The sequence below is a fragment of the Peromyscus maniculatus genome, chromosome 16, assembly GCF_049852395.1.
Source record: "Peromyscus maniculatus bairdii isolate BWxNUB_F1_BW_parent chromosome 16, HU_Pman_BW_mat_3.1, whole genome shotgun sequence".
Lineage (NCBI taxonomy): Eukaryota > Metazoa > Chordata > Mammalia > Rodentia > Cricetidae > Peromyscus > Peromyscus maniculatus.
The window spans coordinates 30,988,418-31,132,596 of record NC_134867.1 but is presented as its reverse complement, the minus strand read 5'-3'; the positions used below and the strand labels follow the sequence as shown (position 1 = coordinate 31,132,596).

Genomic DNA, 144,179 nt, shown 5'->3' with positions numbered 1-144,179 from the left:
CATACACACAAATACCACCGAGGTTGTAAATCACATTCTTTCTGAAAAGTAAACAAATTCATCACAGTCATCACAAACATTTTCTTTTAAATTTTTTTATTAAGAGATTTTCTATTCATTTTACATATCAACCACAGATTCCCCTGTCCTTCCTCCTCCCACTCCCAGCCTTTCCCTCCAAACCCCCCACCTCCTCCAATGCAAGGTCTCCCATGGGGAGTCTGCAGCATCATGAGCATTTTCAAGGATTTCCTGGAACTGGCTATGATTTCATCTCTTGGCCCTTAGTAAATTCACTTTTGATGATGATTGCAGAGCATCACCCACTGTTAACATGTATGACCATACATTTTCTTGTTGTACCATACAGTAATACTTCATCTAACATGAGTTTGTCTTTTATTAATTGTACAAGTCTTCTCCTTCACCTACCATCATGGGAACACCATCAGCAACTGTATCAGAAATACTGACAGCAGACAAAGAAAATTGCTTTAACATTTTCTTACTACTTTCTATAAATATTTTGATTTAGTTGTATCTTTGAATGACATTAGAGAAGCCATCTCTTCAATGACATTATATCATTAATGCCTCTTAATAAAATGGCAAGTTGAGCCTTATTTGCAACATGGTATTGTCATTTTTCATCAAGACATAAAATTATCAGATTTAGAGTGACAGAGCTTTTTCAGTTTCTTCAGTTTATCTGATTATATTCTTATGGGAGAACTTAATTACAAAAAAAAAACCCACAAAAACAAAAACAGAAAAACAAGACAAAGGCAGAAAACTCACTCTTTCAGATCATATTATATTTGGTCTGTTTTATAAACTCACCATCAGTTTTTTCTCAGACTGATGCTTGCTCCAGGTTCCCACCATGTCGTTCACAGAAGGTCGATGTTGGCTGAACTGCACACTCAGCAGAGGTCTTTGTAATTCTATCTTGCCATTTGATCCAGTACAGTGCCACGAGGAGTAGAGTCTCCTGGCATATCTCCTCTGTCTACCTTTGCCGCATGACACTTTAATCTCCCTTCCTTCAGGGTTTTTTTTTTTCCCACTTTTAGTACCATGTGGATTTTCTGATATTCTCTGTCTTAATTTACATCTCTATGCACTCTCTCTCACTGGAAGTAGGGAGGTGCCTAGACCTACTTTTCCTTCCAGGATAGATTCAGCATATTTTTCCTATTCTTTTTTGTAAAGCTTCATATTAAGCAAGATAGTTTTGGCCGTCATCCACTTCTGAGCACCGTTATCCAACTTTCCTCAGTTTATTCTCTGGAAATTCTAGCAGACCATGCCTACATGCCATTTCTCCTCTTGTTTCTTTCTTTGTTGATATTTATATGGGGATCTTATCATAAAAGCCTCATTGAACTTACAGATTTATACATAATCTATTTCTCATCTACACTTATATACATTTTATTTCATTTTAATATGTTGATACACAAATAAGGACTTGCAATACAAGGATGAATATAGAGGTCTTGTATCATCCCTAATCTAAAGGAGTAACAGCTATGATTTCATTAAATTGTACTTGCTGAAGGCTTATAGTAGGTAGCTTTGATCAAGTTAATACTTTTTAATTTCTTCTTTGCTGTGAGTTGAAAATTACTATCATTAATGGGTATTGTAGTATAAAAGTGTTTTTTGCATTTATGGAGATTATTATGTGACCTTTCACTTCTAATTGGTTATTGTTGCAATAGTATATTTTCTGATACAGAAATACCTTTTTTATATAGACAGCTCCAATCTGATTATGAGTAAACGCCCTATGGGACATTCCCAACAGTCATTGTACACTCTGACAGAGAGGCAAGCAGACACATAAACACACACCGAGCATTGGAAGCTCCACTTGCTAATCTTTGGTTTAGAAAGTTCATATTATGTGTAACATCAACTTATGATTTTTCCTTACTTATAGTATTTTATTATGATTCCAGAATGGACACTATATTGTCATAAAATGAGACAATGCTAGGGTGGTTTCTTTTATTTTTCTATTCTTTAGAATAGCTTGTATAAATTCGGGTTGATATATTCCTTGAAATAGTAATCCTCAGACTCCAGCACGAGTCTTTATGCACATTCATCGGCCTCACACTTAGGTTTCTAACTTAGTAGGTACAAATCAGGCCTCTAGAATTTTCTTATAACACGCATTCAGGTGATACTGATGCTTCTGTGCTGGGATCTAGACTTTAAGAACCCACCTAAAACTTGGTAAAATTTATGTATAGGTCATGTGGGTCTGTTTATTTTGTTTTGATAAATAATGCATAGATTTTTAAACTATTCTCTATATTCATGTTTCATTTTCTGTCCTGTTACCTTTGGCATCTGTGTTGGCAAATTACAGATGTATTTCAAACAACTTGTCCATCTTGTCTCACTTTTCATTTCAATGAACAATGACCCCATTCCAATGCTTTCCATCTCTACTGGTTTATAATTACTTCAATTTTATGATTATGTATTTTGAGATCTCTCCAGTGATGTGTTGGAGCTGTCTGGTTCCCCCTGCCCAGAGCCAAGCATCTGTGTATCACTAGCCAGTCTGGGGACAGTGGCACCAAGTGTAAAGCAATCAGAACCAGTAGCAACAGGACAATATAAACTATATTAACTAGAGACTCTATAACAGGAGCTGACCCACCACCCAAAAAAAGCTAGTTCCCAATGTAATTCTCTCTCTCATTCCTGCTAATTGTTTTTGTTTTCCATTCTCTCCTATAAGATTTCTTACAAATATTTCATTTTGTGATCTTATAAAAAATTTAATGAATTATTTTATGTTTTTTGTTTTTCCATTAATTTATATTTGATTTTAGTTTTATTAATATCTGTTTTTTTTTCTAGAATTTTTCCTACCTTTTAAGTTCTTGGTGGATGTTTAGATTATAAACTTCTACGTTCCAAGACTGTATTATCCTGTAAATTTCCTTAATTGCATTTTATGAGTTTTTTCATAAAGGAGTTTAACTGTAGATAATAATTTAATAATTATTAATAAGCTAATATTTAATAATTATCAGTGCTCACTCATAGCTTACCTAGCACTATGCTCTTTCCATGTCCAGATAATTGTAAGTGTGATCAGGAGCTGCTTGTGTATATTCTCAGGTTATTGTTTCTCATCATTAGCTTTTTATCTCATAGTGAAATGATTGTGGGATGTATGTTTTCTCTTTTGGGCAGTTTTTGAGACTTCTTTTTTGTGTCAGAAAGGAGTTGGTTTTTGCAAAGGTTTTACCTGAGCTTGAGAAGACTGTGCATTCCATGGGTCTCTAAAGCAGTGAAAGTTTTGTTCAAACTTCCTTAGCCCTGAAAACAGTCTGCTTTAACGATCACATTCTGAGTGAGATATACTGAGATTTTGATATTTGGTCTTTCTTGGGTGAATCAGAATCTCAGCCCTGACTGGTATAGCGGGTTGAATTCATCATGGACCATGAGCTCAGCCTTGCCTCCCTTCCTTTTAATTGCTTCGCTTCTATGTCTGTGGTCCTGGAGATTTCTTTCTGTCTTTCAAGCTAGCAATTCTATTAGCCGTCTTATAAAAGCATTTAAACTAGCATTTCCCAAAAGAGCAGTGAGCACCAGGGAAACACCAGCTCTCGCTGTAGTTTCCAATTTTGCTGCTACATGTTCTTTCCTACATAAAATGCCCAACTTCATTACTTTCATCTGTGTGTTTTGATTATTTTTTCATATGCTCTTCTCTTGTTTCTTATAACTCATTTTGGAACCCTCATTTTCTTCTTATTCTCACTTAATTTTATACAAGTGCTTGATACTTTTGATTTCTCTGTAGGGACTTTTTAGAAGGAGTGGCACATGTTTTGAATGCTGTTTTCATAGTTCCCGTCTGTCTTATGTTTTTGTTTTACTTTTCTTTTTTAAAATTTGTTGACATTTTACTTAAGTCTACCATGCTCTCAAACTTTAAATTTTACATAACAAGAAAAAAGAAAAGTTGATATCACTTGTGTAGAATTTAGTCAATGCATAGCTATTAAGTAAATCTTACTACTCAGGATATTAATAAGGGAGTTAAAGTCTTTTTATCTATTTAACTATTCATGAACTAAAAGTGACATGGCCTATTTATTTACTCCTATCATAAAATGTATCTGTATCATATATAGTATAGCACTTGACAAGTAGTGACAGGTTAAAAAATGAGGAGTGTTATCTCCTGAAGCAGAATTTATATATGGCAAATAGATTTAAAATAATCTGTTAAATATAATTACTGTAAGCCGACTATTCATAACTATTGAGGCCATAAACCCTAGAGGAGAATCTACTAATACCACATTCCTAAAAGAGTATATTCCTAAGTGCATTGTAAATAATTACCCTTATATCCAAAGATGAATATAGTTCTCAAACCTCACCAAGGAGATGGTCACCCTAGGCCAAAGGTTCTCAATCTGTGAGTCACAAACCCTTTGTGGGTTGCATATCAAATATCCTTCATGTCAGATATTTATATTACAATTCATAAAAGTAGCAATATTGCAATTATGAAGTAGCAACAAAATAATTTAATGGTTGAGGGTCATCACAACATGAGGAACTGTATTAAAAGGTCACAGCATTAGGAAACTTGAGGACCACTGCTTTAGGTTATCCAATACCAAGTGATCAACACTAAAAAGATACACATATGAGCAGCACCAAGTAGACTCAGCACATTGTATTTATATATTTATTCATTTATACATATGTAAAGAGAAAGGGACCAGGAATTTTAGAGGGGGATGCAGGGCACAGGAGAATTTGAAGGAGAGGGGAATAATGTAAACATGATATGCAAATTTATAAAAAAGATTCACATACAAAGATAATAACATGTAAACCACATCCCACTATAAAAATCTTGGGTCTGTGGCTCACACTACTAATGGAAAATAAGAAAATTCTGTAGGGATTTGCTCTAGAGAGGCTAGGAAACAAGGACTTTAAGAAGGATGAATGGATCACCTTGGGAAGGGGAAACAGATGAGATCTCCATGAGTAAACTGGGAATGGGGGGGGGTAGTGGAAGGGAGGCGATGGGGTATGAGAACATGAGGGAACATGATGATTGAGCTGGAACAGGGACAGATTGGGAGACTGATGAAAGAGATACCATGATAGAGGGAGACATCATGGGGATAGGGAGAAACTGGGTGCTAGGGAAGTTCCCAGGAATCTACAAGCATGACCCGAGCTTAGACTACTAGCAATAGAGGAGAGGGTGCCTGAACTGGCCTACCCAAGTAATCAGATTGATGAATATCCTAACTGTCATCATAGAACCTTCTTCCAGTAACTGATGGAAGCAGATGCAGAGATCCACAGCCAAACACCAGACCAAGCTCCAGAAGTCCCAATTGAAGAGAGAGAAGAGGGATTCTATGAGCAAGGAGCATCATGATCATGATGGGGAAACCTACAGAAACAACTAAACCAAACTAGTGAGAACTCAGGAAATTTAGACCAACAGCTGTGGAGCCTCCATGGGACTGAATTAGGCCTACTGCATAATCGAGACAGTTGTGTTCCTTGATCTGCTTAAGGGGCCCCTGGCAGTAGGATCAAGATCCATCCCTGGTGCATGAGCTGGCTTTCTGGACCCATTACCTAAGATGTGACACCTTGCACAGCCTTGCTGCATGTGGAGGGGCATAGACCTGCCTCAAATGAATGTACCAGGCTCTGCTGACTCCCCATGGGAGGCCTTACCTTGTCGGAGGAGGGAATGGGGGTTGGATTGAGTGGGAGAACTGGGGGGGGGGGCAGGAAGAGGGAAGAGAGGGGGATCTGTGGTTGGTATGTAAAATGAACAAAAAGTTTCTTAGTAAAAAAAAGAAAGAAAAATTCTGTAGCATTTTGAAACAGAGGTAGAATAAAACAATATTAGTAAGTACTGGCTTTTTGCATACATAATAATATAGTCCAAATTGTTTAGGTTTTTATTTGGTAAGATTGCAACCATTAGGGTGATACGTTTTAGTTTTGAGTAAAATAATGTTATGGCAAAGATGAGAGGAAAAAATAATCACTTTGGGTTCATGGAGCTCATATCTGAAATGAAATGGATACTGGAACTATAGGAAACAGATATATATGTGGTGCTATATAATATCAAGAAACATAATCACCAAAGGAGAGAATTTGCCAAGAAAAACAGATACAGAATTTGCTAAAAATAACAGAGGCAGGTGAAAACATCCGTCTTTTAAAAAGTAAGCACATGAGGGCTGGAGAGATGGCTTATTTAGTAATGTACTTGTGCAAGCCTGAGGCTCTGTGCTTACATTCCAGGATACATGTGAAAGCCAGGGATGCCAGCGTGCATCTGTGGTCCTAGCACTGGGTAGCAGACGTAGGTAGGATCCTGAGTTCATTGAACTCCTGTTTCAGTGACTGACCTTGCCTTAAAAAGTAAGGTGGGGAGAGGTTGAGGAAGACACTAGACATCGACCTCGGATGGACTTCTAGCTCTCAAATTCATGCACATACATATACACATTCACCCCCACACATACCTACACACACATTAATATGTACATACACTCCTGTGCATGTGCGTGCATACACACACACACACACACACACACACACACACACACACACACACACATCTTATCAATACCTCAGAATGCATCTTTAAAAGAAAAGATAAGCCTTTTTACAAAAAAATGAAAATATCTGAGAGTTTCTTAGGAGAGATTAGCTTTAACCTTTATTTGAAAAATAAATATTTTAAGAGATTTATGAGCATATTTTGTTTAAAAATATAGTTAAATGTTTAAATCAGAACTTTCTTTTTTGGTGACCTCAAAACTGTTCAAGATGAACTAATATGGAGCAGATTTTACCCACATCCATTGCTAAACAGCTACAAAAACAGATACACGAGAAAAGAGTTTTGAAAGACACCAGGCAACAGCCAGTGCAGGATGAGGATCCCTGAGAGAAGGCAAATACGAGAAGAACCTTGATTCTATAAGGTTGTTGCTTGGAGGTAATCTTTTTTCATAGAATTATGTATTATTGGTATGCTAACGATAAAATGTATTGCTACTTATGCACGTGTTATCTGAGTCATACTTCACATTGGGGAGTTAAGGGGTAACTCGTGTATTAGTGTGTTACTTGGATATATGAAGGTTACATATATATCTCATAAAAGAACCATGGACACAAACAACTACCAGGAAATCTCTACTTTCTTATCTACTTCACCTTGCTTCAGCAATTGCACATTTTCACCTAAAGCTCAGTCAGTAAGTCTACTTTCTTTTTGACATCCTAAGCATCTGGGACCAAAGACTATGCTTTCTGTGTCTCCCCTCCCTGCAGAATCCTTCTGGCATAAATACTGAATAGAGTAAATGAGTACTAAAAGCAAAGAGGTCCAGTTATAACCAAAATTCCTTCAAGAGTTCACAGGGAGAAAGGGCACCTATTATCTGTTGCATATTGTCTAACTTTAAAATATGAAAAACAATAAAATGAAATACTCTTTAAAATCAAATGCGGCTCTTTTAATACATATTTACTCTAATTCCCCATTTGATACAAATTCAAACAAATACATTATGCATTGCTAGCTCTTTTTTCTATTTGTTATGTTTTTTATCATTTAAAACAATTTTTTTTTTGAGACAGGGTTTCTCTGTGTAGCTTTGCGCCTTTCCTGGGACTCACTTGGTAGCCCCGGCTGGCCTTGAACTCACAGAGATCCACCTGGCTCTGCCTCCTGCGTGCTGGGATTAAAGGCGTGTGCCACCACCGCCCGGCTTAAAACAATTTTTTAATTTAAATACATTTTGATCATATTCTCCCCGAGTCCTTCCAGATTCTCTCGTCCTCCATACCTGCTCAACTTTAAGTTATTTTTGAAAAAAAATAAAACCCACAAACATGCCCCTCTAAGATAACAAAATTAAGTCACAGCTGAAAAAGGAAAGAAAAAAAAAGCCCACCAAACTGTAATCAAATAAAAGAACACACACAAAAAAGTCCATTATATGTTGGTCAGCTACTACTGAACATGAGGCCTGTCCTGGAGTGGCTGATAGACCCAGTGTCTCTCCATTGGAGTAAACTGACTTTTTTCCTCTCCCAGCAGGTATAAAAGACAGTCTAGTTGTTAATATTTACCCTTGTGGCTATGTTTTTTTTTTTTTTAAATAGAACAAAATAAAAGGTAATTTTCATGGGAAAGGTGTAGGAATGCAAACAGAGCCCTGTGGTTTTGCCAAATCGAAGAGACAGAGAAAAGAAAAGGAAGCCAGAAAGTCATTCTGGTTGGTGAGGTCACAGAAAGTGAGTCACGTATTCTTCAGAATCCTTTGTCTTCAGCTGAGAAGGTGACCCACATACAGTGACAGGATCAGTGTTGTGGGATATTAACTGTGCAAAGGTGTGTTACATTTATTTCTGGTGCTTTTGTTGATGCAAAGACGTGTGACATTTGCTTGATTAAATAAAATTAACCTGGGGTCAGGAGGCTGAGTCAAGGAAGTGGCAGGGAGGAACTGAGTGTAATGAGGGTTCTTAAGGTGGGGCCTGAGCAGAAGGACGGCCCCTTTTTAGAGAGAGCAAGGACAGAAAGTTAGCTGTTTGCTGTTCAGCCTTTCTGAACTAGCAGAATTTCACCTCCACCTTTGAATTCTGAGTTCTATAGAGGGATAGAGATCTAGGTAAAGTTTCCTTTACTGGCTGTGATAGAGGCCGAGCCTGAGGGAACAGAATTCCCACTTGGCTGTGGCCCTTGCAGCCCAACCACTGCTGGTAGCTGCCTAGTTGTGACTGCCAACTGCGACACCAGTTGCTAAGGTGCAGCCACTGTCGTGAATGAAAAAAAAAAAAAATCACAGTGTGACTCCAGTACCAGGGAGCTGACAGAACAGTTCCTAGTATTACAGAGGAATGGAGATTTTCTTTGTTCCCAGGAGCAGATATGTGAAGCCCCTATAATCAAAGTGCCTTGGGATAGAATTCTCAGAAGAGTGTCATGTAGTCTGAAGGTTTCTCTGATCCTGCCCATCCCCATGGTCTGCGTTCCTCCAGTCATACCTGGTCCCATAGTCCCCCAGCCACTTATAAAATAATCACTCAGAGGCTTATATTAACTACCTATTATATGGCCTATGGCAGGCTTCTTGCTAGCTCGCTCTTATAACTCAACTCATTTCTATTAATCTATGTTTTGCCATGTGGCCGTGGCTTACTGGTACTTTCACATCTTGCTTCTCCTGGTGGTGGTGGAGTTTCCCTAGACTCCGCCTTTCTCTTTCCTGTCTCCCTCCTAGGATTTCCCACCTGCCTCTAAGCTGCCTTGCCATAGGCCAAATCAGTTTTTTTATTAACCAATGGGAACAACATATATTCACAGCATATAGAAAGACATCCCCAGCAGTGTTATATAAGTGGAAGTTGGGCATAGAATGAAGATGACTTGACTGCTATTTCTCTTCCTCCTCCTCCTCCTCCTCCTCCTCCTCCTCCTCCTCTTCTTCTTCTTCTTCTTCTTCTTCTGTTTGTAGAGACTGTTTCTCTGTGTTGCTCTGGCTGTCCTGGAACTCACTCTGTAGACCAAGCTGGCTTCAAACTCAGAGATCTGCCTGCCTCTACCTCCCGAGTGCTGGGATTAAAGTCGTGCACCACCACTGCCAGGCTTGGCTGTTATTCTTATGGCTTCATATCTACTATATTGGTGAAAGAGGAACCCCCAAACACTGATGTCTGATATTAGGTAGAAGATGGTAGTAGTGGTTTACTGGTCACATGTCTGCACACTCCAAGAGTGGACACTGGATATCATGGAGGATGACAGAAGGGTCGCATAGGGATAAGGAAAGCGAAAAGGCTTGTAAAAGGCAGGCTTTGCAATAACAGGAAGGCTGGTGGGGTGTCCATTAGTTCCCAAAGCAGACTGTGACAGGTCCCTTGGAATGATTCTTGGGTTGACAGTGAGGTAAGATATGTTAAGTTGAAGGCAGGGTGGGTGCAGCTAGCAGGGACACCCACTTTTCACTGGTAGAAGTTTTATTATTGAGAACAAGTGAAACTTACTACTTGGTCCCTGGGGCACTGTCAGGCTGAGATGCAGAACTTAAACATCTAGGTTTTATACTGTATGCACACACTCAATTGACAGTAGAATCTTAACTATTTTATAGCTTACACATTATCAGTTACATTTCAGAACAAAGCCACCACAATTTTAAGAATTGCAAAAAGATGAGAACAACCAATAGTATAAGCCCCACAATATTTATTACTAATCAAGATGAACATTTTATCACAAAGTGCAGAAAAACCTGACTCAGCTAAGAGAAAAATAAATTAATTGAAATGAATCCAGAAAGAATACTTTTAAGATCAGTCATAATGTATACACTACTCTTGCACATCATCATTTATCTATTAAAAAAATGACAATCCTAATAACAGGATTTCTTCAGAGAAGAAATCACACTACAAAGAACATTTCAGGGGGACAGTAGACTCTCCTTGATTGCTGAAGGAGTGGAGCAAAAGCATCAGAGCTCAGAAATGAACATGCTCAAGGCACAGTTTGTAAGTCAGTAAAACTGTTTCAAATGCCAAAGCAAAATAAAATGCTTTTCTGACTAAAAAAGCTGAAGCAATTCCTTGCCAGCAGACATGTGCACCAAGATTATAAAAGACACTTCCTTGGGCAGACAGAAAATATCATTGGAAGGAAATTTGGATTTAATCTAAGAAATGGAAAGTCCCTAAAAGAGCAAACAGAAGATGAGTATTTTATGGTTAAATAAGTTTTCATTAAGTTTAAAGAGCGATTGGGTAAAATAAACACAGTAATGATGGGCTGTGGTGCAGAGAACAGCTGTAGATTAAAATATGTGACAGAATTGGATATGGGACAACAGAAAGAAGAGGAATGTGGACTTAATATTTCATAGTCTTTAGGTAGTATATGAGCTTAAACATATCAAAACCCTCCAGTGTTGGCACATGCCTGTAACATAGACACTTGGGATCCTGAGGAAGGAGGTTCAACAGTTCAAGGACACCTGGGTGACACAAGAAGGCACTAGACCCTGTGAGATGGTTCAGCAGAAGGAGTTGCTTGTCCAAAGCCCAATGACTTGAGTTTGAGCAACTACACCCACATAGTAGGAGGAGAGAACCAATGACTGCAAATTGTCATCTTACCTCTATCCATATGTCATGAGATACTCTCTCATATACACAAACACAAAATAAAAGGGCAAATAAATATTTTAAGAGAAAAAATATATTGGTTAAAGTTGCACTGTCATTATTTCATAAATATTGAAATTATAAACAATGTTGCTATAATCACTGGACACACACACATATATATTACTATACAACATATTTATGTATATATGAGTATATATACATATATATGCAATCACATATATACACACACATATATGTAAACAATAATAGGAATAAAATAGAGTAAAATGATAATTCAAAAAATGACAAAAAATAGAATTTTAAATGGGACAGTTAGAAAGCAAATAGTTTCCCATGCATGGTGGTGTACAGCTGTATTCCTAGAAATTGTGAGGTGGCAGTAGAAGATCAAGAGTTCAAGACCAGTTTTGGCTACACAGAAAAGTCAAGGCCAGCTGGGACAACAGGAGATTCTATCTCAACCCCAATTAAAAAAAAATCCAAACAAAACCAATAAAATGAAGCAAATTAATCAGATAGTTTTGACCTCTGTGCACAGACGATTACACTAAATGTAAAAGACCTAATAAACTAGTTAAAAAACTAGAGATGTATACTGGGGTGATAGTTTGGTAAAATGCTTGCTGTTCAAGCATTAGAACCTGAGTTCGATTTCTGGAACACATGGAACAAACAAACAAACTAAATGCAGAAATGATGATGTGGCCTTGCAATTCCAGTGTTGAGGAGGCAGGGGGAGATGGATTCCTGAGGCTTACTGGCCAGCCACCCTAGCCTTAACCAGTGAGCTTCAGGCCAAAGAGAGATCCCATATCGAAAAACAAGGTGGACAGCTCCTAAGGGAGGACACACATTTTATTTCTGTCCTCCACGCACACGTGCACACTCATGAATGTGCACCTGCACAAGAACACACAGGAGTGTACACACACACACACACACACACACACACACACACAACCACAGAAAAGCAGAGATATTCACATAGATTTTTTTTTTGGAAAAAGAAACAGGCCAAAACCTATGCTATTTATTAACTTTGAGTTTGGGCTGGAGAGATGGCTCAGTGGTTAAGAGCTCATACTGTTCTTTCAGGGACCCGAGTTCAGTTCTCAGCCCCTATACAAGGCAACTCACAAGTGCCTATAACTTCAGCTCCAGAGGATCCAATGGTCTCATATGGGCTCTGCAGGAATCTGTACTTACATTTGTACATGTCCCCACACAGACACACATACATATAATGAAAACATAAAAATGAAAAAAAAAAAAGCTTAAAAAGGATAGGGAGTTTAAATAGGAAGAAACAGCAGCAAAACCATAGGAGGCAACACACTATGGAATATTGTATACCATGGAAAGACTACTTGAAGGACTGGTGGATGGATTTCCTTTGTTATCAAGAAGAAACAGAAATAGTACTTAACTTTTCAAATGAAACAACATAAGCATGTATAAATGTTACAAAGCATCGGTTATTTCTGAAAGGTGTGACAGTGGTTAGGAGCTAGGGTCGGTGTGGCTTCGTATTTAAGAAAGAAAAAAAAAGCTCACAGAGAATGTAAAGTAACAAAAACCTTTATTCAAAACAAGGTGATAGAACAGATAAGAAACACACTGTCAAGAGTGACAGCAGGCCATGTGAATGAAAAGTTATCAAGGACCCTCGCTACTGTTTAAGGCTTCCTTTTATAGGCTTCAAGAGAAAGAAGAGTTGCTAAGGGGAGTGGTTTTCTATGTTGATTGACAAGTTACATTACTACTTCTTTACTGTGGACATCCCTTCTCATAGTACATTATTCATCATGTGTATGCCCAGTTATGAACAGGCATAAGATGGTAAACAGTAGGTTCTCTCTAAAAGTTCACTGGGAGACACAGTTTCATCCTATTGTACATGCATCCAGAACCAATCGAGGCCAAAGCATACTCTCAATGCTTCAACCATTATATTCAGAATAAACTTAATTAACACTGTCCAAAGTTGGTAGTCATTAAGAGGAGAAATTTACTCCATTGTTTGGAGTGAATGTTTATGGGGTACGGGTGGGGCTCCTGGATCGCTAACAGGTTGTAGTTGTGTTGTGTGGCATGGGTGTGTGTGTGTGTGTGTGTACAGTGTGTGCAGGTAATAGTCATTGGCTGCGAAATGAGTTATTATTAGAAGACATGTCTGTGTACATAACTTGAACCAAGTGGTGTCCCGGTTTGTTAAAGTATTTCCTTACTTTATTGTCTCAAGAGGAATAATTATCCTGAGAAGTGATATGGTAATTCTATGATCTTCATAGCTCAATGCCTTGGAAGACTTTCCAGGCTATTCATCATCCATGTTGATTAAAAAAATATGAATAATCTGAATCTCCCTATCATCTCTTAAATAAAGTGAAAATTTTATTATATAATTCTCCACAAGTCAACTTATGGCTAACTTGCTTACCTACTAAGCTATAAAAATATTTAAGAGAAAATAATATTAAACATATATAAGCTCTTACAAAACCAAGGAATCTTTTCCAATTTGTTTTATGAGGCCATTTTTTAAAACTGATACTAAAACTGGTCAAGTAAAACGTCCAAAACAAAGAACTGCCTAGACAAAAAAATATGGGTTAATATTCTTTATATACATATACATAAAAATTCCAAACACATTATAGAAAACTGAGCCCAAAATATTTTAATTATATAGTGCATAGTAACCAAGTTATCTTAGAAGCAACGGGTAGGCTTAACAGAAGGTGAATCAAAACATTCTATATATTGCAGGCTGATAAAAAAAAATAACATACTTCAAACTTACCTCAATGAACCTAGAAAAAGCACAATCCTATCTCTTTTCTTGAAAACAAAACAAAACAAACAAACAAAAACAAAAAACAAAAATAAACAAAAAAAACCTGACCAAGAATGAACACAGGAATCCCTAAGCCAGTAAGTACTTCTCAACTTTCCTGATCCTGCAACTCTTTAATACAGTTAACTCATGTCGTGGTGACCCCCAACCATGAAATTATTTTCATTGCTACTTTGTAACTGATTTTACTGCTGTTATGAATTGTAATGTAAATATTTTTGGAGATAGAGGTTTGTCAATGGAGTCTCAAGCTACAGTTTGAGAACCTGGCATAGAGGTGCAAGAACTTGGGGCAGATGGTAAGAGGATCAGGGGCTTGAGGTCCCCTTTGGCTGCAAGTTTGAGGTCAGCCAGAGCTGCCTGAGACCCCATCTCAGAACTAACACACCAGTCCTTCCCATATTTAACCTGTTTTTTGTTGTTGTTGTTGTTGTTTCTTTTTTTTTTTTTTTTTAGCCAGGATTTCTTTGTGTAGCCTTGGCTGTCCTGGAACTAGCTCTGTAGGCCAGGAGATATCTGTCTTCCTCGGCCTTCAAGTAATGGGTTTAATTATTAAAGGTGCTTCTTTCCAAGGTCAGGAGCATACGTGGTTGTGCACTTTTCTCAGACATGGCATGGGCAAGAAGGATTCTATTATAAGAATCAAGCATCCGGAGTGGAATTTCCCCTATGCATAACTGTGTGTGAGTCTGCATGGTCTGTATGTTTATAGCTGAACGATAAGACGGACAGAAAGAAAGATTCCTTTCCAGTCGCCATTTACTACAAACTTTCCACAAACCCTTTAATTATGGAGCTTTTGGTTAATTTACACTTTGAAAAAAAATGCTGTCTCTATTTCAGACTCCAAATTCTACCTAGCAGTCTTTTTTTTTTTTTCTTTTGTTTTATTGTTTTGGCTTAAGATATGATCTCAGGAGTGTTAAAGTGAATACTGAATTAAAATTTCATGTGATTTTGGTTCTGCCACTGAGAAAATTACCATACTTTTTCATGGCTCCAGTCTTTTGTCAAATAAAGTCTCTCATCTTCTGCAGCAGTGGGTTTCCAGGACTTTTTCGAGAGGTCCCTAGTGTGATGTATCCTAGTATTCCCTATTTTACCCTGCCCTCCCACACCCTAATTTATCACTTCCTGTTCCACTATTCCCTGTTAACCCATTGTACTAAAGCGTTCTATCTCCTCTCCCGTAAACACCCCTTTTTCTGTGGCCCCTAACTAATCCCCTGACCTCTGAGAGTATTCCACATGAAATACGTATGTCTGAAAATTCAAAGCTAACATTCAAGAACGAGAAAAACATGCCATTGTCTTTCCGGGTCTAAGTCTCACACAAGGCTACCACTGTCTCTCCTAACTTGGCTTTATCATGGGCCAGAGTTACCTGAGAATTTGGTATTGCAGCATCCTTGAGGCTCTCATTCAGTGCATCTGGAGTGGAGCCAGGGAAGTTTCATTTCCAGGTCCTAGTGCTGCTCTTTGTGGTCACGCGGGTCAAGAAACCGTATGATAACCTAGCTGTAATTCTGTCTTAAGATACTAGATAATGTATTTTTGGAAGAAAACTAGAAATACTCCAGTAATTCTTGTCTAAAATAGTAGAGCACAAAATTTTGTGTGCCAGTCATGTAGAAATACTTGTGCAGAAAAGCTAGCATTTACTGTTTAGTACCTCAGGTGTGTTCTAGGTTAATGGAGCACATGGTTGGATTTTGTGTGCAGGTTATGAAATTTCATCTTTTTGTTGATTTTTTTTATGCACAAAGCTGACTTTGGGTTTATCAACATAAAACACAGCTGTTAACTCCCAAGATGATAAGAGATGGCCTCAGAACATGGATTCAGGTGATTCTGAATGACAAGCCCTACTATGGAAAAAGTTGCAGTCACAGAATACATGTAATAAATCTACTCTTTTAGCAAATATGTTGTTGGGGTATCATGTAGGTGAGTCGCATCAAAATGGAGCAATCTGTGTTTCTGACATTCTTAGCAGTAGAGTTGGTGAAAGGTAGTTACCAGCTAAGTTTAACAATCCATTACAAAGGTTTATGAATATTATTTTATTTGTCTATGAACTAAAATCTCCAGAATATACAGATTTGACTAAATCTACAGTCTGTGCTGTTTCATTATTGTTCTCTGCTTACAATGTTCTGTGGTATGATATTCAAAATGATTACTGAGATTCATTGAATGTCTCTTATGTGCATAATGTATACTTCACTGAATAATCATGAAAACCCTAGAAGATAGTAGAATTAACCTTTATTAAGTATTGTTTAAGCAAATTATAGTCTTGCAATTGCTACAGTTTTCTACCTAACTACACAGTGAATACCCACACTATCGATTCTGTTTTGAATTCGTGTGCCTTGGCTTAGGAAGGGGAATTAGTATCAATAAAATTAGTTAATTGTCAGTCATTTACCTGCATACATCCATTCTCTCCGTTGTCAAATAGCAAATAGAACACTGGTGGAATGTAGGCACTCAGATATATTTACAGCTTGAAAATAGTCCAGAAACATAAAGGATAGCAAAATGGGCCAGAACTCAAAAATCTTAAAAACAGGGCCAAGTGTGATGATGTTGAGCTGGACGTGGTCTAAATGCAGTCACAAGAAGTTCATGTGTTGAAGTTATTATTCTCATAATCCATTCAAATCTTACTAGTACCACCAGATATGCATCAAGCTTTCACATAAGGGCCTTTACATGGGGCAGTGCATATTTAAACTACTGTACTTCACTACTTGCCCCCAGAGGCGCGTGGCCATCACAAAATTCAAAATGCATGCAGCCTATCTGCATAGCTCCCTGCAATCTAGGAACTCTAGCACTGTTCAAAAGTCCAAGTTCAAAACTCTTCTTGTAGACTTAAGACTCCAAACTCTTAGGCATGAACTTGTATTTTAAAAAGCAGTACAATGGTGTGATGGGAACACAAAGGAGGTGATGGGGACACAGAGAAAGGATGAGCCTAAAGTAAGACCAAACCACAGCAGAGAAAATATTGTAGCTTGCCTTTCTGTGTCTGTTATTAGTGGCGCATGATGGCATACTGTGAGCTCCAGAGATTTTGGTATCATGATCTTTCTTGCTACAGAAAGACCTCTTTTTTAATCTTGATGTGTACTCTATACTCAGCATTCCTCTTTCTTTGGCACACATTCCACATTCCTGGAATCTCCAGTGTAGCTTAGAGATCACCCTCATAGTTTCTATCCATCACCCTCTCAGGGGCATCCAGTAGGTACTCTGACCCTCTTGCACATTGCCTGGATCATGGTCCTTCCTTTGAAACATGGGTGGAAGTGTTTGTGACTACATACTTATAACATTATGTATGCCTGCAAAACCAGCATGGTGTGGATAAGGCCAAGGTCTACCACCAGCTCATGCAGTCACAAGGTCTGCTTGAATCATGGCTTTAGTATCCTCTGAGTATTTAGTGTCCTCATAGAGTTGGACATGCCAGCAGATGCATCCCTAGGAGACTCTGTGCAAAAAGGCTGCTCTGAGCTGGGCGGTGGTGGCGCACGCCTTTAATCCCAGCACTCGGGAGGCAGAGGCAGGTGGATCTCTGTGAGTTCGAGGCCAGCCTGGGCTACCAAGTGAGTTCCAGGAAAGGCCCAAAGCTACACAGAGAAACCTTGTCTCAAAAAAAACAAAACCAAACCAAAACAAAAGGCTGCTCTGAAATTGTCTTCCTCAACGTCTTTCAAAGGAGATTTTTCTTTTTAACCTTGAGCCTACAATGGGTAAAATCTGATCAGTTCCTGAGATGCCCTCAAGCCATCTCTTCTAGTGTGCCACTGCAAACTATTTAGCTTTCCTTTATAATGTCACTAATTTGTAGGAATCACTCCCTTCTACACTACAACTTTATACACACTTCTTTTTCTGGATGTACCACATCCCCCTCAAATAGTTATACTATTTTTGCTTACAGTTTCACTGTAAATCTACCTAAAACTAGCCAGCAATATCTGTCTAAGAGCATGAAATCTCCACCAAATTCTTTTCTCTACACAGTTTACTCTAAAGTCCATGGCATGCATCTGATGTAAGTTATTTGCCACAATGTAACATGAATGGACTTGTTTAATCCCAAGTGAACTGCTTATTTCCATCTGAAACCTCTTGAGCATAATCTTTTCTGTCCACATTCCTGTCAGCATTCTAGTCTTTGGGGTTCCGAGTGTAATCACTTGCATCACCTATTAAGCTCTACTTACAACATTCTAGGCACTTTTCTAGCCTACTTCTAATTTCCACATTCTTCTCACAAACACTTTCCAAAGGTTTCTAAATATCATGCTCAGGTGTAGTCATAGCAACAACTCTATTTCTGGGTACCAATTTCCTGTCTTAGCTGCCCATTGCTAAAGAGCCTTGGAAGTGAGAATCAGCTGACAGGAAGAAAGATTTGTTTTGGTTCAGAGTTTCAGAGGCTCCAGGGCATGACTGCTCGCCTTCATTGCTTTGAGCATGTGTGAGACAGAGCATCTTGACAGAGAGCATGGTACAAGAAAGATGCACATCTCATGGCAACCAAGAAATAGCAGGAGGCCACAGAGACATTACTTACCCTTCACTTATGTACCCAGTGACTTGTCTTGCAACTAGTCCCTAGGTCCTAATAACACATGTGTTTATGATGTCATCAACGGCTTAATCCTCATGACTAGGTTTCATGTCAGTTCCCATGGCCTCTAGGGAAGGAATGTGTGTGTGTTTGTGTGTGTGTGTGTGTGTGCATGCTGTGGGATAATGCTTTTGTGCACTGGTTTAATAAAATGCTGATTGACCAGTAAGCCAGGCAAGAAGTATGCAATAATAATATACTAATTATTGCATATATTAGGTGGGATAAGCAAATAAGGAGAATTCTGGGAAGAGGAAAGCTGAGTCAGGAGATTACATACCAGTCCACCATCCAGTGAGCAGCATGTAATGGCACACAAGTAAAGCCATGGAACACGTGGCTACATATAGATGAACAGAAATGGGCTGAGTTTAAGTATAAGAGCTAGGCAGTGGTAGGCCTGAGCTAATGGCTGAGCAGTTTTAATTAACATAAGCCTCTGTGTGTTTACTTGAGTCTGAGCAGCTGGGGACAGGTGGGACACAGGAAAACTTCCATCTCTCTGTGTGTGTGTGTGTGTGTGTGTGTGTGTGTGTGTGTGTGTACGTTAATCAGTTGATAACTTTCTTGTACTTTGTATTTATTTGTGGGTTAACTTTTGTGTGCTTAACCTTCCATTTCTCTGTTTCTTTCTGCCTCTTCCTGCTAATTTCTCTTACCCTCTCCCAGGTCAAGTAATCCAGGACAGTGCAATGGAGCAGGTCCTTAAACCTTATTGTGAGGGATAAGTTTCAGATCTGCCTTTCCGTGGGACAACGTTGGGCAAATTTCCTAATGCTCCAGTGCGGTTGCGGCTTCACCAAATGAAACATCAAAATGATGTATTAGTCCTTTTGTCTGTCTGCGGCTTTGGTTTTTGAAATTTCAGTTCTCCACAGTCAACTCTGTTCTCAAAGTGGTAAATAAAAAATTCCAGGAATGAGCAACTCATGAGCTTTCCTTTACACAGTTCTGATGGTCAGGAAGAACTCTGATGCTGTCTTGCGTGACCCTGCCACATACACGAATGATTCCTTTGTGCCGTGTATCCACACTATATGTAGACCTGCTAATTACTCATTAGCAACTGCCATCCTCTCATTGGCCCTTGAAGTATTGAAATGCTTGTGGTCTTATTTTACTCGATAATGATCTAAAGCTCAAGAATAATAATGCTAGGGAATTCAGATATGACACCGAAAAGCCATAAAATACTTCCTTTAATCAAGAACATGAAAGCAAACCATAAAGTTAGGAGAAAAAGGAGAGAAGCCATTCCCATAACTTTTATTGCAACATTTTGCTATAATTGGCCTACTTATTATTGCATGTTATAAATATCTTATTACATCTAATATGTAAATGAAACTTCATCGTGGATATGTATATGTGAGATAAACTGCAGTGCACATACGGTTTAAGACTATTTTCAGTTTCAAGCCATCCACTTGGGGGTAGGGGAGTCAGACTGCACCTCCTGTGGTAAAGAAGATAGATCAGTAACTGAGTTGACAAATCAGTGCGTGTATAAACACTCGCATGCACACACATACATTTACAAGTGTGTGTGTGTGTGTGTGTGTGTGTGTGTGTACAAGAATGACAGTTGGCCCACAAGGATGCTGCAAGCATTATTTGTGATTATAAGTTCTGAGTCTCACTGGGCTTTTTTGTCACTATCCTGATCTCTCCCTGTTTCATTTCTCACATTCAAAAAGGATGGATGTAGACATTGCGTGATCTTCTGGTTAAATGAATAGATTATAATATTACCATTTTCAATTTTAAAGGACAAGTCTGTTGTGATCCATTTCTCTCTTAGGAACTTCAACCAAGAGCCTGGGGAGATGACTCAGGGGGTGCTGCCCATGTATGGGGACCTGAGTCTGTTGCCTAGCACCCATGTGAAAAGCCAGGCATGGTGGAGGCAAACCTGTAATCTTAGGGCTGAGGGGGTGGGGAGAGTTTGATCTCTGGGATCTTCTGGCTGGCCTGTCTAGCTGAGCTATGGGGTCAGGGAGGGACCTTGTCTCAAAGAACAAGGTAGAGAATGATTGAAGGGCACACCTGACCTTGACCCATGGCCTCCACACACAGGGAGCACACATGCATCTATACTCCCCTCCCCCACAAGTCCTGTGCCCCACCCCTCCTGGAGTTTGTCTTTGTAGATGTAACCAACCATCTTATTAAAAAAGAAACACAGAACCAATGTAAAAGAGAAAGCCAAGAGGTCAGAGCTCAGAGATAAAATCTTACCCTTCCTCCTGCGGTGTTCCTAGCTCTCTGAAAGAGAGCTACTTCCTGTGTGTATATCCTTACATAGTCTTTCTGTTCTGCCTTCTCATTGGTTGTAAACCCAAACACATGACTGCCTCGTCACTGCCTGTATGTACAGCCCTCCAGGTCTTAAAGGCATATGTCTCCAATGCTGGCTGTATTCCTGAACACACAGAAATCTACTTAGCTCTGTCTACCAAGCGCTGGGATTAAAGGCGTGTGCCACCACCGCCATGCTCTTGCTATGGCTCTAATAGCTCTGACCCCCGGGCAACTTTATTTATTAACATACAATTAAAATCACATTTCAGTACAAATAAAATACCACCATATGTCTTTATATTTTTTTTCTTCAAGTATAATATATAAAAGAAAACATCCTCATCCAGATTTGGTTTATGGAGGGATTTCAGTATGTTTTAATGAACTAGTTAATTACTCTTTTTGAGCGACACATATGCTAGAAAATATTCTTAGCTAGGGGTGCCAGTTCTGATGATTTCTGAGGCAATCACTGACAATAATTTACTCTTTTATTCAAGGCTGTCTAATGTCTCAGGTGGTTTCTTTTTTATTTTCATTTTGATATTTCCATGTTTATTGAGTTAGAACTTTTTTCATACAACATCCTTTTGATCCTATTCTTTCCTCTCCCCAGATTCTTTCCAGTTTCTCTCCTCCTCCATACCCATCCAACTTTATGTTCTTTCTCTTTCTTTCAAAAGAAAAACTCTGAAATTAAAACAAACAAATCAAAAAAATACACATAGGTAACCAAAGCAAACAAAACACACAGAGTCCCTTTGGCATTGCCCAACTGCTCCTGAGCATGAGGCCTACCCTGCAGTGTAGAGAAAATTGATTTTCCCTTTCCTAGCAAGTTCCAGTTGCAAATAGCTTCTTGATGAGGGGTGGGGCTTTGTGTCCACTTTGTGTCCCTTCTCTGTGCTTGAGTTTAGCCTGGCTTGAATTTGTGTGAGTCTTGTTTGTGCTGTCTCTGGAGTTCGTATTTGTATCATCCCTCTTGTGTCTGAAAGACACTGTTTGCTTCGACTCCTCTATCACCTCTAGCTCTCACGACCTTTCTACCTCCTCTTCCATGTAGATCCCTGAAACTTGAGGGAGGGTTTTGATAGAGACATCCTATTTAGGGCAGAGTGCTCCCAAATCCCTCACTCTCTGCACATTGTCCAGTTGTGGATTACTCTGAGTTAATTTCTGTATACTGAGAAAAGAAGTCTCCCTGATGAGGGCTGAGTGAGGCACAGATCTATGAGTACAGCAGAATAAAGTTAGGATCCATTTTGTTGTTATGTTCATTCAGCAGACTTACAGTAGTTATAGTTGGTTTTCTGTTTGTTTGTGTTTTACTCTTTGGGGCCCATCACCCAGCTCACAAATAAACACACAGGGACTTTTCTTACTTATGAATGCCTGGCCTTAGCTTGGCTTATTTCTAGCCAGCTTTTCTTACTTAAATTATCTTACTTCTCTTTTTAACTACATTTTGCCTCTGAGTTTTTTTTAATCTTTCTTTTACACACACACACACACACACACACACACACACACACACACACACACGTATCTCTCTCTCTCTCTCTCTCTCTCTCTCTCTCTCTCTATATATATATATATATATATATATATATATATATATATATCTTTCCTTTTACTCCCTGGCTAGCTGTGTGGCTGAGTGGCTGGCCCCTGGCATCCTCCTTTCCTTCTTTTCTCAACCCTCCTCTTCTCTTTTCTCAAGCCTAGATTTCTCCTAATTATTTTTTTCTGCCTGGAAGCCCCACCTATTCCAGTCCTGTCTTACTATTCTCTGTTCAGCTCTTTATTAGACAGCCAGGTGTTTTAGACAGGCAAAGTAACACAGCCTTATCAAGTTAAACAAATGCCACATACACAGAATGCAACACATTTTTGTTTCATTAAGCAAATATTCCACCCCATAAACAATTGTAACCTATCTTAAACTAAAACTCCACCCCAAGTAGTAGGCCTTCCTTTGGGCTTTTAGCCTTTTAGTCATTCCTTCTTCTTTCACAGAGCCTTAGGTGCAAGAAACTCAAATAATTCCCAGAGAGGCCAAAGGGACGCAAACAGAAGACACAGTGACTGACCGATAAACATGTCTCCACTTCACTGCTTTCTCCCTTGCCCTCTGCTGGCCTCCTCTATGCTTTGAGAACAAGGCAGGGCAATGCTTGGCAGGCAGTCCATATGACTTGAAAGGTTCCCTTTGGAACCTCTCAAATCAGAGAGGTGATGAGAGGGCTGGGCTAGCCAACTTGATGTTTTCATGGTTGCACGGGCCATCTTAAGAGTCAGTAGAGGTCAGATATGGCTGCTGAATCCTTGGAAAGTCTTATCCACATGGAGTTAATGAAACTATGGTAGCTTTGCACCTTGGAATGAATCCTTTTTCTTATGGCATTGTCACTTGTGCCCGCTTGTAAACACAATCAGAGCATAAGGAAAATCAGTTTGAATCAAGGTGTACTATGTCGTTTTCTCGAAAAAACAACTAAACAAGTGTCTAAGCCAATATAGATGGCTGTGACATAAAGGTATAGCCACCAAATGTGAAGGATTCCATCTGCTGTATCAAAATGTGAACACCACGGAGAGATTTGCTTTAAAGGTAAATTTGCAGAGATTTCATTTTCTTCCCAAAATATAATGACTGTCCTTCCACACATGTTGATATTCATGTCGCCAGGACACTCTGTTGCACCTAGGTTTTTTCTCCTATTCCTAAGCAGCTCTCTGTCAGTCACTAAAACGTGTGAAAAATGCCTGAAGAGTTTTCCATTTGGATATTAACACAAGGGATCCAAGAGTTTCTGGCAGTTTGTTTACCCCCTACCCCACCAACAGCCTGTGGCCAACTGCTAACCTGAGAGAAAATATGAAGGACTGCCTCTTTCCCTTTCTGATGGAGACAGATGCTGTGGTTAAAAAAAAAAAATGTTGTTGTTGCAGAGAATTAGACATTCTGGCAAAATTATGTTGGCTTGTTTTCTTAGCTGCTTTTACACTCCTGTCCTAATAAATCTATTTTCTTTCTTCCTTCATGTGCTTGCTTTTTGTTGTTGTTTTGTTTTTTGAGACAGGGTTTCTCTGTGTAGCTTTGCGCCTTTGTGGGAACTCGCTTTGTAGACCAGGCTGGCCTCAAAATCACAGAGATCAGCCTGCCTCTGCCTCCCGAGTGCTGGAATTAAAGGCGTGCACCACCACTGCCCGGCTGTACTTACTTTATAAAGCATCATCACCCAGATACTAGTGTCAGGCTTGGAAGGTATCTGAGAAACTTTACCTGAATGGAAGTAACCAACCACTTTTTTTTTTCTTTTTATCAGATTTAAGGGACACTCCATGAGATGGAACCTGTGCCTAGCACAGCTAAATGGCTAAAAGGCTAAACAACTCAGGGGAAGCCTACTACTATTAGTCTGCTAAATGAACGTGGCAATAAAATGACTCTTAGCATTATTCTGCTCTACTCACAGATCAGTGCCTCACTCAGCCCTCATTGGGCAGGCTTCTTTTCTCAGTACACAGTAATTAACACGGAGGTCCACAGTGGACAATGTGCAGGGAGTGGGAAATTTTGGAGCATTCAGTCCTCTCCTCTCTGAAAGGAACCTAACATTGAATTCTAGCTATACTGACTATTACTTCTGTGATACCATATGCAAAGTAGTTCAGTCAACACATCCTCAGTCTTGGCAGTCAGGCTTCATGGAGGTGTCATATTTCAGTCCATGGAAGAGTTATTGGCCCATCTGGAAATAACGTTATTGCCAAATTTGTGCAACAAATTGCTAATTTGCTATCTCTCTCTTTTGCTTATTTTCTTCCCATCCATTGGCCTCTCTCCCTTCTTGCCTGCCCTCTTCCCTCCCTCCCTCCACCTATCTGAGACAAGGCAGATGAGGGAAAGAATTTACAGGTTAGGAAATGCATCAACCTGAAAGTATGTTGTGTAACAACTTAGAGGAGGAGTCAACTCCCTAAAGAAATGAACCAATACTGAAAACTTGAACGTGTAAAGATACAAAAAAGATGATTCTGAAAATAGTAATGAGGGCTTTTAAATAAGAATGGCACAAGTCCCAGTGTAGCTGGCCTGGTAAAACTATCAGGGCCATTGTAAAGAACATTGAAGAATACCAGAGCAAAACAGATATCCAAACTGGCTAAGGGGATCTCAGGACTCCTTATGGGGGGAAAAATTGCTTTTGATTATATTATTTTAATATGCATACCCTACCACACACGCACATAGATTTAGTTTGGTACAATACATGAAGGCATGTGTGTGTTTGTAAACCTATGCGTGCCATAAGAGGATTTTTATGCAAAGACAAGGCTATCCAAGATAGAGCATCTTTTTGTCATAACATGTACTCATTTCCACATATCAAGGAAAATACGTGTTCAATGGAAGTAAAAACAAATATGATAATACTTTGTGACTCTGTGGTTCACACTCCCATGGAGATCTCCAATGGGTTGAGCAAGACTTGACCATTCAAAGATTCTTTGAGTTTGCTGTATTGGACCTTAATAGTCTAGAACAATATTAGATGGGAGTCCCACTTGCTTTTTTTTTTTTTTTTTTTGGCTTCTGTTCTGATCTAAATTTTGCCAGTTGTTCCTGAGCCAAAGAGAACACACTGTTGAAGAAGAAGCCCTGGACAATAGCACAGAAAACCAAGAAAGTGTTTGGCCCTAGACACAGGGCAGAGTCTGCTGGATTTCTTAGAACCCTCTGTGTTTTGGGGTTTGGCAGGGAAGGGAACTCAAGGGAGCTCCCTTGGCTCTTCTTGTACAGCTGGGTGGAAGAACTAGCCAGGGTTATGCAACACACACCAGATAAATGCCTCCATCACTTACATGAAGCCAGAAATTTAAAGTGCATGAAAATTGTTGTGTTTCTATAAAACCAAATAAAATTAACCATCAAGAACATTCTTTTTTTCCCCACAGAAAAATAACTGGTCTCTACAATTGATCCTCTTTTGAAACGACTCCTAAAGAGATGTGAAAATTCTAAAGTTCCACGGCAACATTTATTTTTTTCTTTGCTTCCTATCCTGCTGGTAGAATAGGCATTTGTAATTTTCGAAGCTTTCGCATGCCACTTCTAGACTTAGCAGACGTCTGTTGAGTTTGTGTTCTCAATAACTTCCCTGTTTTTCTTCTACAGCTACTGTTTGCTTGCTTGTTGCCTATTTGTGGTTGTGAAACTAACTTTCAATGTCTGAGCCATCTCTCCTGTGCTGTTTTACTGTTTTATTTGCATCATTGAGCTGGTGCTTGGCAGTGAAAGTTTAATGGATGAGTGGTTTCTCAAAGTAGCTCACCATGAATTGAATCTATATTTCCTCTCTTGTCAGGAGTTGTGGACCATAGATTTGTACAACCTCACCTTCCAAAGACAGAGATGATTTATTAATCCAAGGGCACCACATATTCAGTGTTGTAGTATGGATATGGAATGTCCCACATAGGCTCATATTTTTGAATACTGGGTCCCTAGCTAACCATGCTGATTTGGAAGGTTGTAGAGTCTTTAAAAGGTGGGGACTTCCTGCAGTGTATGGGATGGGATTATTAAGGGAAGGCATTGAAGTTTTATAGCCCATCTTTACTTTCTATCAGCTCATTGCTATTTGACTGTGGATGTAATGTGACCATGTTCCAGTGGCCATGTCTTCCTGGCAATGATGGACCTCATCTCTTCTAAAAATGAACTGTTTATCCCATAAGTTGCTTCAAGTGAAAGTAACATTAAAAGAAACTAATACAGACAAAGTGTTGGGAAATCTTCCAGAATATATTTACATAACCCCACCTTCCAAAGACAAAGAGATGAGAAGTGAGGGGAGTTTTATGAAAATATTATCAAAGGTAAAAGATTCCTTCAGGATTTGGTTTATCCCCGGAAGCGATTTTGGTGCCTCTTCCTCAAAAGTCTTGGAGATTTGGAGAATTTTAATATTTCTGAACATCATAAAAATGTCATTCCAATAAATCTTTATCTGGTGCTTCATCTAGGTTAAGGCAGACGTTGGTTGTGTATGTCTGATAGAATTCTAATACTCCAAGATTTTCATTATTCCATTTCCCCCTAAAAACATTATTACACTGTTTTAAACTGGAACTTGAGCATCAAACTCCCAGTGGAAACCTTCATGGAGAAGATCCATACGCACGTAGAATTGATCAGCCCTGGGTAACTTGGGCCAAATTCCAGAACTTGTAGAGCTTGCCTTTCCTGCTCAAATCCATTTCCTCACTGTCATCACATGGAGGAACCAGTAATGTGCCCATTCTAGATCACAGTCTCACGTTTCGACTCATAAGAGAAATCCAGAAGTTATTTCAATGTATTCTGGCCTGAAGGCAAGGCTTGACTTCTTCCTAGTCTTTCCTACAGCTGAAGATGCCTCATGGCTAAGTTCAGGTCAGTGACAGCTTAGGCTAGATTTGCTCTGTGGTATGATCGCATAGACTTTCAAAATCTCTCTAGATGGTGAACTGTCAATACTGTTCCATTTCCTTTTCTTTAAGCACCACTCTTTTGGGCTGTAGTGCAGTCCAGCTGGGATGTAATCATGTCTCTTGCACCATGAGGTGGACATCATGGCATCAGATTGATAGAGCCATGTATAACACCACGGAGCTCTGAGCCAGCCCAGAAACACACATGTTCAGAATTTTCCTTTTACATTTATTTTATATTACATTTAATTGTTTTGTGTGTGTGTGTGTGTGTGTGTGTGTGTGTGTGTGTGTGTGTGTGTGTGTGTGTAGGTCTGAAGAAATCCTGTAGTATTGATCATTTCCTTCCACCTTGTAAGTTCCTCACATCAAAACATGGTGATCAGACTTGGTGGCACATGCCCTGTGTCCATAATTGATACAGCTGAATCATCTTACTGTCCTAGAGTTTTATTTATTTATTTTGCACCGTGAGCTGGAAATGACATCTATCTTCTTTAAATAACAATTATTTGTTATATGTGGCCAAGCTAATCTTAAGGGAAGCAGCATTCCAGTCAGAGCATTACATTGGAGATAACATTCAATAGGAGCAATATCATTAGAATATCAAGAAGGGCTTCCAGGGACCACATTTCTCCCACCAGCATTGTGGCCTTAAAAAGTACTCCAAGACTTAAACAAAATTAGACTAGGATGGCCAGCATATGGACAGCCAGATTGTAAGAATTTAAGGCCCTATTATATGAAGCTTACATTCTCCCTGGAGGTAGAAAAGATAGAATTTTCATTTCATGAATGGATTTAATCTTTTCAATATGTACCCATATCTTAATAAATGTTAAATCAAATATCTACACAAAGTCATTGTCACCTTATAAAAATGTCATCTGTATGAGCTCTCCATGAATAAACTGGGGATGAGGGGAGCAATAAAGAGGAGGGGTGGGGGATGAGAACATGAGGGAATAGGTTGGTGGAGATAGGGGAGGGAAGGAGTGGGAGAGCAATGAAAGAAATACCTTGATAGAGGGAGACATAATGGGGTAAGAGGTGCTAGGGGAATTCCCAGGAATCCCCAAGGATGATCCCAAATTAGACTACTAGCATAGTGGAGAGGGTGCCTGAACTGGTCTACCTCAGTAACCAGGTTGGTGAATGCCCTAACTGTCATCACAGAGCTTTCATCCAGTTACTGATGGAAGCCGATGCAGAAATCCACAGCCAAGCACCAGGCTGAGCTCCAGGAGTGCAGTCGAAGAGAGGGAAGAGGGATTACATGATCAAGGGGACGTCAAGATCATGATCAGGAAATCTACATGATAGGGGAAAATAACTGAACCAAGCTCGTAGGAACTCATGAACTTTAGACCAACAGCTGTGGAGCCTGCATGGGACTGGACTAGGCCTTTTGCATATGGGGAACAGTTATGTAGCTTGGTCTGGATGAGGTGTCCCTGGCAGCCAGGCTTTATCCTTGGTGCATTAGCTGGTGTTTTGGAGCCCATTCCCTATGGATGCCTTGCTCAGCCTTGATGCAGGGGGGAGGGGCTTGGTCTTGCCTCAACTGTGTGTACCAGGCTTTGCTGACTCTCCATGGGAGGCCTTACGCTTTTGGAGGAGGGGGATGCAGGATGGGTTGGGGAGGAATGAAGCTGGGGGGCGGGGAGCAGGAGTAAGGATGAGAGGGGGATATGTGGTTGGTATGTAAAATGAATAAAATTTTTTTATTCAAAGGTTTAAAAGATGTCATCTGTATAGTGAATGTAGTTATGCTGACAACCTCCTTCAGCAGCCATCAACATTTAACACAATTAGCAGCCATTGTTTTCCTATCTTTATTTGGGGGTTAGAGTGTTCTTTCTATCAACTAGAATTCTGCCAAGGTTGACACCATGACAGTGGGTCTAGCGATATTCCTGTCAAATAGATTATCAATATGTTTATTCAGTCTCATTTATTCAATCATTGACAATGAGACCCATGAATGATGATCTCATGAATTAGAGAAATCTGTGGTGAGCACTGCTTTTTAATAGTAGCTCTATTAGACAGAGTTTCTTATTCTAGTAAACATTCTATTGAATGAAAAATTCATCCTAAGTAGTACTCATGAAAACAGTCTTGTGCCAGTTGTTCTATATGGAGATAACATACTCTGGTATGCTGATTCTATGGTTACTGAATATGACCTTGAATCATCCCCACCCCTGGAGAGTGGATAAAACTGTTAGTATAATGAGCTATGACTCTCACAATTAGGTTACTAATCAGTTAGCTGACTCATCTCAGAATGGAGACCCTCCTCACTGACCTTGTTAGAAACAGATTAGCTCTCGCAAGTCTATAAGCAGCATTAGCAGACTGTCTGAGCTGGAAGATGTGAAAACACGCATGTTGTGAAATGGCTGTGGAAGTTGCACTGTAAAGAACTGTAGGTGTTTTCTTGTAACTGGGAATGGCCAACAGCCAAAAGTCAGAAAGGAAATAAAGCCCTCAGCCATACAACTACAAGGAACTGAATATATCTACAGACCTGAATAAGGTTGGAGAAGACCCTGACCTCAAAATGAGGAAGGCCCACATTTTGGTAAGTTTTTTTGTTTTATTTTGTGTTTGTTTCTTAAAAAGAGCTGAAGCAGAAGAACCAGTTAATCCATTCCAAGGTTCCCAACACTCAGAGAATTTGAATTGTTTTGGGGATTTTAGTTTGTGCTTATCATTTTCACAGTTGATGTTCATTATATTGCCTTATCGAATACTCAGACTTTGTTTTGTCTCAGTATTTACAGACAACAAAATTGAGTTTGGAAAGATTAAACATCATGTCAAAGTTAGTTTATCTAGGATAGGTACAGCACAGGGAGACTTTAGGAAGGTTGTGTAACCAGCAGAAAATCCTATGCCATGTGCTTTGTGATGGAGAAAAAGAGAACAGAGATTGCAAGCCCCTTTTCTACAAGCTGGAAAAGTTGCTTCCATCCAGCAGAGTGCAGACTGAATACTTTCATTCTCCTTAAAGTATGGTGGCCTAAGATCAAATCGTCAACTTTCCTATGCATTGAAGCACCGCTGTTTTTAAGACCAGGTTTTACTTTGTGGCTCTGATTGGTACAGGGCTCATTATGCAGCTTCTCTTGGCTTCAGACTCACGGTGAAGGATCCTGCCTCAGCTTCACGAAGAGTGGAATTATAGTTGTGGACCACAACACCTGGCTTTTACAGTTGCTTTTTAAGGATACCCATGTTTTTTACTTTCCCCATATGTTTTTTCATGTTTTTCAATATTTGAATCCACTGTTTTATTTGATATATTCATGCTGCAAAAGCCTCTCAGGCACTAAGTGGCATGAAATACAGGAAGGGAGAGAAAAGAAGAGGGGTAGAGGGTAAAAGTAAAGACAAAAGAAAGAGAAAAATGGTAAAAACTACACAATAATTTTTTTTTTAACGACTGAGGAAGTTAGTAGTCAAAAAGGTTAAGTGACTTGTTCAAAGTCATCCGATATACAGGTTATGAAGCATGGTCCCCAAATCTACTGTCAAGATTTAGACAGCTTTTTCAGACTGACAAATGCTTGACTCTCCTTACCAGAGGGCTTCCCAGTCTTACCTCAGTATGTACTTTTGAGGCATGCACTTACTCTATCACTTCATGAGACGATTACCAGTGTTTTGCACTACTCAACTAAGCTCATCTTCAATTTGGGCTTTTCTTCATTGTTAACAAGGAGAGGTTGATGGACATAAAATGTAGAAACATGGTAGATCTGGATGAGCATTTTCATCCATACATACCCTACAAACCACATGTCAAATTCAGAGTTAAAACAATGTCTTCAAAATGGAACAGGTCACAGGTACACCCTAAGAAATATGAGAAAAGAGAAAAAAATGTCAAAGCAGAAGGGTCTGGAAGAAGGAGGGAAGGAAGAGGAAAAGGAAGATTATAAAACAAAACTAAAAAGTAGATTTTTCAAAAATAAATCCTCTCTGATGTTTGTATTGTATTTTTGCAAACGTTAAGCTTTTGCAAGCCTTAAGCAGTTCCTGCTTGTGTCATGCATTATGGATGTAGTCAAAGCTGTAAAACTTCTTGAAGCGTATGGAATATCAGAGAATCTAGAACATTCTGATCCATCTGCCTTGCCATTATTGCATTTTACAATTGGAAATAAGATTGCTGGCTTTGCATTATGTCTTTCTTCATGGATCAATATGTTTTTTTTTTTAAAGCTTTTATGTCCAATAACCACTTTTACACATTGAGGAGAGAGGATAAGCTTGAAGAGAAAAATTAAATTCTAAGCCCTCTCCCAGAGTCTCCCTTCATAGTCTTAATCATCAGCCTCTGCACCTTTCTATTTGTTCACACCAGAAAGGATTGGAGCCATGGTTAGCCTTCTCTTTTTCTTGCTCATTCCAGTTATAACCAGTGAGAAATCCTGCAGGAGCTCAGTTTCTGAAACAGCTCTAGCTGTGACCCTTCACTACTAGGACCACTGCAGCTGCCTCATGCTACATGAGCTTATTTGAGCCACTGTCTTTGTTTCGGGTACCCCCCCCCCCCCGCCCCATCTATTGCCATCCTAGAGTGAGTCTGTTGAAATATCACACGTAGTGCGGAAACTCCTCTGTGAAAATTCTTGAGTACTTCTGAAACTACTTAGCCAAGAGTAAAATTCAAATCTCACTCATATTACCCCCTGCTCCCACTCCACTCTGTTTAAAAATGTTGTCGTATCTTGGGATCATGTCGTTGCAAAACTTTTATGAGTGGCCAGCAGATGCAGCCTGAAGTTTCACAAGAGTGCGCAGCTGGCAGTCTCTAAATGTCTAAAATTCTGTTTGATTGAGCTATTTTAAGGTAATTGAATGTATAAATTTGACTTTGGCACAGGCTTTTAAATGAGTGGAGCTCAGCCTCCTGTGAGGAAATAAATAACGAGAGACCAAGAGACAAGGCCATCTTTGTCTTATTTCTGTAGCAAATGTTATGAAAAACTTTTTTTAAGTCAGAAAATCTTTTCTTTGAATTCAGACTTTATTACATTTCCTAATAGTTTAATCCTGAGTATCTTCATTTGTTCCTATTTTATTTTGATTCTGAAAGATTATCTTTGGGATGAATTTATAAAAAAAGTTACTATCATACACTGAGTGCTTAGTGCAATACAAATTAGTTGTGACTAACTTGTTTTTAGTTGGAAGTTATAGGATGCATGGGGAGAATTTCAGTTGGATGGCTATCTAACAGAATCATGATGGTTAATATCATCCAGCACCTCCTGGCAGAGACAAAAGAGGGACATTTTGAAGAAAATATAACAAAGGCCAGGCATGAAACAGTGATCACAGGAAGATAATTAAAGAACAGACTTAAAAATAATATAGAAAAATTGGATAAGACTCCACAAACAGATTAAATAAGCTTCTGGCTTAAGAGAGGGGGTATGATGTGGTACTGTTTGCTAAGCTAGAAAAGACAGAAGGTATGTAAATTTAACACCAGGAAGATGACAATTCAGCTTTCTCCAGCATATGTTTGAAATGCTATATAGGGTACCCAAGATGAGTTTCATTTGAATTCCTTTGAATTATCCATTAGTGATAAGGATATGGGGAAGAGTAGGGTTAGAAATTTAGATGTTAGAGAATCTGTGTAAATGTGGTTAATATCTTACAGATGGACAAGAGTTTTTCCTATGGCAGATAAAGGAGGAGAATCAAGACTGAGTGATACCATGGAAACCATGCAAGAAAAGGCCATTAAGAGGGGGAAGGCAAGCATCTCAAGCAATCAGAGGGCATGTAAGGTAAGGACTGAAATATGCCTGTTGATTTCAGTAACCAGAAACATCTGCAAGGTGGGACTTGTTGTCACAGAGATAATGAAACACAGATTGGGGATTGGGGAGTCTCAGGAAATGGGGAGGTAGATGTGAGTACATAGTACTCTAAGGAAACAACAATAACAAAAGTGGGATATGGTAAATGAGAAATTTAAAAAAAAACTTGAAATATACCTGATTTAACTATGGTGCCTAAAGAAATAGAAGGATGTGGTCCAGACAGCACATAGACACCTGATACATGGGGCAGATATTTTGTAGTGTGTATTGTGGGGAGGATTTGGAAGTGGAAAATGTTCTTGCAAAAGTGTCTGCATTTTCTCTCTGATGTAGAGTTCCTTTGCTAAGAATGATGGAGCAAATCAAAGTGCTAAAGGTTCAAAAATATTATTGTGGGCTACGAAAGAGGAAATGGACAATGAGTAGTTAGAAATTCTACTGTGTAGTGCTAATAGCTCCACTGGTGTGGGAGACTGAGTTTGTAGTGGCATCAGTCCATGCCACCATGGCATTTTTTTCTCAGTGGGGTTTGGAAGCCATATATGTAATGGGAAAGGGAGGGACTGGTTGATGTGGGTTTAGATCTGGGGTTTAAAGAAGGACAGAGGAGGACAACTTGAGTCTCAGAAAGAGTTTTAAAAGTAATAAATCACAAGATTTATATGTATGACATAGATAATATGGATCATTCAATGTCCCCTCTTAGCAAAAAGCAATGATGATTTGCATGATTGATCTCTGTTTGTATCATCAGATATATGAGGTGGACATTACTATGCCTGTTCATAAATGAGGAACGTGACCTCAGATGACTAATTGAATGAACCAAGTATGAAGATGAGAAATTATGATAAATTTGACACAGAGAATATTACTAGATGACCAAAAGGTAGAAACAGCAGAACATAGAGGAGAGTTTGAGAAAATATGGTATTCTAGAAATGGTAATCACAGAAATGGTCACAGTCCAAGTTGGTATCCTCTGGGGTATTCATGAACGTACTAAGATGGGAGTGTGGGGTGACTATCCATACAAAAGCGCAAACATCAAGATAGAAAGTAGAAGAGTTTAAGAGATGATAATGGGATTGACATGGTGTCTCGGAGGAGCACATGGGAAGTTGGGGGTGGGGAGACAGAAGAAGAAGTGATATGGAAGAGCAAAGTGTGAGTTTGCCAAATGTGAAAGCTTAAAAAAAAAACGCAGCAGCCACCTCATCCCTCAGATTTGCTCCTTCTCCTAATCTGTGCAGCTTCCTGTCTGCTTTGTCTGCACTTCACTTCTGTTTCTCTCCCAGTTTCCCGCTTGGACTGCCCCATGTGTCTTCTAGGTTGAGAAGCCCATGACCCTCCCAAGGACGCACCCAACTCACTAGAATCCTTGTTCTTGATAAAGCTCAGATGTGACCTTGAGGTGTCAGGTAGTGGTTTGAGGACACAACTGAACCACTGCTTTTAAAAATTCTCAGTGAATTCTTAAGGACACTATTATAGTGTCTCGAAGAAGAAATTCTAGCTCAGGAATGATGTTTAGGCGAGATAGTTCCCAGGACCTGATGCTGAGGTAGAAATGTCAATGCCTATACCCAAGATAGCAAGCAACCCACTGCCCAAGCCTTTGTTAGCTCCTTTAGATATCATGTCAGCTTTTTTTCTCTTCTTTTAAACTTGGGCTTAGTCCATGACAATTACTCTTAATCCCCTTTATATTTGAGTTGTTTTTTTTTAATGGAGGGCTATGATTTTCTTATCTGTCCCCAATCTATCATTCTAGCCCCTGTGATTCTTTTATTATTTTGATTTTTCTCATCCCATATATTAATTCCTTTTGCATTGCCTTATTGTTTCAAATTGAAGGAACTGTCCATTATTTTAGCTCTGTCTAGGTTACTGAGAAGAAAGTAATGGACAGGTTGAAGGACAGATTCTTGCATGCAGTTATGCAACTTGCAATTGACGGTGCTGATTTTTGACTAGCATCCCTTACAAAGCCAGCTCTTCAGAGCTGATTCTCTCAGTATTATTAATAAAGATATCTTGAAGAACTCTGCCAGGCGTTTCGATAAATATAACTCCATGAAGATTTCTTAATATATGATTGTAACAGCCTTAAGCAGCAACAAGAGCCACGAGCAGGAAAGTACCACGAGAAAGCGGAGCCCGAGGTGTGGACACTGCTGTGAGTCAGGCTTCCTGTGCTACCCCCTCTCGTGGCTAAGTCTGGGTTTCCTGCTTCTATATCCAATGCTTCACATTATTTTTAGAATGTTGTCATAGATCCACAGGCAACTTCTCAGTTGAAGCATTTCCACTTGTTCTTCAGGGGATGGCTCCTTACTTAGGATAAGGAGAATATGTTTGGAAAATAAAGCAATTTTAAAGTCAGTTGCTTTTGAGTATGTGTGTGTGTGTGCTGAAATGTATTCAAGTTTCTTTTTTTTTTCTCTCAAAGGTTACACAGACACAGGAAAATGACTTTTCTGACCTTGTGTCTGATTTCACACATTAGTATCTAACTAGAAAGAAACCATTTTTTTTCTACCGCTAACTCAGAAGAAACTTGAAGATGTGTGTTTTACTCCAGCTTGAATTTCCATTGGGCAGAAAACTAGAATTCTATATTTATCACTAGATCTGTACTATAAACATTACATTAGGTTTCTATTTTTAGCTGTTAAATAAGAAGTTAATGGAGAGAGAGTTTAGCTGCATTTCTGCTGAATATGAAAAGCACAAGATGCTTTGTGTCAGCAGCTGAGCACATTAGTAAAACATCCCGTTTTTAATTGAATAGCTGAAATCACGCCAATGTATAAAAGAGTTGTAAGCTGCTACAAAATATAACAAGGTGAATTAAACAGAATTGCATACAGTGGGCTGCTACTGGATGTATTTGAAAAAGCAGAAACTATAGAGCAGAGATTTAGAATTCAAGTGTTTAAAGTTTTAGTAAAATATTTTACTGGGTAATGATTTCAACACAAAGTTTTCCTTCTTGCTGATGATTTGAACTCCTAATGCAAATTCTAGTTTGTAACTTGATGGAGTGAGAAATGGCATCCTTAGATTGATATTCATGCCATTATAATATTACATTTTATAGAATATCATATTTAAAATACTCTCTTTTAACTTTATTTACAATTCATTTATAAGGTAACATGCAATGAGTAGAAATTAATATGGTTATGTAAGTTTTTTAAATTAATTTTGTTGTAGGACAATTTCATACATGTATATAATTCACACTGGTTACTCCCACCCTTGATTGATCTTAACTCCCACCCACCCATCAAACACCCACTCTTCTCTACAGGTCATTTTCATGTTCATGTCTTTTTGGTTTGTTTTGTGATTCACTGAGTTTAAACAGTCATCAGAGTGACCATAGGAATGGAACTGTAATATGGAACCTTCTGCTTGACAGTGGGTACACTGAAGATAATGATTTCCCCTCTCCCAGAATCCATCAGTCAATAGTTCAGCAGATAAGAGTGCAGTCTCATGACCTTCTCCACCATCCATGGCTAGCTATTTGACAGGTCAAGTCTTGGGCAAACAGTGCAGGTAACCATAGCAGCTGTGAGTTCATGATGGCAGTGGATATTAAGGCTAACAGCATTTGCTTATGGATACAATCATAGATGTTTAGAAGGCAGTTTGATGCCATGACCACACACCTAAACAACAATAGTAGTTCTCCTCTCCTCAAATATTTCTACCTTCTGCTCTTTTTCCTATTTTAATGTTACTTATGTTCTACTAACTCTTGTTTCTTAAGGTATCCTCCATCCCAAACACCAAATAACCTTTTTCTGTCTCCTGGCTTTTACAGGCACTCCAAGTTAAACACTAGATATAAAGAATCCCAGATAGGGACTGCAGTATTTCTAAGTTTCTGGCTATGAGTTGAGTATGAGGTATTGCCTAAAAGTTGAAAATTTTAACCTAAGTGCTAAGGAGGGTGATATTGTAGTTGGAAAACAGTTAAAGTGGAGTAGCATTTTCAGTTGCATGTTTAGAAAATCAGACAGTCAAGTAAAAGCAAGAGCAGGAATCTTCTTACTGGAATTGTTAAGTGTTACAGAGAATACAAACAGGGTTGGAAAGATGTGTTGAAGCAAGTCAGATGGAAATACTGTTGAAACTGATATTTGTCCATCACAATTCATAGTTTTAGTTGTACTTTTAGTCTTGTCACAGGTTAGCATAATTCTAACAATTGTCTGCTTAGTTAAATGTACTAAAAGAAAAGGAGGCTGTTGACTTGAGCAGAAGGGGGAATGGGAGGAGTTCAAGGCAGGGTAACTCGAAGGGACTGGAGGAAGGAAAAAGGAGGGAGAAGTGATGTAATTTGACTTCAATTAAAGCATCTTTAAAAAGAAAGAAAGTTACTCCTTTCTTCTTTTGCCTAATAGGCTAACATGCTCTGGTCAAGTTTCTTTCTTTATAATGCAGGCCCATTTGAAAACATTGAGAAAGGTTTTCTTTCCCCATTTGCTGTGGGATATTTGTACACTGTGAAAATGTATTGCTGTGATTGGTGTAATAAAAGTCTGAACAGCCAATAGCTAAGCAGGAGACATTGGATTATGGAAACTGCTAAATTAAACCAACCTATATATTTTAAGAATGTCTTAACTTCAAAATGAAAATGAAAAAATATATTGCATTGGGGGAGAGGTTATGCCTTTGTTTCCACAGGAAACAAAATTTATGGTTCTCTTCAAAATTAATAAAGATCAGATTTGGTTGGGGGGAGACCTCCTAATAATCTTGGCTACAGACACAAAGAAGGAAACCAAGAAAGACTACAGAACAGGTAATGCATATGGTGATCCCTCTACTATGGGAACAGCTCTGAGACTTGATGAGATTTGATAAATCTTGTTGGTTACAAAGTCCTCATGACTTATTATTACATGCCAAACTTTCATGTGGTATGGATAGAGGTTTGGTTATACAGTCCAAAAAAACTTATAAAGTTAACAGATGCCTTTTACCTGCTCAAACATAAAACAAAAAATCATCTTTAGCTGATTTGTGCATACAACACATTCCATACTTGTGTTAATGCACATACACACACACACATGCGCGCGCGCGCGCGTGTGTGTGTGTGTATGTGTGTGTGTGTGTGTGTATGTGTTACTTTTAAAAGTTTATGTGTTTTCAGAACAAAAGGACCAGGCACCAATGAAGACAAGTAGCTTAGGTGATCCAGTCTTTCCAAATGCCTCTGTTCAGTTTCCTCAAAATTCTGCATCCAAAATTACTTCAAAGCTGCTAGCTGAGATGGCCCAGCCTTATAGACTACTCCAGCCAAGACTTCAAATAAACTCTGAATTTTCCCATCACACAGAGACTAAACAAAAAAAGTAATACAACTAACTTTCTCAGGACTTGACCATTACCCCAATTTTCTCAGGGTTCCCCAAAGATGCTGTCACCCCCAGATAATAGGAAGCAGTCCAGAGAACATGATGCCCACATTCCCAAGAGATGAAGTGGGGGTGGTTTGGGGTCATTCATTGAGTTATGGATGTTGTCATCATTTAGGAGTGTTGATTACAAGCTGTTATTGGTCATGGTTGGGGGAAAAGCTGAGCAAAGGAGATTAGATTCAGAGATCTCTTTCTAAAGAGAAAAGGGGGAAATATAGTATAGAAATGATTGGATATAAGGGTGGATTGTTGAGTCTTCTTTTGAACTAAAAAATAACTACTGTTCTCAATTATTTTACATTGGTATGATTTATATATTGATACAAATTTAAGGTTACTTTTGTTATACTCTCTATATATGTCTCTACCCTTGTCTAAGGTATTGTACCTACACAGGTCATTTAACAATGTAATCTAAATTCCTAGTCCTAGAAAGCTATTTAGGATAATCAAGAAATACAGGTTAGTAGTTAGTCATCTATAACAATCAAACTTATAGTCATGTTAGGTATGTTTTCAAAGTCAAACAGAGATATATATTTAAATAGATAGATGGTCTTCAGACACTTCAGAAACCTAAAGAATGTGACATTTAAAATGTGTTTTTTTTTTTTTTTTTTTTTTGTGACAGTGAGACATGTCTGCTCCTGGCAGCACCAATTCACTTCAAAAGAGGATGATGGCAATAAAGAACTTTGATATGGAGTTTGCTTTTATTTCTGGCAAATTTGCCACTGGACAAAGAAATTTTCCTTGCCTTGACTGCTGACAGAATGCTGTACAACCTGGACAAGCAGGACACAAAAGAAGGACATTGCCAAACTTTGCCAAGACAAGGTAGGACAGTCCTTCAAAATTGTTGCTTTACAGAGAAGTGTTCAGATATTCTAGGACCACAGGCCAAAGATGGATGTCCCAACATTGCAGGGGAACCTTAGGTTGACTCTCCAGGCAGCCAAATGTTTCTGTTATTTCTTAGTTTTGGAAGTTGCTTGTTCTACACTTCCTGTTTAATCAGATATTATTATAACCTTCTCAGGTCTCTGATGAGCTTGAAGATTAGACATTGATAGTTACAATTTTCTGTAGTTTTGATAGAAAATAAATCAGGTACAAAACTTTGGACTCACAAAGGTAAGATAGATAATGGAGTATTTTCTCTGAATTTGCCAAATACTAATGGACTGTACATTGCGAATGTATTTCTTACTTGATAATTGTTCTTTGTTTTCTTTCATTTTTCTTTATTAAGAAATTTTCTACTCACTCCACATACTATTTACAGATCCCCCCTCCTCCATCCTCCCACCCCCAGTCCTTTTTCCCAAGCCATCTCACATCCCCTAAATTGAAGTCTCCCATAGGGAGTTAGTAGAACCCAGCATATTGAGCCTAGGCAGGTCCAAGCCCCTTCCCACTGTACCAAGGCTGTGCAAGGTGGTGTTTTTTTTTTTTAAATTTTGGGATATGACCTTTATTGAGCTTATCCACCAGAGTGGAAATAATGTCTGTACAAAACCAAATGTTTGTTACTATAACTTCTACATCACAATTAAAATCCAAACAGTTTTTAAAAAACATTCAATTCAATCAAAACCCACTACTTCAGAATCAATAGCTTCTTTGAAGCCACAATAACACTTAAATATGGTTAAGACTCGAATGCAGAAATATGGTTGGTTGGAAGGTTAATTAAGCCTCCAACTTGCTCAAATAGAATTACAAAAAGGCAAAATTGTGTTTTTCACAGAGATACAGTCCACGGAATCACCGACCCTGGACAGCTGTTAAGAATATTTAGAGTCCCGAGATAATAAAGAATCCAGGCATCCTCAGGCAGTCTTCTGTTGTCCTTTCTTCCCAATCAGAGACTTGTGGATGTGTGGGATGACACCACTGTCAGCAATTGTAGCCTTGATCAGAGTCCAATTCTTCATCTCCATGAATAGCAAGCTGCAAGTGACGAGGGGTAATATGCTTTACCTTCAAGTCTTTTGATGCATTTCCTGCCAACTCTAGTACCTCTACGGTGAGGTACTCCAGGATGGCTGCACTGCACACAGCGTTGGTCACACCCACATGTCCATGGCTGGTTGTCCTAGATTTCAGGTGTCAATGAATATGGCCCACAGGGAACTGCAAGCCGGCTAGTTGCGAGCAGGAAACCGCTATGTCTTGACCTTTCCAGCCTTACCGCCAGCCATCTCGGATCCTGACGCAGATTGGACAAGAGAGAAAGAGACGAGGCCAGCCGGACGCACAGCAGGATCCCAGCGCCCAGTCCTCTGTCGTACTGTGATTCAAACTCAATAATTGTTCTTATTATATACAGTTTTACTGTGTTAGACTTAAAATCTTCCCTTTTTATTTAGACAAAAGGGGGAAATGTTGTGGAATATTAGTACACTGTGAAGATCTATTGCTGTGGTTGGTATAATAAGAAACTGAACAGCCAATAACTAGACAGGAGAGAGAGGTGACACTTCCAAGCAGAGAGAACACTGGGAAGAAAAAGGCAGGTGACCAACCAGACATTGAGGAAGCAGGATGGACAATACAGAATAAAGGTAACTGAGCCATGTAAACGAACATAGATAAAAATATTCATGTTAATTTAAGTTGTAAGAGCTAGTTAGGAACAAGCCCAAGCTATAGGCCAAGCTTTCACAATTAATAAGAAGTCTCTGTATCATTATTTGTGAGCTGGTGGCCCAAAGAATAATCTGATTATACCCACTGTGTTGTAATTCCAAATGTATCATTGTTGCTGAATAAATGCACTTCTAACACCCCCCAAAATAACCATCAATACTGCTACCACCACCAAAAGTAGAGCAGACCTAAGTAAATCATACCATAATGCAGCCTTGCCTTGAGTCTCCTTTCTTACCCACTAACTGCAGAGCTTCTCTCTGGAGTTGCCTTCATTCCACATCTGCATTTTTTTTTAAGTTTGATTCCTTTCTCAACATAAAATGACCCTGATTCTAGCCTTCTGATTTCACTGAAATAATTCATGAAAGTTTATCATCTTGACAAATCCAGGTGGACATGTCAATCTTCAATAGCTTGATTTTATTGTAATATTTGATTTACTGATATTCTTAATGTTTCTGTATCATCATTTGCTTGGTTTTTGACCTATTTACTTTTAATATTGTTAATTTTACTTGGCCTTTTTCCCCCCTTTTCAAACACAGGATTCATTTGGCTTGCCTGCTTTCTCTTACTGGATGTCATGTGTCATGGCCAGTATCTTTCACTGGTTCCTTATGTCTGTCCTTTCCTTCATCTTTTTTCTACATTGTCTCAATCTCCATTTATTGTGCATTTGACTATTATTTTATACTTCACTGTTCAAAACTGTTGCTCATCAGTCTTGACTCATTCTTAGCAAAATCCACTTGTTCATCTCCACTAAACAATATGTTGAAAAAGAAAAGGAACCATGCCATTGTCTTTTCATAAACGTTTAAAAAAAAAAAAAAACCTCGTCACTGTTTTCAAGAACTTTCTCATATATATAAGGCTGTTTGTCATTGGTTACCTGTCTACACACCTCCTAAATTCCTTACCAGAGTCTTTAATTCTTCCAACAGCAAATTCCCTTTTTTAAAATATGTCTTCTCATGGCCTGCGCCACCCAGTCCATTGTTTCTCTACTTTGCTTCCCTATCAAAGAAAATTTAGTCAAATTCGAGGAGCAGGTTCAGGGCCCAGACGGTCATCCTTGACTTCTCTTCCATCCACAGCTGGGTGAAGGCCTCTTTCCTCTTGACCACGACACCATTATGCACATCAGCAAAAACACATTAATAGCATATGGATATAAATGTGTGCTCCTTCATCTAGGAAGATGACAAATGGTCTTATGGGCTTACATCAGGAATACCAAGCATGTTGCCTGGCAATCAGTAGATGTGAAAGGAATACAGATGTGTGTTTGCTATGTATGTATGTGTCCATATATATTTGTGTGTTTCTATTTTAGATTGACTTGAAAATTCTGTTTTAAACAATGTTCATAGCAAACCTAACAAGCAGCAGTTCACTGAGGACCTATCTTGTGTTGCACATGCCACATTCTTTATTTTGTTATCCCATGCAGTAACTCTCTGCAGTCTGTAATAATTTGTTCCTTTTGTGTGCGGAGATACCGAGAATCAGAGCTTAAGCAATTTCTCCAATGTTGCGGGTCAACAATAGAGAGATTTAAACTGCACGTCTCCCTGTTCTCAAAGCCTGTGCTTTTCCCACTAACTAACCCAACAGCCCCTCACCCCAACTGGTGTCCCATGTTCTCCAACGATTCCATCTGACAGTTCATCTTGGCAGCTTCTCTAGAAGTGCATCTGGCTGTCCCTGGAGGCAGTCAGATGAGGCAGGCCAACTGGGAGAGAAAGAGGAACAGATGAGCAAATTCTCTGCAGGGGGTGGATGGAGGACCCTGTGAAGAGGCACACACAAAGGCCTGGTGGTGTCCCTGCTTGCTACTTCTCTTCTCTCCTTCCTCTCTGCCCCTCTGTCCTCTCCCTTCCTTTCTGTTGAATTATGGAATATTTATTTTTGGCTGGTTATGTTTTTTCTGTGTTACCCTGAGAAGCATGTGCAAAATGAAAACAGTCCTCTTGAAATTCACAGTATGAATCCATCTTTACTTTTGTTTAAATTATTAATCATGAAAAATCAGGATGATCCTTTTAAATTTATTGCAACTAATTCCTTGGGTACATCTGTGGAAGGGGAATCTGGAATTTAGGCCAGGCTGTATGCAGTCCACCTACAAATAGTAATTAGGTCAATTTCACCAAAGGTATGGCGTACTGGATGAAATGGTTGTTATCTTTAAAAGAAAAAAAATGTTAAAGTAAAACTCATTGTGCTGATTTGGTTTGGAACATTTGAGAAATACACAACTATATGTCACTAGGAACAGACTGTGAGCAAATGAGCAGATGAAAGCACATCTCAGGCTCAGCTAAATGATCTTTCTCTGCCAAATGCTACTCTGTGGAAGGAGAGACACATGCGCTTTAAAAACACTTCTACAAAAATCAAATATTGCTATGTAACAAGTATATATCTATATATTTTAATATTGAGATTTGTGACTGGGAATAAGAAATAAATGAGGGAAAATAAATTGGGAGTGGTTCCATTTTTATTTATTTTCTTTCAGATTTGAGTTTTTTTATGTATATGAGTGTTTTGCTTGCATGCATATCTGTACATGGCTGGTGCCCACGGAAGTCAGAAGAGGGTGTCAGAACCCCAGAAATTGCACTTGATGGACAGTTGTGAGTTGCTGTTTGGTGTTTGGAATTGAACACAGGAGGTCTTCTGCCAAAACAAGAAGCGCTGTTATCCACTGAGCCTTCACTCTAGAACCTCATTTTAATTTTTATTGGTTGTTATAAATAAGACATAATGATTTTGAGGAGGTATTATAATTTACTCATGCATTATATCAATTTCTAGTGCTTTGGCTTCTTTGATAGCAGAGATATAATGCCTAGTGGACCATGTACAAAGATCTTATTTAGAGCATTACATAAAGTAAGTAAAATGGTTTGAGGTACAAGGGTCTATATATTTATTAAACTTACCTGGAGCGATTGGAGTCATCTGTGTAATCATTTTGCCTAGGAAAGGAGGTTGGTTATCTATCGTGTCTCTTTAAAAACATGAATTGAATGGGGGAACTACACACAGGTGAATGCGTACAGGAAGTCCATGAAACTTGCTCCTTTCGCTTACTGTGATGAGAAGGGGTTAATGCCATAATCACAATGATATCCTCTTACAATAGACATGCTGTGCCTTGATAACACATTATACTTGAGCCTTTGTGGGGGTTTTTAGCCAAAAAAGAAAAAGAAGACATAGTTTTCCTTTATGCTAAGTATAGAAATAATTAAAACTAAATATAAACCATTTTCCTATCTAAATGAACTGACTTAGTAAAGGGATGCCTCTTAAACTGGTTACAAATAATAGAAAACAAAAGAATTAACACATATTGCCATATTAACTTACCTTGTGAGAAGATAGTTTAAGATTTTAAAGTAAAACCAATTCACTCTTTGGTTGGCTTTGATTAATAGTGGAAAACATTCCTCAAATTAAAAAAAAAAAGAAAAGAAAGAAATCCATTCTCTATTAGCAGTACTAAGAAACGTCAGCTCCCCCTCTCACCCCACTGCGTGCAAAGCCTTTCTTCCAGATGTTATTTCGTATTTATTTTGCAATGTTTATTATGACAGTCCAAGATGTTCATGTTTTAGAGATACATCGGGGAGTTTATTTATAGAGAGACAGCTTCGTGAAGTGAAGACAATTTACTTTGGGTGTGGGCTAAGCTACACAGCACCAGAGAAACGGCATGTCTGGCTTCCTCCAGCGAGTTCCTCTTACCCCTCATTTCCTTTTGTTATGAGAAGTCTGTTTTGTCCTTTTCGGTTTGTGTTTGTAATAGTGGAAGTTTTGTAAAGTTCACCTTGTGAGAAATGAGCTCAAGGAGCTGTTACCTGGCAGGGGAGATGGGGGAAATCCGTGGTGGGGTGGATGACAGACTAGACACGTTTGCTTCTGAGTCTGGCTGCCCTCAGAGGTGAGACTGGAGTAGATGGAGTGTCTCAAGGCATATGGATAGAGAGCAGTTGACTGTATGTCGCCTGGAACACTGATGTTTCTCAAAGGACACTTAGGCCAAGAGACCGTAGAAGCAACAAATGTCTCTAGTTGTCAATCAAAGTGGCTGGAGACACCAGTAGAGGGAAGACTCTCTTTCCCTTCTGTGCGTGGCAAACTACACAGTGTTATATTATGACGGCAGAAGACGAAGGTCAGCCAAGTTTTCATTTCTCTCCTTTGACTAACACAGGGCCGCTTTGGCGGTTCATGTTGAATAGCATTTATCTCAACGATTCTTTTATACTATAAAACAACACTGATTCATTTTTCCTCACTCACCTTGTTCTGTCCCTCACAGCGTGCTTGGTTTCCCTCAAAAGAAACCCAGCTAAGGGGCCCAGGGCACCTGGAATCTGAGATCCGCGGAAGGCTGGGGACGTGCTGGGGACTTTCCCTAGCGTTTCATTGATGTCTGTAGAGCCAGAAGAGACCTTTGCAGGAGGCTGAATCTGTGGGGATCTCCACTTCTCACAACCCTCTTCAGCACGCTACATGGCTACTTCCTCCCTTCTAGAGGCAGCTGGGGAAGAGAAGTTTCCTGAAGTATTCTTATGTTTAACATTTTTTTTTGTTGTTGTTGTTGCTTGTATTTCTAGCTGACAAAAGAAAAAGCCTATCTACCTGGTACTTTTTCTCTGAGGAACTGAAATGGTTTCATTCCCAGAACGAGTCCCCTCGACCCACACATAGCCTGTGGCTAGCCATTATAACTGGGGACTTCATGGTTGAATGCTCCTCAAGATGAGGTTTAGTTTAGTTTCTGGTCATTTGAAACACTGCTGCATGGTGACCTGGATTTTTCTGCCCAGACCAGGAACTTATTGCTGATGGTTACAGACAAAAGCTTTCTTTCAAGTTGATCATTAAATCACTCTTAATTTATGTGAATTTGTACTTGGTTAACTGTGTATATTTTCCTTTTCTGGTATTTTTTTGGGGGAGGGGAGTTAGGTACTAATACTTTATTTTTTTTAAAAAAGAAAAGAAATAATCAACCTGAAAAATAACAGTATATTTTTATTTTATTTGTACTAAATAGAAAGCATTAGTATTTATTATGAATGCCAGGTGTGATATATGAGGTATTACAAAATAATACAAACCTTTAAGCCCCACTGAGAGACTTGATAATACTTTTAGAATATTCAAATTTAGTCTGATAGCTACGGTGTCACAACACTGTCAGTAATTTGCTATACATTCAGAATGACAGAATCTATCTAGCCACCAGCTTGGCTTACTTATTTACATGGTGCCTTTCTGATGAATGGAAAGTGCATCTATTTGCTTGTTTTATATTCATGTCTCAAAGTAACTACTCTAAACATGGAATAAATCATTCCTGTTACAGCAATTTTACTTTATAACTTATTGATTCCTAATATACCTTGTTAATTTAGTCTTTATCTGTTATCCACTTGGCTGATTTCTTGGAGAGCGATGTTGGGAAAGGTATAGGCATGGAAGCAAATATTCAAGACCTTCAAGAATGCTTGTGACCAAATGATCTGTTCTAATGATCATGGATCTGATGACATAAATTTGGACTATCTAGAGATCCTAGTCAAGCATGCTCTAAAAAAATTTCTTCATTTCTCTAAATAACACCATTTTGGGGTCTATTAGATGTTCTGTATACATAGCTCAGAAGTGTTTTCATAACCCTTTTATGAGGACATAACAGGCTGTTCTCTCAATATTCCATAGTCAACAAGTGCAACTGTTACTTTACTGTTGTAGTTTGCTCTCCTCTCCTCAGAGTAAAACTACAGTGTTGAAAGGAAACCGGCAATCAAGAACACAGAGTTCCCAGCTTGAAACTGACTCACTTCCCTAAAGTGATCCTACCTGTCTGTATCTCCTCTAGGATCCTACACTACACCCACTGCTGCTTCGGATAAATCTGAAACATGCTTTGCTGAAGCATTTGAAATCTGTCTTCTTTAGAGACTTTCTTCTTTAGAGGTCAGATGGTGGGCAGCTTGGGGTTCAAGCAGGCCTGGGAAGACCACATCTGGTAGTACTCACTGACTCAGAAACGACTCTGGTTCAAGATGCAAGATTTAGTAGAGTTTGTTTTATTATTTTTGGGTGTCACAATATTTGCAGTTGTTCTTCTTGTGACACTCTTAATACAACTCCAATGCCAGTAGCTTCAGAAAGCAAACCGAGGGATTGGCTGAGTTCTCAAAGGAGTGCTCACCTCAGGCACTAGCACTTCCATTAACTCCTTTTGGGGAAGGATCTGAATAATTTCCTCCAAGAATAAAATCCCCAGTGTGGTAGCAGTGTGAGGAACAGAGTAGGAAAGCAATCTGCTCAACATGGAAAGTTAAAACCTTTCCTGACATTTGCCAGTTCTCCATCTTTACAAATAAAAGTTTATTATGAGTCTTTGGTGTATTTTTTTGGGGGGTGGGGATGCACAAAGCTGGGAGGGTGGACCTGAGAGGAACGGGAGTCTGATGTGATCAGGATGCATTGTTTAAAATTCCCAAATAATCAGTAAAATTATTATGTTGAAAAAGGGAAAAAAAACAAAACAAAGAATAAAAACATTTAATTAAATTATATTGTAAAATAAAATAAAATAAAATAAAAATAATATTATAAGATAAATGCAAAAAATATTTAATCTCTTTTCATTGATTGTTTGATTTTGTGTGTGTGTGTGCTTGTGCACATGCATGTGTTGGGAGTACAGATGCCATTAAGCACACATGGAAGTCGGAGAACAACTTTCAAGAGTCTGTCCTGTCCTTGCACTCTGCGGGTTCAAGGTGGGTCAAACTTAGGTTGTCAGGCTTGAGGCTAAGCACCTTTATCTGCCAAACTGCCTTACTTTCTCTCATTTTGAGTAATGCTTACAACTACAGATACTGAAGTTGTTTATATGCCAGATTATTTTATGGCCCTGTAATTCTGTCTGCTGAAGTGCGTATGCCATTGATTTCCTAGAGAATGGGATAATTGTACTACTTAAGGGTCTCTTGTCCCTGTGTCTTCATGGCTAGGAATAAAAGTCATTGCTGTCATGGAGTTCCTCTTTCACGCCTTTCTGACTTTCCTCCCTGTCTCTCACTGACCCTCATTTCTTTCTTTGTTACATGTAATAGATGAACTGGCAAGGATTCGTGAACATGAGAACATGTGTATTTGGTGTCTGAAAGACAACCAGGAATTCTTTGAGCTTGCTTTGTTGTTCCATCAGTGAAGATCCATTTCTGCATTTATACATATCTGCATGAGAACTAAGAAAAAGGTGACAGTGACGGTCAGCACTGTATGAACAAACAGAGAACAACTGAGTTGAGATCTGCTCCAGAGGAATAAAGGGCTGCAAAAGCTGGAGGCCTTCCAAGGATTCCAACCTGCTCATCTCCTTTGGCCTGATCTTTGTTTTTCCCCCCGATGGCACATGATGTTCACGTCTCCTTTTTAGTCTTCTTGCCTCTTGTTGCATTCACTTATTACCCTACCACACGAGGAACCATATACATTGGGGTCTGGTTCAGGGGTAAGTCTTATCCTGGGTCATTCCTCTAATAGAATTTCTCAGTCTTCTTCATGAGGTAGATTCTAGATCATGACATGTTATAGTCCATCTTGGAACTAAAATTAAATGACTTTAAAAACTATAATGAAGGGAGGTTAGAGTTGGCCCGAGATGGGAATGACTTCCAGGCTTATCATCATGTGATTTTTGACATAGTTCTCCGTGCCTCAAGCCTCTTGTTTGTGAAATGTGGACACTACTAACTTCTTTAGAGGCATTTGGGCATAATCGCATAATATATCTTACTGAGAACATTATTGGCTACCTTAGAGGAGATCTGGCTGTTTCTTTTTTCTAAAAAAACAAACAAACAAACAAAACAACAATAAAAACATTGGAATATAATATATAACTACTCTCTTAAGTTAGTGAGATAGGTTATCATTGATTAAAATGGAAAAATATTCTGAGTGACTATTGAAGGCTCAGTGATAAATGGGACATTTATATCATCCCCTTTGAAGTTCATGGCATATCATGGAAGAAGTGTGGACAGAATATAAGAGTGGAAGGAAGGGGTGGAGCTGTGGAGCACCAGCTTCTTGGCACTCCGAAACTCCCAGCAGTTGTGATTTTCTGTGCCCATCTGCATGCGATTGCGTTCATTGACAGCATGTCACTGGGGAAGGAGAGATCATGGGGTCCCACCCTTATCTTTGGATTTATAACTCGTTAAAGGAGGCAGAAAGAGGCATTTTTCTTTAATGGTACAGCTACTGGCAAGGTGCCTGTGTACCCCACAAAATAAAACAAACCAACCGGAAGGACATAAAAGTAGAAGTGGACCTACTTATGAAGATGAAAGGTCCACCAAGAGTAGGAGGTGGACAAGAGCAGGTAATTGAGGGTGAATGTGATCAAAATACATCATGCACGCATGTGAAAAATGTATGGGCATGCAATGAAACCCATTATGATGCACAGTGAATAAATGTGAAGAAAATTAACATGGGAATTCTCAGTTGATCTAACGACTTGAATTAGCCTTTGCGTGTAAGATGAATTCCACACATACTCCTGTAGCATGTGAGAAGTTATACCCCATAATAAATTTGCCTGAGAATGAATTCTTTCCTCCTTAATTTGTCTAAAGGCAGTTGCAATACTACTGAGAAAGAACTTAGCCGATCATTTTGCTATTGAAATACAACTATAGGAGAGATGGAGTGTCTCTACTTATGCCTACTTAGAAAATGTGCCCATTCTTTAGAAGGCAAATTGCAAATTTGTATTCATTCTTGAGTTACTACTGCTGTTTCCACAACTCTTGTACTTATATTTATTTCTGGTAATCATTACACATGTATACTTTCTGGAATTCCATATATTAATCAAACAATAAAATTTATTTACATATTTGACTTGTAGACACTAGTTGTTTTGTGTGTGTGTGTGTGTGTGTGTGTGTGTGTGTGTGTGTGTGTGTGTTTTGAAATTTACTTGTCTACGGAATAATTATTCTTCTATTGAGTCATGAGTCTTTTTATTCTCATTATATTCTTGCCAGAGAGAATGGCGACTGTGAAAGGCTGCACAGCTGGTCCAGGGTTACAGAATTGTAACCCAATAAACAGCAGAATTCAGGCACTAACATTGGCTATCTATGTGCAAATATGACACATGCTCTCCACTTTCTTTCCCCTTAATTTTGTGAGGACCAGCCTCTATTCTTGCCAGTAGCCATTTAATACACCTTTTTCTTCCCTCTGTTATTTATTTTAGTATTTGAATAACACTAGCATTAGTCAGTCATATTTCCATAACACTGGAGCAGTGAAGTTCAGTCTACTCCATTGTATATATTTCCACTTTTGTGAAAAGCAGCGTTAGGATCATTTCACAAGAACATTCTTACTAGTGAAGATTCACTAGGAGCATTGCCATGAAGTGGAAGAAATGCTAAATGTCCCCTGGCCCAGATCCCCCTCTCTCTTGTTGCACTAAAAAAATGGAGACCCCAGGTGTTAATACCAATGGCTGTTGACCTAGGATTATAACCTAAACCTTCTGGTGATAGGATAGTTATAAAGCTAGACTTTGGAATTTGATGGGTAGACTTTGGAAACAAGGGCAAGGGTATGAGCAGGGTATTGACAGATTTGTGATGTTCTACTCTTTGAATTCTATTTCTAGATCAAGAATTTCCTGGATATTTGTTACCATCAACAATGCTTTTTAAGGTGAGTGCAAGAAGTTTTCCATCAGTTGGTGAAAAAATGTATGGGCATGCAATGAAACCCATTATGATGCACAGTGAATGAGACTTTGCTCAAGGAAGGCTGTTTATTTGAATATTATATGATTTCTTATGCTTAAGGATCGACCAGAGTAGATTAAAATATTAATAGAAGTTATCATATATCTTCATGTATATTCTATCTAATGTATGATTAATATTAATTGTAACTTGTTTTCTCTTGTACTTTTATTTAAGTGTTGCATCAAAGATATAAATGTTTTGTGGTATAAAGGGCCATATGGGAAGACATGACAATAATTTGCCTGTTTGCTCCATATTTGATGGATTGTATCCTTTTCCTAGACCTTGGGAAGTGTTGTTGGAAGAGCAAAGATATTGATAAAGAGAAATATATGTAAAAATATTGAGTGTGACTCACAATCAATAAGATAACACTGAAACAGTTACGATGTTTGATACATCCAAAAGTTCTTAACTGGGGACATAGTTCCACTTAACATAATTCTGGAGCATGGGGTCCCTTGAGTAATGTGAATTTTATACGAAGATTGAATGCAAACTCTCCTAAATAGAGGGTATAGATCCAGTTGACTGGTAAGTGTATGACATGCAAACGAGAAAAGAAACACCGGAGTAAGAAACAGTAATAAACTATTTAAAACTTTTATATCTTACAAGAGGAAAAGAGAAGTGGGAAACCATTGAAGCCAAGCAGCCCATACAAGCAATAGAGTTGGTGAAGAAAGGGTGTCCGGAGACAGACAGGTAGGAGGCCGACTCATTGTGGTTTCTTCAGAAGGAAGCGACCTTGAGAGGGCCCGAAGCATGGTACACAGAGTGGCTGCACATCCTCCTGTTGCCGCAGAAGGCTAAAGTAGGTCATGAGAGCCTGTGCTGCACACTCAGAGATCCCTCCTTCTGTTCCAGACTGGCTGGGTCCTCTGGGCAAACATGGCTGAGACCTTCTGCTAGGGTGACTCCAGTTCCCCAAAGAGATCCACAGACTGAGAAAATATGGAGAAGAAAAGCTAAATGTTGAAGATGTAGGAGGGATCAACACACAAGGTGCTCATCTCTAAGAAATGAAGGAGAGGGGCAGTGGGATCATTTATGTAGGCTCATGTGCCCATAATACATTTTTTTATTAAAGTAAGAAAAAATTAATAAATATCTGCTAGCATCCCATAAGTAAGTTTCCATTGGCTCAGGTAATGGTGCATTCAAAAAGGAAACATTGAGAATCTCATCTTCTCAATTATTTCAGACACAGGTCATCCATAGAGCAGAATTCTTCTTGAGTCTCTAACTCTTACCCAATAAAACAAAGTGAACCAAGCTTTAAAAACTATTAACAAATATATTTATTGTGGTGGCTTTCTCCCCTACTAGATACACCTTGTTAGAAAGTAGTAACCCTTTAGTTTCAGGTGGACCCTTAAGCAGGTAATAAAATTGTTTTTCCTTCCTTAAGAAAGAAAATACACACTTTTGCAAACATGTCACATTCTCCTCACACTAGTTTTGTTTTCTATAAAGTCAGAATTTTCTTCTAATAAGTATGGTTTTGCTTTTGGAAGAAAGTTACAGGTACATGTTTACAGACTTATATAAACCGAGGTGTAGCAGACGATCAACCACACAGTGCTAACATAGATTGGAGACCTGTTCCAGGTGATCACAACCCTTCACAGTTCTGGAAAGCACAGATAATCTCCACCTCTATGATTTCTTCCACAGTTTGCCTTACTCCCATCCCACACAGTCTATTTAACTCTGTTATGCACACTCAGTTTCTTGCAAAAGTACAGGATGAGGGCAATAGAAATAATCTTAAAAACACTTGCTTCTTGGATGATAAACTCTAGGATTCCAAATGCCAGGCCTTAATTCTGAGCATTCACTAGATCTGGACAAATCCACCCTGTGCTTGGAGTGATGTTTCTCTCCCCTGACCTTTGTTTGGAGGGACACTGTCTCTTTGAAGTTGCAGAATTATCTTTTGCTTCTTAAAGACAATTACTTGAAGAATAATTCTTACAGGGAAAAGATGTTTCTTCTCTGGGTATCATCATTACATTGAGGATAGCTTATTGCTTATTGATAATTATGTACAAATTTTCTCATCTTTTAAAAATACACAGAAGCATGTAAGATAACCATCTGAGAGTATCCCTTCTTTGAACATTTGGCTCTTTGCCGTTAACTATGCTTGTATGAAGAATATAGCAACTATTCGGAATGTTGTTTAGACAGAGCGGTAGCTGATGTGTTGTCCATTTGTGGTCCTAATGGCTAGAACACCTGTCCTGGGCATCTGGTTGAGATAGCAGCATCATGAGTCTACAGTAACCTCACGGGACCCTCTAGTGTACAGTGCTGACTGATACCGATTTCTGTGGTTTCTCTTGGGCTTTTCTCTTCGGCTGCTGTCTGTCTCTGTTTTCCCGTGGCTCGGGGCTCTCTCTGCTGGACTCCAAGCCTTTGCTGTCAGAGCTTGTATCCTTTCTCTCTTCTTTATTGAGTTTTTTCCGTTTTCTCTCCCTTCCTTTTTTTCCTGAAATAAAAGGACATTCATTTACTTAATAAATTTTATTCAGTTACATTCTCTTTGGTTATTCTAAATTATAAAAATATCAGTTTTTTTCTCAAGGTATATATTATACTCATAGATAACAAATATATACTGTTTAAGCTGGCTTTTGTCAAACCAATAGAATTTTTATGTCTAATAGAATTAAAGAATTTATTTTATATGATAGTCACTTATGCATATTTAATGAAAACTTACATTATTTTTACCATCTGAAAGCTCTATTAATATGTACATTTATCTGGTTTATATTTAAGGCACTATTTTGTATTCACATTTACAAATAGCAGTTACATATTTGGAAGCTGTGGTGTCATTCGCATGTTACCTAAGAGAAGGGAATTGATTTGTATAACAAATATGGAAATAAGAGTTCATGATGCATACCAAGATAATTACGTTTTATTTTAGTACAAACTGAAATTAATTTGTATCACAATTTCTCTGTGTGCAGGGTGGGTTGAATACAATCTCTCGATACTGCTATGGTGTAAGTTACATTTTGGACAGGAACATTTTGTTTTTAATCAGTCAAGCAGTTATTTCTCAGATATATGCTGAATTCCACGGAGGCTCTTGACCTTCAAGTGGGTGTGTAGTATAGATTTAGTTCACACTCATATCATGAGGTAGTTTTTCTTTCTTTCTTTTTTTTTTTTTTTTTTTTTGGTTTTTTCGAGACAGGGTTTCTCTGTGTAGCTTTGTGCCTTTCCTGGAACTCACTTGGTAGCCCAGGCTGGCCTCAAACTCACAGAGATCCACCTGCCTCTGCCTCCCGAGTGCTGGGATTAAAGGCGTGTGCCACCACCGCCCGGCTTATGAGGTAGTTTTTCAAGTGACATCAACGTGCCTGTAAAGGTATTGGTGTGAGTAGGCATATTGTATCCCATGTGGAGCCAGCATAAACAGTAAATTTTATTCAATTGTATTTGATAATCACAAAAAGTTTTGGTGAGTATTTTGCCAAGACATCAAATTGGATACATTTTCTCCTATTTCCTTAAGAATAGGGGATTAACTTTGGTCAGGTGATTTTTTTTTTTTACATAAAATTTGTAATTTTTAAGGGCATGGTTTTGGTAAGATGCATTAACACATATGTACCAGTAGGAAGTTATTTATACCCAAATAAATTCATAATAAATGAAAACTTGGAAACAACTACTCTTTGAAGTGAGACAGATCTTGAAAGTTTACCCCACACCCAGAGCCATGCAAACTTGAAATCAGTCTGCCTACAAGGAGGCACTATGGAGGAAAGCATTTTGGAAAAATTATTTGTGTGAGAGAACCAAAATATTTTCATGTCCTGAAACAGGCTGCAAATATTGAATTCAGTGGTTTGGCTCCTTTTTTCTCATGCTCAGGTTACAGAATTCCAGGGAGTGGTGTTCTTAATACTTCATATGCATACTAGGTCACAGTAGTCCCTTTGGATTAATAGTTTTATGCCGTGAATAGCTTTGCCACGAGACCATATCTACAAAACCTTCCAATCACTTCAGGCCAAACCTTGCCTTGTTGAGTTTGACAAAATACATGTCCAATTTTCAAATGCTAGTAGAACTGTTAATGAAAATGAGAGCCCAGAGGAAGCTAAAGTAACTATCAAGTTATTTGAGGCATATAGAATGGAACAAAACCAGCCAACTATTACTTCTAAGCTGAACTCCTGATCCACTGATATATCAATTTCACTTTTCTTTTCACTTTAAGGAATACTGTGGTATTGGTAAGATCTCTACAGACAGTCCCCAGGCCTTTTTGTTGGTTTCACTGGCCACACTATGTATTTGCAGAGCTGACTTAAGTGAGGTAACTAAACAACAACAACAAAAATTGAATAGAAAACTTCCCTGACTATGTAGCCTAATTTAAGTTCCATAAAGCTTCCCAGGACGAGAGAATGCCAGTTTTCATGCACTGGAGTTTTTCCTCAGGAGGTGCTTGCAAGCAAGCATTGAATGAAATAGTATTTCTAGATTGAGGGGTACCTAGAGGGTGTTAGAGTTCAATTCTTAAAAAAAAAAAAAAAGCCAACAAAAATCATTCCCAAGTTCCACAGGAATTACTGACCTTAAACAAAATGTTATTTTTATGGAAATTACCCAGAAGTCCAGTGTTTGACATTGTTCTCTTGATGATGGTCCAACATAGTACAGCTGTGATCCCAGTCATAATGTTTTAGAAACATAAGAAATGTATTGTTTCTTCCTCTGTCATGGCTTGATTTATATGTTTCTTTGGCTACTTATGACAACAAATTCAACTTCCAAAGTATTTCTGCTTATTAGCAAACTGATTAGGATCATTTCTTAAGACAGGCAGAAACATTTTTGGAAGTATCTTGAAGCTCAGTATTATGGCTTTATTATCCAAGTAATAGCTATTTACTCTGGGCAGTGAGTGAAAAAGGGCGGCTCTGCTACAGAGACAAGAAACTAACACATTGTACATGGTTGCTGCCCAGTGGAGGGTTATTGCGCAAGAGGAAACAAAATGGCATTATTCTTTTCTTCACAGGCCATGTGTTAGTAGTTGGAAATATTCACTATTTTTCTGCATAAATAATATATTTTACTCTTGTCCAAGAAATAAAATAGAAATGCCCAGAGTGGCTGCAGTCCATTAAAAATCACGTGCAATTTGGGATAATTTTGTAAGGTTTTCATTAAAGGGACTTCTCTTTCTACTGTAGTGACTTGCTGAGTTTTCATTGATGTGGTTAATAGTTATTTTGTGACTCTTTTGCAGTTTTGCAAACTAAGCATTCCAATTAAAACAATCTGGGGTGTGTGTGTGTGTGTGTGTGTGTGTGTGTGTGTGTGTGTGTGTGTGTGTTGCCCTTCACTGGAAATGTGTGTGTATGGTACTCATGGCCACGTGTAGGTATTCCTGAACTGTATCGTGAAGTAGTCTAATATTGAAAAGAACATTCATTTCACCACAGTGTTTTAACTATAAGGAGGAGGTTGTAGTAGAAATCATCAAAGAGAAATCGCTATTAGTAGTTGAGTACAATCAGCCTGCTAGGGTTTGAATGCCCTCCCTTTAAAATTCATGGTAAAATTTAATTGCCATGGTAACCATAGTTTTAAAGGGACCTGGAAAGGGTGGCTGCATTGTGAGAACTCTGCCCTCATACATAGATGAGTGTTGCTCTCATGGCAATGGGTTATTGTGGGAATGTGGGATTACTGATAACAAGAATGAGTTGAGTCCCATTTCCTCTCTCTGCCTCACACAAACCGGCTGGCCATTCTGTCACTTCCTATGCAACCACAGCTTCCCCATGAGACACCAGTGCAGCATTCTTCTGGCCTCCAGATCCATGTGACAAGTAAGCTTCTATTGTTTAAAGCATAACCTGCGAGAGTCTTTTAGAAAAACAGAAAATAGACCAAGATTGTCCTTGTAGAAAGGCACTAGCTGTGAAGTTTTAGAATACCATCTTTAGGATTGGAAATCCCTGCTCAGATTCTAATTCAAGTAGTTGCATAACCTCTTGCAAGTTTCTGGTAAGCCTCGGGATTAACTGATACTTCAAATAGAAGTAACCCTTTCTCTTTGATAAACATTTCAAGGTTAAATAAGATGCTTGTAGAGCACTTACCATGGTACCTGACATGTTAGTCATGTGACAAAAAAAAGCTAATATTGTAATTGTATAGCATGGACATGATGTAAGTCTCCATTCCATGCCAAAGGTATGCCTTTGCCTGAGCATATGGAGAATGGCATGATAACTGTGGTCACACGCCTATACTGAGATGGAGACAACCACAAGATCTTCCAGGAAACACAGAGGAAGCATTGGACTCAGCTAATAGAGACTTAATGCCATTCTTCAGATGATGTTCAAGTTAAACCTAAAAGAGTGACAGAGTGTGTCAGGCTGATGAGGAAGAGGGCAGGGTAGGTAGTGAATGTTATGTCAACATGTGATGGCATGCAAGGACACGGTGACCCGAGACACTGAAAGTATACTTCCTTAGTTGGGTCAGAGTCTATATATAGGAAGCTACTGAGAAGCACTGGATTCAATTGCCATCTTCAGAATTTGTCCTGAAGCATCAGTGGTAATGCAAACTCTGGAAGGGCTACTATCAGAATCCTAGAACATATTGGAGCTTTGCTGTTTGGGTGACAAGTTTTTTAAAAAAAAAAACCTGTATGTTTTAATATGTGACATTTCATTTTCTAGAAACTTGTTATACATAATAAATTCCATAAAGGGAGTGCAGCTGGTATTTATAATTCAGCTTTACAGTTTTATACTTTTAATTTAATTTTTGACAGCTTCATACACCTATACAAATGTATTTTAGACATATTCATCTCCTGATGTCCTTCCTTAAGATACTAGCTTTTCAAATGAGTAACTAAAATCTCTACGCAGATTGCGAAGCCACACATGATTTAAGGACTTCCTACCAATTGGTATCACACAAGTGAATATATAATAGATAGTGTTGAGACTGTGAAATTATTTTCTACTGATGAAAAAACATAATCCTTTGCATAACCACTGTGCAGAACCTTCTGTAGACAAGGTTTCAAACACAGAAGACTTTTGAAAATGCAAGTCCCTACACCCTGTGTTGGAGACTATGACACAGTAGTTTTTATAAAGAGTCCAAGTACCTGTAGTTAGCAACTTCAGCTTTACTTTAATTTTTCCTTTTCCCATCCTTGTCTTTTTTTTAGTATTTTCTTTTATTCCCAGTGATTTAACCTGAAATAAAATTTCCTCTCTTCCCTACTTTCTCTGCTCCCTCCAGCCCCTCCCAGCTACCACACCTCAAATCCCTTTCACGTCCTTCTGCCACGCTGTGACAGCATCTTTTCTTTATTATTGTTACATACATTATATATATATAATTATGTGTGTATGCACAAATACATATAAATGCAACCTCCTGAGCATATCTTGATATCTGACTCACCTAAGAACTCTATTTGTAGAGAAATAGAGTGCCCAATTTCCTTAAATATATACAATCAACATTTAGTTCAAAATCACATGGTTGCTAGTGACTAATTTTTCATAACGGATGTAAAATTGGTGTCGACTTATTAATCCTAGTAATTTGTGAGGACATTTTTAAAATTTGGTATATTCAGAAGAGGAACTGAGGTGGGAAATAAAAATTATTTGCAAATAATCTTTGAAAAACGTGTAAAAATACAACTATGACTAAAAATGAATAAACTTTTAAGACTGACACAGACAATATCTTGAATTATTTTCTACATTCTGTATTATACGTTATAATTATATGACATTGCATCTCCATGTGGAAACTTAGAGAACATTCAATATTCTTTTAAAACACAATGGGAATATGATTGAGAGGTATTTTTCCTGGAATCATCAGTGACAATTACTTAGATTTTAAGTAATGTTTTTTTTTTTTCTTTTTTTTTGTACACAGAAATGTTTAAGGGGTTTGGTTGTGAAGTTCTCAAAATTGCCAGTAGGGGGAGCTAAGGAGCTTTAAGTAGTTTCTTGTTTTAAGAAAAACTAGACTGAAAATTTAACAGAAATCTAAAAGCGTACTCCCCACTCTAGACTGATAAATAAACACCACCAATTCTATGACCCAACCACCTAGTGAAATATCCCTCCAAAGGGATAAGATTTACCAGTAGGCCTTTCGTTATAAAATGAACTTCAATCCTAAGTGTGTTAAAAGGAGTTCATCTGATTTGTAAATCTAAAGTTGGCCGTGGTTTTATGTACAAAGGATAAAAATTACAACTTTTGTTACTTTTAGCTAACAAGTCAGTAGAGAAGAGTTGCACAGGAGGGGTCTGCTGCTGCAGTACAAGTATTTTTATGCAGCAATTATGATCTGTTGTGTAGATACATACTTAAAAGGCCTTTGACCTGTGGGCTGTATAAACACGGGACAGCTTGACCCAGTGGTGAAGAACACAGCTGAAAGCCATCAGGGCCAAATGTCCTTCTCGACTATATTATTACCCAGTAGAGCCGACTTGAGAAACATATTCAAACCTTTTGCCCCCTTTTCGCTTGTTTACTTTTACTAAAATAGATACACTTACTGCCTCTGCTGTAATTTTAAGAAATACAGTAAAAACAGTCGGAGACTAGACATCTTTTATAGACAAACAGGCAGACATTTGATTGCTTCAACTTGAAACTTAAAGCTGTCCAAGTTACGGGTTTTGTCAGTTCACAGACAAATCGTTCCTGTGGCTTCTCTGCCTGACTCCGAGGGCACTTTTGATGAATTAGCCACAGAGAGTTAATGTGACGTAATCATTACGTGCTCTGCTGCATAGCGTTAAGTAGGGATAGTCTCCTGCAGTCACTTTTGCAGCGACAGCTCTAATCCCTGGGGCCTGTGAGCGCTGAGACTGCGCTTTTGTTCACACCTGGAAAAGCTAATTTCAAGAGGTGCTGTCTGTTCACACCGGGTTCTTTTCAGAAGGAAGAGACGGCTTGAGGTAAGACACCACATGTTCAGTTTAGAGGTGAAAGAAGATCATCTCAAGCTTCCTAATGGAGCCCCTGGGGTCCTTGTCCTCTGTGACTTGACCCTTCTTGCTCCCTCACCGACTTGGCTGACCTCACGCTTCTCTTCCTGCTCATCTCTGTATCCCCACCCCTGCACCCCCTAATTTCTTCCGATTCCATTGACTTGTTTACCGAGAACACAGTTTCTAGAATTCCTTGCCTTACCTCGGACTCATTTTTAATTCTCGGGCCTATGATCTCTTCATGGCATCTTCCTTGGTTTTCTGAACTTTCCCTAAGCTCGCCTAGTTTACTTACGGCATTTCTGAAGATGCCCTGGGCTCTCGGTAAAGATCCCCGCGGCAATCAAAATGCCCAGGCTTGCAGCAGGTCTGGTGGTGCCAACATGCAATGCCACTTACTCAGGAGGCTGAGGAAGGAGGATCTCAAGTTCAAGGTCAGCCTAGGCAACTTAGGAGCTCAGGTCCTTTGCAAGAATAAGTGCTCTTAACCACTGAGCATCTCTCCAACACAATTAAGAAAGTCTTTTAAGAGATTTACCCCACTTTTCACTTGGTTAGGCTCATTATCCACTGAGGAGTCAGAATCTGAAATCTGAATTTTGGTTCATGTCCTGACAACATATGTTTCTACGACCCTAAAACAGAGTTAAATCAATCCCACCTCATGAACTCTGCTGCCTTGAACCCTAGGCTGTACTCCTTGTTTGCATATGCCCTAAATAAACTCTTCATGGTCCTGGGTATTACCTAGCAGGGCATCTTCTTGTTGTAAATCATCAGTATTAAATGAATTAAAAGTGAAAACTGGACAAAGTACTCACAGATTTTTTAAAAAACAGAACTATTTGTAATATTTAAAATGTACTCATTTTAAAAGTAACGTGAACCTTACTGTTTAATAGATTAAAACAGAGTAGGAAATGAAAGTTTTATATTAGATATTTTAAATTTAATGTTATTTATCTTTGTGGGCTTCTTTTGAACCAACTATCGTTTGGCTAAATATTCAGTTAAAGCTAGCCATTTCAGTATTTTCAGTGTAAGAATTCTTAATTTTGAAATACTTTCCACCACATTAGGTCAGATTACAAAACTCTTGGACAGTGAATCAAACACATTAATTTACATGTTGAAATGTTCTTAATTGGCACATGTTTGAATAGCACATTTTGAGTTGGATGCTGAGTCTTAGACAGTTTTATCCACTGGATCAGCATATAAATTAATTCTGACGATCACTTGATGTTAAAATTATGATCAAATTCATTCTAATTTAGTTCATTAAATTTTATACATTCATGTCTTTAGTCATAAAACTTATGGCTACCTTATGAATTGTATATTACAGCTTACCAAAAAGTTATTCTGTATAGAGTATTTTGGTTATTTTATATACCAGCTGTAAATTTTTATAGATTGTTTATAAACTAAAATAAAAGTACTTATAATCCCGGAATTTGGGGCAACTTTTATTGCTTGAGAATGTATTTTGATCAAGTATGTTTTCAATTCTCTCCCTATCAATGCTCCTCCTAGCACTTTAGCACTTGCCAGTTTTATCTATCTATCTATCTATCTATCTATCTATCTATCTATCTATCTATCTATCTATCCATCCATCCATCCATCCATCCATCCATCCATCCATCCATCCATCCATCCATCCATTCATTCATTCTTAAAAAAAAACTATTTAGTCCACTTAGTGCTTCTAGTATGTACATGGGTATAGGGGCATCTACTGGAGCATTGATAGCCTCTCAAGGGCCGAATTCCTGAAAACGCGCGCGCGCTTGCACGCGCGCGCACACACACACACACACACACACACACACACACACACCAAAACAAAACAAAACACTGAGTCTCCCTGTCCCAGAAGCCATCAGTTGCTAATAGCTCCTCAGCTGGGGGTGGAATTTTGTGACTTTTTCCCCGCTCCATGATGGGGTTTTGTCTGACTCGATCTTGTGCACGCACATCTTACACATGCTGTCACAGTCACTGTGAGTCATCTGTGCAACTGCCCTCGTTTGCCCAGGAAACACTTCCTCTGCAGTCATGTACTGTCTCTGACTCTTACATTCTTTCTCCCACTCCCTTATGTGATGATCCCTGAGCCTTGGGAGGAGGGTATGTGATACAGATGTCCCTAGTAGGGCTGAATACTCTGTGAAGTCTCTTATTCTCTGTGCCTTGGTCAGCTGTGTTAATCGTCTCCATGTTAATCGCCATCTACTTCAAAAGGAAGTTTCTCTGATGAGGGTTGAGAGATGTACTAATTTATGGGTATAGCAATAAACCATCAGTTGATTTAATGCTACCTTCATTTAGCAGAACAATAGTAATAAGTTCTCCCCTAGGAACCATGACCCACCTAACCATGAGTTGTTGGCTTTATTTGTGGTGTCAGGAATTAGCTCCATCTTGTTAAGCAGGCCTTACATTCAATAAAAAAAAGTTGCTAATTACTCTCATAACATTCATGTTCATGTAACTATTGCACCGGCGGGCAGTGGCTGAGCTCTAATATTTCAAAGACCATAAAATTGTAGTTGGCAATAATTGTCATGTCTTACTAAAAAACTTCAATTTGGACCTAATCTTCTCAAAACATTAATGAATATCTCCCAAATGAATTGATGTGCTTATGTCTTTTACATGTGTGCATGAGTGTGTGTGTGTGTGTGTGTGTGTGTGTATACAGTGTGTGTGAGAAGATGGGAAAAGGACATAGGTGTTTTGTCATATCATTCTCCACCTTATTTTTCTTGGTAGGATCTCTCACTGAACCTGGAATTAGACTGACAGCCAGCAAGTCCTCGAAATCCCTGTCTGTGCCCATGGAGGTTCTGAAATTAAAAGTTGGTATATGGCCACACCCAATTAAATGTGAGTTCTGGGGATTTGAAATCAGATTTTCATGACTGTGTAGCAAGTATTCTTAACAACTGATATGTCTTTCCAAACCATCATCTCTTAATTTTTGTAGTATATCATTCTATGTAGTCTCCCTTCTCACAACCCACCCTAGTTTGTATCCTTGCTCATTTAGAATATGGCTGGAGAATATCTATAAATCAATGTAATGTTTATGTCAAATACAGTTGCCCTTAGTATAAGAAAAGGATGGGTGACAGGACCCCAATGGATTGGAAACTCCAATCTCTTACATAAAATGATGTAGAATTTACATATAACCTATAAAATCTTCTCAGATACTTCGAATCATCTTGACACTATTGATTATATCTAGTACAATATCCATGGCATGTAACTAGGTTATTATGCTTACTTGTTTAAAGAATAATAACAGCAAAAAAAAAAAAAAAAAGCCTTCGCATGCAATCCATTTTGATCTGAAGTTAGTTGAATTCTCAAAGGCAGAACTGTGGTTTGGAGAGATGATGTAATTTTGTCAAATAACTTCAGCAAGTTTTCTCAGGAATTTAAACATTAAAAACAATGAAAAGACTTTTAGAAGTCTCTGTCTCACAGATTCTGAATTTAAAGTCCATAAATCATATCAACTGTGAGTTTTCCTATAAAAATATTTATAATCAGCATATATAATTACCTGTCAGAACATTTATCCAGCAACTCCATTAAGTTTAGAAAAAAACATTCCTTATTTCCTGACCATAATTAGTTCCTTTAAAAAAGTTTTCCCATTCTTCCTCATGAATTAGTTGGCTTAATTTTGTGCCAATTTAAAATGACCGTATCACTAATCAATAGGAAGGCTGACAGTCCTGTCTATAGTGCAGATTGCTCTGAAAGCTTACATTGTCACATTCTTTGTGAATCAGCATTTTGTTGTTCCAAATCTCAGGCTGAGTTGAGTCATGTTTTCCCAGCTCCAGCCGAGGGACTAGATGCTAGACAAATAAGTACCTGATGGGCAGACACATCAGGAGGTGGGGGGATGGACAAGTCATAAAGATGGCGTACTTCTGTCTTCTACACCCAAAACAGAAGCTTGAGTAGGCTTGTCTTCCCTTGAAATGGGCCGCTTTATGGCTGACCTGTTGAGACAGGCCCTGGACATTGGCTGCAAGCCTGTTAGCCCACTCCTCACTTTCTAAGCTGACCAATCCAAAATGAGGGGAGGGGCACCAGCCCACCAAACCCCTTTACTCCTCCAGCCCTTCAGGGGAAAAGTGGATATCAGAAACTAAAGTGTGTCTCCATTTCGAAAGGAGCTTTCTTTCTGCGTGCCTGTCTCTGCATGCACATTTCTTCGCTCTCGATAAAATTTGTTACTAGTTGTTGCCTCCTGTGTCTGAGATATTCCTTGCCTTTCACTTCTTTAACTGGTGGAGTCAATGAACCTGATTAAGACCCCTACATGATAACACAGTAAAAAAGGGTTATATTTATTGTCTTAGCTAATGCAATTTTTTAAGAAAATGGGAGCCCATCATTTTATTAATATTTTTTGCACGTGTATATGTAGTATGTGTGCATGCATGCTCACACGTGTGGGTACATTAATTTGTGTGTGTGTGTGTGTGTGTGTGTGTGTGTGTGTGTGTGTGTGTGTATGAGAGTGTGTGTGTGTACACGTGGGTTGCCTAAAGTTTTCCTCTGTTGATCTCTATTTTGTTTTGTTGAGGCAGGGTCTCTAGAGGGAGGGATTACAAGCAGCTGCCAGTCCTGTCTGGCCTTTTATGTGAGGTCTTGGAGATTTAAACTCTGGTCCTCACATTTACGTGGCAAGTGCTTTATCCAGTGAGCGATCTCCCCAGCCTCGTGTCAGTATTTGATTCTAAATATTTATGCTTTGATATAAAGTAGTATCAACATAGTATTCTTGTAGAGGTCTGGATAAAAACGCATTTGGTTTTCCCTGTTTTTCTTCAGCTACACACATAGGTTCATAATAGATTCCTCCATGTGTGGAAGAGATGTTCTCACATCCCTTCATGGTAACTACGCAGCTGAACCTTTTGTAGTCATTGTTTGAAAAGGGAATCTCTAAGCCAAGAGCATTGTCTTCATCTTTGGTGAAATATAGCTTTCTAATTAGCAGGAAAGGCCTTTGTTTCCAAAAGCTGAACAGAATGCTACTTGGAAAATTTACTCCAGCTGAGTAAATTGAAGAACTGAAAGAATTCCAAAGAAAGAATATTCTCTGGGCATTTATCATTTGATTTTCATTTGGATAAATGTCTACTTGCTCCAAGAATTTGTCTCTGAAATGTGTTCCTCTGAGACTGAGAAGGGAGTGTTGATAGCCATGTTTGACGTCCCTCCACTTCCTCTCTCACCCGAGCTGTCTGCTCCCCCAGATTGACAGCACGGGATGCCTCGCCCTTGCTGACAGGCTTGCGTGATTGATTAGACAAGAAATCGCGATACTCTTCTCTTTTGCACTCATTCACTTTGCTGTCTAATTCTAATTCTACGACAGCCCCATTCTGTCTTGTCTTTGAAGTTTTTTCTGTCCTGTGTGGTGGGGGAAGTAGCTCTAATCTAGAACCCCTTCACAGGGAAAAAAAACAACAACCCAACTTCTAAGTGTGCACTTTGTGACATTTTTGTTAAACTCATTACAGTCTTCTATGGCTATCCGTTAATATTTCCAGCTACATATTGACTACATAAAGCTAATTTTAAAATGTTATCTTGAGTATTCTTAAGTCCTTTTTTTTGCTTTGATTCACTGTTTTTTCCCCCTTTGTTTTTGATGCATGCCATTTTAAACTCTTTTCATAACTGGTTTGAAGAACAAAGAGGATCTGAGGTTGTCTTGCAGCAATCGGGGGGCATGTTTGACATACACTAGGTCCCGAGTTCAGTTCCTAAAACCACGAAAGCATACAAGCAAACATCCTCATAGGAGCTTTACTCAGTGATCTAGTTTCATTCTTATTACTGTGATAAAACACCTCATCAAAAAAGTAACTTAGATGAGAAAGGTTTATTTGGCTCAAAACTCCTGAGTTCAGCCATCACCGCAGGGAGTCACAGGAGATGACTGAGGTAGTTGGTCAGGTCATATCCACAGCCAAGAACAGAGAGAAATAGCAGCATGCATGCTCGCTTGTGCTCTTGTGTTCAGCTTGGTGTCTGGTTTCTTAGATAGTTCAGATACTCTACTCCTCACCTGCCCTGCCCCCTATCCAATCTGGCTGAAAACAATGAGCTGTGTTTTACCATGTCACTTAAGTGCTACGACAATTCCTGACAGATATGCCATGGGCCAGCCCAAAGGTTGACAATCCCTCATTGAGTCTCCTTCCCAATCTAGGCTGTGTCAAGTTGACAATAAATGCTAATCATCACACTCAACACTTTTTATATTAAACTTTGTGATTAATTGGTTGTACTCATAATGTAAATCAGAACAGAAGAGCAAAGTTCACCTATAGCAAAAAGTATGAATTGTTGTAACAATTGTTTCTCCCATTCTGAGTAATGGCAAACTGAAAAAGCTTTTCACATGCATTGTCCTAACCAGCAAGATAGCTCTTTGTAATTGTTTCAATAGTGGTTACATAGTGACTTAATTTCCTGGAAATATTTTAGCAGTTGGATAGGCTCAGTGATGTAGAAATATTAGTAAGATTTTACTCTCTCTTATTTATAGCTTTCACCATTCTTGGTCTATCACTGTATTATGTGTGTTGGGGTGGGTGGGGGCTGGAAGAGTGGACACATGTGCATCAAATGTGCTTGATTGTTTGTGTGTGTATATATGCATATATTTATTTATAGGTCCTTTCCAACCGCAGATGGAAAAGTTCTAATTTTTTTGGTGGATTTAAAAATATAAATTCCAAGACAGCTGGCTTTTCATTTTAATCTTTGATAATTCTAAATGGAAATGTTTCCTTTGAAAGACTGTTTCAAAAATTCATATCTTCAGGAGATTTCTGTTTTACAACGTCTTTTCCTTTTTTTCTTTCTTTTCCAGAGATAGAGTTTCTAGCCTAGCTGGATTCTAATTCCCTATATAGCTATGACAGTGAATTACTGATCTTCCTGCCTCTACCTTCAGAGCCAGAACTATAGGTGTATGCGTCTACGCTTAGGTTATGTAGTGCCTGGTAGGCAAGCGCTCTATCAACTAGACTACATCCCAGACTTTAACTTTTTATTAACAACCATATGTTCTATATATTCAATTAACATGTAGCTTGCCATGTTTTTTTTACTCATAAAACACAGTTGGAAAATGGAATGTGGTTTTGTAATAAACACTCGATTAAAGCAAAATAAGTCAAAGAATTGTTTTCATTTTGGGGGAACTCAAACTTCTCGATATGCTCCATCTTGTAATATTGACACTGTCAATAATAAAAAAATTTCTGTGCTATTATTTTGTTCCTAGATAGTGTGTTTTCTTCAATTAGTTTGATTTGCTATGTATAATGGAATATATAATTAATTACAGCTGAACTACTTTTTGCAATGTATCCATGATACTGAATTTTGTTTCTATTTTTATAATGTTAATTAGAATAGTATGGAAAGACAAATTATGATGAACTTACCCTCTAGAAATTCCATCTTAATTTTGATTCACCAGTAATTTAACATGAAATAACATGGCTAGGGCACATTATATGGTGGCAGGTTGAGGTGGTGATAGTGTTATGTGGTTTGTAGGAGTGGGTTTCTGGCCCATTTGCATGATTTTGTACACAAATAGAAGCAGGTGTAATATGTATTCATGTTTTCTTGATGAGCATTACTCATTGCTCTGAAATCAGGTGGCAGGTAAACTTTTCTTGTAGTCAAGAGTCATGCAATGGCTACTGTATAGATGTATATTGAATAAATTCAATGAAAAATAACCCTTTTCTTAACTTCATGGCTATCATGTGATGAAGAAGATGCCTTTACTATTATGTTCCCTTGAGTTTGAAACTCTGTGTTTCAGACAAATTGTCTCAATAAGCCCTATCGATTCTATAGTGTTCTCTGCCAGTGGCCTCTTCTGTTCAAACACTGGATTCAAGTGGCTACAGCCCACTGAGAGTCATCATGGTCCCAGGAAAATCATTCCAGCTTGTCACGCTCTAGTAGGTTCTTTGTGGGACCAAGCCAATGACTGAATAACTATGAATAACTAGGGAATCCCGGCAAGAAGAAATTCTAGGAAGCCAAATTTCCAGAGAGGTGAGAAGGAATTATATTCCATTTTATTCTGAAATTTTAAATTCTGGAGGGTTCTTAGAGACTTAAGAGCTCTCACATTTCCACAAAGTTGGGCATGTCCCATCTCCAAGCTTGACATCAGTCTAACAAAAACTTTCTGAGCTTGGAGAAAAAGAGGTGTCCCTGGAGAGCAACAGAAAACAGAAACAGAGGTGGGAAGGAATGGAGTTTTGATTGTGAAAAGTTAAAAGATCCTAAAACAACTTTCTCTTAAATTATCTTTTATGGCAGGCATACATAATGCCTTGGTGGAGTTGGGAATGCAGTCTTATTTTAAAGTCATGAAATATGATCCTGGCTCATCTTGCCTCAATCTTGGGGCTTTTATCCTCTTTTGAAGTGGCACCACATAGTTTCAGAAGCCCGAGTTGCCCTTGAGTTTTGAACGACTGTGGCTTTTGTTGTAATCCACTGAATCTTACTTTCTGTGAGATGCCACCCAAATGAAGGACTGTTGGATAGTACAATGAAACTTCCACTTTAGAGGGTAGTAAGGGCAGCAGGCAGCATGAATAGTGCAACTATGGGGAGAGAAAGTTCTGGGAAAGACTTAAGTACATGATCTGAAAGTGAAAGAAAATGTGGCAATCTCTGAAGGAATAAAGCTTGCTGTCTTGCTCAACATTTGGGAAAGTATTTGTTATTAAGTGAGGTATGTAAAAACCAAATAAGATGATCCTGGAAATAAGAAGACCTGATGAAATAGAAATAATGATTGTATTTGTGTGTGTGTGTGTGTGTGTGTGTGTGTGTGTGTGTGTGTGTGTGATGTCTATGGATACCTGTGCTTTCTGAGGTCAGAAGATCGCCTCCATTCTCTGCCTTGTGCCTTTGGGACAGGATCTCTCACATAATTAGGAGAGTGACAGGTAGCAAGCCCCAGAGATCCTATACTTTTATCTCCCATAGCTCTGGGCACAGGCATGCATGTAGCCATGTGCAGCTTTTTACATGTGTGCTGGAATCCAAACTTATGTCCTCATGCTCACAAACAGAACACTCCTACCCATCAAACCATGTCCCCAGCACCAGTAATGAAGGTTTTAAAAGCATAAATAGCTTTAGATAATCTACGAATTGGGTTTTAGTCTCTGAGCACAATGAACCACCTCCTTGTGTACCTGAAGACCATCTTAATGTAGAAAGATGATTGTTGATGGTTGTATAAAAACCCTCCCAACTACTAGAGAATTTTAAGGGGGGAAACGTAATGATCCAGAAATAATTCTGCAGATTAACGATTAAATCATTAGAGAAAGCAGAAGTAAGATATGTAGGCTTATTACTTGCTGTGCTGGGATTTGGGGGGAAAGTAGGGAGAATCATTTTGTCTCCATTAGATCTTGATGGCGCTTCATAAAGCATAGTGTGGAACTCCACACACTTGGAGGTTTTTAAACTATGGGGGACTTGAGCTAAGCATGTAATATTTTCTGGGTAGGCTTTACTCTATCTCAACAGATTGGAACATGACTCTGGGAATCTGCCCTACCAAATAAAAACTTACTGCATGACTTCTGAAAACAGCAAACATTTCTAACACTAATGACTGGTCTCAGCCAACTTGTGTTCCTGCTTCTAACAGCTGATAACATTCTTACTTAACACATGGAATACTATATTAATGTATTTTACTATACTTGTTGAGTATTTGAAATTAGCTTTCTCTATACACTTTCCAAGGTACATTTCCAAGGTTATTTTTCATGGAACTCCAAGTGGTCATTCCCTAGCAGGTGAGGAGAAATTCAACAGGAAGAGTTGCTATGACTTCTGACTTTGAAGTCACAATGATCGGAGATTGAATTTCTTCCAAGCCATGTAGTCAGTGTCTATCTTTGAGAGGAGACACGTAAACACTCAAGACTCTATCCACTAAAATATGTGCTTAAAAAAAGAGTATGACATAAACATAAAAAATGTGAAGTAGGTATCAATCGATATGCACTTTGCACTTGGCTATGTTATTTATCAGCAATGTGACTGTAAGTAAAGCACTTTTGTGTTTTACTTGTTGTATTTGTGAAAAACAAAAATCAATTACTGTTTGTAATAGGTGTGAAGAAAAAGTAATATGTAAATACTAGAAAGTAGAAAAATACTAAATTGAAAATTTCTAAACTAATGCTTCATTGTGATAAATTCTATGAAACCACAAAAGAGCTGTGTAGATCAAGTCACTTTAGGGAATTGATTAGTCTTGATCTGGCTCAAGAAAAATCTCAGCAGTACTTAATTCATTTAAGGTTGGGGGGGGTAGTTCTTAACCGTTTTAAGTCTACATGCAGTAGCAAAATTATGAAATTTTTTTTTTACCACCTACATGTATCTTAAATGTGTCACTCATTCGTCATCTATAGATAAGTGTCTACCACCTCTAAAGTCTTTTCTTAAATTAAAAATATCTAATTTATTATTATTATGTGTGTATTTACAAATGAGCACACTTGCCATGGTGTGTATGTGTGTATGTGTGTGTGTGTGTGTGTGTGTGTGTACATGTACGTGGACACACATAGCCATGTAAGTGCTTCCATGTACCTTCTACCTTGCTGTCAGGCTGTCTCCTTACAGCACAGATGGCTTACCTCTTATTTTTGTTGGCAGCGCGATTTTATATGCCTCCAGAGTTGTCCACCTTGTTTCTCAAGGTACAGAAGACCCTTTGTAGCCAACGGCAGCCTGTTTTCTCTTTTCATTTTTGTTTTTGAGGACCTCTTTTTTTTCTCTCATTTTGCTCTTGCTTCACCCCAGTTCTTTCTCTCCTTATTACTTGGCTATCTGGTGTTTGCACGTTAGTAATTGCTACTCCATGGGAAGTTCCTTTGCCTTTTCACAGGAGAAACATTTCTCCCCGGTCTTCAGGAGTCTTGACAGCTTATCCCCTCAACATCAGAGAACAGCCATCTGCTCTGCTTTTGTTCCCTTATAACCAAATCTCCCAAAGAATTATGGACATCTAAACCAGTCTCCTACATATTTGTAACTCCTTACTGCTATATTTATTTCTAGTCTCTAGTACAGGTCCAGGAATAGAGGTTAATATATGCCTGACATGCAGCAGTTACAAGTAGCACATGAAAATCAAATGAAAAAAAAAATCAGCAGACAAAATGTTCAACACCAGAATCATAGACAGTAAAATGGGTGGTGGCATTACAAGCTGAAATAACAGCTGTTCTTAAACAACACAGTTTGATTACAATTCTATTCATAGACAAATTTCTTTGTAGTTCAGATCATTTCATTGGTCTTTCCTTTTCCTTCATTATTTTCCTTTGTCACAATCTTTGCCCTACTTACGGTATAGGAGACTTAGATATTATCAATAAAATTAAAATAAAATTACCCAGGAAATAAAATTAAGGCATGGAATTGTTGATCACTCCATCTGGGAGAAGGATGTATGCAAGGGTTACCTAGAGTTACATCATATCCAGCTTCCAGTTGGGTTTCTGATTAGTATGAACAGCATGATCATGTAGGAGTTACTTAGAGATAGCAGATTTATATACATTTTTTCAAACAATGTTTTTGGGAAGAAATAGCTTTTTGGAATTAGTGGAAATATATAGGAAAAACAGTAATGAAAAAAAAAAAACTGGAGAGACTTAGCTGAATTTGTCAACAGTGATTTTGGAGGAAATCACCACCATGGCTGTCCTCTTCATCAAAATGAGTAATGTCAGTCTTTGGCTAGTAGACCATTCATCCCAGCACCACTATGAAAGTATTTTGCAAATTAGATTCCTTCACATTTTAAAGAGGCATGAACTGATTTTATGAAACAATCCTATAGTAGGTAGACAAATACCCACCCACCCCCTCAAAGAGGAGGACATGGGCACATCCTAATCCCGGGAGCCTGTGAACATGTCAATTTAAATGCCAAAGGGAAGCTAGGATTTAAGATGAAATTGAAGTTGCTCATTGTCTGAACTTGAGATGAGAATACCCAGCGTTCTTCTGACTGATCCGCTTGTCTACACAAGTCTTTGAAAGAGAAGAACAGGCAAAAGAGAGGCCGAGAGATGCATATGAAAAAGACTCAACTCAAAATTTGTGCATGTGAAGATGGAGGCAAGTGCCACCAGCCAAAAAATGAAAATTACTTCCAAAATCTAAGAGACAATCGAAAAGCTTCTTCCCAGAGACCTCCAGGAAGGAACCCTATCTTGCTGGCATCTTGATTTTAGCCTAGTAAAAACCTTCTGACCCATGTAACTATACCATGATAAATTTTTGTTGCTTAAGTTACTCATTCTTGATAATTTCTGGTTGCAACGTGAAATGAATACAAGACCAACCTTGTAATGTTTTTCTAGTATTTCAACACACACACACACACACACACACACACACACACACACACACAACCATTTTAAAGACTACTACAGCATTCTTCAGTGCTGGAGGGTATACACAATGATCAATTCTAGTTTATGAGTAGCATGTAACTTGTCTGTACAGGATGTTGGAACAGGAGAGCCTTAATTTCCTTTTTTACAAATGTTGTTCCAACAAATGTAGCAAAAATGAATTTGTCAATGACCAAATGCAAAATGATAAAAGAGGCTGAATATCAGAAAAAAAAACCTTTTCCCAATTCTATTTCGAGTTCACACTTTTACTCTAAATCCAATTCTCAAGAGTAGCAAAAATTGCCTTTCCTAAAAATGATCCCATTAGATATTTATTAAATCGTGAACAAGTCTTAACACACTTTGTAGTTCAGTGCCACACACAGTCTATATGTTTTTGTGTTGTTTCTGAAAAAAAGATTCCTATTAAGCAGTAATTCATCTGGACTATATTCATCTGCAAGATCAAGACACATGAAAGAATACAAAACAGTAAAATTCCCTAAGGATGAAATTTTATGCTTTACTCTATTGCCTACATAATGAATTTACAGAACTTGGGGAAGTTTCCTGAGTTTTCACTGCTCTTGACCTTTTCCAAGCCTTTTTCTCAGATGGTAAAGGGTCCTGAGCTAATCAGAAATCAACACAAGAGGCTGCATTACATCAGAACTACATGTTTAGTCTTCCTCCATAGAAACAATCAAGAAAAATCATTTATGAGAAGACATATAACAGAGATATTTATGTATAGCACAAAGAACTTTTCTATTTGTCAGAATTGCAATTACTTACATTTTTGGTTGTGAGCCTAGCCTTTAATTGCTGAACCATTTCTGCAGCCCAGAATTGCAATTACTTAATGAAAATGTTTGAAGAAGAACCTAAAACTATTTTGTCCAAAAGTTAGTTGTTTTATTAATATTTGCCCTTTATTCAGTGGTGGTAAAAAAAAAGAACTCAAGACAAATTTAATGTATGACATGTGTAGCTTAGTGTTTCCCCATAAAACACAATGTCTAATAAACCACTATACTGGGAGATGTAATAGTTATCACCCCTGTATTTTAATTTATGATACCATTTCTTCAAAGGATTCCCAGTCCCAGACTTGCGGCTAAGTGTATACCTATTAACATCTAGAAGACACCGGATTTGTTTCTTATTTCTGAAATATATATGAATCAAAGCAAGGGTGCATCCCACAGATTATGTCTGGATGCTAAATGATAAAAGCTGGTTCACTGTCACTGTCTTGAAAAACAACACAATCCCAATAGTAACACAAAGCCTTAAGTCGACTGTTGGGCTCTGACTGAGTTCCCTCTCTGGACAGCATTTACAGTTGAGTTCTTGAGGACAAACAAGCATATATGTTAAAAAAACAAGTTTGGCTTCTTGTGGGTTCTCTCTTCCTTTGTCATTTAGCTCTTTTACTCAGCTGTTAAAAAGAGGTAAAGTAAACACAAATCCTGCAGACTGATATTTTCTCAACTTCAATTCCTGTTCCACTATTTTCAGTCTTCATTCTGCTCTGACTATTCAAGCCTGTGGTTTGTGGCATAATGTGCTCATATATTGTTACTGATGGATACAATGAAGCATAAGCTCCCGTGATTAGCCCTTGTCACTAGTGAGGGATATCTGGGGCCACTTTAAAATCTATTTCAGATTACATCTGCATCGGAGTTGTGTTTCTGATGGAGGTTTACTAACCTGCTGTCTCACGGTGATCAATAGGTCTCACATGATCAATAGGTCTTTTTTGTAAGAATTGCCATTAGTGAGCATCTGGTATGAGTTGGTCACTCAAAAGACTGGGAATTCACATTGGCGACACTGGAGCAGATTTTAGTGTTATTGGCTTGTTTTCAAGAATTGGGTAACATGTTATAGTTTTTGATGATTTGTTGGTTACTTGTTATTCTTTGAAATTCCCAAGGAATGAGCAGAATACCCAGTGGGAACATTGATGTCAGCAATGGACTCTGCAGTCACTTTCATGGGACATCAGCCTTGGCACATCACATGAAACCCCCAGAAGCAGGCTATTCTTGGGTCAGAGTTCTTAGTTAGAAGATGTGCTACTGCTAAGGAAGAACCAACTTTGAGAGAGTTCTTGCCTTAAAATGTTAAGATGTATGACTCTTAGTATGGTGGGTAGGAAAACAGGTAGAGATGGCTGGAATAAAACCTGACTGCTGCAGAGAATCTCTCGGGCAAGAAGAGAGAGACAACTTGCAATCATCAGAAATGTCACCTGAACATTTTCCTCAATATTTAGAGCAAGTATCACCTGAGACAAATGCAAAAGAACTTTGGCCTCAAATAAAATTAAACAAATACAGAAACTCTAGAGCCTACTGTTTTTCTCTTAAATCATACTTTGAGCTTTACTGTGTTCACAGTTATCCTAAATTCATCCTAAGCTCTTTTCTAGACACCTAGATGAAGCAGGTTTTCTTTCCAGATGCTAAAAAACCATTGAGCTCCTTTCACTGTTATATATTTTTTTGACCACATTAAAATAGTAATAAAAATAGCCGAGTTAAACATGTGGGATGTTAGGATCCCCAAAACCAACAATAAGGAATATTTTAGGCTTATTCAGGGAAAAAAAAAGGGAAATAGCTCCTTGATACTGGAGGCCAGTCCCTCTTGTTACAGGCCTGCACTCTGGCTTCCTTTTCTGCTTAGTCATTGCCTGGACTCCCACTCTGAGATGAATTGCATGACCCCTGCAGAGGAATGATCTTCCACTTCATGTTAGCCAATGCAATCTGGATAACCTCAGGTTGGTTTGCTGAGGCTCCTCTTGGGTGGTTTTCATTAGTTTTAAGAATTAAAGTATCACATAAATCTATATTGATTATATTGGTGAATATTATTCTGTAATTAAATATGAAATGCTGAAGACAATGTTAAGGTAAAAGTGGGGTCACTCTTTTTTTTGGTAGTTTCAGGAATGCAAAAACACTCTGGAGTTTGCTTTTGTCTGTAAGTATGGATATGTTTAGGATAACATAATATCCATGGTGTATCCTTTCAGACAAAGACTTTGTGAGTGCTTTAAAAAACAAACAAAAAACCAGAAAAACCCAGTGACTTCTAAATGACAAATAAAGAATATTTATAAGAAAATAAGATTAATCTTACAGGGAATTTGACTAGCAATTTTCATATTCAGTATGATGTGTTTCTGTTTAAACATAACAGAAATTTGTTAAAAGCATCTTAAAGAATTTACCAGATTTACTGTTACTAGCCTCATGCCTTCCCGGCTATGAAGGTGGATGTTTTCAAACTATGAGCTGAATCTTTCCTTCCTTCAGTGGCCTTTTCTAAGTACTTTGTTACATTCAAGAGAAAAGTAGCCAACACACCCAAACCCCATACTAATTAAACTCCAACCCTTCCCGCCAAATAAACAATGACTTTGGGCTTTGATCTTCTATAAAGGATCTTTATTTTCAAGTAAAGAAAGTGAACAGGACAAAGCAGATGGGCAAAGCAAAAGTAATACAGACAAAATGGCAGACATAGGAAGGTTGTGAAATGAATAAACAGACTCTTCAATGTTAGAGAGTGATGAGCACTTCAGTATGCTGATGAGTATGTCTCCAGTTCTGTGACTCCGTGCATATTACTTACAATTATCTTGTTTCAGGTGTCTGTGGAGCATCCACAGATCTAAACTGAGGAACAGAGTAAAACTCGATTCCCATTCTGTAGCCTGCTGCTTTGTCCAAAAGACAGTGTCCTTTGCCATACAGAAGCTTTTCAGTTTCATGAGGTCCCATTTATTGATTGTTGGTCTTAGTGTCTATGCTATCAGTATCCTGCTCAGAAAGTCTTTTCCTGTGCCAGTCAGTTCAAGACTATTCCCAATTTTCTCTTCAATCAGAGTTAAAGTGCCTGGACTTATGTTGAAGTTCTTGATCTATTTGGAGTTGAATTTTGTGTGGAGTAATAAATATGGATCTCTTTGTATTGTTTTACATGCAACCATCCAGTTTGATCAGCACCATTTGTTGAAGATGCTGTTTTTTCCCAGTGTGTATTTCTGGCTTCTTTGTAAAAATCAGGCATCCATAGGTGTGTGGACGTAACTTCTGGGACTTCAGTTTGATTCTTTTGAACAATGTGTTTGTTTTATGCCAAATACCATGCTGTTATTTTATCACTACAGTTCTGTACTACATCTTGAAATTGAAGTCTGTGATATCTCTAGCAGTTCTTTTATTATTCAGAATTGTTTTAGCTTTTCTGTTGGTGTGTGTGTGTGTGTGTGTGTGTGTGTCTGTGTGCTTCCATACAAAGCTGATAATTGTCCTTCCAATTTCTGTGAATAATTATGTATGATTTTTGATGGAGATTGAATTGAATTTGCAGATTGCTTTTAGTAGGATGACTGTTTTCACTGTATTAATCCCATTGATCCATGAGCATGGGAGATCTTTCCATCTTCTGATATCTTAATATTTTTCTTGAATGTCTTAAATTTTTTGTTATATAAGTCTTTCACTTGCTTCATTAGAATTATCCCAACTTATATTTTTGAAGCTATTGTGAAAGATATTATTTCCCTAATTTCCTTCTCAGTTCTTTTGCCATTTGTAAATAGGAAGGCTATTGATTTTTGTGTGTGAATTTGTATCCTGATACTTTGCTGAAAGTATCTCTTATCTATAAAAGTTTTCTTAATGTTTCTAGTGAGATCAATGGGAAATACTGTCTTTTTCCAACTGGACAATGCCAAAGAAATAAAATCTAGCATGGAGGCAGTTTCTGCATGTGTCCACGACTCTGATATTCTAAAAATAACCTATGTTTCTTTAGCTCTCTTCGCACCTTCGACCTTCTCATGAAAGCATAGCTGCTATTCAAAGGCTGGCTGCTGCTATTCATAGACTAACTGATGTCCTCATAAAAGTATACAAACAGAAATCCATGAGGCCAACCTTGAATTTGCAAATGTCTCACTGTGTTTCAAATAGTTTATAAGGCTTTATAGACAACTGGTAGGGTTTTGATGACATCTTACTTCTAAAAGATCTGTATATACTCTATAGGCAACATATCCATTTTTTAATTAAATAATTTTAAGATTATAATATAATTATATCTTTGCCAGCTAGCTTTATGTCAACTTGACACAAGCTGGAGGAAACCTCAGTTGAGAAAATGCCTCCATAAAGATCAGGCTGTAGGCAAACACAGAGTATTTTGTTGACTAATGATTGATGGAGGAGGGCCCAGTCCATTGTGGGTAGGGATACCCCTGGGCCAGTGGTCCTGGGTTCCATTAGAAAGCAGGCTGGGTAAGCCATGGAGTGCCAGTAAGCAGAGCCCCTCCGTGGCCTCTGCACCAGCTCCTGCCTCCCATTTCCTGCCCTATTTGAGTTCCTGTCTTGATTTCCTTCCATGATGAACTGTGACGTGGAAGCACAAGCTGAATAAATCCTGTCCTCCATGAGTTGCTTTGGTCATATGTTTCATGATAGCAATAGAATCTCTAACTAAGATAAGCCATTTCCCCATTACCTTTCCTCCCTCCAACCTTCAAATGTGCCCTCTTGTTATCCTTCAAATTCATGGCCTCATTTGTTGTTGTTGTTGTTGTGTATGTGTGTATACATAAACACAACCTGCTTAGTCTACATAACTTTCCTTGTGTATATTTGTTTCCAGCGATGACCATTTGATATTAAATATCTAGTTGGTGTGTTCTTCTCTGGGGAAGATGAAGGAAACTTCTCTTTGCAACAGATGGAGACCATTACAGAAAACCACAACTGATAAAAGCAGAGTTGCATCCATGTGTTTTGACTAATTTGAAACTAAACCTATTTTATGAGCTCAATTTCATGTCTAAAGCATATTTAAAGGCTTCTTTAATACTTTATCCTTCAGTGATGAAAGGAACCATAATTAGGCATGCTATTTGAAATGGGATAGTCTTTGATAACTTGAGGTAAATGCTGGAAATAGGTATCATAAAATACTAGTAGAGAAAACAATGTTTTTTTAAACAAATAATTCACTTAATGCCCACCATTTGCACCTGCCAGCAAGCATCCTGTAAAGCGATCATGTTAGAGCAATAGCCTTTCTCTGTTGCTCCCCAGTTTTTCTTGTTTCCAATGTTGAGACACAACATCCTAGGAGAACATTTGCAGCATCCTCACATGCCTTCAGCAGATGTCTACAGCTACTAGAGCAGCATGTGACTTTTTTCCACATCCGCGTGAGCTTCAGAGAACAACCCCAAAAGCCATGCTGCATCTGCTCAATCACACATGCAGATGGTGTTCTTTCTTGGCGCTCTACCCACTTGCAGCCTGTTTCACACTGAGAGGCCTCCTGGGGTGGGTACTCCACTCTGTGAGTCCAGTACATCCACGCGTTCACATAATGCGGTGGAGTCCGCATAGGCTTTACAAATTGAGCAGAAAATCCAGTCTCTTGAAATACCCCCTTCAGTCATTTTTACTTTATGTCGCTAGCGTTACTTAATAGTAATTGGGTGTGGCATGAACATTTATACCCTTTGGAAAAAAACTAAATGAAGTTTCTTATTAAGATTCACAGTTAAACATAGTGCCGTGAAAAGTGCATAAGGCACGTAGTGCCTGAAGTTTGCTGGCTCCACTGACAGTGGTTTTGTTTAGAAAGCCTGATACTGTGAACATAGCCATTTATAGCATTTCAATAATGATGTTAACAGTTTTTCCAGAACTATGTATTTTAAACATCGTGTGATTAAGCAAAAGGGAAATCACTGGGCAACTTGTTAAGTTCAGGTTTGCTCTTTGAATGGTGGAATAGTTATAAACAAAAGAGCAAGCAAGGTTGGTGGAAGAAGTGGAGTGTTTTCAATTGGATCAGCATCAACAAGGATATCAGGAAAACAATGTATGTTGCTAACTCTTATGCGTAGTGGAGTAAGTAGAGGTGGGGAGACAAAAAAAATACGCCTTCATCCTGAATATGTGGCAAAAGTGTTGCAGTAGAAAGGATGAAGCTTATTGTCTAAAAGATTCTGACCCAACTATTAGCTGGTGAAGGTAGTAGTTTGATACATACACCTTTCTGCCTAAAATACTTAAAATTACACTGGGAATGGGGTCAGGACTTGACTTTAGTACAGTACCTACCAGTCAATTACTTAATATTGCTCAGTCTTGCCCAATATCTCAATTTAATCTTCTTTAAGATAGAGTTTTTAATAATGATGCACACATGACTAGAATACTACATAAGATGACTATATAAAAATGTCAAACACACAAGAAATAGCATTATTATTCAATCACAGCCCAACTGGGAAGAATCTGTGTTAATGGATTAAATATAGTGAATGGATTCAACTGAATAAAGACATAAATTAAGCAAGTTATTTTTCCTCTTTGTTTTATTTGTAAGATGTTTTTGATTCTTCATGTAATTCCCCTGGAAAAATTCTTTTATTTCACCTGTAGCAGCTGGAGGATTCATTCCTATCTTAAGTTTCTCACTTTGCTCCGAGATTTACACAAAGTAACTGAATTACCATATCTTAACTCTTTAGTATTCAGAAGTGAATAAGTGGAGAAACCTTGGTCAGTGGTCCTATTATTTAGTAGAACTCTACAGAACTATACAGATTTAAACTGACTTAGTATTTGGATACTGGTTTTTATTTTTTATTATCTAAAAACCTGTGCACATTAAACAATTTAGTTTCAGACTTTAAGGTCAACAGTTAAGTATATTATGTTTATGTATTTGTGTAAATGAGTATCTGTGGTTTAAAGTCTATTTTCCTAAGAAATGCAGGCTCATGAAACTGGTTTAAGACTAATGAAGTAGGGTTTCATGCCATCTATTGTTTAATATAATGAAAGAAAAACTTGTATGTTTCCTATTCACATTAACGTGCTTGCAGTTAGAAGAACTGGATTACATGTGTTTAAATCCTTTGACATTGAACTATCTTTTGAAAACTTAGTATTGCATACACACTGTTCAGTTAGGCAATAAACATCTGTCATCTGCCATTTATTAATATTAATTATAACTGGTCAGTGGCTTGTGGAATCCAAGTTCAGCAGCTGAGAGTTTTCTAAATTTGACCTCCTTAGAGTTTATATAAAAAGTGTTCGGAATAGTTCTCCTGAGGTTCCAGCCAATTTAAGGCCAGTTTGCAACCTAATGTTTTACATTATGTATTTAGCAATCAACAAAGAAGGAACAAATGACAAAAAAAAAAAAAAAACAAAACAAGAAAACATTAGACCAAGAGATTAATAGCACGAGATGTTCAGCATGATATGAAGCTGTATATTAAAATGTTACCTCAAGGTAATGTCATGGTTTCAACAGATGTGTGAGGCCCTATTACAAATTTTATCTCTCTCTGTTCCCCAGTTTTACTACATTACAGGCTAAATGGAAGGGCCATGTTCTTAAGTTTATGTAAAGGAATACAGGCATGAGGGAGAAACCAAGAAACAAATAAACACAAAGCCCAGGACAGCATATCTTAAGAAGCTACTTGCTACAGCTGCTTTTTCTTGTTACTTTACCTTTAACCCACTACAGGTATAGTTGGGAAGATGCTAGGGTATCATCTGGAATAAACTGCATGGCCCCACAGGGAACACACCGACATCTTTTTCTCTTCTGAGATTTAAGAGATTTTCCCAAGGTGGGGGGAATCATTACTCTTTTCTACAGCAAAGAGTCAAGAGAAATGCCAAATTCAGATTTTACCATGATGGTAAGTGAGAAACATCAAAGAGGTTCAGAAAAGAGGTTGTTCAATGGTTTTCAAATATAGCATGGATGCTAACCCATGGATGCTGGTTGGTTAGAATGCATTCTTTATTGAAGGACTATTTCAACATTATTTTTTTTCATTATTATGGTGTATGTGTGTGTGCATGATATATATGCGTGTGTATGGGGGGGTGCACATATCATGGCACATTAGTAGAGATTAGAGGTGTGTGGAGTCAGTTCGACCTTCCACTTTTAGTGGGTTCCGGGCATAGAGCTCAAGTTACCAGGGTTGCTTGGAGAACCATCTTTCCATTGAGATAAATTATACGTGACGATCCTAATGATCCAAGCACTAAGAACGTTCACATTGTGAAGCCATCACAACTGTCAGTTCTAAGGACTCGTCATCGAACAGGATTGAACTCTATTTCTTAACAATATCATTTTCCTTTTCCCTACTCCCTAGCATCTACCTGATTTCTATCTCTGTAATTTTGCTGCTCTTGCTAGCTCATATAAGCAAAGGGAATGGATGTCTGGACTGATTTCATTTAGCGTAGTATCTCTGAGGTTTACCCACGATGCAGCATGCATCAGAATTTCCTTCTTTTCTCGGATAGTGATGTACCATCATATCTATATTCTACACTTTGTTGCCAATCTTCCATCAATGGTCACAAATTGCTTATAACTTTTGGCTATTGTAAGTAACACTTTCATGAACATGGGTATATGAATGTCTCCTTGAGATTCTACTTTCCATTCTTTTAGTATACACTCAGAATTGGAATTGCTGGTCATATGTTCATTCTAGTTTGGATTTCTGTGAAACTGCCATACAGGTTCTATTCTCTTGCATCCCTACAGACACTGCATACAAGTTTCAATTTCTCTCTTTTCTTGTTAACATGTTTCTACTGTCAGTCTATTTTATGTACTGGGCTCTGTGTAGTATTTCAATAGAGTAAGATGTTTTGTTACTAAAAATTAATTTGAAAAGCTACAGTTCTGAACACAAGACCCCAGTTCAGCCACTAGCATTTCCAAAACAAACAAAAAGACCTGAATCTTGCCTTTATAATGCAATCACCTCATTGTGGAAGCATCTGCAAATAGCCAAGGAGACAATTACCAGTAGCCCTGGAGTGGTTGATAAACAAAGTGTCATCAAGATACTGACTGTCCTATTATTCGATATTTTTGTCTTCCTTTTTCCTCTCTTTTGTTTCTCCTTTTCAACTACATTTCCAACTCTCTTTGCTTCATCTTTACATAACACTCAGTTCCGTTTCCCACTAGCCTCTGAGCACAGCTGCTAGAAGAGCACATTTGCTTGAGGGGAGACTGGTTTAGCAGTGGAAGGTAGCTCAAGTAGTTGTGCAGAAATAGGAATGAAGGTACATGTATTAGATGACCCAACTATACTCAGTAAATATGTACAATGACTTTGTGTTTCTTAAAACAGCTGTTTGTAAAGGGCTGAAAAGACCCATCAAGAGAGCTCAGTGGCAAAGGCTCTTGCTGACAAGAATCATTTTTGCCTTTAATTCTGATTTTTCATAAGTTGCTATTACTATGTAGGAGGAGGATGCCTGGAGTAAACATGGTCTAAGAAAAGCCTTCTAAATTAAAACAGCAGGACAGAAGTGATATCTGAGTGACATGTAGTCAGATATATATCCATTATATATACATATGTACATAAACGTATGTATACACATACATGTATCTCATTTATACATATAAATATAATTGCACTAGTGTGTCTAATACTGTCTGGCTCACAATTGTTACTCAATAAGTGTTTATTGAATGCATTTATGGTATCTACCAGTTAAAAAATAGTGTTGTAGAAATAAGTATAGTTATTTAAGATATATGAGAAAAACTATAATATACCTTGAAATAAATAATAGGAATACTTGCTATATACACGACCTAGTCACTATTCCTACTCTACAAAGACTTCTCACACCTACTCTATAGAAACATTAAGACAATGAATAAATTATATATAGGCATCTGTGGAACCCTAAGTAGCTAAAAATATTAGTTATCGTATATGAAACACAGTAGTTGTAAAATATACCATGTATATTATTTGTCTTAACAGTCAGGAAATATAGGGGTAGCTGTCTGTGCTTCTCCCCTGAAGCACTGCTCCTAGTAGTAGTTACCTGCTAGGTACCTGCCCCCACCCAGGGTGTGGCCAAGACGGGGACCCCTTAAGACCTGAGATGCATACATGCTCGCTCTCTCTTGGCTACCTTGTGATCCTGGGTACTGGATGCTGAACTGCAGACAAGTCAGAGTTCTCCTGAGAACCACGTTGGACTGCACCTCACCTCTCCTGGATCCTGTAACAGACCCCTTTGCTTGCTGTAAGTTTACCCAAAACAAACCTCTTCTGACTATCAGATAAACTACGTGAAATTGCCTCATTTTCGTTATAAAAGACTTGACAGCATTAGCTCTGGTTACTAACCACTAAAACATTTTCCCAAAAATAGATCTTCAGCACATATTAGTATCTTTATTTTATAATATATCTTTTATTCTTGACATTATAATATAAACAGATCATTTGCCCCCTCCCTTTCCTGCCTTCAAACCCTCCCATGTACAAACCCTTCTCTCTTTCAAATCCATGGCCTTTTTTTTCTTTAATTTTTGTTACATATATATATATATATAAAACATCAATATCTTTTGCTTTATTAAGCCCATGTTTGGTATTCATTGCATGATCACTACTTGCCAGACACAAGTATAAATTTTGTACATACTGGCAACTCTTTATTTAATGTTCTGAGTATTACTGTTAGTATCATCTGACAGATGAAGAAAATAAGGTCTACAAAGTTGTCCTAATTTGCTTAAATGCCATAGAGCTAGTTAAAAGTACATGTGAAATTTAAAAACAGGTGTATCATCCTTTCTACCTCTGATAGAAATTGAATATATTGCTATCATCAAAAGAATGAACTGAAAGAATGATAAAACAATTTCATGTAACTTTTCTCAGGGGATGGAACTGCACTGAAGGGGAGGGATATTATTAATTTTAAATTTATGTATCTTCAAGCTTTTTGTGCTTTTATAGCAGCACACACACACACACACACACACACACACATATATATATAATAAAATGCTTTAGTAAAAATTAAACTATGAGGCAAATAACACTCGTGACAAACTTGTGATTGAACTGAGACAGTTCTGATTGCAAATATTTCTGTACTTTTACCAAGATGACAATGGAAACACTAGACATCATCTTTATAAGATTCTGAATATGAGAATAAACAGTAAATTTAAAATTGAGGAAGACTCTTACGTGGATCCTGGCTGTTAAGACAATGATAACTGAGCTATAATCTGTAGAACAACAGAGGTTAGGTATAGAGCAAGAGGCTGGCGGGAACAGATAAATCTCACTAGGAAAGGGAAAGACAATAGATAGTTATGGATGGATGGGAGGTGGCTGGAATGGGAGGCTCAAATGGGGAGGGGAAGAGAAGGAGGGATGAGGGAGGGAATATGGGGTGAGATAGCTAAAATTAAGGACCCTTTGAAGGGTTGTGTGAAAACCTAATACGGTAGAAGTTTCCTAAAATATGTACGTATATAAATGTGGTTTAAATGAAATAGCCAAGTCAGGTAATGGTGGTGCACACTTTTAATCGCAGTACTCAGGAGGCAGAGGCAGGCGGATCACTGTGAGTTCGAGGCCAGTCTGGTTTACAGATGAGTCCCAGGATAGTCAGGACTACACAGAGAAACCCTGTCTCCTAAAACCAAAACTACCCTTCCCATGAAGCCTCTAGTACCCAGTACTAGGACTGAGTTACATCTAATTCAGTTGTTGGCCAAAGGGGCCCCGTGGGAACCCCCAAACAACTCAGCGGTTGCTCTCCACAACCTGACGACAAAGCCTCGTTGCTGAAGACAACGCCTGCATAACTCATTGAACATGGAGAAGTCAAGCTGGTGCCTTCATAGAAGAGCTGTCACCACTGCAAGCAGCTTTGATACAGGAAGGTACTCTGCATGCTACCAACCAAGAAATGTAAACACCAACCAAGCCCCAAACCATTTGATCTACAATGCTGTCCTGCCTGCAAGATTTGCTAGGGCAATGGTGGCACAAAGCTTGTGGGAGTAACCAACCAATGTCTGCTTTGACGTAAGGCACTCTCCATGACATGGAACCCATACAACTTGGGTGACCTAAGATTAGATAGCCGAGGGACCTAGGGTAAAACCAAATACTGCCGTGCTACTAAAAGAATGTAGCAATAAAATGACTCCTAATCACATTCTACTGTATTCATAAATCAGTGGCTGGTTAGATATCATCAGAAAACCTTCCTCTCATAGAAGATAGGAACAAATACAGAGACCCAAAGCCAGACAGTATGAAAGACAGACCTTGGAACACTCAGCCTTAAACAGGAACCTCCATCATGCCCCACCCCCAGGGCTCAGGGAACTCTGTGGGAGAGGAGATTGAATGAGTCTAAGAACCAGAAGGGATAGAGGACATAGAGGAAATAAGGCCCTCTAAATCAATGGGATTGACACACACGGGAAGGGACAGAGACTGAGGCATCATGCACAGTGCCTGCACAGGTCTGCAACATTGGAGTTCTAGAGTTGAAAGTAGAATTGGACACACAGCTTTCTAAGCCAGAAGCAATTTCCAATTAACAACCACTTACAAATGAAAATGTAGTTTCCTCCAAGGAAGTCTCACACTGGGAGAAACAAGCTACTCTTAGAGTAGCATGCCTAGCAGTAGATGGTCAACAGAAAATGAACTCAATGGCATCGTGGGAGGCTCCTTGTCTCATGGCATGTCAGGGCTTTTTTATTTTATTTTACCTTATATTTTAATTTTAGTATAATTTTATTTATGTATTTTCTCTATTTCTAGCACTACAGGTTCTTTGCTTATATGTTATGGCTTCCAGTTCAGCATTTTAATGGGATTCCTGAGAGTGCAAACAAGTGGGTCTCTACATCTATTTCTGTTTCTTGTGCCTTTTCCTGGGCTCTTTTCCTTCTGTTTGTTTACTTTGTCCTATTTAAAACTGTTGTTTTTGTTATATTATATATTACATTATATTATATTATATTTAGATGCTTGTTTGTTTTCAGATGAGAGACAGAAAGATGGATGGGAAGGAAGGTGGGTGAGGAACTGGAAGGAACAGAGGGAGGGGAAACTTTAATCAGGATGTATTATGTGAGAATAAAATCTATTTTTAATAAAAGAGAAAAAATAAAATGGAGGCAGCTGGATGTAGTGGTGCACACTTGTAACCCAGCTTGTAGGAGAACAGGAGGAAGAGATTGTGAGTTCAAGATCATGCTCGTATTGAATTGGGTCATTTACACACAAATGTGGTGAGGTCCTGTCTCAGTATACATGTATATATTAATTAATTAACTAGTTAATTAATTAAGAAAATGTGCATGGGTGGGAAAATAAAACAAGAGGAGAAGCATTTTTTTTAAAGGCTGCTACAGGTTGGAAGTGGCAGAAAAAGGACAGGAAAGGTCAATAAAAGACTCTCTGTCCTGGTGAGATGTCTCAGGCTAAAGTGTTTCCATGGCAACCTGACAGCCTCAGTTGATCCCTAGAACTTAGAGGAAATAGAGAACTGACTGCTAAAAGTGGTCCTCTGAAAATCACATGTATACTCACACACATATACTACACACACATATATACTCACTAAATAAAACATTTTAAATGCATGTGAACTCCCTTCTCCTACACATTTCAAAACAGAACTTGAGGAACTGGGCAAACAGGAATCTACTTTGGCTTTGTTCATGAAATACTTTGATAAACTGAATTGTAATTACTAGGAAAAGAAATTAAAGCATAAGTCCTGTAGCATGTGGTATAAATCAACTGTTAGACTGCATATTTGACACTTACAATGTATATTCATTTTTCTGAGAGATAGTTCACTATTGTATTGTGTTTTTATAGAAATAGTTATCTACTAAGCATACTAATTATATTATGGAAAACTAGATTATTTTTAGTGTTAATTAGGGTAATGATTTTATTCATGAGTTGCAATTAGTTAGACAAAGATTCCTAATTTTAATTTTGCATGTTTTCTTTATAATTGTTTCTCGTTACATTTTATTTACTTATTTATTTAGAGTGAATGTGTGTGTGTGTGTGAATGTGTGTGTCTATGTGTGTGTGCATGTGAATGTATGTGTGTGGGTGTGCATGTCTGTATATGTATGTGTGTACATGTATGGGGATGTGAATGTGTATATGTGTGTGTGCATATGTGTGAATATGTGTATATGTATGTGTGTGTTGTGTGTAAGTGTGTGAATGTGTGTGTGTGCTTGTGTATGTGTGTGGAGAGGTCAAAGGACAGTCTATAGGGGGTGATTCTTTCCCTTTCCTGTGTGGGTCTCAGGATCCAGCTGAGATTGTCCAGCTTGGAGGCTATCTCACTGGCCTATCTGCACACTTCCTATATGCTGTTTTAGTTCTGAAATTAACAATTATACATATGTCTCAAGTGTGAGTTTAGTATATTATTTCCTTACCTGAGTTTAGATACTATGCCTAAGTGAAAAATGTGCTTCCAAATATCCTACTGCTTTGATGTAAAAGTAAAGTAACACCTCATGAATCCATGTACACATCTGTCCTGACTCATGAAAAATATTTGCTCTTTGTTGAGCAATTCTTCTGTTTATCTGATTCTTTGAAAAAAAAAAAAAAACAGCAAAAAGCCAGGCTCCTCTCTCAGAAACAACAAGTAAACAAAACAACTCCTCAGAAGACTTATTTTCCTGTTCTAGCGGCCTGGCCTCACAGAAGCTAGAGTTATGACCCAGTGGTGTATGCATAACATAAACACAAGAGTTCAGTAATTAGGTTTGAGTTAATCTTACAGTTCCAGTGGCATGATGAATAATTAAGCAAAAGGTCATTACCCACACTGATGTGTCTCACATGAACACTGAGCAGCTAGAAGTGGAAATGAGTACGCCTTGACTGGAATTTCCAAATCAGTCCCAGAAACCATTCAAGGAGTAGGGAGTTCAGTTAAAGTCAGTTTAATCCCATAAAAATGTTTCTAAACCCCAGGAACTGTAGAAATTGGTTAAATGAAAATATTAACATTATGCTAGACCTGCACATCTTGATAAAACTGGAAAAAAAAAACTTGCTTAAACTTCATCAGTTAAATTGCTTTTCCATAGATATTGGCCAGAAGTATCTTGTGAAAGAGTATGGTTGTATATTTGCACATGCATGTATTGAACTGGGTCATTTACATATACATCCTATAAGTCAAACCACCATTTACAACGGTCCACTTGTACCCAGCTTTAATTGTAGGCATGTGACCCATTGAATATCAGACCAATCAAAATATGTAAATGCCCATTCATTGCAGTTGGTTCAAGGAGTGGACACATAATTCCAGCTGAGCAACTAGAATCCTGCATAAAATAGGACAAATGGGTAGGGAAAGAAAGGTAACTGTCCTTTTAAATTAAGACTTGAACACATGGACTGGGGCTCCTTGGAGCCAGATTTCTTCTAAATTTCAGAAAGACTCACAGCAGTGGATAACAAACTAATAAGCAAGGAAAGGGAGGGAGAGATGAGTTGAAATGGGAAAAAGAGAGAAAACAGATGGTTTAACGGCCTTGGGCATTTACAAAATCCTATGCTTAAAACCTATTGTTTTCTTTTGCTTAAGGTAATTCCAAGTCTGCATTTTCGACTCAAATGTCCTGACAAATACTGGTATATGATTTTCCAATACTGGCAACCAGTTCATCTATAGATAGTGAATAATTTTTAGAGATGCTGTAATCAGAAAGAAAAATTATTGAGGAATATTTTTAATTTAGATCAGAAGGAATGAGGATGATATGAAAAAAGTGTTGAAAGGGATTGAATTGAAAAAAATAAAAGTGCTTGAGGAAGCAAATGAGAGGAGAGTAGATTAAGGGGTTCAGAGAAGTTTCCTTTTGTATCAATTTGCCATGTTAACATAGTAGCTCACTGGCGCATTGCCATGTTAACACAGTAAGGAGCTCACTGGCGCAAGCCGCTGTGCTGGGAATGCCATGCTTGAATTTGTTCCTCAGTAAAATATGCACCTTGTTCTGAGAGTTTGGTTTCACAGTCATACAGGACTAAATCCCCAAAGCTTGAGTGAGGCATTCTCATTTGCAATGTCCCAAGTATAGAGTTTTTAAACCCAGAAACTCTGTTTGATGTTTCCATAACCCAGTTTCCACAGTTATGGTTTGGCCTTAGACAAAGCATCTTAATGACATAGTAAACAGACAATTTTCAATGTAACCAAGAGAGCGTTTCTGTCCAGCGGTGCCCCAGAGATCAACGGCAATCCAGTTGAATCCGCTCCCTCACACCTCTTGGGAGGCCTAAGAAGGTGGGCAGTCCATCCTGTCAGGCACCAGCACACACCGAGCTTGTCTGTAAAGGCTTCTGTGAAGTCGATGCAGCAAATAAGGAGAGAACAGGATAACGATCTCTGGGAAGAATAATCCTTTCGTGTCTGCGAATGTGGCCTTGCGTCGCCTACGCCAAAGGGGCTTCGGCAACAGCAGCAGTGTTCAGGAGTGGCATGGTTGTGGGGAGCTGGACGGGGCCATGAAAGGAGGAAGTGTCTTTTTGCCGAGAAATGTTTACTTTGTAATTAGCAAAGGACAAGAAAACCCTTTTGCAAGCTACGTTTGGGGGCCCAGAATTTAAATTTATGCTGATGCTCTTGGAGTCTCTCTCTAGGGAACCCTACTAATTGGCAGGAATCTCAGTTGGCCGGAGCAGGCTATGAATGAAGCCAAAGGTCTTGGGGTCATTTCTCCAAAGGCCCTATTAACTCAAGCTCTGTCCTACAGACACAAGCTGTACCTTTAACCCTACACAGCCATTTGAAAAGCACACATTAGTCCATCACCACGGGGGTCACAGGAAAATACATATATTTGCGTCGAGACTAAAACAAAATATAGGCAGATCTATTTGATTTTTGCCAGCATAAACAAATGCCTTTGTAAAGGTGTTAGATAACTCTAATGAAAACTGCAGCTACTAGTGCTCTTATCGTGAAAATGAAAACCTTCAACACCGGTTTTTGCTCCAAGAGAGATGAACAGGGTGATCACAGCTCTATGGAACATTAAGCATCATATTAATGCCTAGAATATGAAAATCACAGTGAAAGGGGGAGAGTCTTTTCTTCTTTAAATTTCTCACTGCTGCATTCACCGCACTTTAGAACACCTAGCAGCACAACGTGGTACTTACGTCAATATTTATCTAGTATATGAGTGTATCTTGGCCTGGCTTTCAAAAATTATTTACTTTAGGACTTTATGTATGAGTGTTTTGCCTGCATGTATGTGTGTACCACATGTGTGCCTGGTGCCTTCAGAGGTCAGAAGAGAGCATCAGATCCCTTGGGATTGGAGTGATGAATGGATATTTGTGATCTACCTTGTGGGCGTTGGGAATCAAACCTGGATCCTCTGAAAGAGCAACAAGGGCTCTTAATAGCCAAGGAACCTCTCCAGATCTTGGCCTGCCTTTTACATTTTTTCTTCTAAGTCTTCTTGTGATGGTTAACTCTAATTGTCAACTTCATGCAATTTAGCATCACTGTGGAAATTAAGCTCTAGGCATATCTTTGCTGAAGTTTCTCTATTAGGTTAGTTGATACAAGAAGAGCCGAACTAAATGTGGGTGGCACCATTCCATGGGTTGGGGTCCTGGATTGAATAAAAAGGAGAAAGGGAGCTGAGCACCAGTATTCTCACTCGATGCTTCTGAAGCAGCAATGTAATCAGTTGCCTCAAGCTCCTGTTGCCAGGGCTTTGGGGGTGATGGACTATGATCTCAAACTTTGAGCCAAAAGAAACGTTTCTTTTTTCTTTTTTAAGCAGGTTTTTTATTTTATTTTATTTTTTTTGGTGGCAGGTATTTTGTGTCACCCATGGGAAGACTAAGTGGTACACATCACTCTACACATAGGAAGGGACAATAGAGATGACCTCCTGAGCACCTATACTATGTATTATAAAGAAATACATGTCACACTATGCATAGGAAGGCACAATAGAGATGACACACTGCACATCTATACCATGTGTTATAAGGGAAGACACAGCATCGCCGCAGTAAGAGGTTGGTAATGACTAAGTGACCTTATTCATTGAACTGAGAACAAGAAAAAGATCTCTGGGTGGAAGAAAGACTCACCTTCCTCCCCTTCTGCCCACACTTTCAAGGCAACTTGTGAAGTAAAGTCATCGTTGCCCCAGGCAACAGGTGCAACTTAGGTCCTCACCTTGTGAGTCAGGAATGGACTTTTGACTAGCACAAGATAACAGGCAATTGTTAAAATATAAGGTAGCCACTGCTGTGTATGTTTTCAAGGATAACTACTTCACTTTTATCCCTTGGACCTGATGTACCTTTCTTGAGATTGAACATTTTGTCCAATTTTGTCCGTGTTCAGCCACCCAGCCACATGAAGGAGCACAGCTAAGATCAGAATTGGCAGGGGGATCTCTGCCTAAACTGCCCAGTGATAGATTTTTAAATGGATGGTTGCTGTTTTACGCCACTGTGTTCCAAGGTTTCTTGTTAAGCCCTGTAAGTCTATGGAAACAGCTCTCTAAGGTAGTATCTAAACAAAGGTAAAAGCCTTGTTTGGTTAAGGGCTGACGAATGCTATTTGTAGTAAGTGGGCACTCTCTCAAGTAACAAAGCAGTGTGTTATTTTAAACCCATTAAAGATGGAGTTAAAGAGATGTGCCAGTTAATTATGTCCCTGCCACATGAGCATCAGACCTGAGTTCAGATCCCCAGAAGTGATGTCAGAGCAAGGCACAAGAGCATGAGTTGTAGCATCAGGCCTGGGTTGAGTAGGAAAGAGTCCAGTAGCTCATTGCTAAGCCATTTTAGGCAATCACTGAGCTCGACTTGAATGAGAAGCCTTGTCTAAAAAAATAAGGAGACCCATCAAGAAAGGCACCCAGCATCAACTTCTGACCTCAGCACCCCCCAACACACACACACACACACACACACACACACACACACACACACACACACGAGAGAGAGAGAGAGAGAGAGAGAGAGAGAGAGAGAGAGAGACAGACAGACAGACAGACAGACAGACAGACAGACAGACAGACAGACACAGAGAGACAGACACAGAGAGAGACATTAAAAAGATAGAAACCATTAGATATTTAAATTTGTCACAACCCAAAAGAGTAACCTCAAAGAACATAGGTATTTGCAAAAATCACTTGGGTAGATTACAGTCATAATAGCAATGATGAGATCTCTGCCAACACAGAAGTCAACACAAATATTTTTGTAACCTTAGAAAGGACAGGCCCATATGAATAATATTAACACAAGTATTTATACTACAAATCTGACCATGATTAATAATATTCCCTCTTAGGGAGTTAACAAAATGCAAATGATATAAACTTGGTTTTAATTATAAACAGGCATTAACAACTACAAGTTGACATAAAAAGGTAATATAAACCAAAGAACACAAGCCAGGAAATAAAAGCCTTCCTATTTTCTGCAAAACCTTTCTTTTGACATTAAGAAATTTGTGAGTGCTGAGAGAAGAGGTTCACGATTTTGATCTCAGCACTTGGGAGGCAGAACAGAGTTCTGTGAGTTTGAGGCCATCCTGGTTTGCATAGTGAGTTCCAGGACAGTAAGGGCTATTTAGAGAGAATATCTTGAAAATCAAGGAGGAGGAGGAGGAGGAGGAAGAGGAGGAAGAGTTCTTTGTGAGCATAAGTGGAACAGTAAAATGTGTAAAAGACAAGAAATCTAGAAACTGCCATTCACTTTTTTCTACATCCATTCAAATGCTGGCTGGGTCCTTCCATTTCCGTATGGTATCACTTATAAAAATAAAAGATCTTGGATTAGTTTCAGACCCACAAATGTGGGCAGCAGAGAACCCTCAGAAAGACTTGGCCATTAAAGTTCAAGTTAAAAGATCTTTCTGGCTTTCTATAGCAAAGTAGAGTAACAATTGTTCCAAACAATCTATGATATATTTGTGCATAACTATGAAAGAAGAGCATACAATTCCTAACACATAAAGATTATTAGCATTAAAAAGATGCAAGTATTTATAAAATTAACTTGAACATTACACATGGAATTATATATTAAATTATCATAATGAATGCCATGAAGATGGATAAATACATCTCTCTCTCTTTTTTTTTTTTTTTTTTTTTTTTTGGTTTTTCGAGACAGGGATTCTCTGCGTAGTTTTGCACCTTTCCTGGAGCTCACTTGGTAGCCCAAGCTGGCCTCGAACTCACAGAGATCCGCCTGGCTCTGCCTCCCGAGTGCTGGGATTAAAGGCGTGTGCCACCACCGCCCGGCTGGGTAAATACATCTCAACCAAGAAGATTGTTGAACTTTATTCTGTCTAATATAGAATATTTCAAAATAAGAGATAACGGTAGTTATTGTAACTAAATTTGGTTTAAAAAAAGAAGTTAAATAGTCACTGGACACTGACAGGCTTCCTTACTAAGGACATGTAGTGAAATAATGGGGTAGGCCCTTTAAGAGAAAATAAATATATTTACACTAAAGTTATTGCCCTGTGCGTGATGTCTACACAACACTGGAATATCTTTTTAAAAAGTTAAATTTGTGTGTGTGTGTGTGTGTGTGTGTGTGTGTGTGTGTGTGTGTGTGTTGCCAATATGTACAGGTGCTCTCAGAAGCCAGAAGACAGTGTTAGGTCCTCTGCAACTGGAGTTACAGGAAGGTATGAGCAGTTCAATGTGGCTGTTGTCAGAATAGCAAGTGTTCTTAATCACTGATCTATCTCTCTGAATCCCCAAATATTTTTATTAAAATTCAAATTTCTATATTCTCTTTTTGCAAAATTGCCTAGTGCCTTTATCCCAAAGGTTAAGCATGCCCCTTAGAGCCACTGTTTTGTCCTTTCCACAATGCACAGCCAGTGTTGGCAAGAGGTCCTCCCCAGAATCTGAATAAACAGTCCATTGTATAGGAGTGCCTATGTCCAAGAAAGGTAACAAAGGGATTATTAAATTATATTGCAACATTTTATCCATATATTATTAGAAGGTATTAGTGTCCCATCAGAAACAAGATAATGCCTATCTCTTCAGACTCTTTGAAGAGGTTTGTCTACATACGGCAATAGCCAAAGAACCGAAAGAGCTCATCCTGAAATGCAAGGATAAGTGTCCCCAGTTAGCTGGCCTTCTGAGAGATGAAAATGGGGAAAAGGTACAGTCTTAGTCTCTAACAATAAAAAAACACATCTATTTGTCCCTGATAACAAGAGATTCATCTATTTGTTTTCTGAAGAATCATTCTGGAAATCTCAGTTGTTTTGAAATATGATTTAATATAAATCCTTCCTGTAACCCATCTGTAAGTCAACAAAATAGTTATAAATGTACAGATGTTTAAGAAGTTGATGAAGCTGAGTGTGGTGATTCACATCACACCTTTAGTTCCAGCACTCAAGAAGCAGAGACTGGAAAATCTCTGTGAGGTCCAGTGTAGCATGGTCTACATATCAAGTTCCAGGCCAAGACAGACCTATAGAGTGAGACTCTACATGTAAAACAAAAAACAAAACAAAATAAAACAAAAAGACCAAACAAAAAAAAGAAGAAAAAAGAAAAAGAAAAGAAAAGAAAATCAAGGAAGCAAAGCAAACAAAACCCCAAACCAATAAGACAAAGAAGTTGGCCACCCAAAACTTTAGAACATATCGCCATTTTTGTTAAATTTTATAAAAAAGGATCTTGCTGTGTTTGTAAAAGCAGTATTCATAATAAACATGATGTATGTTTATAATGTTAGTAGTAGTGTAATGCCCATTTAGAAGTTAACGTGTAACATATCTTCTTTTATGTAGTTTACATATAGTGCTTTACGTCTTTTTAAATGACTGAGAAGACAAAGGCCATCTACAGTTTTTTTCTGCTAAGATGATGGTATGATAATTCTACACCGGTTTTTTTTTCCCTAGAGAGCCTCCAAATATTTTGTTCTATTTAAAAAGTTCCTTTTTGTTTCTCAGATGGAGTGGGTGCTCATTCATCTCTAGAGAAGATACACCCCTGCTCCAGTTTGTCCATGTCTTCTCTCTTCTATCCCATGATCACATGACACCTTCAATTAGTGAAAATCCTTTTTACAAGTTAAACAAAGAATTGTCTTCATTATTTGTTAACTTCCCTAAACACTATCTTTAAAATAAATTGATGCAATGTACAGATGAATAAGAAACACATTGATCTTCTTACACACACACACACACACACACACACACACACACACACACACACACACACACACAAACACACACTCACACACTGCTTTACATCAAATGCAGGCACATATGCATACTGTTTCATTTCTCTTGAGAAGGTTACACTAAGCATATCAAAAAGTCAATAATTGTGGACTGACTGCCACTGAAAGTGCATGATTTCTTTGTTTACTATTTCAATATATAGTTTTAATATCTATATGCTACAAGTCTATATGATTGCCTTTATAACCTTTTAGAATGAATCTTGTATTTTTTAACACTTCAAATATGTAATTAAGTTGATAAACATTCAAGACAGAGAAAAATTCTAATAGTAATAGCTTTTAAAAGTACTTTATGAATAATTCAAAGCTGATTAGAAAAGAAGAACATGACAGATAAAGGAAGATAATCCCAAACTGTAAACAAATAGTACACTGGTTATAATTAGGAATTGGGACTACAAAAATACATCTTTAGCCTCATTTCCCATAGAGCACAAGAAAGATGGGAGTAAGCAAAATACATGTATAAAAGATTTTGTATATTTTCAAAACATAATCCATGGCCGGGCGGTGGTGGCGCACACCTTTAACCCCAGCACTCGGGAGGCAGAGCCAGGCGGATCTCTGTGAGTTCGAGGCCAGCCTGGGCTACCAAGTGAGTTCCAGGACAGGCGCAAAGCTACACAGAGAAACCCTGTCTCGAAAAACAAAAACAAAACAAACAAACAAACAAAAAAAAACCAAAAAAAAAATCCATTCTGTATCTAGAAATTATTTCCTTCTATTTAACTTTTTTGAATGCTTCTTGGAGAGCCATTTCTGGATCTTATTATTATTCCCTGGAGCTTCTGCCTTTGGTAATTAGAACACAGTTGGAAAAAAAAAATCCTGAAAACAAGTTCTGCACTTGTTCCAAATAAGAGTGATCTACCTCTGTCCATTGTTTCCCTCTCGGGCAGATTGCAGACGCCAGCTTCAAATCAAGACTTGAGGATGCACTTTATAAGAGAGACCTGGCCTTTTGCTTCACTGTCTTTCAGTGCCGCAGCTATACAATTAAAAAAACCCTTCCTATTTTTATGGCTCTCTAACTCCGAAATCAGAGCAATTAAGCAGTAGATAGCTATGCGAGAGGGTAGATCCTGTCCTTATCATTTTACAGTGCTTATCTCTTAACTGCCTGAAGGTTTCTTCTGTTTACTCTTCTAAGATAAGAAAACGATCAGCTCATCCAGAAACATTAGGTCACATATCTTCTAGTCAACTTAGCCTGCTGGAATCCTTCCTTTCAAAGTGTTTATGCTTACTATTTACATTTAAAAATGCTTCATGGTGTACCACTCATATTTCATAAATGTGTATCTAAGCCTAAGTGAGGACTTGGGTAAGATTCCCATGTCCTATATAGCTGATGGAGAATGTGTATACACAGATCACAGCTACTTGTTTTCTTGACTTCTTACTGCTGACAAGATATTAGATAAGTAGACATTAAAAGAAGTTAAGGAAAGTGTCATGGAGGTAATGAATTAAGAGTGTAGTTTTATTCCTTCCTTACATTTTCAACCCACCTTAAGAAATGAAACCAGCACACTGAAATACAAATGAAGAGTAAGAAAAAGGGAAATGAGACTAGAAATCCCATTATAGGGGATCCACAATCAAATTTGAAATATAATAAAACATCTATATTGGTCTAATTGTATAACATTTTCTGCTTTTAAGTGTAAAGAGTTTCTGTATCCTCAGAAGGATAGAACAAAGATTAAGATCAAAATTTTAAGTGAACTCAAGTTACAGGTTGCTGCTCAAACATCTTTATGGCATAACTTCTCTTTTAGTTGCTAGCTTTAATAAGTGACATTTATGACATCAATGTTTATGACAGGTGCAAAAAAAGGTATCTTAGAAGAACATATTCTCATATAAAAGAGGAAAGATAATATAGCTTAACTTTTATGGGGTAAGCTCTCCTTCATTTGTATTTTTAAAGGAAAATGTACAAAATACTGATTAATACCGTGGACTTTATAGAAGGAATATGCTTAAAGGCCACATGTAGCTCATTAAATTTCAAGACCATTTAGTAAACAGAAGTAGCCATGCGGCAATGGGTGCATACCAACAGAGTGCTCAAACAGCTGACTTCCAAAGCCAACTTTTAAATTCTAAGATGTTTTGAATTAATTGGTAACAAATGCTAAAAAGACCTTTTTCCCTAGCCAATTTTCATTCCTGAAACTAAATTTTAATCAAAACCTCTTACAAATTCACAAAAGTTTGATGTTCTCTTCAACATAACCCCTATCTTCAAAACTTTTAGTACTCTTAAGTATTGTGTTACAATGGTACTGGAAGTCTGCAAACATTCTCATGGTAGCAAACTAATTCTCCTGATACAATAGAAAGCATTTTGCAAGGCTCAGGTGATCCAAGTTCTTTTTCCTATAAACAATGTTCATCTTTGTAGTGTCCTCCTTGATGTCCCCAAGAAACTCCTTTACTATACGATACTGTGATAATCTGCCTAAACATCCTAGCTTCCCACTGGACTTAGAAACTCCTTTACTATATGATACTGTGATCATCTGCCTAAACATCTTAGCTTCCCATTGGACTTTGAGTTTAACTTCAGAGTACTCTTCGAGAGGATCCTGCTTAGCTGTGAATCTCTAGGGATTAGCATAATGTGTGGCCACAAAACTAAGAGTTTTTTAATAAAAGCATGTTGAATGAATAAGTGAGGAAATGACTGAAATAAGCTAAGGAAGTTCAGCTGCACAGGTATCCAGCTCCTGTCAATTAGCTAATTGAGAGGGTCATTTGCAGGCTCATCAGAAGATTACCTATAATTACTTAAAGATACACAACATATCTGTAGGCAGTGGTGCTGGGAGTGTGACTGAGAAATATGAGAAAATGATAATTTAAAAATCAGCAACTGCAGTTCTTCTAAGTGAAGTTTATTTCTACTCATGACCTACATGCAAGATAAATTTCTCCTTGGTACTTACAAGATTTTAACACATTCTGACACCGATCATACTGAGGTAACAGGTTCTGCAACCTTGTATGAAGTATATAAAAGCAACTCGGGACAAAATGCCCCCAGCTGTCTTGGTCCTTTGCTTCAAATATGAAACTTAGAATCATTGGCACCAATTTAATTTGTAAGCAATTGTGAAGGGAATGTGTGGGTAGGGGTGTCCCTTTGTTCTGGTCTTACATCAGGTGATATTCACCTGGTGTTTATGAAACTCTCCAAAAGTTCCTAGGCATTAATGAGACAGATAACAGGGACAAAAAAAAATCAAGCCCAAATGCATTTACAGTAGTCTCTTAAAATGAGGTTCATTTATCATACTCTAAAGTTCCAAGATCAGGTTCCATACTAAAAATCATATCATATCTATAATCTTAACTCAGAGCCATTATGTTCTTTTTCTACACATTTTAGAGCTATGGACACGAGGAATAGTGCCAAATATCCCATATAAAGCTATAAAGTGAAATACGGATCAAGCTGTGAGGGCTCAGAGAAGTTAGTGTGTCTGTACCTCGCTCTCCCTTTGAGCACTTCTTTCTTTGTACTATACACGTCCTTGTCTCGCTGGTTGGGGGACACAGGTTACCCTTGGCGGAAGGATGCTGTAGTATTTCTCGGACCCGTGTTTCAGTCCCTCTTTTGAAGCCACACGTTTTTCCTTTCTTCATGCAGGGACTCCAGGGACCCCACTCACTGGCTTCACAGTGCACTGAAACCAAGCAGACACAGTCTCAGCTGGCTCGCAGGCTCACAGGCACAGGCAGGATTGTTAATGAAACAAACAAGTAGACAACAGCAATGATAAAACAAACCAACCCATATATCCTCAATACATCTAAGTCTCTAGGAGAAATTCTGCATATCAACGTTGGACAAGATAATACAAATAAAGGGCAGAAGTAGGATGTTTCTAGTACACATGTTGTTGGGTCCATCCCTTCTTACATTGAATTGTCTTTCTGCAGTGGACCTGGCTCACCCAGACACTAACATAACTACTCACAATGGATTAATGTTCTGTCAGTTTCATAGCACTGCTATAATTATTTCGTGTGATACTTAATAAAGCTTGGGAGATAATGGGATTACCGACTAGAGAATTAAACTTTAGCAGATTTCAGAATTTATCTGAAAGCACAATAAAGCAGAGGATGCTGGACCCTACCCTAGAACTCCTGATGAAGTTTTTTTGTTCGCTTGGTTTGGTTTTCCAAGACAGGATTTCTCTCTGTAATAGTTCCGGCTGTCCTAGAACTTGCTGTATATACCAGGCTGGCCTTGAACTCACAGAGATCCACCAGCCTCTGCCTCCCTGGTGCTGGGATTAAAGGCGTGTGCCACCACTGCCAAGTTCTGATAAAGTGTTCAGGATGTAGCAGATGTGCCTTCTTCACAATGGAAGAGATGCTAGCTGCAGACAGGAATGCCGTTTGATGTGGGAACATCTGTGCTAGACAGAGAATGGCAAGCAGAAGAGGCCTATACTCAGTGCCTTTCCTATTTCCCATGCTAAATATACCTAAATATTATTTAGGATTCAGTGAATGGGCAGCAGCCTGTCTCACTTCTGAACTTCTAGCCAGTGATGGCTGATAACTTGCATCTGGACTGAATGTCCTTGCGTGGTTCTTAAAGGGCAGAATGTGCCCATTTGAGGTTCATGGAAGAATTGTTTCCTTTGTGTGAGTACAGTTTCTCTGCTTCTCATTAATAGTTTTCCCAGTAGTAGTAGATGTTTGCACTTATAATGAAAAGGAACACTCCAACGTGCCTTTTTCCTCCCTCCCTCCCTCCCTCCCTCCCTCCCTCCCTCCCTCCCTCCCTCCCTCCCTCCCTCCCTCCCTCCCTTCTTTCCTTCTTTCCTTCCACCCTTCTGAGTCTCTATATGCAGCCCAATCTAGTCTCAAACTTATGATCCCCATGCCTCTGCCTCCTGATTACCAATATTATAGGTGTGTGTTCCCCTGGCTGGATTAAAAATGCTGTTCCTGTTTTTATGACCATGAAACCTCCTAACTTACAACAACAGAAATGGCTTCCAATTGTAAACCTTTCAGATAGTACAAACTTGTCTTCATAAGAGTAACTTTTCCAGTAACCTCTTCCATTGTCTTCTGACTTAATGGGTTGTTATTTTGCAAGAATGCCATCTCCTATGACAACCTTAAAAACAATAACCTAAGTGTTCCAGAGATTTAAAATCAAATCTCTACATATAAGTAATTTTTTTAATTAAAAATTTATTTTAAATCTACAGATTTAAAATATCTTCATTTTTAATAGCTATTTTAGTCACTTTTAGGTACCTGAACACAGCAAAGAGCCTTGTAAAAGTAAATTAGTTTCTGTAAATTTCAATGAGCATTATTGTATCATCTTCAAAATAAACTTCACATTCCATTATACCTTTGTGATTCTGAGCAGAGAATGAAGCAGCTACAGTATTTAATAGTATAATCTTCTGCCAATTATGAACTTTATCCCCTAGCATCCTTGCTCTACATTAATAATAAGCAATGAGTAATACAGATTAGAAAGTCTCCAGGAAGGCAAAGAGAAGAAGAAAGTGAGTTTTAAGTTAACTTTGTATATGTGTTTAACACTAGAATTAAGAGGACAAATTAGAAAGACATTATTTAATATGGAAGCCAGAACATTTCAGGCCTTTCATGATAAGGATGAAAAGTCAAATACATGCTTTGGCTTTATGAACCTGGATTTAAAAAAATACAACATAGGTAACTACTGATCTAAAATCAGAAGATGAATGGTTATAAAGATGAAATTCTGATGTAAATCTTAGATAATTCCATTGGGGAAGAAAATATAACTAATGTGATTAGATAGTAAAAACGTTTAGATCAGCTTGGCATGAAGGGAAGAGATTTTTCCCCTTCAGAAATACTCTAGAAAAGCCAATCATTTAGCAAATAATATGTTTTTGTAAAAAATGGAAACTTTATACAAATGATAGGTGAAACATAAAAGGGTGATTTATGCTAAATTTAGCTGAAATGAACAATGTAGAGCTGAGACATAACATTGTGAAAAGATACTTAAGGATGACCTTAACATAGGAAGACACCCACCCATGGAATATTTCAGAAGAAGTAATGTAATGAGCCCCGAGGTCCTACAAAGGGTCCTACTGTGGTTGGTTGTCCCTGTGAGATGCACGGAAAATGCTGGCAAGACTGGGAGGAAGGTGGAACATGGCTGACTTGGGTTTGGCCACTCACTGCCCGTCCCACAGGAGACGCAGCTAGGGCATGAGCCCTGCCTCTCAGTGTTTAGAGTGGGCCACTCCCCCTCTCTGGCTGTTTGCTTCTCGAAGAGGAACAGCAAGGAAGACAGGGTGGCCGTGCAGAGAGAAAGCAAATATCTGGAGTCCAATGTGGAAAGAAGATGCCCTGCTGCAAAGGTGAAAGCCTACGCTTAATTTGACTTGGGAACCACGAGAAGTGGATACATTGTGATGCTGACGTTTCACGCCATTCTTATATGGGGCAATATTTTCTGTTTCAAACCCTTCCACTCAGTTTAACTTCTTTTTAAAAAGGAACAAAAGCTAAGCTACAGCTCTAAGCAGGGGAAAATAGTATCCAGTAAGCTGTGGAGAGCTCAAGCTAAGGGGCTAATCCAAACACTGAAACTTGTGATGTGTTTTGCAGCCCACATTTCAGCTCCATGGGTCCTAATCTTCCATACCCGTTACAGGGCCAACTTTGATAATCCTTTGGGTAGTGAAGCCCTCTATCATTTTCTCTGATAATCTGGGGCAAGTCTGTGCATGCTGTGTCTGGGGACCCAATGCCAAATGACAGGAGCCAGTCCTGAGCAGAAGTTGCTGATCTTAAATACAACTGTGTCTTAGGTCACTTATTCAGTAAGTGGCCACTTGGCTGCTGGTGCCTATTTTAAAATATATAATCATCTTCTAAAATTTATGGTAAGAAAGAAACCTGGTAACACTGGAGATATAAAACCAATTTTCTTTGAAAGCTAATCCCACAGTGCCACATGTTAAATACCCTCCCTGATAGGAAAACATTAGTGAATGCTTTAATTCATTAATTTAAATTTATTAATGAGTGTTAATGACTGAGTGCTGCACCTTCAACAACTAACAAAACTTAAATATCTGTCTTTTGTTCTGGGTAAAGAAATCCCACAAGCTTCCATTAATTCATCCTCAATATGTGTTCTTGACTATTTCACAAAGTATTTTCATTTTTTTCCCTAGTGCTTGGAACTTTCTACCTCTAATCATCAACTCTTAGGATGAATAGGCTAGAAGAACTCTTATGGACCTTTTACCCTTTCTTAAGTTGTTTTTTCTGTGTTTTTATTGACTAGAGAAAAGACCTAAACAAACAAACAAACAAACAAAAAAAGACACAGGCTGATTTGAGATTGCTGTTTTCCAGTGCTTCTGACATTAACTTTAAAATATCATATATTCGTTTTCTTCTGACACACAAAAAAAGAGTGTACAGAAATAAAAGTTGTCGTTGTCCTGAAGCAGTTAAGCCACCAACTTATAATTATTTCTCCAACACTTTAGATTCTAACAGAAGCGTACTGGGGCGAGCCTGGGGGCACTCCTGGAGACTATCTCATGCTGCATCAGGAGGCTCTGTGTACACATGCCAGCGTTGGGGCAGCATCAAAGGCTCCTGCAGCCACTGCCCAAGGGACTTTTGAGTTTTCCTTTGCTGTTTTCTCATTCAGTTTAGCATCTGCTCCACAAGTGTGCATCCAACTCATAGCTCTAGTAGCTGTGTATCACTTAAGAGAGAAAACATACTCTGGCGGTGATTTGTTATTTAGACAGGCAACTTGTGAGAGGGACCTCCCCTCCAGAAAACCAGGCCTGCAATTAATCAAATGTGGAACTGTCTCATTGTGTCATTTTGAGTGGGTCCAAATATTTTTCCTCTCCTCTCTCTCTCTCTTTTTGTTCTTAACACCTGTACAAGAAGGCCACTACAGCACTGATGACTATTTTCACAAAAAATCAACTTTGGTTATGGGTTGGTATTAAATTTAAGGATTTTGTAAAACTCTTGGTCAAAAGTGGAAGTTAGTTGAGTTCTTCCCCCTCTTCATTGTCTCTCTGAAATATAATAAATCTTTGATTATCAGAATAGTTTGAAACAATTACAAGTTGTCCTTAAGAAACAGCAGAGCACTCTTAAGTAACCCATGATACACGTTGGATATGGCCCCTTAAACATAGATTTAGGACGGCCTCTTTGTAAGCAAATTGAAGAGGGCACTAGAGATAGCCTCTCAGGTTCTTATGGAATCGGGCTTTGAGAAGAAATTTCTCAAATGAAGACTGCCATTGTCATCTGGGGTGTTTCTCATCCATTCTAAATGTTAGAGGCCTTCCTCACCAATACTGATGCATTCCATAGTATGGTTGTTGGCTTCTAACCCTTCTGGGCAGCTGTCGAGGCACTTTCCAAGGTGTAAGTAAAATCCACTCTTACACTTTGTGCAGAAATTTTTGTTGAAACAAGTATCACAGTCGGCTTTGCATTCTGAAAGAGAAACACAGAAAAGGAATTGTGACTCTGTTATCTTCTCCAAGCTATTGCTGGATCATCTTCCCACATACATGCAATTCTTGCATCCAAGTTGAGGTTCAATGTTATTTTACCAGACTGAATTGAGGACTCTCCCAAAGACATCGAGTCGATAAACATCCGTTGCTGCTTTCCAAACTGTGGTACAGAGTGTCTCAGGGAAAATACCTTGATAATATACACCGGACACCCTTATTTCCGGCATCTAAAATACAGATTACTCTAAAATCTGAAACATTTTGATCACTGACATCATGTTATAAAAATGTCATAGATTTTGGATGATCAGATTAGGAATATTCAGCCACTAAATTCTGTACAAGTATTCTCAAATCCCCAAACCTCCAAAACCAAATCTGGTTCCAGACAGTTCATATAAGAAGTATTCAACCTGTCCACCTGGCCAAATAGCTCTTTGCATTAAATGATAGTAATGTTTCCTTATAATTTGAATTAAATATACAGAGATAATATATTCATACTGTTCTCAAGGGATATTTGTCCATTCGACAAACATGTAACTGTCTACTATATGTCAAAAGTTATAGATACTGGTTCAGTTCATGGGGATAATGTCCAGCGTTCACAAAGCATGCCTTCTAGAAGGAGACACAGTGAGCACTATCATGAGTGGACTCTTACGTAGTGATTACCATACTCTATGATTATTATGAGTATTTTGCATTATTGTTACCTAAACCTTAGCATAAACCAACACATTAGTCACTATAATAACTTCCATTCACAACCCAGATAACAGAGGATCAAGTCTAGCGAAGAACTACAGATGCAGGCGACCAAAATCTGTTTCCAGAGTGGTAAGTGTTTGAGAAAATGGCAACCACAATAGCAACAGATAAATGTGGGAAAAGCAGACAGGTGACTGAGAAACGGGAGAGACCTGTCCTTCTGGATGAGAGGACCTTGGAGCATCCCACTGAGGTGACGCCTTTAGAATCTTGAATGAGGGAACAAATAGCTTCCAAAACGCCAAAGGAGCCAGTGAAGAACAAAAAGTGTAAAGGCAAATCTTGACCTGGGAAGCTCTTAGGAGGGCGGTAGTAAGGCTGGTACCACATGGAAGGGAGTTACAGGCTCGGGAGCCTGGGCATGGTGACCCGAGGAGTTCCCTGGTTTACACCTCTCAGGGTTACTTGGTTTCCATTGCTGGGACTGGACTTTTGGGGTCAAGAACACTGTGCTCATAGACTTTATTTCCAACTGACAAAAGAATGTTTTCGTTGCTATACTGGGACCTTATAGGAGCCAAAATAACTGACATAGTTCTTCTAGTTATTGAATACTTAGATTTTATAATGGTAATGGGAACTCAGATGGTTCTGATACCTATTGTAACTTTCAAGGGAGTGATAATCATGTTCTTGGCTTTAGGTTTTGTACACAAACAAACAACAAACCAAAAAACAAAAACAAAACTGAGTGGAGGTTTTTTTTTTTTTTTTTTTTTTTTTTTGTTTGTTTTTTAAGTTGGTAGTGGAAGTTTTCTGCCCTGAGGGCTAAGTCTCTGTATCTGTTACCCTAAATACTATGTAAATATTACTTGTTTTTTGACTCTTTTAGCTTTATTAGAAGCTCTTTTAATCACGAGAAATCCCCTGAGGAGGAGATAAAAATATAAAGTGATATGGGCACTTACTTGTACACTTATTTATATCTGGATATCGAGTTCCGTAATATCCACTTGGACATGAAGAGAGACACACTCCTATCTGCTTCATGCCAATTCTTTCCAGAACAAAAAATAGTCTGGGCTTACATGACAAACATCCATTGTAATCTGAACACGTCGCACAGCCTCCTTGGCAGCCTTGGCTGACGTTAGGATGCACTAGAGAGACAAAACAGGAAAACAGAAGGCGAGGTTAGACCGTGGATATAAAATTAAACGACATGTTGGTCTGTGATCATGTTATTTTAGTTAGCTTTTAATTTGATGATAGTGGGTGAATGAGATAAGGTGTTCCCTACCTTTTGTTTCAACCTGGATTTCTTTAACCGTATATATTATTTTTAATGTTTAATCTCATACATTTGTGAATTTGTAAATTCATAATATCTTTGATTGAAATTATTCATCAAAAAAGAAAACCTCAGTAAAATATATTTACTGATGCAGTATCAAGGAAAACAAGGGATTTGGGCATTTTGTGTTTTGTTTTTGTTTTTGTTCTTAATACAATGAAATAGGTAAAATTGATTTGATTTTGTGTGTGTCACAGATGAAAAGCATGCATCTCTGATTTCCTCAGCAAGTGTGATACCATGCACTTGAGTGAGGAGGCTGGGTAAGGACATTAGGTCTGGAACATCTATTTTCAACTCTGCCCTAAGAGCACAGTTTTCTTTTTGACCCGACTCGAACTGATTCAGAAACTACATTAGCATCTTGTCACTGCCCAGTGCATTTCTGAAATATTTCTCCTTACCATTCAAACTGATATAATGTAAAAACTTGGCATATAAATATTATTAGTACGTCTATATAGATCAAATGCCAGTGCTTATCATAATTTATGTGTACTATTTTGTCATTTGGGAGAGAAATCTTAGAGTTTTTGTGGCCCCATTTAAATCTACTCATTCAAGTAAAAGACATATTTGTGGAGGATGCTAGTCTAATAGAAGGATCACTGTCAACACGCTTTCCCAGATTTCTAACAGTCATACATGGTCACTGGCAAATCTGAACAAACATAAAGAAATATCAGAGTCATCATTTACTTGAGTTCCTCTCTCTCACCTTGATTATAGGCATTAATTATATGCCATCTGATAGGACTAAATAAGGAGCATGCTTCATGTCACCAGTGTTCATTCCAACAGTGTTCAATGTTCTCTTCTTTCCAAATGGATTCTCTGTACAAATACAATGCTAATTCTTTATAGGCCTTTCTAGATACCAGGAGGAAAACTGATCCTTTGAGAAGCAGAAGTTGATACACAGGTGTCTATAGGTATCTTAGCAAATTTCTGACTTCTTTTATTGATAGAGGAAGGTATAAACATCAATAGACATGGCCACTATTAATCTGTCTTTGCACTCATGTTGTGTTATTAAACTCTTTATTGAAGAAACACAGCTCTCCAGTCTTACAGTGCCACACCAGGAAGCAGAGCAGGAGGGGACCTGGGGTCTGGGCAATAAACTTCAAAGCTCCCCCGTTAATAATCTTTCTCCACCAGCTAGGCTCTGCCTAAAGGCTCCCCCTGTCCCCACCCCAGATATTATCACTTACTAGCTGGGCAACAAGTTTGCAAAACATGAGCCTGTGAGGAATATTTCAGATTTCAAATGTAGTAGTAAGGGAAGGTGTGAGCTCTGATAGAACTGTACATTATTAGTCCATCTTCACAGTGATATTTGGTTATTAAGTTCTTCATTGCAAAAACAAAGTCCTCTAGGCATAGTTAGAAATGGTACCCATAAAACTAAACAGCCTTCTCATTGGGGTATATGGGTTAGCTACACAGAGGTCATTCGGTTGACCAGCTTCCTCTGCCCTGCAGGAAACCATCCCTGAATCAGCCACAGGAACCACAAGCAGTTCATTCTCATTCCAAGATGTTTCATAAATAAACTGAGGAAATGTGTGGGGGAAGGGAGGTCTGCTTTTCCTGTACATGCTCTTCTGTCGGGTGGGGAGGTTCTATAAAGTGGACAAGGAGGTTTTGCCATTATGGGACCTGAGGGACTTGTATGGGAAACTCCTTTCCAAGTATCAGGGTCATTTTTCATGCCAGAGGCTCGGTCGGTACTGGGGACTTGGAGAAGATTGAGAACCTGTTCTTAAGCAGGGATACACCCTCAAAACAAAAGGTGCAGGAGAGCCCTAAGTGTTCAGAATCAATCAGAGCCGAGGGCAAAATCTAGAGGTATAAGTGCAACCTGGAAAGATTTTAACAAAACCTGTCTGTGGAAATATCATACTTGAAAAAAAAACCTGCTTCCTGGTTAGTTAGGCAGTCATTTCAGGTTCAAAGAATATGGATCCAATTGGTCTTCACCAATATGTCGATACCTCTGAAATGTGGCTTCTTAAGAAAAATGTGATTTTGAAATCTTATGTACCCTAAAGCCTTTATGAATTATGAAACAACTTTAAATAGATCACTTATTAATATTCATGTGATTTACACTTTCAGGGCCTCAAATACTAACATTCCTTAAGATGTTCCATTAAAGAATTGGGTTTGGATGTTCATAAACTTCTCAGAGACAGTTCTGAGTGGGTCTAATGATTGGTAACCATTTCCTGTGACATGGGAGCATATGCCAAGACTTGCTCAATTCCCTGCTACTCTAAAACTTTTCCCAGTGAAATGATGCAAGTCAACATCGTGATATAACAAATTTTTCTGTATTTTTCATTAGAAACAAAGTTTTGAAAATGTGAGGGGGCACACAGCTTGCGGTGGGGATTTGCTTCTTTGTAGTCAGAGAATATATGATATAGGTGGTGATGTTTGAGTACAAAATGACAAAAATAAATATTTTTTTGGGAAAGTTTATATGGTGGCTATGGGAAATGACCGAAGTTAAGACTGTGAAGTTCAGAGTCTGGGATCCTGTTTTTATGGGTGAATACTGTAGTGATTGCTTTCATGAATGCTGTATAAGGATCACTGAAATTATAGTCAGTATTACACAACCAGATACAAATTTCCCAAACTTCATCTTAAGACAAGAGCTTTTTACTTTTTATATGGAAACCACAGAAAACTTTGGATTGCCTGTAAGAACTCTTTCAGCCATAAAATATTGTGATTCTAAGACAAAAAAAAATAGAATTTTAGTTTGTCATGCTGCTTTCATTTTGGCCCATTCTATTGACTTTATTTTTTCCTTATACATTATTATATTTGTCAAACAATATCTTTCTATGTTGTTAAATATGAACATTGGAGGTAGTGGCAGTGGAGACATAAGGGATACTTTGTAGAAGTTTCCACTCTGTCTTAGAAAATAATTGGAGTTACCAGCACATACATATCTATGGCATGCTAGAGCAGGAAACACCATCATTGCCCCAATTGAAAAGTAGACTGGCATGAGTTTGATGCCAGGGTATATAAGTTGCAGGTAAAGGAAGAATCAGGACTCTCCAGAAGACTGGAGGCATTAGGGTGTGTTTCCATTATGGAATCCTTTGTGGAACATGGAGTCGCAATCATTCTGTTTCTATCTGGGGAGTGATGTGTTGTGATTTCTATTAAAACAGTTTTTCCCTGATGGCTCAGCAGACATGGATATCATAAGGTACTTAATGTGAGGTTCTAGGTAAAAGCCTGACAGCAATTTCCAATAAGCTAAGCAGAATGATATGGTAAGGATTGGATGCATGTTCCAACAGAACCAAGGTGGTGTAATCAAGCAAATATGATAACCAACAGACATGACCTGGACAAGAAAGAAGTTTGAGAAGTTGGATTTTTGAGTTATCGGGAGAGAAGGTGCTACTTAGGCTGAGAAAGCCTGCAGGTGGAGAGTTAGAAAAAGGTTGAGGGGAAAGAAAAGTCTAATTATAAAAATGTGGCATAATATGACATGATCAAACAGGAACAGAACTTACTTTGGAATGTTTATTGGGGATGCATATGGGATTCTCTGGTAGCTACTTAGGGTGTTGAGAAAGCCCTGATGGATTAAAGAAAAAGGAAACGTAGCACAAAATAAAGGATGTTTTGTAAGAGAAAAGGGTTGAATTACAATCAAATTTCAATGGTACCTTCCTTGTATCTTTCTACAACTTTGTATGTGTCATAAAATAGCAAAATTTAATGTGCCAACAGTTCTGTGAGCTGTGAAAGAGGAAGTTATCAGGATAATTCCCTTTTGAAACTCCAAGCTGGGTCTGAAGAACACTGAAAATTACTAAACAAATAACAACTGAAATCAAAGATTGAAGCAGACATCTTTGGTGTCCAATAACTCCCTCTGAGTATAGGTAAATGTTAATGTAAAGGGGACAGATATGAATGAGAAAATGAGTAAAATTCACAGGAATTCAAAATTCTTCAAATGATCTAGCTGCTAAGTGTCAAGTTGTGACTTGTAGTATTAATGCTGCCACAAACCCACTGCAGTATCAAATTTCATGTAACAATTCAAAGCAAGCTTTATGGGTCTGCCTTTCTTTACTCCATTTCTAAAGTTCAACTTTAAGTGTAGAAATCCATTGTTTTGTGTTGCCGATTATTATCCATGCTTCTCATTTATTTGTGGCTAGAGTAACTTTCAGAAATGCAAATTTAATAGGCTTTAGGTTCATAAGACAAGCTTGATTGGATTCAATGTAAGTGCTGATTACATAAGAGTAATTTTGCAATTGTATAATTTATATAATTAAAATGTAATGCATTCACAATTTTGATAAATGTTATTTTATCCCAAAAATAAGGAAGCAAGCAAACAAAAACACTCACCCAGACCCTACGAGGGGCCTTGAGAGAAAGAAGAGGGAGAAGAGACCTCATATTCACTGTGGTCTTCTTGTTCAGGCTCTCTCCTCTTATGCACATGTTCACACTGAGTGTCTCAATCATCAAACCAAATAAACTCAAATAAAGAGTTTATTTGGTTTGATGATTTCTTGATAGTCTTTTTGATAGTTCTTAGCTTCTATACAAAGTGACTATTTATTACATTGACTTTTAATAATGAGTATGATTGAAGGATTTAACCAGTAATATAAAAAGCTATATAATTGTGTTTTTAAAGACAAGTGATAAACTGATAACTATTTAACAGAAAGTTAAACAATAAAAAATTTTTCGAGATGTGTTTTACTTTAGTACCCATTTACCTAGAGAAAATGTGAATTTTTGTGTTTTTGTTTTTATTTTGTTATTTTGACTAAGTTAGGGAACGTACACAATCAAGTCTCTCCAATGCTGATTGCAACAGCATTGTTTCACTGTATTATTATAGAGTGATATTACGGTAACTGAAAATTTAGGGATGATTCATGGCTCCTTTAATGCCTAGTAAGGTCAATTTTAAGAAAGATCAAATGTTAAAAATTAAAATTACTTGATAATTTCATGCAGATTTTTGGTGACTACAAGAAAATATTGAGAATGTTTTTGTTCATTCATAAATTAAACCTTAAATTTGAGCATGGCTGAGCCTCCACAGCCTTTTAACCAATTTGGAGGAGTTAGGAATAGGTATCAAAGTAGGAACAAAAGCTTATTTGAATGTGTATAATTATTTAATGGGATATAACTTTTTTTTCTTTTTCTACTTTTATTTGTTCATATGTGTGGGTACATACAGAGTATTGAGAGTGCCATTGGGAATCATCGTCAATCACTCACCTTATTCAAGGAGATAGGATTGCTCATTCAAATTTTGAGTTCCCAAATATGTCTAGTCTCACTGGCCAGCTTGCTTTATGGACCCCTTGTCTATGCAGTCAGAGAGTCTAAGTCAGTGGTTCTCAACCTTCCTAATGCTGCAAACTTTTAATACAGTTCCTTATGTTGTGATGACCCTCTCAAGCATAAAATTATTTTTGTTGCTACTTCATTTTGCTACTGTTATGAATTAAAACATAAATATCTGTGTTTTCCAATGGCCTTAGGCAACCCTTGTGAAAGAGTCGTTTGACCCCCCCAACACACACACACACACACACACACACACACACACACACACACACACACACGGGTTGTGACCCACGGGTTGAGAACCACTACTCTGATTACAGGTAGGTTCAACATCCACTCAGCATTTTTAGGGACTCTGGTGCTCTGAACTCTGGTCCTCATGCTTTCCTGGAAAACTCTCAACCACAAGATCATCTTTCTACCCCCAACACTATTTTAGTGTTATCCCCACACTGTGATAACTGGGTAAAAAGTTTATTCATAGCCCTCTACTGTTTTTATTGTTTAATAATAAATTGTTGAAACAGCTATGTTTATGGATGTAAAGATATGGAAATATTGCTATTTTTAAATGTTATTTACCTATTGAATTTGACGTTTAATATTAGTATATTAAACAATTTAAATTTTAACTATTATTTAAATATACATATGTATACAGGCATGTTCATAAGTATGCATATATATATATACTCAAACACATATATACACATATGCTTTAACACACATACACATCTAACATACTTCATTTGTTGTTTTGCCTGTACATAGTCCAGGCATTAAATTTAGTTTCCTCCAGGGGAGTCTCACTGGGGAGACAAACCACTCTTAAGGGTAGGCTGCATGCCCAACAGTAGATGGCCAACAGAAAATAAACTCAATGGCATCTTTTGAGATTTCCTTGTCTCATAAAGTCATGTCAGAGCTTTTTTTTTAAATTAAAATTATATATATATAATTTTGTATATATATATGTATATATATATATACACTCTTTTTAGTCTATAGGTCTTTGTGTATATTATGGCTTCCAATTTAGTGTTTTTATGAGATTCCTGAGTTTGTAAATGAGTGGGTCTCTGCATCTGCATCCGTTTCTTGTGCCTTTTCTTGGGATCTTTTCCATCTGTTTGTTTTGTCCAATTCTTATGTATTAGTTTTTTTAAATCTTATCTCCTTGTATTGTATCCCTTAGAAGCCTGTTTGTTTTCTAATGAGAGACAGAACGTGGAGAGCCCTGGTTGGGAGGGAGGAGGGGAGGAAATTAGAGGAGTAGAGGGAGGGAACACGTAATCGGAATAGAGGCCAGCTGGTGATCCACGATTATTAAAATGCAAGGAAACACTGTTGTTCTTCATGGAAATAATCTCTCTGGGAACTTGGTAAGCCTTTTTTTTTTCACTTCCTAAATAATACTTTCCTATCGTAAGTCTAATATTTTTATTCTGTAAATATTTTAAAGCAAATCTATAGCTACACAAGCTGAGGCTGACATTAAATACTAATTGGCTATTTTTTCCCCCCACGAAAACCAAGTCAGTTCAAAATGCTAAGAAAATCATAGTAGCTGTATAACACCTGGCATCTACTGTATGCAGAACACTTGGTAGTTAGATGTAAGCTTGGTTAGCAAGGGCCAAATTTATTGTAACTCAGTGCTATGGGGCCATGACCACGAATCAAAGATGGATGAAAATGGGCTTAATTGTGTATGGATGTAACAGAGAGGCTATAAATTAAGGTTTTTAGTTAAAAAAGAAAAATTTTATGTTTTATATGTGTTATATGATACAGAGAATATGTGGGTTCTTGATGTCATGTTGTTAACTAGTCGATAAATGCATAAATGGAGAATTAAATAAATAGAGATGATCTCTGATCTCAGGTAAATATGGCACAGAATCTTTCAGAGATGTTACTATAAACACGGTGGTGAGGTGAGGCATTTTGGCATTATTCTTCGTTTGAGGCCCGGATGTTGGGGAGAAACCTTGGAAGTCATCCTTGAGCATCCAAGGTAGAGTCTACCTTGTGGAGGATCAGCAAGTGCAGGGTTGACAGCAGTGAGGAAGGACTAGCCATGAGGAACAGCATGAAAGTCACCTGTGAAGTTCTAGCACTTGAGTGACAGGTGATGAGATTAGAGGAAGGTAGAATCCAAGCCCCCAAACCCTTCCTACATGAAGTCCACAGGTCGAGTGGGTGTGGACTCTGTACTTTCTAAATATTAGAAGTAAAGGAGAGAAAATATTTGGTCTGACAGTGCTATTTGCTTTATTTTTTCTTAATCTTACAGGTCTGGGAAAAGAGCAAGCATCACATATTTCACCAAAAAATATGTTCTCTTATTAATTTTTTTATTAGAGGAAGTGTTCTAATGAGGGAATTTGCATTCAGATTCCAACCCTTGAAGAGTCTATGCATCTGTCTCCATGTTCTTTTATGTGAGAACATTCCATTTCCCCTCTGTTCCCTCCTATCTCCCACCGGCAATAATTTTAGTTTGCTTGGGGGTTTTAAATTTTCATTCCCTTTTTAATGCAATATATTTGGGTGTTGGGGTAAGCAAAGAGAAACAGGAAAGTTATGAAACATACGAGAGGTCATAAAAGAATAAAATCTCTCAAAATATTACAGTCTTGCATATAGTCTTTTCTTGTATTTTTCTAAATCTATTAGTAATGTAAATTGAAATGACTAGTAATTCAGAACACTAACACTTTGGCTTTCAATTCTAATAAAAGTTATATAAGAGTCTCCACATTATGTTACTTTATTCATTAAAAGAATGATAATCCATGGATAGATTTCAAAGTTGACTCTTATAACAGGGAAAAATTATATTAACTTCCTTGTGAGGAGCTAGTCTGATCTGCTGGTTCAGTCTGACCCTGAGACTGTATCAAAGGCATCTGAAGGATCAAAAGCAAAGAATCTGTTCCTTAACCACAAATAGAAACTCCATCCTAAAGTGAGTACATTCTGCTCTGGGTTGAAATGTAAGGTACTGAGTCAGCATCCCCAGCTGTTTCTAAGGGAGGGGAAACTTCCCTTTCTCCAAGTGGCCATGTTCCCAAGTGGAGGTGAACAGAGGACAAGAGGGGTTGGGGAGGGATGAGGATCCAGATCCTGCAGAGAGCCAGGACTGTTGATGAGTTTGTGGGTGGTAAATAACAGCGTTTTTCAGGAGACAGGTCCAACAGTGTTCATCCAACAGTGGGAATCATTATGTGTTCTGGCCTGGCTAACAGAACCATCCCCCCCCCCTTTTAATGGGAGAAATAATTAGTCAACATAAACAGAAAATGTGATAGTTTAATGGTACTGACTCTGCATGGGTGTGAAGCCATAACTACCAACTCACATTCTTGAGTGAAACAAACTTCGGTCTGTGCGGAAAAAACAAACTCTACTTTGTTATATTATGAATAAACTTGGATCTTCGTGCCGCATAGCATGCTAAAGTAGCATATCTGATGGCCGAAGTCTTAGCATAAGCAAACAGCAGGCAAAGATTTGTGGTGTTTTAATAGGCACAAGAAGATGTGCAAATAGCAGGCGTACCATTAAAAAAAAAATACCTGGCTTTATGTGTCGCATTTAAAGTTTAGAGCAGAGAAAAATAAGTAACTCTTTCTCCTAGATTCATGAAATTACGAGTGAAACAGAAGAATAAAGATGCGCCTTCCTGAGCGAGATGCTTTTGGTAACTTTGGTGCTCACCCCTGGCATTGGTGCCTCATCTGGAAATGAGCCCTGCATACTTCCCAGAGGAGGCCAAACAGAGTGGTGAGTATGGGCTCTCAGCTCACAGTCTGGTTTGGAATTCCAGTTCTATTTTTCTAGCTAAATTACTAACATTTATCTCTTAATCCAAGTATTCATTTGAAAATTAAGTTATTAAACACTTTCACCCTGCTAGCTAGCAAACATACAAAGATGAATAACACAAATTACCTGTGTCAAGAGAGTTGGAAATCTGGTTGTTTATTTTGGCATGATTTTCTTAGCCTTTTGAATCTAGGGTTGTCTATCTGCAGTACAGGATCATCCACTTGATAAATACTGAGAAGTATTTACAAAGACATTGTGCAAAGTATCTAACATTCTTATAGACACTCATTAAAAATCCATTAAGTACTACGACCTTCTAGCTCCCGTTCCTGGAAGACCCACACCATCCCATTGTTCCTTATTAGTATTTTGACCTCCATGAATATTCTCAATGAAGCACAAGTACCTGAAATTCAAATGTAAGATCCACAAATGATAGAAAAACGTGATGTTTGTCTTTCAGGATCTGGGCTCAGAATGATTGTTCCCAGCTTCATCCATTTACCTGTTAATTTCATAATTTTATTTTTCTTAACAGCCGAGTAGTATTCCATAGGGTAAATACATCGTGTTTTCATTATTTATTCATCAATTGATGAACATTTAGGCTGTCTCTATTTACTGGCTGTTGCAAATAGAGCAGTGGTAAAACATGGGTGAACAGGTATCTCTAGCATAGGCTAGAGAGTCTTTTGGATATATGCCCAGGAGTTGTGTAGCTAGATCATTTGGTGGATCTGTTTTCAGCTTTTCAAGGACCCTCCACACTGTCCATGGTGGCTACATCAGTTTGCACTACCACCAGTAGTGAATAAGTGTTCCTCTTTCCCTACATCCTTGTGTTCACTCAAGGGATAAAAGAAAGAGGATTAATGGGACAGGAGGGGTGAAATTGGGGTTGGGGTGAGACAACAGGATAGAGAAAGGAAAAATAAGAGGGGGCAGGAATAGCACTAAGATCTTTTGAGAAAGTCATGCAGAAACCTACCTACTACTATAGAAGCTTACACATTCACACACACACACACACACACACACACACACACACACACACACACAGAGTTAAATTGAAGTCACTCTATAACAGGATGATAAGGCCCTATGAGAAATCACCAGCTAACAAAAGAAAAAAAAAAACAGTGCCAGGAATGAGTTGTACCTCCTTTGCAATTGTTAGCCAGGGAGGTGCTATATAGCTAATACTATTGATTACCCTCCAGAACTTTACAGTTAGACCCTATTGCTGAAGACACCATGTTCTAGAGTCACAGAACATGAAAAATCAAGCGGTTAATCACTTGGGAGCTTGATCCTTACAGGATAATTTCCATACTACTTGAAGGTGCTGTACATGCTACTATAAGATAAAAGTAATCATCAATCTTACCAAGGTGTGATTCTTCTGAAATCTAATAATGACTGGCTTGAAAAGACATACCCACTGATGCAATAGTGACATGAACATCCTGGGAGTAACCCATCACTTTCTGGGTGAATTTAAGTTCTGCTCTACAAGTTAAAACCTCTACTTAACAAAATTGTCAGGCTAAGAACCTGTGACTAGTTAGATCATAGACCTGAGGGGAGAACTTCCTATTATTATTCTGCTAAATGGACATAGTATTCAACCAGCTCCTAATGACTTCCTGTTATAGATTAATGCTTCTCTCGTTAAAGAAGCTTCTATTAGCAGTATGGAGTGATGGGCATAGAAACCCACAACTGTCCAAGGTATCCAGAATGGGACATCTACATCACATCCCCTTCTACTGAGGCCTAGGGATCATTGTGGAAGAGAGCAGAGGGAGTTTAACAGCCAGAGAGAGGTTGAAGATAAATACAAGGAAACAGTGTCCTCTAAATGCAGAAAAACAGCTGCCCATATTAACTCACAATAGTTACAGCAGCATGCCCAAGCCCCAAGCAAGCTCAAGCCAGAGCAAATACCAGCATGAATTTGAATATGGGAGGTGGACACAAAGTCCCACCCTAGCTGAGGAGTTGTGATAGCTGCTGGTAGAGGGAGAGGGAATTTTCTCTGAGAGTGGAGGCCCTGGTAAGTTCACCATGTTCCAGTGGAAGGCCAAGACAGCACAAATTGGAAGTTGTGTGTGGGAGAAAAATAGAGGAGACAAAGTCTGGTAACAAATCTGGGACAGAGTGAAGGATCTGGGAGGTGTAGGAAGGGGTGACTATGAGTAAAACACATTTTTTTTGTGAAATTCTCAAGGAACTAACCAAAGGACAAAAAAGTAAATCCTAAGTATAGCTGGGTGTGGTAGTGAACATTTTTTTATTTAAAAGTTTTTTTTTTCATTTTATATACCAACCACAATTCCTCTTCCCTCCCCTCCTCCTGTTTCCCCCCAACTCCCCTCCATCTCAACCTCCATCCACTCCTCAGAGAGGGTAAGGCCTCCCATGGGGCTTCGACAAAGTCTTGACATCAAGTTAAGGCAGGACCAAGCCCCTCCCTACTGGATCATGACTAAGGCATCCCTCCACAGGGATTGGGCTCCAAAAAGCCAGTTCATGCACTAGGGATAAATCCTAGTCCTGCTGCCAGGCACATCCCGCAGCTGCCCAAGGCACACAACTGTCACCCACATTCAAAGGGCCTACCTAGTTCAGTACCATGCAAGTGGTGAACACTTTTAATCCTAGTACTTGGAAGGCAGAGGCAGGCAGACCTCTGTGAGTTTGAGCCCAGCGTGGTCTGCACACCAAATCCTTGCCAACCTGGCTTTACAGTGAGACCCTGTCTCAAAAGGGCAATTCATAAATAGAAGACAATTTGTTGTATTGCACAGTTGTGTCTTTCTGTATGCGTTTGAGATAGCTGTTAGGTTTATCCAATAATAAAGGATGGAAAGAGGACATGTGGGCATGCTTCTTTGTAATATAAGAAATTTGGCAACATGGGAGGCAGAAACTCACCAAGAGTCAAAAGAGAGAAGCTGCCTTGTAAGGACCACAGGCACAGACTTAGTATGTATTACTGATGACCCACTAACCACATTTCAGGCAGGAATGCCCATGGGGCTGAGAACTCACTCAAGAAAGGACCTTAAACAAACTAAGACAGAGAAAATTAATTATTAGAACATTAACACTGAGGCTGGAGAGATGACCTAGTGGTTAAAAGCAGGTACTGCTCTTTCAGTGGATCTGAGTTCCCAACATTATTGTCAGGCCACATCAAACTGCCTCTAACCCCAGTTCCAAGAGGATCTGAAACTGTCTTTAGGCCTTCAAGCACATCTGCACTCCTGTGCACGTACAAACACATATACACAGTCTGTACTCGTGTTTCCATGGCCTGGGGATGTGTTTAAAATTCAAATGGATGGGCTCTGCTTCTAAAGATTTTGATTTGGGAATGGAGAAGGTAGACTTCAGTATCTGCATTAGTCAGACAGGTGACTCTGTCACTAGTGGCATAATAACCACATTTTTTTGAGTATCACATCTTTGCCCTCTGAAGAATTTCAGCTATTACCAGAAGCAGTCTCCCAAGGACAGACAGATAACATTGTGATAATACGTGGTCTCTCACTCAAGAAGTATACAGTGGTTTAGGAAATTCATGGGTTTTTTTTTTGCAGAGAAAAGATCACACATACATTCGCTAGAAGCTTTTTGCAACAGAAATACAAGGCATAAGGAATTACTGGTAGTTGAGTTGTTTACATGGCATATTCAGCAGCTAGGAGGAAAAGAACTCTGACAAGTGGAAAGATGGAAAGAGGGAAAGTGAGAAAAATTACTAGGTACATATGAATAAAGAAGATTCAGGAGGATGCTATTATCATGGAATTTAAAAGGACCATGGAAATCTTGCTTATCTCTATAAATTTTCAGATGAGAACATCAAGACCTACATAGCTGATTAACTTCCAACTTATAGAATCAAGAATATCTAAACCAAGAAATGTCCTGATACTTATTTAATTCTACATATGAATTATATGTATGATTATTTTATATACATACTTACTTTTAAAAATCTTTCTATATAGAACCTCTGCCACAGAGAGCAATCCATTCTTCTTTTTCCTTTGGGTGGTTTGTCAAATAAGGCTTGGTGTTTTTGCCTAGAGATTTCTTTCTTCCCATGATAGGAATTCAATTAAACAGGATCTTAAAGATCTGGCAGTAAAAGTCTTGTTAGCAGGTAAAAATCTCACATGTAACAAAGATTTCCCTTGATATTTTTAGGATGGTAATACACGTTAAGACAGATAGGATAGATAATACAGTACTTTCTCTGCATTTGCCAAATACAAATGGACTGGATATTGTACATGTAATTCTTTCCTGATAATTGCTCATATTGTATATAGTTTTACTGTGTTAGAGTCAAAACCTTTCCTTTTTATTTACACAAAAAAGGGGAAATATTGTGCAATAATCTCTTTGTACACTGTAAAGATGTGCTTTGCCAAAGTGTCTTATGATTGGCTTAATAAAGAATTGAATGGCCAACAGCTAGCCAGGAAGACGTTAGGCAGGACTTCCAGGCAAAGGAAGGAACAGGAAATGAATCTAGGCACAGAAGAGACTCCAGAGAACATGGAGAGGAAACAGGAGGTGCAAGATGGAAGAGAGGTAAAAAGCCATGAGGCAAAACATAGATTAATATAACTAGGTTAATTGAAGTTGCAAGAGCTAGTGGAACAAGCCTAAGCTATAGGCCGAGCTTTCATAATTAAAGTCATAATTAATAATAAGTTTTCCTATCATTTATTTGTGAGCTGATGGAACAGAGAAAGACTCTCAACACCTACCTGCTGTTGAAGCCAAATCCAAAGAAATTATGAAAATATTAGATATTTCAGCAGAAATATTAGGGGATTTATGAGTATAGGAAATCTCTCAGACTAATATTGGGGAAAAAAAGCAAATACCCTCCTTTCATACTTTTTTTTTTTTTGCTGCTTACTGGGACTGTAAGAAAATGCTATGCAAAGGGTACCTCAGAATTTTGTTACATGACTATGGGTAAACATGTTTTGTTCATTTTAAAAGGATGTTGAACAAATTCAATAATGACGAGACAGTGTCTACATACCATTCAAATCAGTGAAATGAGTTGCTGTTAATAATACCAAAGTGATACTTCACCAGCATAGGAACTGTTAGAGACTTCTTCATCCTCAAGAATAGAATAAGAACACCGTAGGTGGGAAACTGATAACTTGATGAGAAGTTTGATACTTTGACAGGAATGGTTTGCTTTCTATGTGGTGCATCATCATAAGCTATAGACCATTAGGACTTTGTGAGTGGCATGTCCTTCAGTAAGGAAATGAAGAGCATGTGAAGTAAAACTTTAATCTAAGAACAGGCAGTTCTCTTTGAAAAGACAAATTTGTAAAATGGCACCATTTAGTTCCTAAAGTCAGAAATCCAGGAGCCCTCTTCATCCCCATCTCCAATCACCCTTCCCTACACATTGTACTGCTGTGATGAATAGAGTTTAGATCTTTTATTTCCCACCAATACTACTGATGTTGATTAGCGACCAGAATAACCATATAGAAACACCTGTTCTGATCACATTGATCTACTATAAAACAGTTTAATGTCCCTTTCTACTTCCCAGTAACCACTCTCAATTATTCTGGTTTATTCCTTGTCTCAGAATGACATTTTGCCTAATGAAGTAATAATATTCCCATCTCCACTGTAGAGGAATGTCCTCCTCTAACCTCCTCTGCCCCCTGGGTATCCTCTTTAATAGGCCTAATGAAAAGCAGAGTGTCATAGTGAAGTCTGTTACATTAGTTTTTGGATCTATCAAATCTGTATCATTTTGACATACTCCCTAAATGTTTTCCATTAGGTTTCTTAATTATAAGATGGTTATCAATGTATTATGCACTTGTTGCATGTGGTAACACAAAATAACACATGTAAAAAGTGGCTGATAGTTACCTTTCTCTACTTAAAACCCTTCATGAGTTAATTATAACTTTAAAAACAGATCTGAATCAAATTATTTTCATGTCTTTGAATTTTAGGAATGAACCTTTTCAAAGTTATCAACATTTGATCATCAACAGACTTACAGCAGAAATCCAAAAATTGTGTTGACATACATTTGCCAAGTTAGAGCTTGAAGTAGATCTGGTTGTGTGTTCCACGTAGTGATCAAGGGGCTGGTTACCATAAAAGGTTTGAGAAATTCCTTGGATAGATGAACAAAAATGCACTCTTTTTAAACAGAAAATATTTCAGTGTTTGTTTGGTAAAAGTAATTCCAGTTATGAAGCAGTGTGAAAACTCAGCTATAGAAATTAATCAATGCACTCAAAATGGAAATTTGCTCAGCCAAACTACGCCAGTCCATTACAAGCTTCACCTAACAATGCCAACTATGTTTATAGTACGCATAGCATATTTCCTGTGATTGTCACAAAGGTCACACTAAGTGATGACTCCTATTCACTGGCCATAAATTTTAAGACAAGAAAATGCTGGGAGGCCTAATAAATTCCAGTGTTGTAGGCTGTTTCCTTCCATCTTTGTGCTTCATCTCCACAATACTGTTCTCCAGATAAATATTTGGATACGGCTTGGACTCACTCATTGCAAATAATATAATTTCCATTTCTACTCAAACACATCTGAAAAAAGAGTGTGTCACAGCTTAGAAATGATATCTTGCCTTTCTACCTTTAGCCATATTGTCTGTCTGTCTGTCTGTCTATCTATCTATCTATCTATCTATCTATCTGTCTGTCTGTCTGTCTGTCTGTCTGTCTGTCTGTCTGTCTGTCTGTCTATCTGTCTATCTGTCTATCTGTCTATCTGTCTATCTATCTATCTATCTATCTATCTATCTATCTATCTATCTATCTATCTATCTATCTATCTATCTAAATTCTGGCATCTTAACCCAATATTTTAACAACTGAAAAATGGAACAAGAGTAGTTTTCAGGTGTGTTTTAGTTGCTTGGGTAACTATAATACACGATAAGTGTTCAGTAAGTATTTATTCAATGAAATATATGATAATTTAACTAGGGCAAAGTTGAATTTCTTTTTTTTTTTTTTTGCACTGTATTTTCCTCTAATAGACTAGTTTCTGCTTATCTTTTAAAAACATACATATATACATACATACATAAAAGTATATGAACATACAAAGAAACACTTACACTTTTAAATTTAAGTCCTAACTCCATATCCACAGAGCTTTGACAGATAACTTTGTATGGTTAGAGTGTATGGCAAGAAGGTAAGAAAAACTTGATTGATGTTACTATTGAAGGAACTTAAGGTCTGTAACCTATGGAAAATGAAGAAGTACAGAGCTGCTTTACAGTGGCCACAACCTAATCACAGACTAAATGATTTGGGAAACTGTACCACAGTCTATAAATTATAAATCAAACTTCTTTGCCTTCTACCTCCAAGTCATTTCTCACTGTAGCCAAAATAAAAAAAAAATAGCTGGGCGGTGGTGGCATATGCCTTTAATCCCAGCACTCAGGAGGCAAAGCCAGACAGATCTCTGTGAGTTCGAGGCCAGCCTGGTCTACAGAGAGAGATCCGGGACAGGCACCAAAGCTACACAGAGAAACCCTATCTCGGAAAAAAAAAAAAAAAGTAGAAAATTATGCCAGTTTTGAGAAGGTCAGTCAAAAGTTACAATTCTCTTACAATGAAGTTTATAAGGTTTCCATTTGTATCCCATAGATCCCTGTTTATTATTTTCTTTACCAAATCCTTATACATAACCAAGAAGATTCAAATGTAAACCAGTTTGAAATTCAGTAAATACTGTATGTTTGATGTCAAAGCACAGGAATAAAATCTCATTGGGGATATTGAGACATAGTTCTTAGGTTGATCTTGAAAATCACCTAAAATCACCTAAAACAAAAACAAAAACAAAACCATAGTTTCCTGAGCTCTGGGATTACATGTGTGCTGTAGTTGGAGTTTTCTCCAGTCCCACTCAGACCCGCAACCACTCAGAACCAAGTAAACACCCAGAGACTTAAATTACTTATAAACTGTATGGCTGTGGCAGGCTTCTTGTTATCTAGTTCTTATATCTTAAATTAACCCATTTCTATTAATCTCTAAGTTGCCACGTGGGTTGTGGCTTATTGGTACTTTACATCTCACTTCTCATGGTGGTGGCTGGCAGTGTCTCCTGACTCTGCCTTCCACTTCCCAGCATTCTCCTCTCTGCTTATCCTGCCTATCCTATACTTCCTGCCTGGCTACTGGCCAATCAGCAATTTATTTATCAACCAATCATAGCAACACATTTACAGCATATAGAAAGGCATCCCCCCAGCAGTGTGCACCTTCACATCTAAGTTCTATAATAAATTTTCATTGGAAAAATATTAATGTACTTTTTTAAAACCCTACTTTATAAAGAAAAAAGTCATAGACTAACAAGTACTCTTAGATTGTAAATTGTCAATGATTAAGCTAAATTCAAAAGTACAGACTTTTGTATTTCTGTGTCATCCTAAAGGGAAGGAGAAACAAGTTGGCTAAGGTCTGTGCTTATTTTCCAGCCCACATCATAAGATCACTGATATTGTAACACTAATCTGAATTTCAGCCAGCGATATTCTTTATTCATTAAGTTGCCTAACTGTACCACTCTTAACTTACTTAGCTCTCTGCGTCCTTGAGTCTACAATGTCAACTGAGGACTTAAAATAATTTTTCAAAAAATTGTGTCGGTACTACTAAACTTGCCTACCTTTTTCTTTGTTATTTTTCCCCTTAAAAAACTGTATTTATCAGTCCTCAAAAGATGACTTGAATATGCCAGAGGATGTGCGTGAGTCGTATCTTTAACTCTGCTGTGTTGATTATATAAGAGAGCTGAGCACCTGAGCGCTGCACTCAGTGACCAGTTCCCTCTGGGTCCTGAGGGAAGCCTGTGTGTACTCATTATTTGAGAAGTTTGTGTGGACAGGAAACACAGAGAGGGCATAGTGGTGAGCTTACTCCTTGAGGTTGGGGTTGCCACTCTATTCTCACAAGTAATATTGGATATAAGCATTAGACTTCAGCCCACATCCCCTTTAATACTAATTGCTGAGAAATCATAGAGAAACCAGAGCTTATGTCACTCTGACGAGCATATGGCGAAATAGCAAGGGCTGTTTAAGTGATGAGGAGATGTGTAATTACCCCCTACCCTTTTGATCAATTTAAACACTGGTAACTCATTTTATTTTTTATATTTCCAACTGAAATGAATTCATTTTTCTCTACATTATGTGCATTTTTAAAGCATAAGCCTGGTAGAGGTAAATGATAAGTGATATTTTGCAGTTCAAATTACGTACAGCACATTTTAATTCCTGTCTTGGCTCTTTTTCCTTTAGTCTTTACTGAGGGTATTGGCATCTATGCATCAGATTAAAGAAAGGTCTGCTCTTGCAAACATGAATAAAGACCTATCATTTCTGAACAGTTACTTATACTTTGTTTAATGGAAAGGATTTCTCTAAATATTTACACCAGAACAGTTGTCAGAATGAATTGTGAAAAATTGCTGGCATACTCCCAGAAGGAGAGGGCTGGTAGCCGGGGAGAAAGGGGATTTCTGGTCATAGAATTTTAAGCAGCCCTAGAATTTTAGGGAGCTTCCTGCTAGAACATGAAGAGTTTATATTAACAAAAGGTACTTCAACATGAAAAGAAAGTCAGGTAAGATATTTCAAAAATCACTTTAGTTTATTGCTCTTGTAAAAATAACTTCACCATTGGTTCCCAGTTTAAAGAAGAGAAGACACATAGTTTTCAGAGACTGAATAAATTGTCTGCAAAGAGGAACTTGTACAAGAAGTATATTGTAACATCAAACTTATTCTAAGCTATGGTTCTAGGGGCAGTTTCTAAGTAGAATCAGCAGACAGGCTTTATACATTGGGAGGGAACTATCATCCACTGAGACAAATACCAACATAAATGCAGCACATTTGTGTTGAATTGTATTGCTTTCCCCCCAATAGCCTATAAATTAAATAGTTTGTCTAAAAACTATTTCATACAGATTTTCAGAACTATAAACATTTCTTTTAAATGACAAACAGCATATTAAAAGTCATTGACAAATAGTTTTCATTAGCTGTCTGGATGCTGGAGGTGGCTGTGGTAGTGGGAGTCATTCAAAGCACTTCTACAGCTCAACTGGGAAAGAAAACTGGATTTTTCTGTGCCTAGACTACTGTCAGATTCCAAACAAATGCAATGACATTTGTGGCTCTCCTACAGTGGCCACAATGAGAAGCAGCTCATTACATCTCATTTCATATATGAGGACAAAATGTATCTGCCAAGCTATCTGGAGATTTCCAGTTGCTAAAACAATCTGATCACCTGATGAATTTGTACCTTTAAAATCTGTATATTTAAAATAGTGGGGTTTGCTTCCATATGTGTAAACAAAGATCTAGTAGCCTAAAATCAAAGTAGTAATGGAATAGACTGAAGGCATTCTAGATTAGGAAGAAATATGTAATTTTAAGGACAGTGAGCCCTGGGAGCTTTATGGGTTTGTTCAATTAAAAATCCATCCCATGAGGTGATCAAACACCCCGAGTATGCCAGGCAACTGCAATGATGTCAAAGCAAACTTTCCCCTGGATTATCGAGCCAGGTCCCTCTGTGCTACTTGAATGGAAAGATTTAACAGTCCTTTGGTTTCTTGTACTGAAACTTTAAAATGATAGCCTCACTTCTTTGCTGATAACTTCTACTTATCTGATACTAGGTTTCTGAAAGGGGTTATTTTACATACAAGGAATTTTAAATTTGCCCTTGGCCTTTTTTCTAACTGCAGATTTTAGCACTTCTGTCCTGCCATAATGCAATACCCTTTTCTTATCGTTAAATGTCCTTTCCCTAATATTATGTCTAAATTGACCTGAGGATGTTTACGAGGACTTTTTTTTTCTCTTTCCTTTCTTTTCCCCTCTGATAATTCTTTTACAAAGACTGAATTCCTGGGGCTCTTTTTTATCTGCTCAGGAAGGGAGGAGGCAGACTTGCCATAATGACAGCAGGCCTTCTCTGTGTGGGTTTTGCACTCTTGCAGACAGACAGGTGGTTTATGAGGATTGTGACGTGCACTGTGCTGCCGCCGCCGCCGCCACCTCCTCCACCGCCTGTGGTGCTGGTGGCATATTTCCATCTTGTGCATGCTCAGGGTGAATAACCTATTGAGAAGAAAGTCAGTGGAAAAGCATTGTTTTTTGGGTGGGTTTCCTGCTTTCTGTAGCTCATGATTGCTCCCAATCCTTAGGGAGGAGTAACTAGGTCTGACCACGGAGCAATGTCTCAAGCCTGCTATGATGACCCTCCTCCCAAAGAGCCTGGCTTTCTTCAGTCTGATTACTTCTGGCAATTGTGGTTATTGGGATTTGGCCTGGTGACTCATTGCAACCCAAATTTTCCCAAAGAGCCCCCTTAACAAGCACAATGAAATCTGACAGGAAGCCCAGGCTTCCACCTCGTTTTTACATAGAGCTTTCCCTAGTTTATGGCAAGGTTTGAAAACTCTGCACTGACTCAAAAAGAATAAACAAGAGTTAATGAAGACAACTTCTCAGAGAAGAACAGGTTAGGAGTGAAATTCAAGCGTCTGTGAATTAATATGATCTACCCCAAACTAAATCCATTCCAAAGAGTCTAGCTTCCCCCACCCAGCTATTTATAGTAGTCTTACCGATTACCAGTAGTCAATCTAAGCTAGTCAGGAATTGTAGAGACTATAAAAGAAAGAAATGTTCTTCTTGTTAGGCAGTTGCCTTCCCATTAAAGCTTTCCTGACAACAAGGAGGATACTTGGGCACATTACCAATCATCTGGTAAGACGTTAAAAAAAAAAAAAATCCAGTTGTTTATTATTAAGTAGCTTTGGGAAAAGTTTGAGTGTGGCTTATACCCCATTTTATTTCTACAGTTGCACTGTTTACTCCCTCATCCACCACAGCAGTGCGATCCCCTTCCCCTGAAGGCTATGTTGCAGGGATCACTAGCACCTGGTAAGGTCACTGTCATGCCTTCCTGTGTGCACCTTGCTCTCTGATTTTGAATGAAGTGATTGATTCTCTTTCGGATAGCTCCACTTGCACAAGTCAGTGCCTCGAGTTTATCAATTTCCTATTGAGAAACAATACCATGCTGTGAGGGGGCTTTCGGCTGTTCAGGTGATACATATCTCATCCCTTATCACGCTTCACATAGGTTTATTTTGTCTGTCTAACCCTCATAAAACTGGCATAGTTTTCAACAGTTGCTCAGTTGTAATGGCTATATTTGAATTAAGGGTCTGGCAACATATCATCTTCACCTCTGTCTTAGAAGCCCCAGGACTCATTTTAAAACTGAGACAATCTAGGCCCTATCTCCAGTGACTGCTTCATTTGGTCAAGTTGTTTTTATTTTTAAAGATCTCCAGGTGATTCTAATATGAACTCAGCATCAGCAATTCCTGCACGAAGGCCCATAAAGCAGAAATTCAGAGTGGAGGTTATTATTCATGTTCTTGGTGAAAGTAATATAAATAACAGATTTTTATAAAGCATCATAAAGATAGCTTTCTGGATAACAAAAAACTAGCCAGGGAAATGCCAATTGTGATTGTAAATTATATACAAGGGTTCTGACATTTAACTACGGAATTACAGCTTTGCCCACATCTTCATGTCTAAGTAAATCTTGTCTTGGATATTAAGACATACTTGGGAAGAAGGATGTTACAATAGTCCAATAAATTGTGTGATTTTATTGCTTGTGGTATAAAAAATGATCAGCAACTTAGTTTAGAACCTGTCTATAGGGAGAGAGGGGACAAAGGAGAGTGATGAGTTGGAGATCCCAAAGAAGTGAGAAAATATGAGCAAAGAAAGAAAGAAAGAGAAAGGCTGAAGTGGGGTTTGAGAATGTAATAATGACTCATGTACCAAGCTCAAGAGTGAAAAGAGGGTGAATCTTGAAATACCTGGACTTTGAAGTTAAACTTCAACTGCAGTATAGGAACTAAATATCCTCTCTGTGATAACGGAATAAGTAATAAATGATAATAAATAGATAAAAGGAAACTCCACATTCCTTCTAGGACAGGTGGGCTAAATGAGGTCATTTTGGGGAACATACCAAGTAAAGGGTGTCTACTCAGAAGTGAGAAGGTACTTAAGGAACTTGTTGTTACCACAATATTCACTTTCAAAGACAAATGCAATCGTATAAAATACATAGACTGCTGCAGTGGCCCTGAGGGCTGTGAAGCTGGACTTTGCTGTGAGGCATTTAACACACTTGGGCATATCATTTTATTGCCTCTGTTGAAATGACACTTGTTCCGTGTATGTGACAGCCTTTGTCAAGGTAACTATACCCATATCTGTAAGGTTTCTTTGTAGCTGTGAGAAGCAGCCATCCTTCTCTTACTTGACCGAATATATATCTGAAAGGTGGTATTCTAAAGTAAGTAGCTCGTAGATTGTTATTTTACAGTGTGTGGAGGTGGTTTTTATTATGTAGTAATAAAATGGGGGCTGTTTTACCACTCATTTTCAGGAATGTGCTTCCTATTGGGACATAATTACAGATATGCTTCTGAGCATATTTCTAGAAACAATTTTGGGGAGTGAATATACAGCCTACATTACTGCACATTAATTTTAGAGAGGTGCTCAAAGGTAAGCTAAATCTAACTCATACTTCTGCCAAGTCCTTAAAAAACTGGGGAAAATATACTCCATTTGCTATGAAACCTCAAAGTGAGTAGATGGAACCAATGAAAAACCTTGGACCTGATTATCATGATATCTGGTGAAATACTGGTTAGGGATGTTGCACAATGTAGATACACTAACTAGATGCCTTCAATTTTATCCTATCCTGAGATGAGCATACTTTCATTGAGAAATCTACTTGAAAGTGACAATGCCACTATGAGATGCTAGGTCCAAATATAATGGTTCAACACCTTATAGGACCGTACCTTCCATTGCTAGAAATTTTTTCAACTCTCCTTATGATCAGTGGCAAAGTAACCCATTCCGTAGGTAGTAGAACTTCTAAGCCTAATCATCAACTACACGATTTGGCAATTTAGAATGATCATGATGCCAGCAACCATTCTCTTATATAATAGAAAGTACTATAAAAAAGAAACCATGGGTGAAAATAATACGTTTAACATGGGCAAGGTGATTTAATGTTATCTCGCTGACACTGCCGGAAGCAGCCTCAATGCCAGCAACACAAACACTTTTGATAAATAAAGGAAGGCATCCCTGGATTTTATCTCACGTGTCCAGCTACCCCCTCCCTCTCTCTCTCTTTATGAGTGACACTGCCATCCTTGACTTCAGTCCTTGATAATCTCTGAAATTGGAGCTCAAGTCCTGTTTCTTCCTAGCTCCTCAAACTAAAGATAGTTCAAAAGTAAAATAAATTTCATAACAAACCTACTTGTCTCATTGTTGTCTTTGTTTATGCTTATGATTTTTCTCTTTACCAACATCTGAATCCTTATGCTCCTAAATTGATGCCAAATATGGTCTTGCTTCCTTTTTTTCTTTCTACTCAGTTTAGTACCAAGGGCTATTGAATTCATCCAAATGAGTCATCTGCATTATTCTCCTGCTTAATCATTCAGTGTCATAGTGTAGGACTTTTGTCCCTAAATGTGGATTATCAGATTTGACTTTTTCTTACCTTCACAGGCCACCTTTAAACCTTACTATGACAGGGAAACTCTGAAGCATTCCTGTACTTGGCATTCTGAACCAACACCAGGAATTCTATGCTTAAGAACAAGATGAGCCTGCCCGAGTGTTCCTATTTCAGCCTTGGCTGTAGTTTTCAGACAATACCTAAAGGACACAGAATGTCATATGTAACCCAGTCTCCAGTTTGAGAAATCACTTGGTTAATCTCTGTAGTATGTCTTCTGGGATAAATTTGCTAATTACAAATGAAAGACTTTATTTGTTTGCTTTTTTAACCCTTACCTAATAATCCCAGTTGAGTAAGATGAGTATATTTGGAAGAACTACTTAGCTCCCTGCTAAGGAATTTTGTTTCACACAAAAAGATGAATAGCTGTTAAGACTATTAGATGGTGTAGATCTAAGGATATTTTAAAATGACTCAACTCTCTCATCTAGTCACGGAGAAAATACTGTCAAGCATGGTAGAAGGGGCTTGTCTGGGTCAACTAAACACTAATGACCATTCTGGATCATGAATTGAGATCTTTAGCTCTTATTCCACTCTTCCTAACTCCCATTGGGGATTCTCTCTTTCCAGGTCTCAGTCTCACAAACTTATGAAGCTTGTTCTTTATCAAATCATTAAAGGTCAGATGCAGCCCTATATAAGACAGTGCCTTGAAGAGTTACATTATATTTTGCATAAAATACAGACAGTCACAATTATCCATGTATATGACTGAGTGAACATATTCTTTGGTACCACTGTTTTTTTTTTTAATTCTCAAAGAATTTTAGTGGTAATAAATGGTTAACTACATCTCTTGCCAACCTTATAACTAAGGCAGAGATGGTCTTATAAGGCAAGAGGCACTGCTATTGGGTGTTTTGTAAATGAGCAGTGTTCACATATGAAGTGATTTCAGATATTTTATTTAAGTGTCATGTTGTTGAGATTTTTCAGGTGGAAAATGGGAGTCTTGGCATGCAGTGATACCTAGACATTTAGCTTTCTTGATAAACTATAACCCTTGATAATGGAACATTCCATTGGTTTTAGCACTTCTTGATAAATGGTATTAGAATGCTAGTGATGCTTCTGAATGAAAAGATATGATCAAGTACATTACACAAACAAAAAAATCGCCAGTATCTTCCACAAATTCCTATTTATACTTCATGTATACTATTAAGGCTTATTTGCAAAGCATTTCAAATCTACTAGGTGACTCAACAGATGGTAATTTGTAAGATGATGTACTCATTGCAATCTTTCAAAAAGTACAACGAAGTAATCAGTATTTTCCAACAAAATGAAAAGCAAGACAAAAATCACCATAACTTATGACCCAAGATATTTTAAATTATTGTTTTGGAAATAACACCAGTGTACAATATCCTATAAGAAGAAGGGACCATGCTCACTAAGTCAAACACAATTCCACGACATTATCATGACTGGCTCTCGCTATATTCTCAAACCTTATAGATGCTTTCCTAATGGCAATCAAAGTTAATTCTTACATTTCATGAAACACAGTATCCATTGTGGTGGCATTTCAGGACTTCACTGAAAGTTGGGAATGGTGGGTGGGAAAAAGCGTATGAATGAATAGCAAGGAAGTGGGAAGACAGATCAGGGAAATACTTAAGTTGAGAGTTTTAAAAAGAGGTAAAGAGAAAAAAGTATTAAATTAGAATTTCTGTAATAATTGTACTTTGAAAGCTCATTTTTGTAATTTCAGAGTAATATTTCAGTACTACTTTATGTAAGGTTCTGAAATGCTTTGTTATGAAGGATTAAAAACACTACTACATACTTAAAATGATTAGACATTAAACTAGAAAATATTTTAGACATTTAGTGGCAACCTAGAGATCCCTACCCAGATTCAAATAATCTAAAAGGATCAAATGTCTAATAAAGTCGTTTTGTAGTAATGTTCCGAGGGTTTCCCTATAACAACTTGAAAATCAAATTTTACTGCATGTTGTAATTTCAGTTCATTGCTTTCTGGAGACCTAATTTGTAGAACATTAAAAACCGGGGAACTCCTTCATGGAGACACGGCTTAGTTAAGCCTATGCACTTACACGTTAAAATACTGCTCATGCTGCGTGTTCAAAGTAGTATTGAAATGTTCGTGATAAGTAAGCCCTTTTTCACTTGTTCCTCAATGAGTGACATGGGCTAAGATGACAGTGTTTTAAATCACCATTTTTCAGGTGCTGAATAACATCTTTCCGCTGAAGCTGTAATCACAGACTTAAAATAGAGTAGGAACAAAGTAGTGTGGGAAACAGCTTTCTAGCTCAAAGATGATTTAGTTGGAACTCAGAAAGGTAAATGCACTTTTGTTTCTGTTTATTTCACCCAGTATCCTGCCACTACTTCCTAGAAAGTTGGATTTATCTTTGATTTGCACTCACACCACATGATAGGCCATAGAATGCACTTTTTTCCAGTCAGTTTTGCTCATCTCTCTGTCAAACTATTTTTTTTTCTCAAAACTAAGGCATACAGGTGACAAATGTAAGCAAGTGAGGAAAAAAAGTGTTGTTCTCAATCTCCAAATGAAACATTCAAATTAAGATCTCAGTGTTTTCTTCTTTTGTCTGTTAGCTTGTTCTCCAGGACCAGAAGTAAAATCAAGAGTACCTCAGAACCTTACATCGTAAGTCAACATCTGCTACACTGTCATACGCAGTGATCAATATACTCCAGTAAGTGTATTATCAGTGTAATTATTTTTCTTGCATTTGTGATTCTTCTTCACATTTCTCTACAGATTGTAGTAGCTCTGCTTAATTGTTGGGTATATAATGAATTTCTAAAGCATGCATGGTCTATAATCAGAAACACTAAGATGACATAATAGATGGCCACAACTGAAGACCAGGGTGCCTGATATCCTGCTTCTGACAATAATCCTCTGGGGCAGTGTCATCCTATAGAGCCTTTTAGATAATTGAATAATGTTAAGCAAAGTGCTCTGGTCCTGTTTGGTATGTAATTGTTTGACATTTGTCCACGTTGTATTAATATTTATCAATATTATGCTATTAAAGCAGAATGGCCTATTCTCTAAACATATTGGGGAAAAGACAATCTGGAGATTATCAAGCTAATCATTTTAATAGCTTGATATCCTCTCTATGGCAGGGTCAACGCATTGTATAAATTATAAAGGGCAGGGAGGTTCATGGGAGAAGACAAGTTTCATTCACTGGCTCTCTGGCAGGTTACTTGGGCCCTGTTTCTTAAACTCATTTCTACAGAAGGGCGATCAATGCTAGCCAGTTGACAGTGTCTGGTCCCATAAAAATAATGCAGGTGAAATGTGATGCATTAGGAAGGAATTACGATTGTTGTGGTAAGATGATGTTTAAATTGTATTAATATGCAACCCCAAATTTGAAGGCTGGCTTTAAAGAGTGTCAAAGGGAAAAGCTTACAAAGCTGGAGACGAGTTTAAAGACAGAGGTTAGGCTTTGTAAATTAGCGCCCAGGACCCACATCTAGGGCTTGCTGCTAAAATATCTTGCTGGATGGTGGCTTCTTTTGAGTAAAGACATTACTTTGTACCCTGGGCACTGTATATCAATCAAAATCAGTAAATTTTTGTCTTGTTTATTCACCATAATTACATAGATATTTTAAAAGGACAAGACTTCTGTTTTAAAGAACTGCACTTTTTTTCCCTAGAGAATGTAGTAGTGTGTAATAATTAGGGGTTGCTGGTTTGTTGCCAAGTAGAGATCAGTAGAATACTAATTATTGCAGAGAAACAATATTTGTGTAACTCTGTTGGCTATATCTGATGACAAACTATGGTTGTTAGATCTGAACACATTTAACTCTGTAAATTACATACTTTGTTAGCAAGTACCTTTGGCACTGAAACATTCAAGAGACCACTTTAAAAAAAACTTTAGGAAATACTTTTAGCCTAATTTTCTACTTCTGTTATTAGTAATATTTCTAAAAGTTTAAGAAAATGAAGCTATTTATTGCAAAGCAAAAGCGATACTCTTAACTACTCACTTAAGTTGCTTTATCGTGGGAAAAAAATAGGGGTGTCTGACCAGTTTTAAAATAATTGGACCACTACCTTACTATTCACTATAAAAAAAATAATTCCAGTTACTATTAAGGACCTTTTTATTCAGATATTTCAAAAAATCATGATCCAGGTGAATTTATGAGCGTGCAGCGTTAGGTTTGAGTCTCTGGACATTTAACAAGGACATTTAACCTTCTGATCCTTGCTCCCAAAAAAGCCATGCGGCGCCTGCCAAATACTTCTTCTGTCTGCTCAGAGGACGCAAGGGGTCGCCCCTCTCCCAGTATTGCAGAAGCAAGCAAGCCGCAAACGCAGACGCGAGCGCGCAGCAGCAGCGGTAGCAGCAGCAGCAGCAGCTGAGTAGCCTGCAAGACCTCCTTTTCAGATCCACTCCCATAGAATCACCGGAATTTCAGCTCCATTCCACTGTTTTCCTCTTTCATCCCCTCAGCACAACCAGAGGGCGCCTTTGACTTGGCCTTGGGATGATCCGGGCAGAGAGAAAAGCCGTCTCCTTCAGGCTTCACAGATCACCCTTCTAGTCCCACCCTAGATGTGCGCACCCAGAGTTTCCCCCGCTGCTCTAGATCTCACTGGAGGAGATGAGAAGGAACGCATAGCACACTTTCTTTTGTTTCCTTCAGAAACAGAAGCCACCCAGCCAGAAACCCAGATACCAGTGACACTGAGGCACAGGATCCTGCCCCATCCGGGCAAATATGTAGCTCCCTGGCGTGGGTGGGGGACACTACTAGGTTGGAGTGGACTGTGTTACGCAGTTTCGTGTGAGCTATGCGGGGCAAGAAGCTGAGTTTCTCCTGACTTTGGTTTCCCCACTGGCCCTGAAACTCAGTACCCAGTGGGTCTAGCTTGCCTGGGGTGGCGATGAAGACTTCTGAGCCCCAGGCCGCTGCTTCCGTGCGACAGCCGCACAGCCTGAGCGATAGACTGGGTGGCAGGGTTGCTCAGAATACAAACCACTCAGAGGCCAAGAATAATAAATCGGATGCCCTGACATGTTTAGTTTAGGCCCTCCTGCGCTGAGACGCGATCCTAGAAGCAGTGGGGCCAACTCGGACTCCAAGCCTCTGGCGCTCCCTCCCAGCCACGATTTTTAAAGGCAGTTTTCAGGTGAATCAAACTTTGTCTGGCCTGGGCTTAGCGGTATAAAGGGAGCTTTCAGGGGACCCTCACGTCCAGGGCCAGGGCAGAGACAAACAGTGGCGAGAGGCGATTACTAAATTTCCACCCCACACAAGTGCTGTTGTGTCCCCGAGAGCTGCAGGCGTTGCTGCCCCAAGGGTTTTGCGGGCTGGACACTTGGGAAGAGATCTCATTGGGAGACCGGACAAGGTCCTGGGCTGACCAGCCGGAACAGCTTTACTGGGTGATGTCAGTTAGTCCCCCTTACTAGCTAGCCCTCTGTTCCTGAGCCCTCCGCCAAGCCAGGGTCATCCTTCACTCTGCGAAAGGACTCCCCTCGCGGGTACCCACAGCAGAGCTGTGCTCCGGGCCACCCGGGAACAGTGAAGCCACCCTGGCATCTCTTCCAGAATCTCTGAAAGATGCCCGCTTGCCTCAGACCAACTTTGGTGGAGGCTGCCCGGACGGATGGACGGCCCCGTTTAATTCCGGCAAGGGCACCGGTTCACCCAGCCGCGACAGAACCCCATTCTCACCATGTGCCTGTCTCAGGGGACCCACTTGAAAGAGTCTGAGAAGGCCAAAGCGCTCACGTGGGGGCAGGCAAGGCAAGACGGTAACCGGAGTTCCAAACCTCCGGACTTTCTTTGCATTCAGACCCCGGAGCGTGGGACATGGGACAACTCCGCAGACAGTCGTGGAAGCCCCCACCCCCACCCCCGCGCTCCCCGCGCCTGTCTATTCCACTCGTGTGCGCGTCGTGGGAAGCGGCAGCGCAGGGGCTTGCTCAGCTGTCCCCCACCCCCCGCTCCAGTCCCGCCCCAGAATGCTTGCCTCAGCTACCATAAAGCAGCCTGGGGGGGCTCAGCCAAAGTTCCCCTGAGCCAGGCGGCAACTTGCGGTGTGCCGGGTGCGCCAGTATCAAGCAACCCCAAGGCAGGGACAGGCATCCCAGCAGCCTGGGGCTCTAGGCCTCCGTCGGAGCCTCCAAAGGAAAGCACAAATCTCTAGAGTGAATCTAAGCAAGAAAGGAACATTTCCAGATCCCGAATTACAAGGAGGCGGGAGCCAGGCCAGCGCCCGGTGCATAGACTCCAGCAATGGCTGGAGAAGGAGAGCCGGTGCCCCAAGTGTTATCTCCTATGGGACGCATAGGATGTAGGCTGGAAGGACTGTTTTCTCTGGCAGCTGACTCTGGGCAGGCAAGGCGACCCCGACAGGTGAATGCAGTGGAAGGGAGCAAATGCTTAACACAAGCCAAAATAACAACAACAACAAAATAAAATAAAAAATACATAAAACCCCAAACCAAAAAGCAAACCCTGCACTTACTTCTTCGCTGGCGCCTTCCCCGGGAGGCGTTTTGGCTGCCGATGTATTCCATAAAGTTCAAAATGATAAAAAACCAAGAAATCAGTCGCAAGTGCATAGTAACCCAGTAATGTTTCCCTTCTTTCTCTCCTTTTTCTTTTGACTGTTAGTTATAGTTAATGTTTTTTTTTTTAAATATGTACGTAGGTTTTAGGCGTGTCTATATGGAGCGGTGAAGAACCAGAGCAGCGGGACTTCTCCACTGAGATCCAACAGGCGTGCTGTGATGGCAAGCGAAACGGGGCGGGTGGGCAGGGAAACCAACAATTGCATTCTCAAATTGTCCGAACACAGCCGGCTGCTCTGAGGTGGCTGTCATCGCCGCGAGGGAAGGTTGCAGGAGCCTCCTGGCTGGCTGGCTGGCTGGCTGGCTGGCTGGCTGGCTGGCTGGCGGCAGGTTAGCCTGGGCTGCGCTGCGGCTCTGTGGCCACGGACGGGATCCCGGCGAGCAGTGGCCCCTGGGGCTCAGAGGCTGCGGTGGCTGCGGCAGTGGCGGGGACCCCGGGAGCGCAGAGGAGCGGACGCCGTGGGTACCGCGGCCATGGCCAAGGGGCGCTGGAGAGACCCGAGCTGCTTCTGGCGTTCCCGAGCAGAAGCCGCTCCAGTGTTGGGCAGGGCTGGGAGCACCCCATTCGGGAGGAGGGAGGGGGGGGAGAGAGGGGGATGGCTGCGGGGGGCGGGGGGAGCTCGGGGGCGGGGAAGGAAACTGCCGGAGCAACAACCCCGAGCGACCTCAATAACTTTCAATTTCAAGAGAGAAAGAGGGAGCTGGAAAAGTACAGGCGTGCGATTTGGCAGAGGGACGGGAAGAGGCGCCTAAGGGGTCCCGGGTCTGTGCTGGAGCATCTCTGGACACTGCAAAGACTGCGGGAGAATGGGAGTAGGATTGGGGGAGGCCCTCGGAGGGATAATTCGGACCCGGTGAGGTGGGCGAACTGGGGACTGGGTGCGCTGAGGCTTCTGATCCAGCTGTCCCAAGTACCCCAGGCCCCCATGTTTCTGTTGTCCTCGGCCTCTGGCAGGTCACACTACGTAGTAGTGATCGCGTCCCTTGGCTTTTCAGAGACCCCGCCTCACTCCAGCAACTAGTCCTGGGCAACCGTCCCTCTTCCTCGTGTCCCTTGTTTCCTGGGATTTCTGCCTTACAGATTCCTTCTAAAGCTCTCCTTAGCCTCCCTAGGTTTTTCTCTACTGCTGTCTCCTTCGCGGCCCCCGCCCCTCCCCTTCAATGAAAGTAGTTGTGGTTAGTTGCTGGGCGGGTGGTCCCAGGGGTGATTAGGTGGATTTTACCCTTCATCTTCAAGGTGCTTTACCTGATCTCAAGGGAAGGACCCAGAGGTGTGTGGTTTTGGGAACTTCAGGATGGAAAAGCTATTGTGCTGAGGCTTTCTTCCAAACCCAGCCTTTGCTGTGGCTCTGGAAGATTCCTCCTCCCCTCAGGCACTTCCCCCTGTATTCAATTCGCCTGTTAGGCGCTCTCTCTTGTCTCCTAAATGTTCTTGAGAGGATCTGTTGTACATTTTGGCTTCTCATCTGGGAGACTGGGAATACTATGTGGAAAGACTGTCCCCATTTTGGGGGAGTTCAAAAAGGTCCATTTCTTGCTTCTGTTTCCAGAGCAAGTCGGGTGGGGGTGGAGATCTCATGGGGTTAGTAAGGAAAAACCAGGTTCCCAGGCCAAAACACCACCTGGAGACCTGAGGTGCTTATCCATTGTTGGGCCTCCTACATCTCCCCCAGTAGCACAGACTCCTGAACTCTCCTGTAGTTACTGAAGTATTGGGTTGAAGGTTACAAACCTCGAGGCATTTTAAATGTAAACCTGCCCTAAGACTCCTTAATAACATTCGGAAGGGTTCTTCTGCAGCGCCAAAGCTTTATGCAACACTGGATTGCAAGCAGACCACTTTGAAAACAAGTAAGGTTTGCAGCCGCGTTGCCCTTCAATGTAGCTGTCCACAAAGTAGAGGAGAAGCAAAGGTCATAGCCCCTCCCTGTCCCTTTTGGTAATCTTTCAAAGAACTCCTGGTTACAGATCTCTGGAGTCTTTTACCTGTGTGTTTGTTATATGCCCCAAAATGGGGATTCAGGAGACAAATGGCCTGGATTCAAAAGTCAGGAAACTTCAAACAGGCATTCTTTGCAAAGCTTTAAAACACAGAAGCTGGGAGGCTGGCCTTTTTTTCTGCTAAGCCTTTATTAAGTGTCTATTATTTTGCCTACTTGTATTGGAAAGCAGGCATAATATCCTGTAAGTTTGATATATGAGAAAAGCAGTAATCCTGTCAAGAGTATGACTTTTTTAAACTTGTTTTTAAGAATTCCCATTTACCACACAGTTTCTTTTGCTGTGGTAAAACTGTTTTCTGGACATCCCACAAGTAGCAGGAGCTGGACAAGACACACACACACACACACACACACACACACACACACACACATATGTACGCACGCACATATACACATACATATACATACATACATACAGAGAGAGAGAGAGTGAGAGAGAGAGAGAGAGAGCAGGTACTCCCCATCTGTTGTATAATGTCTACTGATAAATGACAGAGTTTATCAGTCTGAACTAGAAGAGTTACAGATGCCCACGTGATTCCAATACTGATTACCCAGTAAAGAAGCCACTGTATTCGTCTGTGTCTGTCCCGGTCAGCTTTTGTTCTTTCTTGCTTACTACCCCAGATACAAATATCAGCGTCATAAAATGTTGGGGGGATTTAAAAGCTATGGGAGGCTCCCTTTGAAAAGCCCCCAGAGGCAGCCTTTCTAATCCAGGATACTTGAGCAGGATGGGATGAGATTGCAAAAGGCATATAAAAAAGCAATTTGGTGAAAAAGTTCAGGGAAATGAGCATGCAGGAAGACACTCACTTCTCACACCGTGTGCTGTGCAGACATATGCTCCTTAGGATGAGAACAGGCATGGCAGAGTAAGTAAATAAACAAACCCAGTGAGCAGCTAAGGTTCTTGAGCCATCCCAGAAGAGAAGTGTTAGGACGCAGTAGGCAGGAAAAGCTTGTCAAGGAACAAGCACCATTCAGAGGAAACATAAGGAAAACATTAAATAAATGGAGAGAGCATTCTTTCTTTCTTGACGCTCTGCTTTAGAATAACTTACCTTTTTTTTTTCTTTAAGGTCCATTTTACCTTAGTATTAAATATGTGTTGACTTGCCTGGCTGAGTCTTACATTGCCTCAACTGTCCCAGAAGCTTACAGAAGGCATGCCATGGACTATTTTGTGCAATAAAGTACCTATTTTTTCCAATCCAGTAAAGAAAACAATGCTCATAGAAGCTGGCAGTATCTCCCAGAGCTCCAGACTAAAGCAAGTTAAAAGCCATGGGTGCAGCACAGAGTTTGAAATTTTCTTCTGATTTTGCCATTTGTCAGATCAAACTGGGATTAAGAGCTAGAGACTCCGGGCGAGAGAATAGTAGGAGTTTGGATAAACATGGGGAGACAAACGTATCCAGAGTCGGACTGTAATTTCTCATCTTTCCTTACTGCCTCCTCCAACCAGGCATTGACAACAGTAATAAGTTATTTTTATCCACGGCAGCAGTGGCACTTTAAGGAACAAAAATGATTGCCATATTGTTGAATCCATACAGCAAGTATGAGAAAGGGAGCTTGCTCCTAAAAGAGAGAGCAAACCTAAGAGTCTGGAATGGGATACAGCTTGTAGTGATGAGAGATGTTTGGCAAAGTCGGAATTGACATCAGCCATTATAGCACAGAACTAATATGCAGATTCGGAAAACCCTCTGCTCTCCCGTTGCCCAGATCTGGATGCATGTGAGTGAGTAAATCAAACAGGGTACTTCTGACAGGGTCTGTTGTTGCTAATGTAGCCAGAAACCATCTCAGAAACATGCAGCAGATAGATGATATAAAAAGCCATTGAAATTAGTAGATGAAGTCCAACCACTATTTTAGACAGAGATAGAATTATTAGGCCAATTTAAGAAGGGATTCAGCGGTTTATAGCATTAAGAAAAATGAGAAAATGAAGGCATAGAGTAGATAGTGGACTGTCTATCAACAGTTAGAAATATTGACCCTCCTAGATGGAGTTAGTGGACATTTATAAAATTGTGCTGAACACTGTCTGGTGTGTTTTTTATATTAAAAGTGAATTCTCTCATGGCATCATTTAACTGAGTACCCAACAGTATTCACTATAAAGAATATAACACCTCAAAAAAATGTTCCTTGATTAAAGAGTTTTACTGTCCGGAAACTGTGTGCTGTAATAGGAAAGCACAGGTTTAGCCATCTGGTAGCACTGTGAGTCCTGGCTCTGCATTTTTATTGTGTCCCAGGTTTCTTCATTTAAAGAATGAAGAAATTCAACCAAGTGACTTCTAAAGACTCCGAATGTACTGCAAGTAGGACAATACCGTCAAAACGGAGAGACAGGCTTGTAATTCCAAATGTGGAAGCTATTTCTAGCTGTATGACATCACAGTTAGCGCTTACAGAGTTGTGTTTAATTGAATAGGTCCAGATTTAGAAATCTGCTTTTGAATGCATCCCTTTGCTGGAAATGCCTAGCCCTTTACAAGAATCCTAAATGACTCCGGTCTAGCAAAGATAAATCCAGGGCTGGCTTAATCTCTCTCTGTCTCTCTAGACTTTGGGATCTCAAGCAAATGTACACCTTAAACTCTAAATTCTGGGCATTCTCCTAGGGAAATCAGGGAAAGGGATTCCTGCATCTAGTGAAGACACAGATCCATTTCAGTTTGATTTTGTGAGTCCTACAGGAGAGAAAAATATGGGCTCTACCGAGTAGGGGCTTTTCTTTTAATATCACGTCACTTTACTTTTTCAGAGAAAAGACAGAATAAAACTCGTTCTCTTTTCCCTACTTGTGTCCCTCCTTTTATAAGGATGTATATTTGTGTTTCCTTTGTTCCTGGAGACTCCTCAGAAGGCTCACAGTAAAGCCTGAGTGATTGTGGTCACACCTTTAGGCTAACAAATTGCTACTGAAGACATGAAAGTATTGGGGCATATGGAAGACTACAGAAAGAGGGATGTTAATGAGAAAATTTGGCAGTACTCTGGCATACCACCTTACAACAGATCTCCAAGCACATAATTTCCAAGATCGTTTCTGCTCTCTTTCTGCTTTGGTGTCATTCTGGAAGTAGGTATACCCCATTAGGGGAGGTACAGCTTTGAGAAGCAGTGCCTTTTCCATAACTCCAGCTAGTTCTCAACCAGATTTTAATACCATACTGCTATATCCCCTCCCCACTCTTTGAGCCTGGCTGTAGAAATAGGTTCCACAATTTTCCATTGATTCCCTTTGCCTTGTTTATGTTATTTAAAATTTTATTTACAGTAACATTTTCTGGAGATCCCTCTTGAGTCCCTACATGACACAAAGTTGTCAAAGCTGGGACTTGAAACTAGGTTGTCTGACTGAAATCACTGGCACCCCTACCATCTCATCCCGCCTCTCAAGAGAAACACATGCATATTAAAACTGAGTTACCTGGGCACGGGTGGCACACACATTAACTTCAGCACAGCAGAGGCAAAAGCTGGTAGAGCTCTATGAATTTGAGTCTAGCCTGGTCTACAGGGTGAGTTCCAGGGTTAGGGCAGGTGGGAAATTCTTTAAGGTAACAAAATGGTCAGGCCACAGATGCCAGAGCGATGATGTCATGGGTTCAGTCAGTACGAGTTTAGCAGAATCACAATAGCAATAGCAAAGCAAAGTTCATGTTCGAAATTATAGTCAGGCAATGGGAAACAAGGGGACAAACAGGAAAAGAAAGAGCCAAGTAGCCAGGAAACAGCCGCAGTAAAAGTGAAAGCTGACGATGGTTTTCAGGCATGTTTTCACTAAGGCACTCTTTATTGATTTTTTTTTTCCTTCTAGGCTAACAACATCTCCACAAGTGAGTAAGGGTACTTTATGTAGAAGGACTGACAGCTGTCAATCAGTCAGCTATTCCTGTCACACACAGTTGTCGGCTGACTCCATTGTTTAGGAGAGAGTATTGAGGGGTTGACCTTATGAGGGTTCTGTGTCTCTGACTGAAAGCCATGTTGGAGTTTATGATGGAAATTCAACAGCACACAGAGGACATGAAGATGTGCTCAGCAAAATTTAGGAAGCCTATGTTTAGAATAGGGTTGACCTTTAATGGCGGACCAACAGTCTCTCCACCTACATTTATCCTTCACTTACTCCTTTGTGACAGCCACAGATGTGCATAGCTGCTTTCGGTCAACTGGTTATTTTTCTTTCTACATCGACTAAACATGTGGTGAATACCATCTAGGTCCTAGAGACACACAACAGAAAAGAATAGGACCCTGTCCTTGTTGAAACTGCCCTCAGTGAGGGAGGCAGACAGATAAATGATTAAACCTTCTATGTGATAAGTGCTAGGTGATTAGAGCTGTGCTGTGGGAAGAAAAAAAAGTGGCTGGCAATGTCTGTGGGTGATGCAGTGCTTGGCCCACAAATGATGAAACCTACTGTAGATAAGGACCAGTTCCTTCCTTTGCTTTAGACTAACTAAGTGGTGGAGAGAAAGCACTTCTTTCCCCTTGTTTTATGGAGGTCAGCAGCTGTGGTTGGCTGCCTCCTTGCTAGGGAGGCAGCCATACTCCACTGGTGTCATGGGTCATGGGCCCTCCTCCAGTAATTCATTGTGTTGTGTTGACTGTGTGGGAGGACTGTTAATGGCTGATGCCTGGTGCCGGGGTCTATGTAGGTTAATGATTTGACCAGTTTACTGTAGCTGTGGGCAGGGTCTTATCATATGAGAAAAATGACATTTCATCCCTCTCATATCCTAGAAATGTTTGAAGGTATTTAGAGTAATTGCAGAGAAATGGATGTTGGCCTTCCCGACCTAACCGCTCCTATTTGCATTTTCTACTCCCCTACACAGCTTCTCTTGTTACTT

The 144,179-nt window shown here is 38.8% G+C and overlaps 1 protein-coding gene and 1 pseudogene across 2 annotated transcripts; both read right to left on the bottom strand.

Moving 5' to 3' along the window:
- Window positions 1-40,266: 40,266 nt before the first annotated feature.
- LOC107403003 (histone H2A.V pseudogene) lies at window positions 40,267-41,027 on the bottom strand (annotated as a pseudogene).
- Window positions 40,267-137,841, bottom strand: Rspo3 (R-spondin 3). Of its 2 annotated transcripts, XM_016009729.3 has the most exons (6): window positions 137,191-137,841; window positions 106,352-106,543; window positions 104,503-104,649; window positions 99,615-99,812; window positions 53,660-53,826; window positions 40,267-52,276 (listed from the first exon to the last, which is right to left on the bottom strand). In XM_016009729.3, exons 1-6 carry the CDS (start codon window positions 137,285-137,287, stop codon window positions 52,241-52,243), a joined length of 837 nt encoding a protein of 278 aa, XP_015865215.2. In that variant the 5' UTR covers window positions 137,288-137,841; the 3' UTR covers window positions 40,267-52,240. The 2 variants fall into 2 exon arrangements, with proteins under 2 accessions (XP_015865215.2, XP_015865216.2); XM_016009730.3 differs by lacking the exon at window positions 40,267-52,276 and having other exon boundaries at window positions 52,610-53,826; window positions 137,191-137,839.
- Window positions 137,842-144,179: the final 6,338 nt, after the last annotated feature.

What these genes read in the sequence shown, in the direction of transcription:
- Rspo3 (XM_016009729.3), bottom strand. Translation starts at nt 137,287, where the DNA reads ATGCACTTGCGACTGATTTCTTGGTTTTTTATCATTTTGAACTTTATG. An exon ending in GGGAAGGCGCCAGCGAAGAA is followed by an intron (nt 106,544 to 137,190) that starts GTAAGTGCAGGG and finishes TTGTCTCTCTAG; the next exon opens with TGCATCCTAACGTCAGCCAA. An exon ending in AAGAGAAACCACAGAAATCG is followed by an intron (nt 52,277 to 53,659) that starts GTATCAGTCAGC and finishes ATATTTTCTCAG; the next exon opens with TCTGTGGATCTCTTTGGGGA.